Raw genomic sequence first — 107,473 nt, 5'->3', positions numbered from 1 at the left:
GTAACTCTCGACTTTCAAGGAAATAGTTAAGTCTTCTGACTAGAACTTTCTCCATCCATTTGCATAGATGTGATGTTAGAGCAATAGGTCGATAATTCACAGGGTGTTTTGGATCCTTACCGGGTTTATTAAATGGTAAAATTAATGCACTTTTCCATTGCGTTGGTATTTTCCCTTCTTCCCATATTTTGTTAAATAAATATAATATTTTTCCCAACATATTTTCTGGAAGGTTCTGGAACATAATATAACTCATCTGGTCTTCTCCTGTTGCAGTATCTTTACTTTTATTTAATACTATTAGCAGTTCATTGATATTAATTTCAACATCCATCACACTCTCCTCACTATCCTGTTTTAGTAACACATCCCTATTCTTTTTTATCATCCTCTCCTTCCTTCGTCTATGATTTTCATCCAGATGGTCTCCACTGTGCACCCCTGCAAACTTTTTCCCCAGCACATTTGCTTTTTCTTTATCAGTCACATACATTGTTCCATTATCTTCTAATATAGGTATTTTAGTAAACACGTTTTTCCCACTCATGTTCTTTAACATTGACCATACATCTCCTATCTTAATTTCCCTTCCTATGGCAGAGCAATAATCCCTCCATGCGTTTTGTTTACTGTTTTTAATTACTCTTCGGGCTATAGCTTTTTTCCTCTGATAATTTATTACATTTTCTTGGCTGAGGTTCTTCCTTAACCTTCTTAATGCGCAATTTCTTTCTTTTACAGCTGTTGTGCACTTTTCATTCCACCATGGAACCATTTTCCTTTCCCCTCCAATTGACTTACACGGTATACTTTTCATTGCTGCCTCTATTATCTTATTTGTGATCTTAACTGTGCATTCCTCTATGCCACCTTCCATTGATATTGAATTTGCTGCTTTGCTACATTCCTCCCTGAATTTTCCCCAATCCGCTTTTGAAAAGCACCACTTTTTATGTCTGGGTCTTTCTTTGATATCTACTTCTGCGTTTATTGTACAACTTATCGGAAAATGATCACTTCCTATACTTGTGGTTTCATTTACATACCATTCACAGGAACTTGCCAAGCTATGTGAGACCAGAGTTAAGTCAATGCATGACATTTAATTTGACCGTATATCTATTCTTGTTCCATTTCCCTTGTTTAAGCATACTAACTGTCTGATATCCATGAGTTCTTCTACTACTATTCCATTGTGATCTGTTTGCTTACTTCCCCATAAACTATTATGTGCATTAAAGTCCCCACACCAGATCTCTCTACCACCATGCCTCCTTATTATCTTCTCCATTGTTTCAACATCTAGTAGTTTACAGGGGTTATATATATTAATAATGATTATATTTGAGCGTGAAAGTTGAGACGGGTTGTCTTTAATAATGCGCATGTCTTACTTCCGGGTTTACGTCACGTGACCTGACGTCGTCATCTGCCTGTGTCCAACAGCGAAGAACGACCTCGCTCCAGCGCACAAATTACACAACTGTCAGTATTCTCGTATTGTTATCGTTTTCTTTTCTTTTTTTTTTTTTTTTTACCGTTCACGTCGCTTTTTCGGCACAGACATGAATCCTGACATACAAAAAGAGCGACAGAAGGCCACCTTTGAAGTCGAGAAACTCACCCACATTTTGGATGGAGGCCCAGAAAAGACCAGAAGACGACGAGAAATTGGTAAATTCATACTTTAGACAACTTATATTGTTCTCATTTTTCATTTCTTACTTCGAATGATGACGTGTATATTCTATACAAAACTGAATACTGAGGGTTGAACAGGCGGTCGAAGGCAACCTAAGACAGCTAATGCTGGCTAGCACCTTCCGAGACAAAATTTGTCTGTTTTTATGAATTATAATGGTTCAGTTAACGTGACAGTATTGTCTTCGATTAATGTCTTTGTTTTCATATTTATCACATCGTGACTACATGTGGCAATTCCAGCACACACCAGTCAACAATCTGTTCTTTGAAAGTGGGTCGAGTGCTGTAAAATGTTGTCTTGGTTGGTGTTGTTTCTAGAACATTACCAAGAGAGGAGAAATATGACCTTTTGGAAAAAAATTAAACTTAAAACACTTATACGCACGAACAACGCTAAAAAACTTTATTATATCAGTGTGTGGAATCAAATTATGGAACGGATTGAGCAAAGAACTCAAACAGTGCACTAAAATGTCCCAGTGAAAATAACACAGTTTGAGCGGTTCATGTTTACAAAGTATAGGGAAATATCATATGACAACTACACTTACTCCTTATTCTCCATTTCTTATAGGACTATCTGAAATATTACATTGTTTGTACTCACTCATCATCCAAAAATGTATGTGTCAACGATTAACTTCTTCATTGTTAAAAATATTCTTACATATACTTTTAAATAAGTGTTATACAATTTATTTATATTGATTTACAAACCTCAACTTCATTGTAACACATTGTTGTTTTGTTTTATTTTATTTTTTTGTTGTTTCGGAACTGGCGAGGGGGCACATGTTGAATAGGAAGTCAATTAATGTATTAACAATTGATGGGAAACAAAGAGGGGTAGGATTGATTAAGCTCTGATCGACTTTCTACTAATTGCCAATTGTAATATGTGATGTATGCCAGTATGTCCAAATAAAATTAAACCATTTAAACAAAAGGTGTCAAACTCAGACCCAGGGGCCAAATGCTTCCCACGCTGCAATTTCATCCACTATTCCGCTAGCATTTTAATTAAAAAAAATATTTTATATAGCACAAAATGTCAGCTGGGATAGGCTCCAGCATGCCCCCGCGACCCTAATGAGGAAGAAGCGGTATAGAAAATGGATGGATTGTATATAGCACAAAATGTTCAAACATTCTTAATAAGGAAAAGGCTTCTTGAGACGTCATCTGTACTTCTGTGAAGAAGGTGTCGGACGTTTCGCTCCTCATCCGAAGAGCTTCGTCAGCGAACTAATAAGTGCTGGTAGCTTAGGCCTTAAATACAGTAAGAGTGGGCAGAATTGGTGTGCCAACACCCTCCTTCTATTGGTTCGTTACACTAAGCCTGGGCGGAGTAGTGGTATAATCCTATCCTGTTATTAACACCTCCGATAAAAGGGAAGTGTCGCTCCCTGAATTGGGTATGAACGACTCTGATACTGGCTCGTACACAGACGCATTCTTAATAAGGATGCCAGATTCAGACCAAAAGTCAAAATAATAATTTTGTACATGAATAAAAATGGCTGCATGTTAACGATTGCACCCTGTCTGTATAAGATAACACCTTAAAGAGGCATAAGACAGTAAAATGTGATCATTTTAACTACAGCCAAGCATGCTGGGAAATGCGTAATTTGCCCTTTCTACAGCTGCAAACCTTTGCTTGTTACACATCTTACGGATTGTGATGTTTTTGTGTTGATATAAAATATAGTACGCCAAAACAACTATAATCGTATATCTGCCGACTATCGGAAAGTAGACATTTTAAGCAGGAATGAATTGACACAAAAAATGCATATCCACGCCAATGTAAAGACACATTCAATGTCCAGTTCGGCCCACAACCTAAAGTAAGCTTTGAATTTTGGTCCCCCGTGCGTTTGAGGTTGACACCCCTGATTTAAACCATAATCAAGTATACATTTAAACCATTTGGCATACCTGTAAAAAGAGATTATTTTCAACATGGACTCCTTTGTCAAACATGTTAACAGATGATGCTAGTCACTGTGTATTGTACTAGTTACTTTTAACTCCAAAAAGGAAAAGTTGGTACAAGTTTTTACCCAGATGTTCTTCAAGCTATGCATTCGGTCACTATTGTCTACTATACAGCATTGTCTTTCAGCTTTTATTCATATGTCCATTTATTTATATTTACCCTGACCACCTCTGCTGTTAGCACCACATTTTACAGCCTTTCTCATATAATTTCTAGTTAAAACAACAAAAAAGTCAAACAAAAATAATTGGCCACTGTATGTATATATAGTTAATATATATAGTAATATATATTCATATATAATTTTAGACTTAAAAGAATAGTTCAGATTTTTTTTGACATGAAGTTGTATGACATCCCCATCAGCATTGTGGTCCAATAACAGCGACTTACCCACCCACTTGGTCTCCGAAGTCCAGTTCTGGTCAGGTTTCTGTGATGAAGAACGTAGTTCCGCTTAGTTGCTGGGGACAATTAAGTAAAGAGTTTGGCTTCTCAAAACGATATGTGTTCAAAAGATTAATACATTTGCGTCCCAAAAATGCCTTCTCAAAAAAATCAGACCTCACAAAACGCTCTGTGTTATATTTGTCTCACGCCGTATCCCTGCGCACTGTCACCTGTGCATTCTTGTGTATGTGATGAAGTATGTGTATGTGGTGTGCAGTATTTGCCATTTGAGTTCATATGTATCACCCGGACTCAGCGGCCTTACAAATTGAAATGACTTCTAAACATCTTTTTTGGTTATGCATGGAAGGAAACATTTAATTAATTAGAAGGTACATTCCTTATTGAGTCCTTCCTTGTCCACTGCAGAGTCCTTGGTCATTAACGACTCAGACTTTAAAGAGGAGGACCCAAACTTTTTGTCCCGCAGCGAGCGCTATGACCAGGCTGTTAGAAAGAGTGCCCAAATGATCCTCAAGATGAGAGAGTATGGCATTGCGGACCCAGAGGAAATCTACTGTTATAAAAGGTAAGTGAAAAAGCAAGGGACATGTGAAGCGACACGTCACACAACTTTCATTTATTTACAAAAATAAGGCACGGAAACCATAATCATTCAAATCAGAAAGAAAGTGTTAGATAGGCATGCAATATATTGTACCCTGAGCTTTGTAGTTGTATGTGGACAAATACATTTGGAGCAAAGTACATGAAGAGATTAAAACTGTGTCACAGGGCGTGTGAGCTCACTGCTCTGCCACATTAATACAGTGCACATAAAATCATTCAGATTTATTCAGCAAAAATATAAACACAACACTGTTGTTTTTGTTCCCAATTTTCATGAGCTGAAGTCAAAGATCTAAACCTTTATTGTATGTACACAAAAAGCGTATTTCTCTCAAATATTGTTCACAGGCCTGTCTAAATCTGTGTTTGTGTGGCATATCAAGATTGTGATTGGACTGAATGATTTTTGTACCTTAGGTTGGCCATAATAAGTGCCACATCGAAATGTGCTTTTTGACTGTATTGGGGTGACAGATGTGTGAACAATATTCGAGAGATGGGCATTTTGAATATAGAGAAAACATTTTAGATAGTTCAGCTCATGAAAAATGGGAGAAAAACAAAAGTGTTGCATTTGTATTTTTGTTGAGTGTGTATATACACTAGATCCCCAACTTATGAACACAATTGGTTCCAGGCGACCGTTCTTAAGTCGAATTGTTCTTAAGTAGGGGAAAAGGTAACATTGCCAATGATATAGGTACTACATGTACGTGTATACATATACAGTATATGTGTATGTATGTAAATATGAGTTTGGATGTAGTGGTAATATTAAACAAGGATAATTAATGAAAAAAACTATAATAAAAATGATATAATAATACGTAATGATAAAAGTTATTTACCTTTGAAGAGGAGTGGTCGAGCATACGTCGTTGGTAGTGGTGGAGGAGGAGATATTGAAAAAGGACAAATGTCGTGCTCGTTAGACTCTTCTAAAAGAGGTAGTGTTCTGTGGGTGGTGTAGAATTAAGCAGGCCTATTAAATCTTCATAAACTTTAATCACACGCTCTGTCCGGGTTGTATCATACAACTGTAGCTTTCCATTTAGCTTTCTCTCCCCAGTGTCTGTTGGTCCCATCAGCAGTGTCACAGTGCCCTCTACTGGTCAAGCATGTACAGTAGCAGTATAAGTACTGATGGAGCAACTGGAAAGCAAAATAAAATAAAATATAGACCAGTCGGCTAGTGTTCGTATCCGCAAATGTTCGCAAGTCGGATGTTCGTAAGTTGGGGACCTAGTGTATACTGTAGTACCGTCGTACAGTGTGGGGAAATTAAGTATTTGCTTGCAACTTTACCCTACAAAGATATGAACATTCCAGAGCTTCTATGGTAGGTTTATTTTAAGAGGAAGATACAGAATAAAAATAAAAATCCAGAATTTTTTAAAAATAATTTGTATTTCACTGAGGGAATTACGGATTTGATCCCTGACTTGCACACGGGTTCTGTGCCCATGAAGCATCCATATTAGCACCCAGCATAATTGTCTTGGAGATTAATAAAGTATCTATCTGTCTATCTATCTTTATTAGTCCGGTCCCTTTAGGAAAGTACTCCAAAGCTCAACTTGTTACGTAGACACAGAAACTCTGACTCACACATCTCCACCACCACAGGCAAGAGCAAAGAGCTATCAAAAGACCTGAGGGACAAGAAACCTTTTATTTTTTTCTGGGTTTTCTTTATATTCTGTCACCCTCTGTTACAACAAACCTGCCATACAAAAAAATCTGATCTGTTCATGTCTTTTTAAGGGGGTAAACTTACAAAATCAGCAATGGATGAAATACTTGTTTTCTCCACTCTAGAACAATTGCTATGCATAGCTATGTCTCCAACAGGCGCTAAAGTTCCATTTTATCCTCAGTGTTGAAGGTACCTTTTTACTATGCAAAATGGACTTTTTGATGATGTTCTAACAGTAATGTGTGTCCCTAGAAGTGTGAACATTAGTTAAAGTGACTTACTTTAATAATAAGGATGTTAATAAATACACTAATACCTGAATCGCACTTGTTGATCCTATCCCTTCCCTTCAACCAGCATATTTCGGGGCAACTTTCATGAGGCTATGGGACTACATTTTGTGATGTTCCTCCCAACACTCTATGGCCTCTGTGACCCTGAGCAGTCCAGGAAATGGTTACCTCTAGCCAAGTCCTACCAGGCCATTGGCACATATGCTCAAACTGAGCTGGGTCACGGTCAGTCCTTGACTTTGCTAAATAAATACAGCAAAAAATTTGTGTTTTTGACGTTTAGAAAACAGGCCCATTTGAAGTGCAAACTTGTTTTCGCTTACTTGTATGTGTTTGACAGATCTACGTTAAAGGTTACCGATATCCTAGTAGTTGTAAATATACCAGTAGTTGTGGTATTAAGCTACATTGCAAACCTGCCCTTTATGCTGCATTTTAAAATGACATTAGTCATCTCGTAAACTCTCCACAATAGTAGTAGTAATTAAAACATTTTTGTATATTGTCATTCCCTGTTCCTGATTGCTTTTCCTCAATTTGCAAACAAACTCAGTTTGATGACAAGTTTTAATATTCTGTTTTGACATAATGCAGACCAAATTGATTTGTTCAATTTACTGTACGAGGCAATCACGTGTACTTTGCAACTCATTTGTTGATCAACAACCATGTGTCTCCATTTTATGATGACTTTGACTTTCGTGTTCTCCTGCCTGTTTTGTAAAAAGGATGGAATAAAGAGATTGTTGATCAACCACCGTCATCCTTAGAACATCGGGATAGACGTTACAATACGATCTTTAACCTTGTGAGTAGCGTGAGCCGCACATATTGTATTTTTCGGTGCCCCACCGCACTGTAATTAGTCAAGCAAGCAAGTATAGTGTTTACGGATCAAAATTAAGTTTTAATTAATTTATGGGAGCGTGTACTTAACCACAAAACGCCCTAACAGGAAATGCTGTGAACCGAGGACCACCTGTGTAATTCAATTTGCTGTCCTTAGACATTGATTATTACAAGGCATTTTTTTCATTAAAAAAAGTGTGATTTCATAAAAATATGAAAAAATATATATGAAAACCCACAACAACAACAAAAAACTCTAAAATTTGAAACTTAAACTGTTTTTCACTGATTGTATTCAAATTTCTAGTGATCTTGCAGTAATTATTAAGAAAACACATTGTACTCATCCTCATAAAAATGAATCCCCGAAACTAAAATGCACCTAATACTGGGCCATTGGTGTTGTAGTGGTTCACATAGCAGATTTTGGATTTACAGTACATTCATTAAGCCATTTACGATTGCTCTGTGATTTGTTTTTTCCCTAAATCAACTTATATGTACAGCATATGGTATAGAAAATATGGTGAGAGGCCAAACTGAGGTTCAGCTATAGCTTCTAACTCAGGATCCTCTTCTAATCAGAGAGGCTGAGAAACCTGTGACAGAGAAAGTAGGTCATGCCAGTCATTGTTTGTTGCTTCTCTGGTCCAAAGCCAAGTGAATGGCCTTATCCAATTGCTATTTCATCCACACAGAACTACTGCTGAAGCTTAAACTAATGGGCCCCCGTCCCCCATGGCATTCACAGTATTCCATTTAGGACCAAACAGTATGTCTGTCACTCATTGCCTGCTGGGGCTTGCTTTGTGTAACGCAAGACCACATTTTCTACTGAGATTCGATTAATTGGAATGTACTTTCATTAATACGTAATGGTTGTGTGTTTTATGACTTGAGCTTGTAGCCAAATTATACATCATAATCTGTTTTAATTATTTGGTCTCACTCTCCTTCCTTCTTCCTTCACTGCTTCTTCTCTCCTCCACCTCTTTCATTATCACTTCCATTGATTTGTGCTTAATTTGGCTTGTACCCTCCATAATTTGTCTTTATGTGTATTGTCCCACCCCCTTGCCTTTGCTTGGCATTACCATATGGTGTTCTTTCCCACTGGCTCCTGTCCTCTTGTGGTTCAGCTGCGTGCACCCAGGTAGGCCAGAGCCTTTCGATCTGCATCTCGGAATGTTCCTGCCCACACTACTCAACCAGGCCACCCCAGAACAAATGGACCGCTACTTCATGCCCGCCTGGAACCTAGAGATCATCGGCACCTACGCGCAGACTGAGATGGGCCACGGTAAAATACCGAACAGTGGGGTTCAGAGTCTGAGTAAATAAATGTGAACATTTTTTTTTTTTTGCAATTCAACCTACAAATTCCTATTAATTACTGCAAAGTGATGACACAATACTAGGGCTGGGAATCTCAGGGTACCTCAGGATACAATACGATTTGCGAGACAGAAACAAAACCAGGGTGAAACAAAAACAAAACAAACTCCAATGAGGACAAGTGGCATAGGTTGAGGAGGTTGAGGTTAAGGTTGAGCAGCACAATGTTACAGTAAACAACGTAAACTAAAGACGTATATTGTGATTTAATAACACAGCATTTAGCATTTGAATAGAAAAATCAACATTTCTCTTACTAGGCACAGTTTTCTCCGCAAGCGGTGATGAACGAGATGGCTGTGCATGTCTGTCATGCTGCCCGTGGGTTGTATTTTTGTACATCCTGCAAAGTCATCGTCTCTATGAAAGCCAAAGTGAGTCCACACGTTTGATTTAAACGATGCTAGCGCATCTTTCTGTTTAACTTCACCGCCCTTCTACTTTCTTTTCTTCTGTGATTTCTGCCCAATATTGCACTCACAAGGAGTTCCTCCTTGATGACATGTAAAATGGTGACAAAGGTCCCAGAGTCTGGACGAAGACTGGAGAAGAGCATGATAGAAGATGCATGAAGTCCAGTGTTAGGTTTCCCCAGTCTGTGATGACTTGGGGATCCATGTCAGCTGCTGGTGTTGGTCCTCTGTGCTTCGTGAAGTCAAACATAACCGCAGCCGTCGATCAGGACATTTTAGAGCACTTCATGCTTGCTTCAGTAGAACAGCTTTATGGAGATGCAGACTTCATCTTCCAGCAGGACTTGGCACCTGCTCACATTGGTAAAAGTACAAAGTCCTGGTTCAACGACCATGCGATTACCGTGTTTGATTGGCCTGCAAACTCACCTGACTTGAACCCCATAGAAAATCTGTGGGTCATTGTCAAGAGAAAACTGTACGTGAAGAGACCAAACAATAAAGAACAGCTAAAGCCACAATTGAAGCATGCTGGTCTTCCATAATCCCTGAGATATGCCACAAACTGGTAGCATCCATGCCATGCCGGATAAAAGCAGTTAGTACTAAATACAGGTGCAAGAGTTTAGCTTTGGAGGCCTCACATTTTTGTATTTAAAACCCTTTTTTACATTGACTTTATGTAATATTCTAATTTTGTGAGTTTTTGAATTTGAGTTTTTTTTTAAGCTGCAAGACCTGATCAGCAAAATCCATAGAAATAAAAACTTGAAATATATTGATTTGCATATTATTTGTTTATATAATATGTCAAATTCACCTTTTAAGTTGAAATGCAGAAATACAACAACCTTTTCAGGATATTCTAATTTCTGAGTAGGGAACACTAAAATAACACATCTTAGATCTGACTTAATAAAATATTCTTATTAAATACTTTGCTCTTTACATAGTTGAATGTACTGACAACAAAATCAAACAAAACTATCAATGGAAATCAAATTTATTAACCCATGGAGGTCTGGATTTGGAATCACACGCCAAATTAAAGTAGAAAAACACACCACCTGTTGTGTGTGTGTGTGTGTGTGTATATTATACACACACACACACACACAGATATACACAGAATTTTGTAACAGCAAAACAATCACATGCATATCACAGATGCACTATGAGGGGTTCAACTTTTTTTTTTTTTTTTAAGATCTGTCAAACATTTATAAGGTACACTGTTTTGGTTTTCTAATCTCCTATTCTTCAAAGTAGCCCACCCACAGTGAACATCGATTTAATTAAAGCAAATATTTTCCTATAATACAGATTCCTGCACGGGGCAATGTCCTGTGTACACATACTGTATTTACAGTACCTAATAAATTGGCAACTCTCATGGGCTTGTTTTCAACAAAGATATGTGTGTTTTCACGATCATGCTTTTTATTTTATAGAGTAGAGGTTTTCAAATTGACACAGTGATCTTCCCCTCAATACTGCTGATACCCCCACCCAACTCCCTGAAAAACATTTTCTGCAGCATATTTTGTGGCATTTTCTGCTCACCTCTCAGGCCCTGTCCACACGGGAACGCTCCTGATATTTTCTTTTTGGCAGGTTGAAAACAATTTTTTGCCATATTGTCCTGGATTAGTAAATGGTTACATCCAGACGGGAGTAGATCACTGACTGAAAATAACTGTAATACGCAAGGTACATCTACATGTAGCGCTGTGAACAGACATGCAAACGGAACCACGTGACACAACATACGATAGAAGAAGAAAGGACACATGTATGTAAGTTTGTCGTCTTCCGCTTTCCGAGGCTCATCTAGACTTATGAAAGTGGAATTACATGTGCGTCGTAGTATAACACAAGAACATACGGGAGAATGTTGACTGTGGTGAGTCATAACACTCAAAATATTCAGATATTATGTTGGCTTGTTGTCAAAGCTCACTTCTGGTCACGTTACGGCGACGGGTCGCTGATGTCATTGTTTTTTTTTTCAAAAGCAGTGGATCTAGTCTACGGAAACGACAAGCCGCGGTTTTCAGATTTTCCCACTCTGAAAGTCGTTTTCCAAAAATACCGTTTCAGGGCACCCACAACGCCGTTTCCACCTGGATGAGATGCTGAAACGTAAAACTACTTTGCTGTTTTGACCTGAAAACGTTTCCGTGTGGATAGCTTCTCAGACTCAACTAAGTTAGCCTTTGAAATTGGCTTACAAGCGTAGAAAAATGTTTTTCCTTATTTTTGTCAAGCTGCTGGACCTCGTAAAGTCCCGTGGGAGGTCTGACTGTTTGAAAACTGCAGTTATATACAGTACTTGGCCAACTAACTTTGGTTACGTAGTTTGTAGATATTCTTGTATTTTCTGTAACTTTGCATATTTCTTGTGGGCTCCGCTATGCTGCCATCCTCTAGGCACACACCTCAGAGGACTGGAGACCACCGCCACATTTGACCCGGCCACACAAGAGTTCATCCTTAACAGTCCCACTGTCAGCTCCATCAAATGGTGGCCTGGAGGCCGTAAGTACACAACTTTAAAAGACTGTCAAACAAATTGGCATACAGTAGAGCAGAGGTCACCAATGTGGTGCCTGCGGGCACCAGGTAGCCCCCCACGACCACATGAGGTGCCCGCAAGCCTGCTTTTCATTCAGGTTTTCAGTTAATAATGTGAGAACACTAGAAAGAAAAGTATTCTGAAACATAAAATGTGAGTTGTGGATACCAGCATTTTGTGAATGTTTTGGTAAAACAAGCATATTTGATTTGTTTGGGTTGGAATAAGGTATGAAAATCATTTCTACAAAAATGAGTAGCTCGTGGCCATTTTCATTTTCTAAAAGTAGCTCTCGCAAGAAAAAATGTTGGTGACCCCTGCAGGAGAGAATACTGCCAAGACCACCCGCAAATGATGAAGAAAACCCTAGTAAATGAGACCTCCATAAAAATTTGTTGACACAAACATTTGACTGTGAAAGCTAGTGGTTCTGTAGCCAAACAAACATGGCCCTTACGTGATACTCTACATGTATGCTGTACATTTCCGCTATAATGTAACATTTATAAATTATTTCCGACTTGAGAATCTTTTCTGCTGAAAATATAGGCTATTTTCAGAGGGGAAAAAAAAAGTTTAAATTTAAAAAAAAAAATTTTAACTAAAAAAATTTGCTGATGAGAAATCCACCAATTTGTGGGATCTCGACTGGTGAATTGTATATGCGGGGATCTGCTGTATTTACAGTATTGTAAATCTTAATGAAATGTCTTTAAACAAACCTTTTGTCTTTTCTTTTCCTAGTTGGTAAGACATCAAACTACGCCATTGTTCTTGCCCAGCTTTATACTCAGGGAAATTGCCACGGTCTGCACGCTTTCATTGTACCTATCCGTGACATGAACACACACCAGCCTCTGCCTGGTAACTGCAGCTTTCATTCATTTGGTTCATATTTGGTTTGGTACGTGAATAAAATCCTACTACTGTTTTTCTTCTTAGGTATTGTTGTTGGAGATATCGGACCCAAATTTGGTTTTAATGAGGTTGACAACGGCTTTTTGAAACTTGACCACGTACGGATACCACGAGATAACATGCTCATGAAATATGCCAAGGTCAGCTGATCAAATATGACACATTTTGCATTGTCACAATGTTCATGAATTATTCCTAACTTCCAGCAGTGAGTTACTGCATGAATCAAGATATATTACAGTACTGAAAGAAATTGATTCCCCCAAATACTTATTTTTACAACTTTAACTCGGAAAAATCTCTCTCCACTAGGTGGACCCTGATGGAACCTATGTGAAGCCACCCAGTGCCAAGCTGACTTACGGCACCATGGTTTTCATCCGCTCTATGATTGTTGGCGAGTCGGCTCGTGCCGTTGCCAAATCCAGCACCATAGCCATCCGCTACAGTGCAGTCCGCCACCAGTCGGAAATCCGTCCTGGGTCAGTCATTGTTAATGACTGAAGCTAACACAGTGTTAAACATGCACAATTTGCAAGTACTGTACAGTATACATTACATCCCTTACATTTCAGCAAACATTTTTATTACAGTATATTTTCTCATGGGACAATACTATAGACATGAAACTTGGATATACTGTACTTTACAGTAGTGAGTGAGATTCTGTAATAGAAAATGCATTGTCTTGAAAATGTATTTGTCCTGCAGAGAGCCAGAGCCCCAGATCCTCGAGTACCAGACGCAGCAATACAAGCTGTTCCCTGTGCTTGCCATGGCCTATGCCTTCACTTTTGTTGGCCAGTACATGAGTCAAACATACCACCGCATCACAGGAGATATCAACCAAGGGGACTTCAGTGAGCTGCCAGAGGTACAGAGTGGACATACTCTACGTGCATACACATAAATAACAAATACTTAAGTGCAATGCATAATACATAGTACATAAATTATATTGTTTCGTTTACTGACTTCCTGAAAAGCATTTTTAGGAGATGTTTTTTTTACCTTTTTTTGCTCTCCATTCCACACTAGCTCCACGCTCTGTCTGCGGGCCTAAAGGCCTTCACCACATGGGCAGCCAACTCTGCCATCGAGGTCTGCCGCATGTCGTGCGGCGGTCACGGCTACTCACGCAGCAGCGCCTTACCAGACATTTATGTGGAGTTCACCCCTACTTGCACCTATGAGGGAGAGAACACAGTCATGATGCTACAGACGGCCAGGTGTGTCACTGGACTGAAACACACATGTGGCCTTGTATGAATGACAGATGTTCTTAGGTGTGTTATTTTTCCTTTATGCACCACATAGCGAATGTCCCGCCCTATTCTACCAGACATGCAGGCATCACACACTCCTCATAATTAATTTGGAGCTGTTTGGGATTTACTGTGCCAGCTTTATAGAAGTTAGTAGGATATTGGTAGTCAGGAAATTAGGTTGTTGCTCTCTGTAATATATAATTCACTGAAATGGATCACACAATGTGCTGTTGCCAGTCTACCAGGTACAGAAACAACAAGAGGCCGATGAATAAAATTTTAAATCACCAATGACATCCTCAAAAGATGATGTGTGTGTTTCTGTGCAGATACCTGATGAAGAGCTACAGACAGGCTAGAGCAGGTCAGCTGCTGCATGGCATTGTTTCATACCTCAATGAGGCTGACCATCAAAGAGTCCAGCCACAGCTTGTCGCAGCAAGATCCACTGGTATCGACATCAGCGACCTGTCCGGCTTGGTGGAGGTCTACAAACTACGAGCCGCAATGTAAGATGTTTGAAAGCAGACTTATAGGTTAGATCACATTTGTGTGCTTCATGCAAATTATCCTTCTGTGTGTTTAGTCTGGTCGAGCTGGCAGCCAAGAGCATCCAGAAGGAGCTGCAGCAAAGGAAGAGCCAAGAGGATGCCTGGAATAATAGTGCTATCGACCTGGTCAGAGCCTCGGATGTAAGACAATTTGTTTTGTTTTGTAAAAATGAATTGAGTATACCCCAATTCCAATGTATTGTTTAAAGCTAAATTTAGAATTAAAGGTCCCATATTATATTATGGTCCCACAATAGTGGAACTGTTGTGTGGAATGTGTACTGGAGTGGAAGTGTATTGCCTTGATGCTGAAATTTAGACAGTTTGCAAGTGTCTTGAGTAAGCCCTACTCGGAAAATGCGGTATTGTGTGTCTGTACCTTTTAGTGCTAATGAGCTGTGTTTGTCCAGCCTGTCTCTGAGAGAGTGAATGTCTCCAAGAAACACTATTGTGCAGTTTCTCCGCTTGTCCAACATAACAGATGCCATCTATCACATACAACACGTAACATTAAGGAGTGGGATGGGGGACACAAACGACAGCAACATTAGCATAGCAATGTGTGCTACAGTGCTAACATGAGTCACATTTTAGAAGCAACATCATGCAGTTAGCTGAAGAAAAACAAAATATAGCTCCGGATAGTTGGCAGACTTTCAAAGATATTTAGCGAAGATGTATTTATTTATTTATTATTATTATTTTTTCAAATCTGACTTTGAAGTAAAACAAATATTTTTCCTGATCCTCTTACATTAAACTGTGTATGCTGTATTTTGCCCGCAGGCCCACTGCCACTATGTAGTAGTGAAGCTGTTTACTGACAAGCTAGGGGAGATTGACGATGCCCCCATACGCTCAGTGCTGTCTATGCTGGCGCGGCTATATGCTCTTCATGGCATCATGAACAACTCTGGAGACTTCCTATTGGTACAGTTGTAATAATATTTTGTATTGCTTGGTGCGTATTGGCTTATTTTATCCTCATCTGCATTTTTCTGTTTTATCTCAGGCTGGGCTGTTGAATGGCTCACAGGTGCTACAGATTTCTGCTCGTATCAAGGAGCTGCTCTCTGAGCTGAGGCCAAATGCCGTGGCGCTGGTGGATGCCTTTAATTTCCACGACAGGATGCTTAAGTCGGTGCTAGGGAGGTACGACGGGAACGTCTATGAGCACATGTTTGAATGGGCCCGCCGCTCACCCCTCAATTCCACAGAGGTCAGTAAAGGAGGGCTTTATTATATTACAGATTTTTAAAAATAATTTCAGTTAACGGTTACTTTCTTTCCTGTGCAGGTGCATGAGTCCTTTGAGAAGTATCTGAAACCCCTGAGGTCCAAACTGTGAGCTGAAAAAGAACACTTGCTTATAAATATAAAATGTACTAATTCTGTATCACAAACTACCTAACTGATGAGGGAAAGAAATGTTTTTGATTCAAATTATTTTGTATGAATTAAGCTTTAAAATGGTTTGAAATAATACATCATTAGCCATCTTGAACGCTACCAGTCTAATTATGTAATGTTTCTTCTCCACACTTTGCTGTGGTGGCCTGATGGCGGCTTTTTGTTCGCCAGCTGAATTTCTCAGTGCAGGTTTTTACCAGTGAGAACAAAACGTAACTACAAGTATGAATGTTACATAACAATCCCCGACACAAAAAACACTTTGGGTTGTTTTACACGGACTATTAAGGCTATTTATATGCTAATGAAAGGAAGTGATACTGTTTTGCATCATTAAGTTCCACAACCATTGCTGTGGTTTGGCATAGTACTGTACATGGTGATGAGAGCCGCTGTACCACAAAGACATAGTGTGGTCATATTATTTCTGTCATTGACCTTTTACCCCCTACCTTTTACCTAAAGGTCTGTATATACTGCACATTTCCTATAGGTTTACCTGTGTTGTGGGGACATTGAAACCACAATAAGCAGTACTGCACTCACACATAGAAAAACACGCACTTGAAAAGGATCAAATCCATAATGCTATTTGTGTGTATGTTGAACTCAGTGGAGAGTTGAAATGTCTTGAACTAGAGGCTCCTTTAGTACGTTATGGTCCTGATTTTGATTCTGCACATCGACTTCCTCTCCATTACGTTTTATCATTTCAACAGGAGATGTCTTTGTCAAAGTGAGGAAATTATGATCTTAAGTTTTGCATGTACGCAATGTCCAAATTCTTACTGTCTTTCAAACTGCAACAATTGATGAAAATTCAATGCGTGACTTGGCACTCACAAAAATATTTTTATGGAAGCTAATGTTTGGTATAAACCACTATAGTGATATAGGATATTCAATCTAAAGACCTCTTTTTGAACTGAATGATTTGGTGGGATTACAGTATGTGCCTGAGGAATTTGCATTTAACCATGTGTATTTAACCATGTGTATATGCCGTAAAGGCATGTTAATCAGTAGATGTTTATTAACCATAATTGGTTGAATGTTAGCTAGTTTCTATGAATATTGATTAATAATTTGACATGTTGTCAAAATAAATCTAAACAATATAAATATTGTGTCCGTGTGTAGATTCATTGGTTAATAAGCTTCTTGATTGATTTTGTTGACAATATAAATGAATAAAATACTGTACTTTTGTTGTACATGAGCATATAAACATTTGGAGGACATAGGGGTATGGATATATTCAGGTCGTCTATGGCCATACAGTTTAAGTTAATGGAAAGAGACTTTTACTGCACCTTTACCTGCAGTTATTTTACTACATTTGTCCATTTGTGATTGCGATGTATTTTACAATACTTAAAACAGTACTTTAAAAACAGCAGAGCGGTCATGACACAAATAGAGGATCTTTGACTGGGGTTTTCGCAGTAGTAGTATGAGCACTCCTGTTTATGAAGAAAAGGGTTTATTGAATAGCTTTTTTGTAGTAGGTAATTCAAAACAGAATAGCATTTCTGGCATAAAGTTTCTTCAAAGAGCAGTTTCTTCGAACAGCAGCCTTAAAAATAAGAACAGTTGTCTCGAATTGTTCTTTTCGATTGCCGGCGGCCCACACTCGCCTCCTTTCGGGACGAGGTCTGTTGAAACTCCGCCCCCTCCGTTCCTCCGTGGGAGCTGTCGCTGCAAGTCAAGCATGTTGGAAGACACAAAAAGGGAAGTGCCGACACAACGGTGGATAGCTAGCCGGCAACGTCGGCCTTTTTCGGTGGACAAATATCGCATGCTAATGAACAGACCGGCCAGTGATTGTTGGAGGTGAGTAGAACTCGGACTTGATACCCATGCGTTACAATTATTTTGTAATAGTGTGACCAAAGTTAGCTTAATTAGCTATGTTTATGTCGCTAGCGGCATGCTCGTGGAAAAGTAGCAACAATAATGGAGAACACCATTAGGTCACAGTTTGGTCAAATTAATTTAATGAAGACTTAATAAGTGAATAAAAATAGCTGAGGTTACAGTAGTTAATTTCGTAAAAGCCTTTGGTAGCCTTGTTACACACTTGTTTTGGGGTTATTTGTCATTATCCACAACTAAATGCATTCACACATGGCCACATTTGAACGTGGAACTATTTCTTGTCAATTTCTATCAATTCAATTAGTATCTCGGGTGTAGTTTATTAGCAAACGCCCTGCTGACTTGAATAAAATATATATTTACTGTCTGTCACTTTTTACACAAAGATAGTGGTTTACCATGTGTAGTTTTTAGTATAAATCGTGATTAACTTCTTTTTACACTTGTGACACTCACCTCTGCATTCGACATTGAAGTTATGACGTATTCTTTCAACGCCTTAAAATTAACTAGTTAACTTTAATAATCTTGGTAGTTGAAGAATCAAAACCATCTGTACATTCTGCTAGTTTCATTCTCAATATAGCCACCTGTTTTAAGTGTAATTGTCTGAAACTTGCTCATGATTTGTTTATTATTATTATTTTTAAAATTTCATAATCCGCTCTATTGCAAGGTGTATGGAATAGGTGATTTGCATATACACTGTTTACCCAAAAAACTGATTTGGTCCTATAATTTTAGTCCTTGCTCCAAAAATAATGCTCAAATTCAACATTATGAGATAATGGCCCGAGTCAAGGTAGTTATTACCTCTAGTCAATTACCTCATCCCTTTGTATCAGTCATTAGGCCTGAAATTTTTGAAAAGATTTGATGCAAATATAAATATGTCACATTTTTATTGGACTTTTATGAGCAGGGTCGTTTCGGGGTGTAAGGGTAAAAAGCTTTCTGAGTTTTTAAGGGGCCTCAAGGGTTAATGATGGCGCCAGTCTGACCCTGGGGCGGATCCTCTGGTGTGACCCACTATCGCTACGCAGTGATGCAGGGTGTAAACCACAACTTTGGCCTGCCTTAAATTAGACAGGAAGTTATGTTGAGCGAACACAGCAATGAAATGTGACCTTGGCATCGAGGATGGTAGAAGTTCTTTTGCTCGACTTCTGTTGGCAGAGAAACTATGCCTGACTCTTCTGCAATGAAGGCACTTTCTCTGGCTAGAATAAAATACGAGAAGATCTGTGTCCAAGTAGGAATGCTGCTATGCATTGCTAAGTCCCTTGCCTGTATGCAAGTTCGGACATGCCGACTCTTGTGGGAATGGAGTGCAGTTTTTTCGGTTGCCTCTGGCGTTATTACGTGGAAACCACAGTCTTTCACATTATTTGATAGTGACTTGTATTTTAAGTGTAAATATTACTATGTGCGAGTTTCTAAATGCTACTGTTTTTGAGTCATCAATTTTGCAGAATGAGGGGCCTGCTTTCATTGTTGAGACAAAAAAGTCACACACGCCCACGGTTTTCCATGCATTCTGATGGTGCTCCTGCTGGTGTATTTAAACGTAATAGCTTGCGCTGTCATGGTCACAGACTGACCAGGACCGACATTTTATCCACATTTTGAAATCTTCGGTGTGAAATTTTTATCAGCAGGCCAGCTGTCATTTTATTGTTAGTAGTGACTGTCTTCTTGAAGGTCTTGTCTCAGGACATTATTCCATTTTTTATTGAGACAATCCACCAGCTGGTCTCTTACTGCACTGTTTTTTGTGTGGAGCTGCTTGTCTTGAAGCAACTGCGGCAAAATGAAGTGCACTGCTTGCCTGCAACCAGCAGAGGCGCTGTCGATTCAATCTCAACTAGTTTGCTATCTGAAGATGAGTAACATCAGATATGGGAAGACCTTTGCTATGAGTGTAGCTGTGGTGAGGTGGTAGCTAATGTGTAGCTGTAAATGCTCCAATTAATACCTTTTTAATCAGTCCCCTATTGTCACCGGTGCATGATATATAAATGATCAACGTGGTCAAAAAAGGCGCTGGGTCGAAAAACCTTGGCATTAACAGCTGCGGCTGTAGGCATCCTCCGGATGTAGCTTTTTCAAACTCCACAAGGTGGCAGTACAGTAATCCTTTATTGTGGTTAATTAGTTCCACACCCGACCATAAGTGAATTTCCACGAAGTAGGATTCCTTCTTCATAAATTGAATAATTTTATAGATGGAGCATAGAAAACCTGTTTACAACCTTCTAAATCCGGGTTTTAACATTAGAGCCATGAAATAACACCCCTATAGTCACCTTTACACTTGTATCACCCAATATAGTAGATATACAGTGGTGCGAAAAAGTGTTTGCCCCCTTCCTTATTTTTTCCCTATTGTTTGTCACACTTAAAATGTTTCAGATCATCAAACAAATTTAAATAAACATTAGTCAATGACAACACAACTGAACATAAAATGCTGTTTTTAAATGAAACTTTTTATTATTAAGGGAGAAAAAAATCCTAACCTACATGGTCCTGTATGGGAAAAAGTGATTGCCCCCCCCTGTTAGAACTTAACTGAGATCTATCAGTCTGGAAAAGGTGATAAAGGCATTTCTAAAGCTTTGGGACTCCAGCAAACCACAGTGAGAGCCATTATCCACAAATGGTGAAAACATTGAACAGTGGTGAACCTTCCCGGGAGTGGCCGGCCAACCAAAATTACCCCAACAGCGCAGCGACGACTCATCCAAGAGGTCACAAAAGACCTCACAACAACATCCACAGAACTGCAGGCTTCACTTGCCTCAGTTAAGGTCAGTGTTCATGACTCCACCATAAGAAAGACACTGCGCTTTGAGTGCCTTGGAGGTGGAAAAGCACTATACAAGTAAAGACTATTTACCATTACTGGGAAAAAAACAGTCTGCATGGCAGAGTTCCAAGACAAAAACCACTGCTGAAGAAAGAAAGAACATTAAGCCTTGTCTCAATTTTGACAGAAAGCATCTTGATGATCCCCAAGACGTTTTGGGGAAAATACTCTGTGGTCTGACGAGACAAAAGTCTAAAACTTTTTGGTAGGTGTGTGTGTCCCATTACATCTGGTGTAAAAGTAACGCCGCATTTCCGAAAAAGAACACCATTAGCGGTGTAATGATTTATTTTAATAACCATTCGATTCGTATCACGATTTGTGGTTGCCGATACGATTCAAGGACGATATTGGTTCATTTAGAACCATAAGATCCTAAATGATTCAGTAACTTGAAATCGATTCAGTAGCTTTGTAGCCAAAAATTCAACCAGTGTGACTGTGAAATAATACCTGGATATAGGACAGTACAGGTGAAGTTTCCTAGATGTCTGTTGTTTTTTGTAAGGGAACCAGGTATAAATTAATTTTGTATACAGTATAAACAAACAAGTAAACAACAATTAATGGCAAATGCATTCACATTTTATTTTAATGAAGTGTAACCAACACTTCAGGTTGAATTAACAGGTTAACCTTTTCTGCTCTCATTTTCAATATTCAATACATTTTCAATAAAAGTACAGTAAGTGCAACCAACATTTCAACAGTAGGTTTACCTACTACTTCTGCTTTTGTTTTTCAACATAAAAATAATACTATTAATATCAATGTGATGACAGGTAACTGTCACATACCCTTGATTTGAGCATGATGTCCAGCCATCCATCGTTATCGCTACTCGTTCAGTTTGAGAGAGCGACAGCTTCACATCATTCTTACTACTTTCAGTGTAGGGATAACCTTGTTTGGGAAGTGTGCTTGCTTCGGTATCTGGTACCATGGCTCCAATGTTTGAATCATTTCACAGAACCCTGGATTTTCAACCACCCTGTAGGGTCGCATGTCTTCAGCGGGAACGAGAGGTGCCTGGACAGTCAACGACCTTAAAAGGCGCTTCATGCTGGAAAACCCTCCAATGTGGCTGAATTACAACAATTCTGCCAAGATCACTGGGCCAAAATTCCTCCACATGAGAGTCATTGCAAGTTATCGCAAACGCTTCATTGCAGTTGTTGCTGCTGCTAAGGGTGGCCCAACCAGTTATTAGATTTACGGTGCTTTTCCACACAGGACCCATGTAGGTTTGAATTTTTTTCTCCCTTAATAATAAAAAGCTTCATTTAAAAACTGCATTTTGGGTTCAGTTGTGTTGTGTGACTATTATTTACATTTGTTTGATGATCTGAAACATGTAAGTGTGACAAACATGCAAAAAAATAAAAAATCAGGAATGGGGCAAACACTTTTTCACACTACTGTAATCAGAGAAAATAAACCATTTAAAACATAAATACAACTCGTTCCCGTGTGTGTTACAATAAACTTGTTCTGGACATGTGGACAGGAAGTGACGTCAGGGGTTCAGAGTTGAGTTTTAGCTGGATTACGGGCGCGATAGTAGACTGTGTTGTTGTTGTTGTTATTATTATGATTGTTATTATTGTGCCTGTTGTGAGTTAATTCAAACCTGCAATAAAAGCCTGTGTTCCGACATCAAATCTGGCGCCTGTTTCACTTAGCAACACCTAGTGACCAGTGTACAATATTGCATATTAAATGCGTTGTCTTAATGCCATATGTACTGAATGTATTTTAGTTCAGTTAGCCATTTTTATGCTGAAATGCTTCATTTAGGCAAAATACGTAAAAAGTGCATACTTTCCTTTTTACTAATAGGCTGTATTCAACCACAAAACAGCATGATTTATTAATAATATATTTTTGAAAAACCATGATAGCGTGAAGCAGCGAAATTTGAATTGCATTGTGGCGAGGGACGACTGCACTTGCATTTAAAGTGTCATAAGTGGTCAGCATCCAGCAGCTTTATCTACATATACATGCGTTCTAATGTTGGTGTGCTACTCAGTGGTCGGTGTGTTGTGCAATATACTTGTTAATAAATGACCATGTGGTCAAAGAGTTCTCCTTTCCACTTTCTCATGCACTCCAAATCATATTTCAAATTAAAATATATTCCTAATGTCAGCTAATAGTTTCCACACCTGCCTTTGTACTCTATTAAGTGTCTTATTGTTCTCATTTATATTCTCATTTACTTATTTTTATCTTATATTTTTCTTATTCTACTAAGTGTCTATGTGGAGAGGAAACAGTATTAACATCTAAATTGCATATGGATCAAACGGCAAACAGCACTGACTCGATGTACAGTAAAAAGCTAGACTTTAATAGAGTTTCTAGTCACTCTTACTTGGTGGGATTTTTGTGCGGAAGGCGGTGAGTGAAGAAGAAGGAATGACAGTCAGTTCCTCTTTCACTGTCCCAGAAGAGAGCTTGCTTGCAGAATGTATGAGACAATCATCTTTGGTGAAATATTTGTGACCACCATATATAGGAGTGTGAAGTCAGTCGTACAGGAGGAAGGATGTTGTGTAAGTCCTTGATTAGCACACAGTCACATACACCCACATTAGATGGGCCACTTTGCAGCAAGGGAAATGATCACTCCCTCATTCATCTGTGCATTTAAGAATAAGTCGCCACCATGGAAAGAATTGATTTCCCTGTCTGTTGACCCTTGTCGTGTTCATGCAAATTCTTGCTTAACTGATCAATAAATGTAACCTCTGAAATGGTTTGAGGTTTGAAGATCCAAACCGTCCTGCTCGCTTGATGTTGACTTCCTCCTCCGATTTTGGATCAATGTTTGCAATAAAAGTGACTGTTGTAATTATTAGATTTAGCTTTGGCTCCAGAACCCACCCCATCTCTCTTCAATTGCCCTTGTTCACTCTTGCCACTCGGGACACAATCCAGCCCTAAATATGCCTCACACAAATATTAAATGCATACAGTTGTGCATCGCTACTTTGCGGTTCAAATTTCACTGCTTCGCTTCATATTAATAAATGATCTCTGTTTTGTGGTTGACTACAGCCTATTATTAATTTTAAAAATCTTTATTTTTTATTTAAAAATTTTTTATTATTGGTCTAAATTGAGCATTTTCAAGCATAAAAATTGCTAAATGAACAAAAATACAAATACACTCCTGATCAAAATTTTAAGACCAGTTTAAAAATGGCAAGAATTTACATTTTGCATTGTCGGATGTTAAGGAGGTTCTAAGTAGAGCTTCAAAATGCAAAAAGAAGAAATGGGAGTGAAACAAATACGTTTTGGACTGATCAATTTATTGTAAACAACCATGAAACTAAAATATGCCGTTCTTCAGCTGATCAAAAGTTTAAAGTAAAACTGGACTTTTTTTTGGAATTTTGCCCATCATCCGCAATCCTTATGTGAGACATGAACACGTGTCTTTCTCTTTTCTGTGCATTCTAAAGATATAAAAACAGACAGGTCAGCACTGCACATAATGGGATCCACCTATGCCGCTACAAAGGTCGCTATTAAAACACCTCCAAAAACCAACAACGTTTTATGGTTTTCTATACTGTACATGCTGTGACCATGTAACAGTTACATTCATGATAACATGTAATACTTACAGTATTTTGCCGTGTTTTGGCCATTATAAGCATTACCGGAACTTCGAAGTATTCGGCGCATTGATTTCATATAGCAATATAGAAACATACACCTGCACCTAGCATTAACTTTTCCTGACTCAGAAGTGAAAACACAGCAGCAGTGGTGTCAGCTCAAATATGTAGCCTAACAGTTTTTTCTAGTGGTCTGAGGCATTGTGAGCTGATGCGCTGCAGTCGAGTCAGTGATGAAGGAACAGCACTAAGAAAACAGACTACCCTCACTATTTTATGGTTGGAAACACTAATAAGGATGGCATGAATGAGGTAGTTGAAATGTTTAACAACTATTTAGTAAATATTGGACCAAAACTGGAAGAAGAAATTCCAAAACTCTGGACAATGGACGAATGCAATGAAACCATAGATAGGAATCTCAATTCCATGTTTCTCACTGATGTAACTAAAAAGGAAATCACTGACATTGTCATAAATTTTAAAGCAAAAACATCAACTGATCGCAATGGAATCAAAATGCAAACCATTAAAAGAGTTATCCATGAGATTGTAGAACCGTTAACATATATTAGTAACATCATTTCAGACTGGAAAATTTCCTCACAAAATAAAAATAGCTGAAGTGGTTCCAATTTTCAAAAATGGAGATAAACATCAATTTACCGACCAGTTTCCTTATTACCCCAATGTTCTAAAATTATCGAGAAGCTATTTAATAACAACAAGTTGGGCAAATTTATTAATAATGAATTACTAGCAGGTAGTCAATTCGGATACAGAGCTAACATTTAAACTTCTATGGCACTGATTGAAATCACAGAGGAAATTACTAATTCTATAGACCAAAAAATGTGCAGTTGCAGTATTCATGGATCTTATAAAAGCCTTTAAGACAATTAATAACAATATTTTAACAACAAAATTAGAAACGTACAGAATCAGAGGATTAGTTTTGAATTGGGTTAAAAACTACCTAGCAAACAGGAAGCAATTTGTAAAGCTAGGAGAATACACATCTGCAAGTTTAAATATCACGTGTGGGGTACCCCAGGGGTCAATATTGGGACCAAAACTGTTCAATTTGGATATCAACGACATTTGTAAAGTGACAAAGGACTTTGTTGGTTGGTATTATTTGCGGATGATACCGCTGCCTTTTGTTCTGGGGAAAGCACACAAGAAGTAATTAAAAAGGTCAAGGATGAAATGGTCATATTAAAGACATGGTTTGATAAAAACAGATTATCCTTGAACTTAAAAACTAAAATAATGCTATTTGGAAATAGCAGAAAGGATACGTACGATCAAATACAAATAGACTGAGTGGATATTGAAAGAGTGAATAAAAATACATTTCTGTGGATCATAATAGATGAAAAAATGAGTTGGAAATCTCATATCAAAAATATACAACAAAAGCTGTTAAGATATACTTGAATATTGAATAAAGCAAAAATCTTTCTTGATCAAAAATCACTCCACACTCTTTACTGTTCTTTGGTATCACCATATCTAACTTATTGTGTGGAGATATGGGGTAATTATAAAAACAAACTTCACTCACTCAATACACTGCAAAAAAGATTGGGGAGGATAATTCATAAAGCCGCGTATAGTGAACATACAAACCCTTTACATTTAAAATCACAGATACTAAAATTTGCTGATTTAGTAAATTTTCAAATTGCTAAAATAATGCATGAAGTTAACAATAACTTGTTACCCAAAAACGCCATACAGTATTTCTCTATAAGAGAGGAGAAATATGATCTTAGAGGAAAATTCAACTTAAAACACTTATATACGAGAACAACGCTGAAAACCCACGGCATTTCAGTATGTGGAATTAAATTATGGAACGGATTGAGCAAGGAACTCAAACAATGTACCAAAATGAGCAAATTAAAAAAACAATACAAGCAGTTGATGTTTGCAAAATACAAGGCAGAAGAGTCTTGATTATATTTATTGTTCTGTCATGCTTGTTTTTTTTTAAATATTATTTATTTATTTTTGCACTGATTGTTATATGGAATAATATTACATGGAATACAGGAAGTGAATAATATGTACTGCACAAGATGTGGAATGGATGGGGGGTAGGATTAAATAAGCTTTGCTTCTTCCTACTCCTTTTGGACATGTGGAACTGTCAAATGATTCATGAGATGTGTTCCATTGTAACCTGCATGCATGTTAAAAAAAATTAAACCAAAGCCAGCCGGCGTGTTTAATTAAAGTTCAAGTCATGTTTTATCAGATAGAATTAGTCACAGACTTGATTTTAGATATTTCAAAATTTTGTAACATTCCTACTTTAAGGTGTGGGCATAGCTATAGCATACTGTAGCTATGTGAGCTACAGTGCTAACATTTTTACATATTTTAACAGCAACATAATCATAGGTTAGCATATTTACCAAAGAAAAACAAAATGAGGGCCCTAGGAAATCCGTTTTTAGAAATGTGCCTCTTGTCCTTATTTCACTCAGAACTCGTAAAATGCTAATTTGCATTAACAAGCAGTAAAACACACTCATACAGCCTGAGTCGCACACACACAGCCGCACTAGCATGCTCTGCTAACCGAAGCTAACCCACTAGCGTCCATTCATGCTCCGTAAGCGGAGTTGCAAAGTATTTTTCACCAACTTTTGCCGGTGTTTCGACATTTTAGTTAGGAAGTGGTGGGCTAGTGTTTGTGATGAGACTCCACCACCATTGAACGGTCCACCGAGGAAATACTTCCCCACACAAACGTTCCTTCTCCTTATGATGACAGGATTTCATTCACATTGTCAGTTTCCACGAGATCCTGCATTCAACAGTAGATTCCGTTTTTATTGGTCAATTTTGCGATTTCCATGGAAATCATAGGGCCCTACATACAGTAATTATCAAACGTTAAGCTCCCACATCTGTGGCTGAATGACAGATACTTGGCAGAGTTCCATGCAGTATTTTAGGATGTTTACTGAATTTTTTTTTGGTTTGTTTGTTTGTTTGTTTTTTACAAAGAATATGCAACAAAAAAGAGCCTTCCTGCAAATTAACCAATCATCATATTGAAGATTCTCAAGTAGTCCTAAATGACTGACTATTCTTGCTGGGCTACTGTCCAGGACTACCATTTTGAGTTGTATGTCTTGTACAGGCAGGTCAACAACATGCATCTTGGCAACTGTTTGGATGTATTTCAGTCAAACTGAGGGGGAACTATGCTGTGGAGGCGCATTGTCGTTTCTCAACATTGAGTCAGAGTGTGAAACATGCCAAAAATACACAGCGGGTGAAAATGTGGATGTTTTCAAAGCAGCCATGTGTGATATATTCTATTTGTGTTTTATAGTATTTATGGTATGCTATACTGCAAAATATTTTTACACGAAGGTTTGTCTGAAATAACACCTATTCACTATTGACTAGATTGTGTTTGTTATAAAATGATACAGCTGCCTATTCGCTCTTGTTAGGATTTTTTCATTCCTGTCTGTACTCAAAAGCAATAAGTGTGCTCCATCCAAGTAGTGCGGCTCACTAGCTAATGAAGCATCTTTTCCACACATGCGTTTAGACGTAATAGAGTATTGAATGCACTTTGTCATGCGTGTATTTGCAACACCAGTGAACTTGCCAGGTAGGAGTAACACTGCACCAAGGCGAGTCTCACAATTCTAGTGCCTTGTGGAAGGAAGGCTCAACCATGGTGACAGTGTCACTACTCAGAGGAGGGCTATACACTGAGTTGTGAAGGTGTTTGGTTGAACCCTTTGGGCATTTGTTGGCAAGGCTACTTTCCAAGTCACGTGATTAGAAATGGATGACACCGCTGAGATGCCTCGGCTTTGCTTTGACATGTGACTCTGTGGAATCTGTGTGACCTCAGTGAGTGGGCTGCTAGTTCACTCTTACATCTAACCTGCTATTGATAACCCTTTATTGATGTCATAAGTAGTCAACGAGAGTTGTGGTTGCTCACAGAGTTGACATCACGTAGGCCTGTCACGTATTTGATAAATCGATGATCCATCCATCCATTTTTCTATGCCGCTTATCCTCACTAGGGTCGTGGGGGTATGTTGGAGTCTTTCTCAGCTGACTTTGGGCGAGAGGCAGGGTACACCCTGGACTGGTCGCCAGCCAATCACAGTGCACATATAGACAAACAACCATTCACACTCACATTCATACCTATGGACAATTTAGCCAGTTAAGCTAACATGCATGTTTTTGGAATGTGGGAGGAAACCGGAGTACCCGGAGAAAACCCACGCACGCACGTGGAGAAAATGCAAACTCCACAGAGATGCCCAAGTGGAGATTTGAACCCAGATCTTCCCGATTTCCTGGCTGTGTGGCCAACATGCAATAAATCGATTAATCGAACGGTAAAAAAAAAACAAAAAACAATCATTTAGCTCTCCTTGATAAATTTATATGTGCATGTGTGTTTTTCTCTCTCTCCTCTCTCTTTACCGCACTGATTGCATGACAAGAGGGTTAGTTCTGCATATTGGTGAAGTCAGTTTCATCTTGGACGTTGGATATTCGTCTCTGTTGCTGTTAATTTCACATTGGTAGTTGGATATTCAGCTCCTTAGGAACAGCGGTAGTTCCCCCTCAATGTGCCTGGACTTCGCGCTATGGTGCGGTGAGCTTGCACGGTAAGAGTGTGTAGAAATATTTCCCCAGCGGCAGCGGCTCAGGCTGTATGAGTTGTCATTTAGTGCTTCTTGATGTAACCCATCCAACGTGTTAGCCACGGCTTCAAGAGGCACGCGATAACTATCTCACTTAGCCATAGTCAAAACAGATTTTCAACACACATCACACTTCACAATTCCGGCCTTCAAAATAAGAGCGGCACACATCCTGTCTATTAGTGGTAATAAAATAGGAGTGTCATAAAAATAGCTTACATTAATAAAGCTATTACAATTGCATCTGCAATTTTATTTTAAAGCTCTTGACATTCCAATTACGTTAAATACTGATACGTTACCTTTTTTCTCCAGCTATTTGTTCCTTATAGCAGCGCTTTCAGTTCCTTTTCTCCTGTTGTTTCCCCGTGACTAAGTCCGGGAGGTTGTTTTTGTTGTACTTTGCTTTATTCATATGTTTTTTGTTTTGCCTGGTGTTATTCATTTTTGGATAAAAATTTTTGTTACAGAACATCCGACTCTGCAGTTTTGGATTCCGGATCTCGGCTTAGCCGAAACCATTACACTGTTGCGAGTAACGTTAAACGTCTTTATAATTAAAAGAGCTAAAAAATACACATCCATATAAAGCCTGCCGTGCTTAGATCCAATGCTTTATTTTCTTTTTTTATGGAAAAATGTCAAAACAGTAATTTAAGTATGAACGTGTTAAAAACAGGATGTGAACAATTTATCAGTAATTGCTGAGCCATAGAGAAGGGGTAGAAATAAATATGTCCTGCTTCTTCCTGCATTTATAGCTCTTTGTCAGGGTTGAACGCGTGACGTGATGTTAGGCCTGTCACGATAACAAATTTTGCTGGACGATAGTTCTACAAATTGCAGTCGATAAATGATACTATTGACGTTTTTTGGACCATTTATTCATTGATTGTATGGCATAATAATGCAAGTACATTATATCAACGTAGTTAACGTTGAGTGATCAAGCAGGAAAAACAGGCAAGAACAAAAATACACTCACCGCAAACGGTGGCTAAACTAGCGGGAACAGAGCTAGCATGGGAAACGTAGGACCAGAAAGAAGCTAACATGGAAGCGGGTGCTAGAGTGAGCATGTGACTGGTGAGTAGCTGGCAACAATCTGGCACCGGAGAGAAGTCTGGCAGCTACATATAATGCCCGGCGGTAATTGGCTGCAGGTGTGAATGATTAGGCTCTCAGCAGGCACAGGAGGTGTACTGCAACATATCACAGGCAGAGGGCAGCAAAGCAGGACACAGCTCATGACACAGTTTAATTTGGTGGAAGTTGATGAGTCATGCCTGTTGAGTGGGGTGCACAGATGACTTCATGTAAAGGAAACTGTTGTGTTTACAGTGTGGTTGGCACATGTGGAGTTGAATAAACGTAGCCGACACGTCCTCTCCAAAGAGCACAAGTTCGTGAGTGTTTGTCCTGTAAAGAGTGACTTTAGATGCCCTACACCAGGGGGACGTCCAAACTTTTTTTTATTGAGGGCCAAATCCAGAAAAATAAAGGGCCGGGCCTATAAGTTTACCTATTACCTATAAGTAATTGAATAGATAATAGATATATGCATAAATCTATTATGCTCTCTAGCAATAACGCAGCACATTTTTTTACGATATAATAGTGTTTCGCAATTATTGTTTGTTTTTTCCAAAGGAGAAATATGGAACAATAGACAAATTGAATTACTTAAAGTGTATGCATGAAAGTATAAAATTCATTCATAATTGATTTTATTTTATGAATTCATTTATTTAAACCACATAACTTACATTCTATTCCATTCCATGTTCCTCCGCTTATCCGGGTCTGGCTCGCGGGGGCAGCAGTCTTAGTAGGGAAGCCCAGACTTCCCGGTCCCCAACCACCTCCTCCAGCTCCACCGGGAGGACACCAAGGCGTTCCCAGGTCAGCTGTGAGACATAGTCCCTCCAGCGTGTCCTAGGTCTTCCCCGGGGCCTTCTCCCGGCTGGGCATGCCCGAAAGACTTCACCAGGGAGGCGTCTGGGAGGCATCTGGACTATATGCCCGAGCCACCTCAGCTGGCTCCTCTCGATGTGAAGGAGCAGCGGCTCTACTCTGAGCTCCTCCCGGATGACCGAGCTCCTCACCCTATCCCTTAGGGTGAGTCCCGCTACCCTACGAAGAAAACTCATTTCAGCCGCTTGTATCCGTGATCTTGTTCTTTCGGTCATGACCCAAAGCTCATGACCATAGGTGAGGGTGGGAACATAGATCGAACGGTTCGGCTCAGCTCTCTCTTCACCACGACGGTCTGGTACAGCGACCGCATTACTGTAGACGCTGCGCCGATCAGCCTATCGACCTCACGCTCCAACCTTCCCTCATTCGTGAACAAGACCCCGAGATACTTGAACTCCTCCACCTGGGGCAGGACCTCATTCCCAACCCAGAGGGAGCAATCCACCCTTTTCCGACTGAGAACCATGGCCTCAGATTTGGAGGTGCTGAGTCTCATCCCAGAAGCTTCACACTCACATGCAAACCGGAGCACCCCCAACAGGACACCGCGAGGGACACGGTTGAATGCCTTTTCCAAGTCCACAAAGCACATGTAGACCGGTTGGGCAAACTCCCAAGGACCCTCCAGTACTCTTGCAAGGGTGTAGAGCTGGTCCAGTGTTCCGCGACCAGGACAAAAATCACATTTCACCTCCTGTAGCCGAGGTTCGATTAACGGTCGTACCCTTCTCTCCAGCACCCTGGAATAGACTTTCCCAGGGAGGCTGAGGAGTGTGATCCCCCTATAGTTGGAACACACCCTCCGGTCACCCCTCTTGAAAAGGGGGACCACCACCCCAGTCTGCCAATCCAGAGGTACTGTTCCCGACTTCCATGCAATGTTGAAGAGACGTGTCAGCCAAGACAGTCCCACAACATCCAGAGCCTTGAGGAATTCAGGGCGAAAGTCATCCACCCTCGGAGCTTTGCCACTGAGGAGTGTTTTGATTACCCCAGATACCTCAGCCACGGTGATGGAACTGTCCGCGTTTGTGTCCTCAGCCTCGACGAACAGGAGACTCTGCCAAACGTTCCCAGCACACCCTCACTATACGTTTGGGTCTCCCAGGTCTGTCCGGCATCCTCCCCCGCCATCTAATCCAGCTCATCACCAGGTGGTGATCAGTTGACAGCTCAGTCCCTCTCTTTACCAGCGTGTCCCGAACATGCGGACACAGGTCTGATGATACGACTACAAAGTCGATCATAGACCTGCGGCCTAGGGTGTCCTGGTGCCATGTGCACTTATGGACATCCTTATGTTCGAAGATGGTGTTTGTGATGGACAAACTGTGGTTCGCACAGAAGTCCAACAACATCACACCGCACGGGTTCAGATCGGGGAGGTCGTTCCTCCCAATCATGCCCCTCCAGGTCACACTGTCATTGCCCACATGGGCGTTGAAGTCTCCCAGCAAAACGACGGAGTCACCAGTTGGGGTGCTCTCCATCACCCCTCTGATGGACTCCAAGAAGGCTGGGTACTCTGAATTACCGTTCCGCGCGTACGCGGGACCCTTTCCCCAACCCGAAGGCGTAGGGAAATGACCCTCTCGTTAACCGGGGATGACTTCAACACAGAGGCACCGAGCCGGGGGGCTATTAATAAGCCCACACCAGCTCGCCGCCTCTCCCCTGCAGCAACTCCAGAGTAGAACAAGGTCCAGCCCCTCTCGAGGAGTTTGGATCCAGAACCCAAACTGTGGGTCGAGGTGTGTCCGACTATATCTAGTCGGAATGTCTCAACCTCTCTCACAAGTTCGGGTTCCTTCCCCGCCAGAGAAGTGACATTCCATGTCCCAAGAACCAGATTTGGCCGCCGAAGACCAGGTCGCCTAGCCGCCCGCCCTCAAACGCCACCCAAAACTTCGAAGAAGCCCAAAATGTAAACGAAGAATTGCTGACATGTTGTCTTGGCTATGTACAGTGATTTCCTTGACATCATAAACACTGTCCTGAGCTCTGCGTGGCGTGCTGCTCTGATCATTATGGCTCCTGTAGACGTGACACTGCAAAGATACAGTCGCCATCTGGTGTTGAAACTGAGAAGTGCAACAGAGTTGATTTCAAGCTTCTTGTACAGGCCATATTCAGTTATACTTTATATTCAGAATTTGCCACGGGCCAATAAAAACTGTGGCCCACAGATCATAGTCTGGACACCACTGCCCTACACCTTGGACACTACACTCGATTCAGTCTGCCTGTTACGTCATCGCCACGCTTTATACTGGTGTTGGACCACATTGAGTCATACAAGTCCTTTGAAGATTAAGTCCAACTTTAAGCCTTTCAAACTCATGGATCGGAGCTTCAGGACATGATAAAAGTTATGTAGGATATAAATTCACTTTAATATCTGTCGGCCGATTAAATTTCGTTAAAATCTGATACGAAATATGCTAATTTTGCCCCGGAATTACTGTGTACATGCAATTTGTAGTGTGGCGTGGAAACGAATAGAGCATGCCGCTGCACTGCAAGTACGAGCCCTACATGGAAAATTATGACACTTGATTTTCTTCCCTGGACTTTGATTATCAAAAAATCTTCACAGCTTTTGTCTTGACTCAATGTTAAAGCAATGGGAACCAAAGGAACCAATGAAATTTGTAACTTCTTTAATACTTGGGGTAGAGAAGTGAATGAGTTATCAAATCAAAATTCAAGTCATGTTTTATCAGATGGAATTAATCACAGACTTGATTTAATTCACCCTGTTAATTCATTCATTGTTAATTCAACCTGAAGTGTTGGGTTTGACTTTATTCAAATAAAATGTGCATTTGCTATTGTTGTTTACTTGTTTTGTTTATAGCCATAGTTAATTTATACCTGATTCCCTTACAAAAAAACAAGGGGACTCCAGGAAACTTCCATCTGCACTGTCCAGTATCCAGGTACAGTCAAACCTGTCTATAGTGGCTGCTGAAGTTAAACGGCAAAAGTGGCGACTATAGACATGTGGCCACTATAGACAGGTTGGCGGCCATTTTGAATTTGTGCGCGCACATATTAACATGTTCACAAAAATTAAAAATGTAGTGTTAAAAAATAATTTGAAAAATTAAATCAAAGAAGGTAATAAAATTATAAAAATATAAGTAGCGGAGCAAAACCCAAAGAGACAGAGGGGAAAACGCTCTGTTGACACATAAACAGGTAGGTAAATCTAGGTAACAGCTCCGGTGAGGAAACTAGTAATATCAATAACAACAATAACAACGCCGCACATTCGACGGCGCTGGCCTTTTATGGCGCTGGCCACAAATGTTAATTGACCGCAGCTGCGTGGCCACCAGGCGAGAAGCGGCTGCCTCTTCCTCCCCGGAGAAGGCACAGCCCGCCAAAATAAGAGCGCAGGACAGGGGACGCTTGCTCCTGTCCTGCAGAACGTCACAAATTTCGATCTTTGATTTTTTTTTTTAACACGATTTTAAAAGCAAGAAATATAAATTTTAGTGAACAAGCCTGATGAATGGGATCTAACAGGATACACGTGAAGCAGTCATGAATGGGTGTGTACGTGAACAATAGAGTGCGGAGGAGGTGCGAAGATCATAGTAAACTAACAATACCCTCGCTCCTCTCTTATTGAATGGGCTTCTAATCTCTAATTAGTCTGCAATTAAGTGAAATTTTAGATGTTTTATTCGGCTGTTTTGGCCATTTTAGAATCTATTCACGGCGGCATTGCAAAGTGGGAAGATTACCGTTTTGGCCGTCATTGGATCTTTTCAGGGCGGCATTGCAAAGTAAGAAGATGGCTTTTTTCATGTCGAACAACTGACAGTTTGTGTAGATCTTGTGAATGATTGTGACTGAGCTAGGACTCAGTAATTAAAGTCTACACACGACAGCTTCATTGCTTAAAAAACGAAACTTTTTCGTGCATGAAGCTTCTGCTTGAGTCGGTATTTTGGCCACTATATGTGGTCAGATATTGACCAAGGGATACAAAATGGGTGGTCGCGTTAGACAGGTGACCGCCATACACAGGGTCTAGAACACGCAAATTTTCTGCGGCGGATTTTTCAGTGCCCGCTATAGGCAGGTGGCTGTTCTCTACAGGTGGCCGCTAAGACAGGTTTGACTGTATTTATTTTACAATCAGACTATCGTATCGTTCAAAAAATGAACCGATATCGTCCTTGAATCATATCAGCAACCATGGAGCCTGAATTGAATTGTTATTAAAACTAATCGTTACAAGTCTACTAAAAGCACTTTTAAACTGTCTAAATTCCAGCATTAGGCTAGATTTTGGCCAACACACTTCCAATACACTATTGTGGGACTTCCTGAGATTTATTTAAAATGGTAAAAATGGTGTAATATGAGACCTTTTTAAAAGAAAGACTTCTCCATATGCTCTGATGTTGACACTGTATGATGATACAGTACATATACTGTAGATTATACACATTGATGCAATGTTAGCGTAACATGTTTAGGCATTAGGTACTATTAGTCATCTGAATTAGCAGTAGACCTTTACTGTATGTGGCAACAGTGCATTAAATTTTCTATGCATTTGTATGACGTATTACAAGAACAGTCTCTTATCTGATATATTGTCGTTTTTCTCTGTGGTTCCTAACTGTCTGCAGACTGCGTTTAGCACTAGACTCTACACCACTTGAGCTCTCTGTCCATTAGTAAAGCTACAGGATTTCATTATCTAAGTGGCTGGGTCGGCGGGTTTTTATATGTACCCGTATGTGCTTCTCTCAAGGGAGCCGAATTAGGCTTTTAGATTACTCTTGAAATATTTACTATACATGGTGAAAGACGTCGGGTAAAATTGAAGCATAACCCCGGTTATCATTAAAGAAAAATGCGCCCACAGTAAGTGAAATGAACAATGTGAAGCTGTCATAGAAGAAAATCAGGCTATTGACTGAGCTGGTGTCATGTTTCTCTGCTGCTGCCATTCCTGCCACACACACCCCCTCAGCTCCACATTGATTTTATGAACCACAAGTCAACAACGGCGTCAAAGCTCTCAAGACAGTAATGACTGAATGGACGTGTTGGCCACTGTTTATGACATTTTAGAGAGACTTGTGCAGGGACTCTCATTTCTCCAGTAATACTGAATGTCTGCAATTGGATATTTTGAGCTTCAAGACTAGGCTGGTTCCTTGTTCCTGTTTGTGACTGTGACTTTGATAAAGACAGAAGTAGACAAGTAAGTTGAGATGTACAGTATTTTGCTGCCCTTGGGTTGACAAACGGTCAATGTGTGTAATATGAATAGAATTTCCTGTCAGCATTTTTCACGTTTCACTTTTTTTGGAAAATGGATATAACTGAGTGGAATTACGGTTGAGTCTAATATTTCTTTAGCCATTATTGCTATGCGGATGAAGGGGGATCTCATCTAATCTAACCAGCTGGAGGCACACATGATTGATCTCATCCGCTGTCACTTAACAATGCCATATCAGTTTCTTTTTCATTACACATTGACATGTTAACCAGATGCCAGTAATTGATTTCTAATTAATACCTGGCTGACTTGATGTTTCTTTGCCACATCCTCAGCCTCTAGCTAATTAGATCAGTCATACCCATGTGTATTTAGATAAACCAATAAGCTAATGATGGATGGCATGTGGCAGCTGGGTTAGGATGTTTTCAAATTAAATAATGAATTGAATTTCATTCTTAAAATAAACATCCATGCACCTGAGTACATTTCCACTGGAACCATTTTGCTGCTTGTATGGCTGTTGTTAATTTACTTTAGTTTTACTTTTGTGTGACCAGAAATGTATATTCTTTTCACCTTTTTTTTCCCCACTGAGTAAAAACAAGGACCTTTACGAACCACCTTAGGGATTTTCTTAAAATAGAAGTTGGCAGCATTTTTGGAGAAAATCAACCTGGATGAGAGCCAGTTGCTTGAAGCTGTGGTTGCATAGAATGGAATAGTTTCCTATGGCAGACAGTAACTTTCATGGCATTATTTTCTCTTCTCCAGAACATTGTCAGGATGGCATCACAGGAGGGGGACGGGCCACCTCGCAATGGGAGCCCGTCGAATAGTCGCCTCAAAAGCAAGAAGCCGCCCAGTCTTGTCATAGCCATACCTAAACCTGAGGAGTTGATGTCCCATGACCCAACTAAGCAAGTAGGTTGACTACCTTAATGGAATTTCAATATGCATACCACTTTCGAATGGTTGTCACTAGGTGGTGTCACGAGACACTCAGGAGACGAGATAGTAAACGAGATTGGGTCCACCGGAGGAGACAAACTTTTACCATTAAATTTAAGAAAAGTACAATGAAAAAATATGACTGGACAAACAAACTTTTTTATTTAACCGAGTCACAAAACCATCCAGGTGCGTTTTGAAAATGTCTACCGTACATTTTTTTAGCTCAAATAAACCACTGTAATAATGATAATAATAATAATAATAAGGGCTGTCAAAGTTAACGGGTTAATGGAAATTTCCTTCAGCGGCACTTTTTTTTGTTTGTTTGTTTGTTTGACCTTTGGCCCAGGCTGTTGTTTGAGGAAACAGCAGTGGATGTGGAGCCACAAGCCGGAACAAATATTGAGCAGAAATGGACAAAGAAAAGGGTATTTTGAATGATAACTTTAGCTTCAAAGCCCTGGCACATGGCTCTTGCAACATGACTAAAGTTATTTGTATACAGTATACTGTCGCTGTGAGTTGAGCTGTCACAGAGTACGTCGACTGCCAGAGAGAGAAGGTACTGGAGAAGTAACGGAATTTTTAAATTGTCATTTATACAGTGGTCTATATGTGCAGCGTAGGAGAGAGTGAGATGATGCATTCAAGGACCGTCGAACAAAGTGGGACAAGCTTGCATTAAACATGCAAAAACTGTCGGATTTCTAATTGTATATTATTTTTTTTATAAAAAATGGCCCATATTTCCAAAGTTAATATCTCTTTACATAAAATTGTATGTAGTTATTTACAAATAATTTTATTTTGTTTTAAAAATTATTTAAAAAAAAAAAAAATTATCATTGCGCTTGAACGTTTCCCGTGGCCTGGTGGTTGGGGATCCCTGCCTAACTGCATACTTGGGGATATGATGTGCTCTTGTACACATTCAAAATACTGTATTTTTAATTCCTGAATTTTTCAGTATTGAAAATACTGTAAGAATGCCCACTTTTATAGAATTGCTTCATTATTTTATAATGTAAGATTAATGTCTACATCAACAAATGTGATCGTTAAATCGTATTGAATTGTATCGTGTGTACACTGTCTTGAATTGTTCTGTTTTTAAAATATTTCATTTTTAAATCATATCTTAACCTGTGTATCTAGAAGCGTATCGACTCATTTACCAAAAAGAGATTTACATCCCTATTTATTAGCGATAAAAACCTCTATCTGTGATTGATTGTGATTAATTGAGTTAACTATGGACAAAATGCAATAATCATGATTATTTTAATGCAGGGGTGCTCACACTTTTTTAGCCTGCGGGCTATTTTTAAAATGACCAAGTCCCAAAGATCAACCTACTACTATAAATATATAAGGTATATATATTTACTATATTTATTTAAAAAAAATATGAGTGTGTATTTATGTACGTTCTACATGTACATCAGGAGTGCATGCAAGTACAAGTCAAAATGATCTACCTCTTCTATAAAACATATACAAAATGTAACCAGTAAACTCTGAAATTCTATTGTAAATATGAATGATAAGTATTTTGTAACCAGTAAACTCTGAAATGCTATTGTAAATATGAATGATAAGTATTTTACATTCACATTTTCAAAGTTTACAGGTAATCAAAGTACAAGTAGTTGCTATCATAATTCACTTCAATATGGAAATAAAGATAATTCCACATAACTCCTAAATAGTTGTGTACATAACCTGAGTACTGGTAATATGTCAGTCAAATTAGCTATGTAACGTTCATTAGGGCACACAGTTCATGTATTACAGTTAGCATTTGCTATCAAACATTACCGATATACAAGAATTTAAAATGATGATGCAAAAGACAATGAGGCCGAAGTCAAGGCAACATATTGAAAAGGTTTCACCAATGGGCACATTTTTAATTTCGTCGTGAAATAATAGTTTAAGAAGTGAACGTGTAGAAAACACTGATTTCTGTAGGAGAGTTCATGACGCCAAGCAAAGCCAGTAAACAATACAACAGGGGTCACCAACGTTTTTCCTTGTGAGAGCTATTTTTACAAAATGAAAATGGCCAAGAGCTACTCATTTTTGTAACATTTATTTTCAGAGCTTATTTTAAACCCAAACAAAGCGAATATGCTTGTTTTACCAGAACATTAACAAAATGCTCCACAACTCACCATACTCTCGTGTCCACAACTCACATTTTATGTTTCAGAATGGATTTCTTTCTACTGTTCTCACATTATTAACTGAAAAGCAGGCTTGCGGGCACCTCATGTGGTCGTGGGGGGCTACCTGGTGCCCGCGGGCACCACGTTGGTGACCCCTGCAATACACTTTTTTTCTACATAACTAGCCGCTACAAGTGAACAGATTATTGTTATAGATATAGACATCTTACCGCAGAGTTAGTTCATCCATAATCACAATAATAAAGATGAAAGTTGCATCTTCATATGTAGCTTGAAACGCTGCGGGGGAGCAAGCGCCAATCAGGAGGGGAGCTTAATGTCAGCTGACTGATGTCATATGACAACTACAAAGTGACATTTACGTGATCTACCCAAACTACCTTGGCGATCTACCGGCAGCTCGCGATCGACGTAATGGCCACCCCTGTTTTAATCGATTGACAGCTGTAATAATGCAACTTTACAGAGTGAAAGATGACATATTAAAAGGACATATTCCTTTAATATGTCATCTTAGGATTACATTCCTTTACTAAAGGACCTTTAGTATGTCATCTTTCACGCTAAAGAATTGGCGTTTTTGAAATGTATTTTTTCATAGGGAAATTCGGACTGTTATCTTTTATTTCCGTGCCACGCTCCACAGAAGGTCCCGGCGCTACACTTTGGACACCCTTGCTTGTTTTGCCCGCAAGGCGAGGTGCTGCCAGTGAAGTAGGAATCCAAGCTCTGCCTGTTTCTGTCGGGTTGCATTGTGTAGGTTTTAGAGCTTTCAGGTCGGCATTGCAGTGCTGCTGCACAATCAGAGGTGGAGATCCTGCGTGGTGGATACACCTTTGTTGATCGTGTGTATTTAATTACTGAATAAATGCATGACGCAAGAAAATATACTCACTAAATATAGCGACCATGCCGCTAAATTGTCAACACGGATCTCCTCTAAGTATGAGGCTTTTTATGAAGCGGAGTTGTGGTCGCCACAGTACGCCCTCATGTCAAACATGCTCCAAGAAGCCCCGGTGCTGCCCGAAGGTCAGGAGAACCAAAGTATAGAGCGAGAGAGCCACTTGCTGTGGCCGCCATGTTGCACTGTAGTCAGACACCTGCTCCGAGCAGACCCGGTGCTGCCATTTTGGTTTGGTTTGGTTTAGTTTATTTGAACATGAAGGTTACAATGGAATACATCTCATGAATCATTTTTTCACAGTTCCACTTGTCCAAAAGGAGTAGGAAGAAGCAAAGCTTATTTAATCCTACCCCCCATCCATTCTACATCTAGTACAGTACATGTAGTTCACTTCCTGCATTCCATGTCATGTTTTCTGTGATCGTCAGGATAATACATAATAAATAACGGTGAGACACCCCTCCCAAAGAAAAAATATATATATATATATATATATATATATATATATACATATACATTAATAATAATAATAATAATAATAATAATAATAATAATAGATAAATAAATAAAGGCTTAAAATAAATATGAATAAAGAACAAAACTTTTTTTTTTATAAACAAAAAAAACAAAAAAAATAACAAACCTGACAGAACATCATTGTGATGGTCAAGACTCTTCTGCCTTGTATTTTGCAAACATCAACTGCTTGTATTGTTTTTTTAATTCGCTCATTTTGGTACATTGTTTGAGTTCCTTACTCAATCTGTTCCATAATTTAATTCCACACACGGAAATGCTGTGGGTTTTCAGCGTTGTTCTCGCATATAAATGTTTTAAGTTTAATTTTCCTCTAAGATCATATTTCTCCTCTCTGATTGAGAAATACTTTATTAGGTTTTTGGGTAACGAGTTGTTATTAACTTTATACATTATTCTAGCGGTTTGAAAGTGTACTAAATCTGCAAATTTTAATATCTGTGATTTTAAAAATAGAGGGTTTGTATGTTCTCTATACTTGGCATTGTGAATTATCCTCACAGATCTTTTTTGCAGTACAGTAAGTGAGTGAAGATTGCTTTTGTAATTATTTCCCCATATCTCCACACAAAACATTAAATATAATAATACTAAGGAACAGTACAGAGTGTGGAGTGATTTTTAGTCAAGAACATATTTTGCTTTATTCAATATAGAGATATTTCTCTTATATTTAATATGAGATTTCCAACTCATTTTTTCATCTATTACAACCCCAAGGAATTTATATTCTTCCACTTTTTCAATGTCCACTCCATTAATTTGTATTTGGTCGTACGTGTCCCTTCTGCTATTACCGAATAGCATTATTTTAGTTTTACTTAGATTCAGGGATAATCTGTTCCTGTCAAACCATGATTTTAATATGACCATTTCATCCTTGACCTTTTTAATGAGTTCTTGTGTGCTTTCACCAGAACAGAAAGCGGTGGTATCATCCGCGAATAAGAACAATTTTAAGTCGTTTGTTACTTTACAAATGTCGTTAATGTACAAATTAAACAGTTTTGGTCCCAGTATGGACCCCTGGGGTACTCCACACGTGGTGTATAAACTCCCAGATGTATATTCTCCTAGCTTTACAAATTGTTTCCTCTTTGCTAGGTAGCTTTTACCCAATTCAAAACTAATCCTCTAATTCCATACCTTTCTAATTTTGAAATTAAGATAGTGTGATTAATTGTATCGAAGGCTTTTGTCAGATCCATGAATACTGCTGCAGCGCATCCTCTATTGTCCATAGCAGTAGTGATTTCCTCCGTGATTTCGATCAGTGCCATAGAAGTTGAAATGTTGGCTCTGTAGCCATATTGACTGCTAGCAAATAATTCATTCTTATTAATAAATTTGTCCAACCTGTTATTAAATAGCTTCTCCACAATTTTAGAGCACTGTGGTAACAAGGAAACTGGCCGATAATTTGTAAATTGGTGTTTGTCTCCTTTTTTGAAAATTGGAACCACCTCGGCTGTTCTCATTTTGCTTGGAAATATTCCAGTCTGAAATGATATATGTTAACGGGTCTGCGATCTCATTGATGACCCTTTTAACTGTTTCCATTTCGATTCCATGGCAATCAGTTGATGTTTTTGCCTTAAAATGTTTAACAATGTCAGTGATCTCCTTTTTGGTTACAGCAGTGAGAAACATAGAATTAAGATTCCTATCAATAATATCATTCCCTTCAACAATTGTGTCTTGTTTTGGAATTTCTTCTTCCAGTTTTGGTCCAATATTTACAAAATAATAATTAAACATTTCAACTACCGCATTCATGTCATTCCTGTTAGTGTTTCCAACCATGAAATAATGGGGATAGTCTGCTTTCTTAATATTATTTTTAATAATACTATTTAAGATGCCCCAAGTTGCTCTCATGTTATTTTTGTTCTTATCAAGTACATGACTATAATATTCCCTCTTACACGCTCTCAAGATAGTTGTCAACTTATTTTTGTAAGTCTTATACTTTTGTTCTGCTTCTTTAGTCTGTTGGATGATGAATGTCCTGTATAATGTGTTCTTCTTCTTACAGGCGGTTTTTAGTCCTTTTGTCATCCATGGCTGGTTGTTTTTCTTTTGCTTCTTGGACTTTTCCTGCCAGGGACAGTTCTTATCGTAGAGCTCCATATAAGTACCAAGGAAGCTGTCATATGCCTCGTCCACATCTGTTGCACTGTAGACACTCTCCCAACTTTGTTCTTCTAGATCTTTCCTGAAGGCCTGGATGCTGTCCTCTGTACGCAATCTTTGAAAAGTCTTTTTTGCCTCCACCTGTCTTTTCTTATAATGTTAATTGTAAATTGTGAACACTGGAAGATGATCACTGATGTCACTAATTAGCAGGCCACTGATGGTGTTGTTATCAAAGTCATTGGTGAATATATTATCGATAAGGGTGGCACAGTGGTCTGTTATTCTGCTTGGTCTAATGATTTTAGAATATAAACTCAAACTATACATTGTATCTGTGAAGTCGTCTATTTCCTTGCACTTGTGTGAGTTCAAAAGGTCAATATTGAAGTCTCCACATATAAAAATAGTTTTTTGACCTATGTCTGTAAACGTTGTCTTAATCCAATCGTCAAATATTCCAAGCTTTTTTTTTTTTTTACAGATTTCAATTGTTATACATTCTAAAATGTTATCAATGACAAATGACATATTCTTTACCATTTTGTAGTTCAGATGTTTGTCCACGTATACGACCACACCTCCTCCATTTGCATTGTTCCTGTTTGCACACGTCATTTCATATCCTTCCAGCTCGAAGTCCATTCCTTTGTTAGCATTGATCCAAGTTTCTGAGATTGCTATTACTTTGAAAGGTTCTTTGAATTGATTCAAATATTGTTTAATATTAGTAAAATATTGTTTAATATTAGTAAACCATTTTGTTGATGGTGATTAATGGCAACGGTGATTAAAGGTGCAGACAAGCCTGAACATTTATGTGTTTTGAGCTGATAAATATTAAGTAACTGTGGTTAAATGTAGAATTGCTACAGCTTCTGCCTGGATATTAACAAGTTGCTGCAGCTGTTCAGCTCTGATGGGGAGGAAAAAACAAAAAACATCCACATGTCATTCGCTGACACTGGGAACACCAAAGTAGAATGGATTGCAGGGTTTAAAGTGTGTGTAAAGCACTTAATGTGCGGTTCCAATAATGCCTCACACACTGCCATTTCCATATCAGGTGTATTATTATTTATAGTAACAATGGCATGGTTCACAGTCTGATTGACTTCTGGCTTCCCTGTTCTCACGAGACATCTTTTCTCCAAACGGGAACTCTCGTCAGGTTTTAATCTCACGAGCTGTAGTGACACCCCTTTTCTGTTGCTTGTAATGTTAGATATTATTTTATAAGTTAGATATTATTTTATAATAGTTGTTTATTAGAATAAAGGGCCAGTATAAACGTCTTAGCACAGCAAAATGAGAAACAGCTGGAAAACAAGTATAAATGATGTGTATACTGTGGGTGTAACTGTACATGTACTGTATTCGTAATCAGATTTTTTGATACAGAGGAGTGTGCTTACACGAAGAAGCACAGATCCAGGCATACAGAGCACCTCTACTGGCCCAGGGAGTGTGCCTAAAAGTGGACAAAAACAGTGCAGCAGGAGTCATGACTAGCGATAGTGCTAAGGAGAAGCCAGAACCTGGTGACAGTCTTCCATCAGTGTAGTCTGCTGATCCGGACAAAGACAAGTGGATCAGAAGAAAGTGTGCCAGCATCTACTGGGCTTCAAGCTGGAACTATTATTGCTGCACGTCAGGAAATAAGGAACTTTAATTTACTAAAAAATTAAATAATCATCCAGACTGTTAAAACTGTTACTGTTGCACTTGTCTGCATCATTGCAGTTTCCTAAAAAGAAACACTGCACACCAGGACTGTCCAATGTACGTCCCGGAGGATAATAATGTACGACTGAGACCATTCTTGTTGGGTAAAAATAATTTAAAAAAATATGAACAATAATGTATTTTTGCCTTTCGCCTGAGCAGAATGTTAGACAGCTGTCCTACAGTTTGGGGGCAGGGGGACAAACAAGCTGCCTCTTGTAGGTCCCTTGCTCTGAATACAAACATGCCATTTTAGTCCCCCAGAGTCGATTGAAACTGTTTAATGACACATGCTGCTACACTTAAACTATTTCTGGAGAGTGATTACTGTTGAAACCCTGCATATATTTGTAAAGCCAAGCACACTCTCAAACGTTTCCCTTAAAATGACTTTGAAATTGCTGTGCAGCATGTCTAAGCAGTGCTACTACAAGTAATATCTATACTGAACAGTTGCATTTGGTAGTACAAGTTGTTAAAAGTTGTCACATTTCTTCATTAATATGTTTTTTTAATCCACTGACCCACAGAAAGCTGAACATTTGATATGGTCATTGTTGAAAAGAATCATGTTTATTGTAACCTCTGCTTTGTATTTTTAGAAAATGCTATTAGGTTTCGGTTCCTGTTGTGCGGAAAGGACGCTCACGGAAAGAGCACCGTTTTTTATCACCGGAGTTTTAAACTTTTTGTGACTGTTCCTGACTTTAGCTTGTGATTACAACTCTAGAAGTGAGCGCTGAGATCGCTGCCTTAACCCATAAGAACCCAGACCCATTTATCCTTAAAGGAAAATTATCCTGGCTATACCACAGACCAAGTGGACCACATAGAACACATTTCTAAAGTTTTTTTCAAAATAACACTTTTTATTCCCAAAGATCTGTGTTGTTACATATTTGTTACATTGGGCGTTAGTGGTAAACATATTCCTTCTTTGAAAATAAGTAAACCTGATGTTTTTTACGAGTGATGGATGGACAAATGCCCCTCCGTGAATCACCACCTTACCGTGGTGGAGGGGTTTGTGTGCCCGAGTGATCCTAGGAGCTATGTTGTCTGGGGCTATATGCCCCTGGTAGGGTCTCCCAAGGCAAACAGGTCCTGGGTGACGGGCCAGACCAAGAGTGATTCAGAAGACCCCTATGAATAAACACACGAGGAGAGACCGCACCTCGCCCGGAAGTGGGATACCGGGGCCTCACCCTGGAGCCAGGCCTGGGGGAGGGGCTCGCAGGCGAGCGTCTGGTGGTCGGGCTTTCACCCGTGGGACCCGGCCGGGCTCAGCCCGAAGAAGCCACACGGGATCTCCCCCCCGGTAGACCCACCACCTGCGGGGGCAAGCATAAGGGTCCGGTGCATTGCGTTTTGGGTGGCGGTCGAGGGCGGGCACCTAGGCGACCTGGTCTTCGGCGGCCAAATCTGGTTCTTGGGACATGGAACGTCACTTCTCTGGCGGGGAAGGAGCCCGAACTTGTGAGAGAGGTTGAGACATTCCGACTAGATATAGTCGGACTCACCTCGACCCACAGTTTGGGTTCTGGATCCAAACTCCTCGAGAGGGGCTGGACCTTGTTCTACTCTGGAGTTGCTGCAGGGGAGAGGTGGCGAGCTGGTGTGGGCTTATTAATAGCCCCCCGGCTCGGTGCCTCTGTGTTGGAGTCATCCCCGGTTAACGAGAGGGTCATTTCCCTACGCCTTCGGGTTGGGGAAAGGGTCCTGACTGTCGTTTGTGCGTACGCGCCAAACGGCAGTTCAGAGTACCCAGCCTTCCTGGAGTCCATCAGAGGGTTGCTGGAGAGCACCCCAACTGGTGACTCTGTCGTTTTGCTGGGAGACTTCAACGCCCATGTGGGCAATGACAGTGTGACCTGGAGGGGCGTGATTGGGAGGAACGGCCTCCCCGATCTGAACCCGTGCGGTGTGATGTTGTTGGACTTCTGTGCGAACCACAGTTTGTCCATCACAAACACCATGTTCCAGCATAAGGATGTCCATAAGTGCACATGGCACCAGGACACCCTAGGCCGCAGGTCTATGATCGACTTTGTAGTCGTATCATCAGACCTGCGTCCGCATGTTTTGGACACACGGGTAAAGAGAGGGGCTGAGCTGTCAACTGATCACCACCTGGTGATGAGTTGGATTAGATGGCGGGGGAGGATGCCGGACAGACCCGGGAGACCCAAACGTGTAGTGAGGGTGTGCTGGGAACGTTTGGCAGAGTCTCCTGTTCGTCGAGTCTTCAGCTCTCACCTCCGGTAGAGCTTCTCCTGCATCCCGGGGGAGGACGAGGATATCGAGTCCGAATGGGCTCTATTCCGTGCCTCCATTGCTGAGGCAGCCGATCGGAGCTGCGGCCGCAAGGTGGTCGGTGCCAGTCGTGGCGGCAAGCCCCGAACCCGATGGTGGACACCAGAGGTCAGGGCTGCCGTCAAGCTGAAGAAGGAGTCCTATCGAGCATGGATGGCTTGTGGGACTCCTGAAGCAGCTGACGGGTACCGGCAGGCCAAGCGGCACGCGGCTTCGGCGGTGGTCGAGGAAAAAACTCGGGTGTGGGAGGAGTTCGGTGAGGCCATGGAACACGACTTTCGGTCGGCCTCGAAGAGGTTCTGGCAAACCGTCCGGCGCCTCAGAAAGGGGAAGCAGTGCCCGGTCCACACTGTTTACAGTGGGGACGGGAGCCTGCTGACCTCGACTGAGGATATAGTTGGGCGGTGGAAGGAATACTTTGAGGCCCTTCTCAATCCCACTGACATACCTTCCCTAGAGGAAGCAGAGACTGAGGATACGAACGCGGACAGTTCCATCACCGTGGCTGAGGTATCTGGGGTAGTCAAAATGCTCCCCAGTGGCAAAGCTCCGGGGGTGGACGAGTTTCGCCCTGAATTCCTCAAGGCTTTGGATGTTGCGGGACTGTCTTGGCTGACACGTCTCTTCAACATTGCGTGGAAGTCGGGAACAGTACCTCTGGATTGGCAGACTGGGGTGGTGGTCCCCCTTTTCAAGAAGGGTGACCGGAGGGTGTGTTCCAACTATAGGGGGATCACACTCCTCAGCCTCCCTGGGAAAGTCTATTCCAGGGTGCTGGAGAGAAGGGTACGACCGTTAATTGAACCTCGGCTACAGGAGGTGCAATGTGGTTTTCGTCCTGGTCGCGGAACACTGGACCAGCTCTACACCCTTGCAAGGGTCCTGGAGGGTACTTGGGAGTTTGCCCAACCGGTCTACATGTGCTTTGTGGACCTGGAAAAGGCATTCGACCGTGTCCCTCGCGGTGTCCTGTGGGGGGTGCTCCGGGAGTATGGGATTGGTGGCGCGCTACTACGTGCCATTCAGTCCTTGTACAACCGGAGCAGGAGCCTGGTTCGCATTGCCAGTAGTAAGTCAAGCCTGTTTCCGGTGAACGTTGGCCTCCGCCAAGGCTGCCCTTTGTCACCGATTCTGTTCATAATTTTCATGGACAGAATTTCTAGGCGCAGCCAAGGTGTCGAGGGAGTCCAGTTCGGGGGCACTAGGATCTCATCTCTGCTATTTGCAGACGATGTGGTCCTAATGGCCTCATCGAGCTGTGACCTGCAGCGTTTACTGGGACGGTTTGCATCTGAGTGTGAAGCTTCTGGGATGAGACTCAGCACCTCCAAATCCGAGGCCATGGTTCTCAGTCGGAAAAGGGTGGATTGCTCCCTCCGGGTTGGGAATGAGGTCCTGCCCCAGGTGGAGGAGTTCAAGTATCTCGGGGTCTTGTTCACGAGTGAGGGAAGGTTGGAGGTCGATAGGCGGATCGGCGCAGCGTCTGCAGTAATGCGGTCGCTGTACCGGACCGTCGTGGTGAAGAGAGAGCTGAGCCGGAAGGCAAAGCTCTCAATTTACCGATCGATCTATGTTCCCACCCTCACCTATGGTCATGAGCTTTGGGTCATGACCGAAAGAACGAGATCGCGGATACAGCCGGCTGAAATGAGTTTTCTTCGTAGGGTAGCGGGACTCACCCTAAGAGACAGGGTGAGGAGCTCGGTTATCCGAGAGGAGCTCAGAGTAGAGCCGCTGCTCCTTCACATCGAGAGGAGCCAGCTGAGGTGGCTCGGGCATCTAGTCCGGATGCCTCCCGGACGCCTCCCTGGTGAGGTGTTTCGGGCATGCCCAGCCGGGAGAAGGCCCCGGGGAAGACCTAGGACACGCTGGAGGGATTATGTCTCACAGCTGGCCTGGGAACGCCTCGGTGTCCTCCCGGTGGAGCTGGAGGAGGTGGTCGGGGACCGGGAAGTCTGGGCTTCCCTACTGAGACTGCTGCCCCCGCGACCCGGACCCGGATAAGCGGAGGAAAATGGAATGGAATGGAATGGATGGACAAATGAAGCTTCATGAGCACTTGTGATATTTTTTGACTCCTCTATATCGCACTCTTGGTTTAAAGATGCCATTTTTTCAAAAATATCACAAGTGCTTCATGAAGCTTAATTTTCACATCACTAGTTTTTACTGCTTAGGGCCACAAAACTGCCTTTTTATTTGTATTTCCATAACATGTAAAAACTGTGACTTCAATGGCAAGGTTTAACAAACGTCTTCATCAGTTTTGCTTTGCACCACAAAATATGCCAAATGCATCAAAAATAAATAACACTGCTTATTTGGGGACATTTGCAATAAGCTACCATAGCTGCAGACCTACAAACATAAATTGTGCAAAAAAACGTAAACGCTGAAGAGAAATGAAACTGTTGTATCATCAGCACCTTGTCCAAAACATTTTCTCAGTAGTTATGTCTGGTAAGTCTCTTCAGCCATTTAGCCGAAGTCAGATTGTAAGACTTGAACAGTTTCGTTCCTCAGTGAAGCATCACATTTCCCACAGAGAGTGGTAGCTGCATTGACTTTGCAGAGTTTGCAGCAGCCATGTTTGTCACATTTCAAAGACCAATGTGCGACTTGGTCAGTGCGAACATCATCTGGATCTCCAACACGAAACCTCTTGGGCAGTGGTGGTGGTAGAAATGTGGCATTGAGTGATGGGCGGCCTCCTTGTGCCTGCCAAAGAATGAGGCTAGTGCCAACCTCTGCCTGGAATCTGTGGCTTGCCAGTTTGATACATCCGTGTTGTCAATGAAATGCAGAGTTGTCAGCAGGTTCTGAAAACAATTACTTGACATGACGTCAGCTACCATGCGACACCTTGTGTCATTTTCCCAGTATGCACAATTTGCCGTCAGTTGGCAAAGACCCATGCACAGGTAGAGGCCAATCAGTATTTCCAGTTCTTTTACAGTGGTGTTAACATTGTTGTGATGTAGAGATTTTGTACACTGTACAAATTTGTTTGATCCTTTAGTAACATAGCATTTCTGGTGTTATGAACTTTCTGAAGTACTCCAGAGGACTAAGAAGATTGTCTGGAGGTGGTCCTTTGAATGTACACTCAGGGGCTTCAAATGGTTTCTTCCTCCAAGAAAACTTTTTCCCTTGGATAGTTCCTTCTTCAGTTCCTTTTTTTGGGCATGGACAGTTTCTTCTTTTTTTCCTAGGACGGATGTATTTTGCTGCCCTGAATTTATTTAGTTGTGGTACATCATCTGGTGTACTTGATTCACTACTGTCCAAATCACCACACTCACTTGACTCGTCACTATCCCCGTCTTGACTATTGGGATTGTAAAGAGGGTCATCAGGGTCTTCATCTGAGCAATCGTCACATCCCTCAAACTAACTATCATCTCCCAAAATGGCCTCCAGTGCATCATAACAAGTGTAGCGCGTGTTCTTTCTCATACTACAAATGAAATTGGAATAATAGAATATTTAATAACAAGAATAACACATTAAAATTTTTGTAGGATCAGCATAGGATAGTAAAAATGTGTTAACATGATGTACAGATTTGCAAAAACGGTTTTGTAACACAAACCAAATACTTTCACATTATTTTGTGTTTCTAATTGTTCAGTACACTTTTAATTGACCAGCAGAACATATTTCATCTTAATATAATTGAAACAGCTAAATTAATTGGGTGGATTATTAGCATTTTTGTTATTGTGACAAATGGGTCACATCAGGTTCTTCATTCTGATTTTAAGGCTAAAAAGCCGATGTGACAAATATGTTACAGCAATATTTCTGTTACTTTTTTATATTACTTTCTTCAACAAATATGGTCAGACCAGGTTGAAAGTAATTTAGGACATGTTATCAAAGCATGGAACCTAAGAAATGTGTTTGAAATTACATGTGGTAACAAAAAACAGCTCTTTGAAATTAGCTGCTTCCTTGAAGTTGGCACACAGGCCAGACCTGCATTTTGGAGAGGTCACTTCCTGCTACAGTCACATGACTGTCACATGGTCATCACACCAGGATGTTTAGTATGTGTTGCTTAGGGACTTAACAAGTTAAAATCAGACATAACGCTTTATAAGGAAGAGACTGGGACCTTCAAAGTGCTTGTTACACTCGTGTCACCGTGGTTTCTTATGGGTTAATTCGGGACTGAACTCACCAAAGCAAACATATAGCAGGAACCGACAGCCGTTATGGGCAAGCTATCAAGCCAGCCACGGCTTTGAACTCTTAAAACATCTTTGAGTCTTATTGATGAGATATCTCCTGCTGTAACAGGGACTGGTGAGAGACACAAACTCGCTGTTATAACGAATATTAAACACCAAAGGCAGTGTAAAACAAGCTAACGGCTAATCGACAACACTTGAGGTGGTGTTGCAGGAGATTGTGGAAAAGCAAGAATATAGCCTAGCGCAAATGCTACTGAAATTTGACAAGAGGCTGGAGCATATTGAGAAGGTAATGAAGCTGGATCCCATGCCGCAAAACATGGGCTCCTTAATGAAGAAGGTCCATTACTTGACGGATGAAGTTCAAGGTCTGAGAGTGGAGAATAAAGAATTACAGGAAGGTAATGCAGCAATGAGAGCCATTCTCAAAAAAGAGACTGAAGAAAAAGACAAAATCATTGAGCAACTGAAAACCACCATAGATGATACTGAGCAGAACACGCGAATGAATGACGTGGTCGTGATGGGGCTTTGGATGAAACCTACGTCCTATGCCAGGGCAGTTGCGAATAAGGACGAACCAGACGAAATGGATGTCGCTTCAATCTAAGGAGGTGGACGTAGACATCCAAACTATTGATACTTTTATCCCACTGCATGGCAAGAACAGCACTACACCCGTCATCATCGTCAAGACCACGAACAGGAAATTCAAAACTGCACTGCTGAAACAAGGGAAGAAGCTGAAAGCTGAAAGAAGCTGTAACCTGCATGCATCACATCACATTAAACCAAACCAAACTATAGATTTAGTCGTCTGCCATCGTAAAAAATAATTTTGTGGCAAGAATACAGGTCTCCTAGCAGTACTTGAGATAGGAGCCATAAACTCTTTTTTTTCAGTCTTGAGGATGTCATGACTTTTTTTTTTCCCTCTTATGTCGTATGACATTTGACTTACTTTGGAATTACAGAGAAAATAGTACAGTATATTAAAATATATTAAAATAAAATATATTTTTTGATAATAAAACTGTATAATTAATATATATTATTTTATTATATAAATGTCTTTTTCCCCCCTTTCCTTTTCATCTGCTCAGCCCCTGCGGCCATCTTTAAAGAAAAGCATGAGTGGCCAAGCGACTGGTTCCGTGTCAGAGAGTATTGGCGCAGTCGGAGATGGAGGCCTCTCAGCATCAGAGAGAAGGGCAAAATTTGGAAGACAGACCTCTCTCTCACAAAGCATCCGAAAGTAAGATCAGAATTTTTTGTTGTTGTTGTCTTTCCTGTGTTATTTCCTCCTCTAACCGCATTTTATACCTATAGAAATACGGCTCAGTGGTTTGGGGTGGGAGAGGACTGTGAAACCAAGCAGCAGGTTTGGCAGAGGAAGAGCCTCCACCACTGCAGCCTACGATATGGCAAGCTGAAGGCCCAATACAGAGAGCCTGACACGGCCACTAGCATCGACCAGAACCTGGAATCACCAGGAGCACAGAAGATGCCTAAGGTTGTCATAAAGATGTCAATATGTACACATCAAGATTTATCTGTCTTATTTCTTGTTTGTGCTAGATTGTGGACCCACTGGCACGGGGACGTGCTTTCCGTTACCCAGAGGAGATGGACCCTCGGTCACCCAAGGCGCAGGGGTTTCCTATCACCCCCGGGGTCACTTCGCTCAGCTCCTTCACCAGCCAGCGCTCAGGCTACAGCCGCTTCCCCAAACGTAAGAGGGAGTCCGTTGCCCGCATGAGCATCCGTGCTGCAAATAACATACTGAGGGTGGGTATGGCTTCAGGAAGTCTACATTATGTCTGTGTGTGTGTGTGTGTGTGTGTGTGTGTGTGTGTGTGTGTGTGTGTGTGTGTGTGTGTGTGGGTCCTTGCACATGTTACAGCTGTATTAGGAGTCACACAAAGTACACATATGAATGGACTGTTAGTGGATACATTGCATACAGTTTAGTTGATGGTGCCAAAACCTACCTTGCAGCTTAATCCAATGTGAAATCCAGGCAAAATTATTACAGACCTCTGTGTACTATAATTTGGTGTCATATCCATCCATTTTCTCTGCCGCTTCTCCTCATTTGGGGCCATGCTGGAGCCTATCCCAGCTGACTTTGGGCGACAGGCGGGGTGCACCCTGGACTGGTCGCCAGCCAATCTCAGGGCACATATAGACAAACAACCATTCACACTCACATTCATACCTATGGACAATTTAAAGTCGCCGTTTAACCTAACATGCATGTTTTTTGAAATGTGGGAGTAAACCGGAGTATCCAGAGAAAACCCACGCATGGGGAGAACATGCAAACTCCACACAGAAATGCCCAAGGGATCCCAGGTCTTCCCAATCTCCAGACTGTGACTACTGTATATGGCCAACATGCTAACCACTAGACCACAGTGCGGGCTTGGTGTTATATAATATAAAATAAATGTAACACCAATACACGATAAAACAAACTCTTAAATCCTTATTCAATAGATTACAACAACTCAATCACTATACCTGTATTATACAAAATATAGTAGTTGTGACTGTGAGGACAGTGATGATGGAAAGTTATGATGATAATTATGATCTGTAAATTTACATGTGCGTTTGGTTTGTTTCTTTTAACCAGGGCCGAAGTGGCTTAGCGGGCTCCCTCACAGGTCGCAGCTTCCCCAGGAGGAGCTTTGTCAGGCCTAGCTGGCTGGAGGATGAAACTGTGGACTCGGCAGACATGTCAGAGTCGCTGTTTTTTAGCAAGGTCAGATAGATCTTGGTGCAGTTTCTTTTAGCCATTAACAGGGTTTGAAAAGTTTGCTGCTATAAAAATACAGTGATAGACATAGGGCAGCAAGTTACCGTACCAGGATTTCGACTACCGTATCTTCACGACCATAAGGTGCACCGTATTAAAATGCGCAGTCTGTCTCAGTTGCAGGTGCTATTTCTGTATTTAACACATATACAAGGCGCACCGTATTATTGGGCGCAGGTATGCACGCTAAAACATACCATGTCGCTCAGAAGTCAGTGAGAAAGAGACAGTACTTTATTTCTTTAGACAGATTAATAGCAGAACTATCATTCAGTTTATCAAACCCACTTGAAATCAGGATGGTCATCACTCAACACAACAGTCTCAGTCATGGTGCACAACTAATAACATCACACAGCAACGCAAAAACAGACAAGACACTACCACTATTTTTGCAGAACAATAACAAACAACTGTGTATCTCAAACATGTAACTTTAAGAGCATTTGCACCAAAACACTACCGCAAAGCACGCTGGGGAACAGGAAGTGCTTCCAGCGACGCTACAATACGCTAGCATGCATGCTATTGTATGTTTTTAAAAAGCCAGCGGGTGCAAAACTAAGTTTGGTTGTAATTTATTGAAGTATTTAACAATGTACTCACGTTATTTTTGATCAATCCTCATTCACAAATCCATCAAGTCCTCATCTTCTGTATCCCAAATGACAGCGGGGAAAGTTCTCCATCAAACACGGCAGGTTCCCTGTCGTCATTGTCAGAGTCAGTCTCTTTACCGTGTGGCGCCTCAGAAATGATGCTGGCTTTTGCGAAAGCTCGAACAACAGTGCATCAGACACTTTAGCCCAAGCATCCACAATCCATTCACAAAATTGTGGCGTAGTCTTAGTGAAGCCGTGTTCGCTAGCTGTCATCCATCGCTCCCACGCCGCTCGCAACTTCACTTTAAACACCCTGTTTGCATCCATTCACAAATGGTGGCGTAACTTGCACAACGCTGCATCCCAGTCTTAGTGAAGCTGTGTTCGCTAGCTGTCATCCATTGCTCCCACGCCTCTCACAACTTCACTTTAAACGCCGTGTTCACACCGATGTCCAGTGGTTGGAGTTCCTTCGTCAAGCCTCCCAGAATGATGTCAAGCTCCAAGTTCATTTGCTGCACTTGGTTTTTCACAGCGGCTGTGGTGACAAAAACGTGGTGAAAAAAACATCCGGTCTCTTTCCATACACACTGCCATTTGCTCCTCGTCCTTCCTGCCCTTTTGATGGGTCCAGCTGGAAATTTTTCTTTAGGCAGCATCTTCCTCTTAAAAATCACCAAAGGTAGCAGTTTCTGTCCATTACCATGGCAACTAAGCTCAACAGTGAAAGCCGACTTCTCTGCCCGGTTGTGTGTCTCGCTACCGTGCTGGTCCCCTCCTACAGTGTGGTTCACCGGGATGTCGAAAGTGAGCGGCACGTCGTCCATGTTGGTGATGTAGTTGGGCTGGATGTGTTTGTCTGCAATGTTTTTACTGCAGTAGCAGCGGAAGATGGCCAGCTTTCCTTGTAATCCGCTGGATGTTGCTGCGCCACGGTAGTCCTTGCCCGGGTGGATAGATGGCGTCATTTCATAAAGTATACCTACAGGTATATAACTACTGGGGCATGCCTTTAGCGTCCTCAGTCACGTCCACCTTTCCTCTCTATAAGCAGCGTGTCGGCAGGAGACGCTCCCAGTCAGTCGAGCGGAGCGCTCATAAAAGTCAAACAGCAACACTTACAGATTTTGGAACTCGATACACATAAGGCGTGCCGCATTATAAAGCGCCCCGCCCATTTTGGACAAAATTTAAGACTTTTAAGTGCGCCTTATGGTCGTGAAAATACGGTAATAAGCTTCCTTCCCTGGTCCCTCTTCGTCCATGTAGTATTTAGATAAGGCCTTCTGCTGGGCAAACTGTATCATTGCAGTCCCATCTGCAAATAAATGTGTAACTGATGCTGACTAAATGTATGACTGAAACTACAAGGACTTTAAAAAAATTCTCTCTGCCTTGTTTTTGTGGCTTCCATTACCATGTTGGTGGAGGTCGATGTCCACGATGAGTTGTACTCTATGGCGGATGATGTGTTTGAGTCACCTCCAATGTCTGCTACTCTTGCCCCAATTGATCCACTAGACCAGAAATTGGCAAGCCTGTGAGTAAAACCACAATTACCATCTGATTCTTTATTTTCGGCACACCTCTTCAAAGCTAAACGGTGTTTCCAGCAGAACAGAAATGGGAATAGCATTTTTTTAAAGTGGTGATAATTAAAAATGATCTTTTTCTTTAAACATTAAAATTTCTTCCCCCAAACTCAGTAAGGACATATCTCGAACACCAACAACAGTGCAGGAAAAAAGCCATTCTCGGCGCGGCCACCGCATTGCTTCCCAAGTCAAGCACTTTGCTTTTGACAAACACAAGCGTCACTACGGCATGGGCGTTGTGGGCAAGTGGCTGAACCGGCATTACCGACGCAGCATCAGCAGCAATGTCCAGAAACAGCTGGATGACTTCCTCAGCCACAGGTTGGAGAACTGAATGTTAATTTGTGACATGTGAATTTAAGAAGTAAAATTGCACTCTTCCATTTTCAGACCGTACTTCACGTACTGGATCACATTCGTCCATATTGTAATTACTTTGCTGGCCTGCTGCACTTACGGTTTTGCCCCTGTGGGGTTTGCACAACATTCAAAAACTGAGCTGGTGAGTGACAGCTTTTCACTTGTTCAATAGGATATAGCCTTTTAATAATTATGTGTAGTAAAGCTGTAATTATTCTTGTCCTTCACCTACATGAGACCGTGTGGTGTTTATTTATGCAGCTCTCTGACCCCCTCTATAGGTGCTGAAGAATAAAGGCATCTATGAGAGCGTCAAGTATGTCCAACAGCAGAACTTTTGGATTGGTCCAAGATCTGTAAGTCTCAGTTTTAAAGCTATATATTATTGTGATGGTCTACTAAACCATATTATTAAACTTTACAGGATTGTCTACATATGGTAGTGACATAGTTGACACTTTATGAACTATTGCCCACCATTACATAATAATAATAATATTCCCTCTCTTCCTAGGACGACCTGATCCACCTGGGAGCCAAATTCTCTCCGTGCATCCGTCAGGACAGACAGATAGTCCACCTGATCCAGAAAGCCAAAGAGCTGGAGAAGGAGTCCGGATGTTGTGTCCAGAATGACAACTCTGGATGTGTGCAGACCTTCAGCTCGGACTGCTCTGTGTGTACTTCACCATCATGCATATTTCATGGCTTAAAACCTGCCAGCACACAATTCTTCACCACACACACACAAATGTTCTTACATTATTTCCTAAAAGCTACTCTCAACATAATAAAACAAACTGTCCATGCAGGAGACACTGGGTACCTTCATCAAATGGAACAATGAGCCTGTGGACATGAACAGGTCCTCTGGCTCTGTCTGTCATCAGGATCCCAGGTGAGGACACCTGTCTTGACGTGCATATCACATGATAGTATTAGTATGGGTACAATTGGACTAACTGTTTTGAAATCCTCCTCTGTCTCACTGTGAAGAATATGTGAAGAGCCTGCATCAACAGCGCCTCACACATGGCCAGATGACATCACTCAGTGGCCGGTGAGCTAACTTCTCATTAAATTAGAGTTGCTCTATATTGGCTTTCTTACCAATATCCGATATTGTCCAGCACGTTATTGCCAATATGATATCAACTGATATCAAACTGAGATTGGCAGCAGCTCTTCACTCAAACTAACATTGCGTAATGAACAGATTATGCTTCTTTTGCCGTAACTGGGATGCATTTCACAAATAAACACTGTTTACGTATATTGCAATATGCAATATATTATATATATATTATATTATGTACAGTCAAACTTGTCTATAGCGGCCACTAGAGGGAGTCTGCAAAAGTGGCCGCTACAGACAGGTGGCCTCTATAGACAGGTTGGCGTCCAGTTTGAATGTTGACCAGTAGAGGAAAAAAAGAAAAAAAGGGGGGGGGGGGGGGGGGAATAATAATGTTGACCAGTAGAGGGCACTGCAGACTGCGGATAAAAGTTGTACAGCACTACTAGGCTTGTTATTATCATGGTTCATGGTTCATGGTTTTAATCCTGAACATGCATGAGTCAAACAGTAGCACATCACATAGTACAATTCACAATTTTGCATAGGAAGAGTAGGAAGTAGGAGTAGGAAGAAGCAAAGCTTATTTAATCCTACCCTTCATCAGTTGCAATACATTTATTCACCTCTTGTTCTTCCAAGTGTACTTTGTAGGTCTACATGACAATGTAATGCAATCATAGCCAAGGTTTTTACTTACTAAAAGGAAGCTAGAGGCTTAATAATAACTGATAGAATATACCCACGACCCACAGAACAAAGCTGTGCTAGTAATGTCTTACGCTTGTTTTCAATATTTTACCTTTTATACGGCAGACTGTCATTACAGCTTTAGTTCATCAGGAAGTGACGGTGGGCGTCCCGAGCAGGAGAGCTAGGCTCAGTGCTAGCTGTGAGTTTCGAGAGAGTTGGGAAGTGTGTTTATGTTGGCGTGGATGTAAAGTCCTGCAGTGTTCTCCGCTGTTAATAAAGCCATTAAAGTGCATCGGCGACGTGAGTCTCTCCTTCCCCACAACAAGCGGCATTACAGTATTGACCAGTGCACATTGTCTCACACCAGGAAATAAACGGTGTCACTTGTTACAGACATTGCCTGGACAGCTACAGTATGTAGTGGGGCTTGTTTAACCTTTGCCTTGTGGGCAAGCAGGAAGGAGAGACGATGCTGAGAGATGTGTGTGTGTTCTGAGCTGCTGTCTGGTGGTCGCGTTCAATAAATAAAGTTGGCAGAAGCAACAGGAGAAGTTTCCTTCTTTGCTTCGGAGCTGAATAACACTGACAAGTTAACAGACTAGTAGCGAATGGAAAAGAAGACGGCTTTTTTTGTTTCGAATACAGAAGATGAGGACTTTGATGGATTTGTGGATGAGGATTGATGAAAAATAACTTGAGTACATTCTAAAATACTTCAATTAAGTACAACTGAACTCAGTTTTGCTCCCGCTGCCGCCTGCATGCTAGCGTATGTTTTTTTTTTTTTTTTGTAGCGTCGCTGGGAGCGCGTCCTGTTCCCAGCCTACTTTGCGGTAATGTTTTGGTGCAAATGCTCTTAAAGTTACATGTTTGACCAGGAAATAGCAAGCTCAAAAGAAGACGGCTTTTTTATGTGGAACAACTGACAGTTTGTGTGGATCTTGTGAATGATTGTGACTGAGCTAGGACTCAGTAATTAAAGTCTACACACGACGGCTTCATTGATTGAAAAACAAAACTTTTTCGTGCATGAAGCTTCTACTTGAGTTGGTAATTTGGCCGCTATATGCGGTCAGATATTGACCAAGAGAGACAAAATGGGTGGCCGCTGGCCGTGTTAGACAGGTTACTGCTATACACAGGGTCTATAACACGTAAATTTGCTGCGGGGGATTTTTCATTGGCTGCTATAGGCAGGTGGCCCTTCTATAAAGGTGGCCGCTAAGACAGGTTTGACTGTACATTTATATATTTTTTTATTATTTATTTTTTAACGTTTGGTCTCAACAAAATGGTTATTTAAAAAATCATGACCATTTTATTATAACATGTCATCCTGTCCATCAACAGCAACAATACAGTTTGGAAAGCTGCACATTTTTATGTGGCCCAAACATCCATATAAGAACAAAGTAAAATCAAAAGAAACTAATACAGTCAGTGGTTATAGCTGGGCAGATATTTTTCAGTACCAACGATTGTTTCTGATCATCATTTTGCTGCATACTGCTGCATGTGACACTGATTGTTCCTGAGGTGTGACCTTGTGACTATGGTGTGACTATGGTGTGACTATGTCTCTCAACTGGTCTGGGGATGCCCCGGGATCTGCCAGAAGGAGCTGGACGATTTAGCTGGGGGGAGGGAAGTCTGGGCTTCCTTGCTTAGGTTGCTGCCCCTGCGACCCAACCTCGGATAAGCGGAAGAAGTCGGATGGATCGGCCTTACTCTCCCTTGCATAAATAGTGCTTTACACTCATTGCAAATAGCAGTCTGAAGTCTAAACTTGGAAATAATTCCAGACTGCGGACATTTCTCTGTGGAGCATGGTGCATTTTGATGAGGTCTCACTTGCATGCTGATGTCAATATCAGCATCGATATGATCTTTATGTCAACATCGACCGATAATTTAAGTCGGACGAGGTTATCGGACATCCCTGCTTTAAATACATTTTTCTTGCACATTCTTACTGTGTTTTTAAGACATGTTTGCTTGTGTATTTCAAGGTGTGTACATTGCCCAAGAAATGGAACCACACAGGCTACAGACACATGGACTGTAACATCAAGGGGCGACCTTGCTGCATCGGCACTAAAGGAAGGTGAGATGTTGACACGTCTACCTTCTGGCTATGATTACTGGGCCACAATACAAGTCTGATTCAATATCATGCACTTTTTAAACTGCTTTTTTTCTTATTTAATCACTTGCATTGTGATTTTTGCCACCTGGAGATGTGAGATCACAACCAGGGAGTATTGCTCTTTTATGCATGGATACTTCCATGAGGATGCCACACTCTGCTCACAGGTAGTGTATGTGTGTGAGTGTGTATAAATAATATGTGACTGTGCCATAATACACATCTGTTCCCATGTGCTCATATTTTTTACAGGTTCATTGTCTGGATGATGTATGTGGCTTGCTTCCTTTCCTAAATCCTGATGTCCCTGATCAGTTCTACCGTTTCTGGCTCTCCCTGTTCCTTCATGCTGGGTATGTCTGCACTTCTAAAATGCATTTAATTAAGGGCTTTTAAAGTGTGAGTCAATAGGGGAGGAGCAGATTAAGCTTAATGAAGACATCTCTTTAAAACTTGCTAAGCTAACTTCAGTTTTGTTTCAAGCCGAGTGAATAGATTTTTAGTACCTATAGTGCACTGACTGATAACCAGTCTAGGGTGTAGTCAGCTGGGTTAGGCTCCTGCCGGTACTATGACTTGTAACATATCAAAGTACGTGTTTTGATTGGCAATACGTTGCTAATCCACAACCAAAGTATTTACAACTGCTTAATTGCGTTGAGAAAATGTTTGCCTATTAATAGGCCTGTCATTGTAATCGATTAATCAAACGGTAAAAAAAAAACCACAGTCGATCATTTTCGCCGGCCTCGATAAATTAACAATCGCATGCATTCGTGTTTGTATTCCTCGTGAACGGAGAGAGTGAAACCTCCTGTCGTCTCCTCCCCTCTTTGTCCCTGTATGTGAAGGCGGGACTACCGTGGCTAGCAGCAAATTAGCCTTGTGAGCCAGCATACGCTAACATGAATGACAGCACAAAAGCGATAATTTCTAAGGCGAACGCCACATCCCCAGTGTGTTAATATTTCGGTTTGAAACAGAATGAACAGGCTGAGCGCATAAACACTGACGAACTGAGATGTCGCATTTGTTCTAAAGTAATGATGAGGAAGCAGGGGAATATGACCAACTTGTATGCACACCTAAAACGGAGGTGGAAAAGAGCCTTTGTCCCGACAGTCAGTCAGTTTCGCTCGCTACACTGCAAAAGAAGTGCAACATCTCAGTAAATGTTAAAAATGTTTGACAGACAGTACGAATTGCCCGGGAGAACGTACATGTCACAAACAGCCATTTCTGAACTGTATAACCACGTGAAGGAAGACGTGTTGTAGGACATCAGAAACATTGCATTTTAGTATGCCACCACAGATATGTGGGCCAGCCACATAACCGTGTGTGTGTGTGCACGCGTGTGCGTGTGTGTGTGTTTTTTATTGGAATGTTTTTTTTCTTAATAGAGACAGTCAATTTTATTTTTTGTCTTTTTTTGTTTAATTTATTTAAAAGCTCTTGACAATTACAATAAATACTCCTTAAATACTTACGTTAAATACTCTTAAGAAATGAAAGTTTATTGCTTGTGATACAATGTTTATTGATGATTATTATGCCATATAATTAATGAAAAAATCGTCTCAAAAAATGTCAATAGTATCAATTATTGACAATAATTTGTAGGACAGCTATCGACCAGCAAAATTTGTTATCGTGACAGGCCTACCTATTAAGTTATTCAGTAAGTCAGCATTCTACTGGATTCAAACCTGAAGCCATATAATGAGCTGTTTACTCATGGGATGTTTAAATGATCCTATAATTGCAGACACATAAGGAAACCCTTGGGTGGAGACATTTGCCACCTAAATGATACAATGAAGCCTCAAAGGTACTGCTAATGTTACACATAGATGTGCTATTCTGAGACTGGAATTGTGTGTATGTGCAGGTTACTGCACTGCGTGGTGTCAGTGGTGTTTCAGATGACCATACTGAGGGACCTAGAGAAGCTGGCTGGTTGGGTCCGCATCTCCATCATTTACATTTTCAGTGGGATCACTGGAAACCTCGCCTCTGCCCTCTTTCTGCCCTACAGAGCTGAGGTGGGTTTGTCTCTTGACGACACACATGCATACAATCTAAGCATGACGTTCAGACGACTGTCCAAATAGAATTAGTGTGGCAATATACAGTAAGACACAAACAGTGCATCACCATAACATGTTTATGTGCCACGTCAGTCACGTCCAAATAAGTGGTTTGGATTTTCCACTGGGGGAGCGTTACTATTTCTGTGGTGTTTTTCCATGTTGTTCACACTCACTGGCTTAAACCAGCTTAGTTCACTTACTGGAGAAGGTTTCCCCTCCGGAGGATTATCAAGAGCAAACCTGACCACTTTGAGTAATTTAAAGTGTTCCAGAGAGACACATACAGTACATGATAAATATATTTGCATTTATCCAGTATAGGTGCTAAGTCACATTGTTTGGTATTAGTGCCTGTAATTATAACCAAATATAAAACAATTGCATGTGTTGTTCAAAATCTAGCCTTGATGCTGGAATTCAGAGAGTTTAAAAGTGCTTTTAGTAAGCCCTACTGGGAACACACTGTTTTGTGTGTCTGTAGCTTTAATACTAATGAGCGTTTGTCTAGTGTTTGTCCATGCCTGTTCCTGACAGACTGTGTGGCTCCAAGAAGTGCTATTGTACACCTTATCCAAATGTAAATCTGTACTTGTCCAACGTAATAGATGCCATATATCGATACAGCATAGCTATGTGAGCTACAATGCTAACATTACAGCCACATTTGAACAGCAACATCTTGCTAGGTTATTCTATCCACTGAAGAAAAACAAAATGATCAACCTTACAGTTCCCAGGTCTGTCAATGACTGACAGATATTTGGCAGAGCTCCAGCCTTTCTTTTAAGATGTGTAGCGAAGCCTGGTTTAAAAAAATATAAATCCTCCATAGACTGGTTGGCGTATACCCGTATGAGGAAGGAGGTTTTTCGGCCCCTCTTCTCTCAGAAGTGGAGCAAACATTTGAGTGGTTGATATATTGTGTAGTGTGTGGGTGATTGATTTGTTTTCATACCTACACAGAGAAATAATATTATTTCTTCCCACTATTCATTTTCGGTGGCTTTTTAACACACGTGCAACCACAATGTGTTGATGCGTGACACCTTCAGGGTGTGGAAAAGAACACAGTCAGGATTACCTACTTTTTGCAGGCACGTCTGTGCCGCGTGTGTGTGTGTGTGTGTGTTTCTGTCAAAGCCTTCTTTCTTTCTCTCTTTTTGGGATTAGGCTAATGCCATTGTGTTGTGTGGACAAACAAAGGCCACTACTGAGTGGGATTACTTTCGCTCCATACACAGCAACATTTGTAGCACAGCTGAGACGTGTCTGCTCGTGTTTGTTGTTCACACCTTCTTGTACATGAATGGTTCACGTGGTAATAATTAGAGGTGTCCCGATCCAATTTTGATATCATTATCTTTCTACTCACTTGTGTTGCCAGATATGTAGACGATAATGACTGTGTGCTAACTCATTTTCAATGGCTTTTAGGGGTGTAAGGAATGCACGTACTGTAGTTGTATTCAAATAGAATCAGTCCGCCGCAGTACCGAACCGAAAGCGGCATACCGATTTCCCATTTGGTACACATTTCGAGTGAGGGACAGGAAGTATACATTCAGTGTTGCGATGCACCCCCACAAGCCTGGGTAGTGTGACTGAAAGTGGACTACATTTTAGACAATTTTTTTTTTAGTTGTATTCATTGGAGAATTACCTGTCAGCAGGTGACGTTAACATTTTTATGCTTCATTTTAATAATCATTTGTTACCTTATTAGCGAGATATTCATCGAACCGTGAGGATGCCGTACCGTTGTGGATAGTAGGGATGGAAATCTCTTTGATTCCATTCGAATCTAGATAAATAGGTAACGATACGATTCAAAAACTTATTTTAAAGATTTTAAAGGCTTCTGGTGTTTGACAAAATTTGCTTAGTTTCCCCAATGTAGCACTACAAGCATTTGCTTAGTTTCCCCAATGTAGCACTACATTGGGGAAACTAAGCAAATGCTCCAAAAAATGCTTTATCAACATCGCAGGGACAATTCTAGTGGGCCTCAATCAGCAGTACATCTACACCTTAAAGCAACCAATCACTCTTTTGAGGACAGCGAGGTAAAGATTTTGGCCAAAGAAAACAGATGGTTTGAAAGAGGAGTAAAGGAAGCTATTTTTGTCAAACAACAGAACCCATCATTGAATCGGAATGGTGGTTTGAGGTTTAATTTGGACCCTGTGTTCAGCAGGTTACTGAGACCAAAACCCACAGCTCTTACTCTTGCAAATGAGGTGGAGCCAGGGCCAAGCCAGAACAATAGATGCTAACGAGCCAGTATCAGAGTCGTTCATACCCAACTCAGGGAGCGACACTTCCCTTTTATCGAAGGTGCTAATAGCAGGAGAGGATTAGACCACTACTCCGCCCAGGCTTAGTGTAAGGAACCAATAGGAGGAGGATGTTGGCACACCAATTCCGCCCACTCTTACTGTATTTAAGGCCTAGGCTACCAGCACTTATTAGTTCGCTGACGAAGCTCTTCGGATGAGGAGTGGAACGTCCGACACCTTCTTCACAGAAGTACAGATGACGTCTCAAGAAGCCTTTCCCTTAATACAAGTGTATGATCCGAGCTGATATCAGATCGCCGTCTGTACCAGCCAATACTCAAGGCTGTGTTATTGGTATTGTATCTGAAGTGAAAAAGTGGTAATATAATAATATATAACTTTGTTAGCGAGTTGTAGTGAAAAGTACGCAGTTCACACAAGATACAAGCTGTATATGAGTCATTATTTATCCAGTTACCTTTCATATAGGATGTCACACTAAAAGTTATGAGTTTCAAATTTTCCTTGGGAGGTTTTGGCTGAGGAAGTGGGGCCCTTTCCATGAAAACAATAAGAACCTGATTCTCGTGCACTACTTCATCACATATGGACCGCTTCACATTTACATTACTTTGTAATCGGCCTTTTAATAAGATGACCCCAATTGCTCTGTGGAGATGTGAGGTGGCTTTTGAGTGTGACGTAGCTTCACATGAGAGCCAGAAATCCCACTGTCCAGCCCACACACACCAGGAATACTCTAGAGGAAGCATAACACACGACAGTAAAACCACTTAAGGAAGTACTTTAAGTGGATTAGCCTCTTAGTGTGAGGTTAAGAAGACCCTGTGTTTGCATAGTTGGCTCTCAACTGGGATGGAATGGCGATATTAGCACATTAAACAGATCTTTTAGGATTTAACGGTGTAGGACATTCAGTTACAATTCCCCAATGTTTATCAGGATTTCATGGAATAGGAACAGCAGAAAGGCTCATTCTGGAATTTTTGCTTGTGCCTAGATTATTTAAAGGCATTTTTTGTGGCAAGTTGCACAAAACACTTGAATTTTCTGTGGAAAAAATGACTTTGTTTACATTTTACAAACATCGTAACTTTATCAAGTAAAATTGCCTTATGATATCAAGTGTTGACTTTAATATTTTGGGTTAACTTATTTTTTTTGTGTGTGTTTCACAAATACAATAGTGTGGAATAGAAGGACAACACCTTAGCAAGTACTATCACATATCACCATGGTAACAAGTGATGATGATTTTATTTTATCCTTCTAGATGTGTGGATTCCCTTTGAATATATATTTTTTTGCCGCATGCGTTGGAAAATTATAGGATTCTATTTTTCTGATAACCTTTTTTGTCAAAGGGTTGAAGAGTCTTAAAAAGAGAACTGTCATTTACCAAATTAGCACCCCCAGTGTATTAAATTGGACCAAAGCAAAACAAATATTCCCAGTCAAGGCCAAAAGTTTCATATTCTTTAAAAATGCTGAAGCCTGAACATCCTACAGACCTCAGTGTCCGCAGTGAGAGTGTTACTTACGCTTGGGGCTCAATTAAATTAAATAACGTTTGTTCATTTTCATGCCGCCTTGTCCTTGACCAGCTCTCATCTTAACAGTTTGATCTCAGCCAAGTAGTGAGTGGTGCATGTTTGGAAGGTGTCAGCCGGGCCGCGTGGGCGGCATGCTGTGCCTCACTCTTGTCCTGTTTTGTGGAAGTTGCTCGTCTTCGTCGATTAGCCATCTGCTTGTGATCAGGCGAGCCTCCAATGTCAGCCCTGACGTCACGTTAATCCTCTCACCTTTTTTACGCCTGTGCACTGGTATCTTGTGCAGCTTCTCAACAACGCCAAGCACAAGCACATGACTCATAGCCTTGTCTCGACCCTTGTGCTTAAATACTGTTAGACGCTGGACCGTTTAAGCTCTTACAGATGAAAGATGAGCAATTGTGAGTAAAAAATTTTTATTTTTTTTTTAAAAAGCTCAAAAAACAAATCGATCAATGTAAATTAATGTCATGAGCATGAGTTGATCATGACCAGTAAAAATGATCCAGTCATGTTTGCCCTCAATGAACATGATAAATAATGAACACAATGAGTCAAGTGAAAATACTGTTCTGAACTTGTTGACGAGATATGTTAATTTGTTTAAGTCTCTGCTGCTCTGGTCCACAACATGTTATTTGTCATGAATCTCACAAACGTCATTACACCCCTCGCATTTCAGCAAACATTTTTCTTACAGTTTATCTTCTGAAAGGACAGTACTATAGAAATGAAATGTGGATATACTTTAGAGTAGTCACTGTACAGTTTGTATAGATTTCACTACCCACTGAAAATATGTCAACACACTGCCATTATTGTGGAAACACTTGTGAGTACACCTCACAGTGAGCATGTTCAAATTGGGTTCAGGTCTGGAGGAGACATACCTGGCCCCTCCATCACTTTCACCTTAAGCTTCCTCATCAACATACATGCCATCTTGGAGGTGTTTCGGCTTCTTGTGTTGAAGACTGCCATGTGGCCCCATTTCCCAACGGAGGGGATCATGCTCTTGGAATACAGTACATGTTTCCCCACAATGAACCGCAGCTCCTCTGTGCCGGACGCACTCATGCAGCCCCAGAACATGCTAGACTGTAGGCAAGATGCAATTATCTTTCTACTCCCTTGTGTTGCCAGATATGTAGATGATAATGGCTGTGTTAACTCATTTTCAATGGCTAGTAGGGGTGTACGGAATGCATGTACTGTACTTGTATTCAGATAGAATCAGTCCGCTGCTGTACCGAACCGAAAGCGCCATACCGAGCGGCCTCTTAAATAGTGACACATCGCTTCCAAGGACAGCTAAGTAAATAGAACTATTTGTCACAGTTCAATGAAAATGCTGTTTTATCTTGGAAAGGTAAACAATCCCATAGTCAGAATGTCATAACAATGGTAATCGTGCAACATTTCAGACTGAGCATAGTGCTGTCAACACTCCAGGAGCAACATAACATTGCAAAGAAATCAAGTTAGAAAGCATAAAAGTTACCATACTCTCCTCTGTAGCCTGGGTGGTCAAGTTTGCACCCTTCTTGAAATGCCAAACTTCAGTGGGACTGTCGTGAGAGAGGTTAGTTTTACCTACTGATGATGTGCTGTTGTTGCCAATTACCCTACTGATGGAGTGTTGTTGCCAGCCGGCCGGCGAGGGCCAGCATTAGCTGGCTAGCTAACCGGCACGTCGACCGATTGCTTCTCTTGCGATACCGGGTCCATGTCTCCACAATCTATTAATCTAAAGACTTATGGCTGATTATTATCGATAGAGTTGGCTTCTTCCGGCGAATCTAAATTGTCCCCTGTGCAAACCGGATAGCCAGTAGCATCGGTTTATCATTGACATCCCAAGTGGATAGTAAATCTGTACTGTAATACAAGCTGTACACTGACTAAAGTAAATTCAAGTTTAATTTCTATAGTATAGTATAGTTTATAGCATAGTCCTTTTGAGAAGATATAAAATGTTTGCCAAAATGTAAGGGTTTCTCAGTGGATGATGTCAAAGTTTGTCTTCCCGACTTTCCCTCCAGGTGGGTCCAGCAGGATCTCAGTTCGGACTCCTGGCCTGCCTCTTTGTCGAGCTCTTTCAAGGTTGGCAAATGCTGGAGAAGCCCCGGAAGGCCTTCCTAAAACTCGTGGGCATCGTATTTTTCCTCTTCCTGTGCGGGCTGTTGCCATGGATCGACAACATCGCCCACATTTTTGGTTTCCTCAGCGGACTACTGCTCTCCTTTGCCTTTCTGCCCTACGTCACCTTCGGGACTTTCGACAAGTACCGCAAACGCGCTCTCATAGTCGTGTCGCTGGTGGCCTACGTGGGCCTCTTTTCATCGCTCATCGTTTGGTTTTACATCTACCCCATCAACTGGCACTGGCTGGAGCATCTCACCTGCTTACCCTTCACACGCAAGTTCTGTGAGAAATACGACATCGATCATGATATTAACCATGTGGTGTAGTAGTCCTCGGTGACCAAGCTCCTAAGCAGTGATCATGACATTTGCTTGTCAGGTCTTTAAACCCTGAGGACGGGAAAGATTTACTCAGGACCTCTAATGCACAAAGCTGGATTAAACCAAAGACGATCCAAGGGTTTTTTTCAGCGTTTGACAAGGCTCACAAGAGAGAGCTGGCCTATACGGGGTCTGGCTTGAAGGGAAATGGTACCAATCACATCGGTTCATAATGAGGACAGAACGCTGTGGACGGAACTGCTGGTTCTCATTGTTTTAACTTTCTTAAACAGCTAGAAAGAAGCACACACTAGAGAGTGCTAATCATGTAAAACCATTTGTTGCCTTACACTCACAATGCCAGTCTCAATCAGAGCAGTCTTCGATATCTGTCAGCCACTGCCCTGTGACTTTGGCAGCTCTATCTCACTGTCAACTCGAAGACGTTGATGATGATTTAGCAACCCTCCAAGTTGTTTATTTCCTGCAGCATTGTGGCATGTGTGTGACCACAGCTGCTGGGAAAGCCACGGCGTGACCACGGTCGTGCTGAGTGATTAGCCGGTTAAGTGAGTTATGAGATTTATCGGTTGACTCATGGGTCAAACGGGGGGGGGGGGCCAAAAAACATGGGTTGTATACCATTTAAAATATAAAAAAACAACACATTTTAGCCTTTTTTATTTTAAAGGTCCTCTATTTAAAAGGCCTTTAGGACTGCTCTTAGTGCACCAAGTTGGCAAACAATCACTTGCTCCTTTTTTTTTTTTTTTTTTTACACTTTTGCACTACGCCTTTTTAACTTGCGAACAGGTGAATGTTTTAACTGAACCTCCCTGAAAACAATCATGATGAAGGCATTGGGACCACATAACTTCTTTTTTAACTTACCTAGGAATCAAAAGAGCAACATTGAGGTTCTTGTTTGCTGTCCATGTCAAAGTCACTGTTTCTGAAAATAAATGACACTATTAATGATAATAATGTGTGTAATAGAGAAATGTACGTTTCTTGTTTTGTTATTTCGTGTTGAAATGCATCAGGGCTATTCAGCTAAATCAACCCGCCGCTCTTTAGCCTCCTTGTTGTGGCGCTAAAGTTGAGGAAATGTGCATTTTGTAAAACTGCTGACTGGATGAGCAGGGGAAGGGACAGCAACAAAACATGAGCTGGAGCGTTGAGACACTAGTCTCTTTGTATGCGCGCTTCTCCGGGAGATATAAAGGCTATACAGCTGTGCGTTGGCCGGACGGCACATTAAATTCCCACTCTATGTTCTTCCCCTCCTGCTCAAGCTTGGCCGAGTTATAAACATGGCACGGATCTCTTGGTGGTGTAGCAAGCAAATAGCACAGAAGTGAGGTGCATTGACGGGTATGCATCAAGTCATTACACAATTGGCGACCCACCAGTTGAGAAGCACTGCGATGTGGTGTTTTTAGTAACTGCTGCAAAAATGTTAGTTGCTCCCAAGTTTTGAACTGAACTCACAGGCCATTCTAATGTGATTCACAGGCCAGAGTTTGCCCAGGGCTGCCGGTTGAACAGTCCTGTGCTACATCTTGTCTGAAGATGTACATTTTTTTTCAACATGGTAAGATATGAATGTTCTCAGAACAAAACCAAATGCTCTTTCTGAAAGCATCTTTAACACTGACAAGCTACAAAATAAATCCTTTATTGTCTTAAGAACCAAACCATCATATCAGTAATAATAAAAAACAGCATTTGTCTTGATTCAAGACTTAAGGAGGCACAGATAGTGATGATCTTGCAGAGGCAATGCCAGATGTTAGAAGGACCACTGAAAATGGAGTAAAATGAAGAGTTAGTCGCCTCTCTGCAGCCATAACATCTTCCTCTCTTCTGATAAGACTTTGTAAAGATGTAGTCTGGGGAAAGTTTTGTTCTGTCCATTGGTGAAGTGTGCGGTCACTAATGTTGCACCTGAGAGAGTGGATTGGTCCACTCTTCCAGGTCTTGTGTTTTTATTGTGATGTTCTTATGTGTCTCCAGTTTAACCTTCACCTTTTTCTCAGAAGACCACAAACACACTGAGGAGGTACCCACCCTTCCCCTCAAACAGTGTCCCTTTTTCCAATCCAAGTGAATTAACACCCCAGTCCTCTTCAGCACCCGCTGTTCCGCCTCATAAAGGCGTGTCCTCTAACCGGGTAGAACATCTCGATGAAGGTGAGGGGCCCCACTGTGATCTCGCTGGGGCCCTGGACCTTGAAGCCTGACTTCTGGTAGAAGGGGACAAGGAAGTCCTCGCACATGAGGACAGCCCGGCGGACATAGGGCAAGCAGCGGAGGTACTGCAAGTAGCGCCACATCAGGATGGAGCCTTTGCCCTGTTGGCGGAAGGTGCGGTGGACTGCCAGGACGTGGATGTGGACTGTCATGCCGTGGGGCATGTGGAGAGTCAAAGCGTCCTAGAAAATGGTGACAGGTCAGTTTAGAATGTCATCTAAATTGTTTTATATCTGACAATCGAGTCAGAGCTTTTCTTCCTGTCACTCATACACACCAGTGCCTGTCAAAATCACTGCTATCAAAATACAGTCAAACCTCGGTTTTTGTATGATTTGTTGTTAAACATTTTCTCCTTTGCCTAGGTTTTTGTACAGTATCATTCCGCAAAACCAGAGTTTTTTTTTTTGAGTGCGACTGCTAAATAACCCACCCTGGGGCCTAAGAAAGTTGCGAGTAGTCAGATGAGGGGAGTCTGCATCAACAATGAGTTCCATCCATTTGTCATTTACTATTATTTTACATTGTTTTCTGCTTGTAAAACCATAATTATTCTCTATAAAATGTATTTTGTTTTATTTCGCCAAATGCCTTTGCCCCAAGTGAGTCAGGGCTTTTCTTCCTGTCAGTGACATTATTTGGGCAAAGTGTGGCTCAACGATGTCACACGAGAAGCGCGGCGCGAATGCCGAAAGGCTGAGCGCAGGTGGAAGAAATGGTCTGCAAGGTTCCTTTGAAACCCTCAAAGCCAGTTGGAGCCGTGATCAGAACGTAGTGAAGGCTGACAAAACAAAATACCTGTCTGATTTGATATCAAACAACATTAACAACCCACGTGTTCTTTTGAAAACTATTGATTGAAACCATCTGAAATCATCTGAGACTTGTGAGCATTTCTTGCACTTTTTTAATGATAAGGTTGCAACTATACGAGCTAATATATCACCCCCCCCTTTTAATTTGTCTGCAGTGACACAGTGCTCTAAAGTTTTTTTTTATCAGTTTCAACCTGTGTCACTGGCCTTTATTACCAAGGTAGTTGGTGGTCTTAAGCCTTCTTCCTCTCCAATTCCTCTCTACCTAATCCCACTTGGTACAATTTTTAGAAAGCATGGCCTCTCCTATTACTTTTATGCAGATGACTGCCAGATCTACTTACCTCTTACAAGAAATGACCAGGCCCACCTCACACTCCTTCTTGAGCGCTTAAGCGACGTCAAGGTCTGGTTGGCTCAAAATTTTGAAAGCTCAATGAGGGGAAGACAGAAGTTATCGTCCTTAATAATAATGACCCCCTCTTAGACTTGGGCCCCATCAAGAACCAAGTCAGTTCCACAGTCACCAGCCTTGGCGTCATAATCGACGGTGATTTTAAACTTAATAACCAAATCAACGCCTGTAAAATCCTGTTTTTATTATCTTTGGCTTCTATCAAAGTCAAATCCGTTTAATCATTGCGACATTTTGAACAAGCCATGCACGCTTTTATTTTGTCACGTCTGGACTACTCTAATGCACTATACTCTGGAATAATCCATCAATTTGTCTCTCTTACAGTTAGTCCAGAACTCTGCAGCACGGCTTTTAACAGGAACCAAAAAGAGGGAGCATAGTACCCCAATTTTAGCCTCTCTGCACTGGTTGCCTGTGCATTTTAGAATTGATTTTAAGATTTTGTTTGTTTTTAAGGCTTTGAATGGGCTGGCCCCTCAGTACATCTCGGACCTCATTCAAATCTACACGCCAGCGCGCACATTGAGGTCCGAAGGCCAGCTCCAACTGGTGGTACCTTAGACCAGACTTAAGACCAGGGGAGACCGGGCCTTTTCCGTAGTGGGCCCGAAGCTGTGGAACACTCTCCCCCTTCATGTAAAAATGGCCCCCACAATCGCAAGCTTTAAGTATCGTCTTAAAACCCACTTTTATTCCCTGGCTTTTAACTCGGCGTGAGTCGTGTGGTCCTCTGTGTCTTTTATTCTTTTTTAGTTTTAATGGTTTTATTTATTTTAGTTTTTTATTGAATTTAATTCACTTATTTATTTACTTCTTACTTTATTGTTTTGACTTCTTGTTTTAAGTATTTTACTGTTGGACGTTTCTTTGTTTTTATTTGATCTTTTAGTTTTTACTGTAGTAATTTTTGCTTTTGCTGATTATTTATGGCTTTACTAGTCTGTGCAGCACTTTAAAAACAGTGTTTATAAAATGTGCTACATAAATAAAGTGGATTGAAATTTGGCAAACAACAGAAGTTCTGATGCCATTGTAAAGATCATGGTGAGAAATGAAGCTGTCATCATCAAACAACTGTTGAGCACCAACTTGTGATTTCACCAATGGTGAATAAGTGTCTTAAAAAAGTGTCTTTAGATGTCTTTAAAAGTATTTTTCCAAAAACGGGTCTTGAAAGAGAGAAGGCTGTCTTATATCTGGGTCATTAGGGTAATACTCCTTTGTGCTTGTTTATTACAGTAGATCCCCGCTTTTCACAGGAATTCTGTTCCGGACCCACCAGCGATTGGTGAAAATCCGCAAGTAACTGAGGAGCCCATAAAAATGTCTATTTTTGACACAAGGCTTGCGCCCCTCATGCTCCCTGCACCCACCTGCCATTGTTCACTCACAGGTTCAATCCAAGTTGAAGCCCGAAATATTCCTCACATTACTATAAAAGCATACTCTCCACAAACAAATGATAATGTAAGACGTTCGGTGAACAGATACATTTAATAAGCTGTGGCAGCATCGGAGAAAGCTGTATATACTGTACGCTAAGTTTCACTTTTGCTTGACATAGTGTGGTCGAGGACCGCCAAACAAAAGAGAGACATCTCAACGTTTGGTGAAAAAACATCATCAGTGAAGCATTAAGATATAAACATAAATTGTGGGCTGGTACACATATACTGTACATTTGACCTATATTATCACATAATTAGAAATTATTACAGACTTTGTGTAAATAAGAGGAAAAGAATTATATATATTTATCTAGCTACAGAAGAGGGTTCGGCACTACATTACAATAAACATTTTGTGAATCAAAACTGGATTTGATATGATTTGTGATAGAATGTATGTCACTACTTACCAAAGTAAGCTTCTCCTGATCCCACAGTGATCCGATGATGAAAGCCACCAGACGTCCCTCCTCGAACCATCCCAGTGACAGCTCGGGACACAAAGTCAGGAAGTGTCGTACTTCGTCCAGCAGGAGAGGACACTCGCCAGAAACGGATATGAACGCTGCAAGGACCGTAAGGAATACATCAATACTGACTCTACCCGTGTATTGTGTATATTGCTTGTTACCTTCTCTCTCTATCTCAAACACGCTGATGGCATCTTCTGGGCTGAGGGAGCGGAACTCGCTGGCCGGCAGCGTGTGTCGACGTCCCTGTGCCACCGGGGAGCGCATGTGGAGCGGCTTCAGAAAGGACACTGCACTCACCACTGACATTTTTTTCTAATTTACCCTCCAATAAGAATCTTTTTGAACTGAGCTTGGACTGCTTTCTTTTTGCACCTGATGGCTGGCCGCGTGCGTGAAGACTGAGCAACAGAAAGACGCATCAGGAGCTTTTATAGCTTCACGGAGACGCACCTTGACCGCTTGGTAATCCTTGCAGCCAGCTGGATAACCAAACTCTCCAACTCGTGAGGGAGCTGAACAATAATCATATTTACTCAGGCTCGTGAGGGTGTGTGTGTGTGGTGTGACTTATCCTGGTCATGCCACCAACATGACCACTGCATCACATTTGGATTTGGTACCACATGTGATGGAGATTCATGTAGACGACATGTGAATCAGCCCTTTTATGTTGGAAAAGGAACCACATTTGGTCACCCAAAATGCTTCACTGTAACGCCTGTGCCACCGTCAAATTTACTACCCTCTCGGCACCTTTTGTGGCAAAAAATGTGCTTGTACAAAAACTTGTATTGCAGAAATAACCAAAAAAAACCCCAGCAAAAATAGGCACAATGTAAAGAGAAATAGCAAGAGCTAAGTGCTTTGCCTTTACAGACACACACAGACACACATACAGTCATGTGAAAAAATTAGGACACCCCATTAAATATTCAGTTCTTTATTAAGAAATGTTCACATATCAATGTCTGATCTTGGTTTTCTTTATCTCTGGAAAAGAAAGTGATTTAATTGCAGGTAAACAACAAAATTTAACATTGTTTTACTTATTAAACAAAATATATCAACAAAAATGCCTATTCTAACTGAGGAAAAAGTTAGGACACCCTACCACCTAATAGCTAGTGTTACCCCCTTTGGCTGAAATAACTTCAGTGAGATGCTTTTTGTAGCCATCTACCAGTCTTTGACATCGGTCTGAAGAAAGTTTGCCCCACTCCTCAATGCAGAATACTTTCAGCTGTGAGATGTTTGAGGGGTTTCTTGCATGTACAGCCCGTTTCAAGTCACCCCACAGCATCTCAATGGGATTAAGATCTGGGCTTTGACTCGGCCATTCCAGGACTCTCCATTTCTTCCTTTTCAGCCAGTCCTTGGTGGATTTACTGGGATGTTTTGGGTCATTGTCATGTTGCAGGGTCCAGTTTCGCTTTAGCTTTAATTTTTTCACAGATGATCTCACATGTTCCTCAAGCACCCTTTGATACACGATAGAATTCATGGTGGATTCTATGATGGTGAGCTAGCCAGGTCCTGCTGCAGCAAAGCATCCCCAAACCATGACACTTCCACCTCCATGCTTCACAGTTGGTATGAGGTTCTTTTCCTGGAATGCTGTATTGGGTTTACGCCAAACATGTCCTCTGTTCTGGTGTCCAAATAATTCAATTTTAGATTCATCTGTCTAAAGAACATTATTCCAGAAGTCCTGGTCTTTGTCTACATTCACTCTGGCAAAGGTTTCCTCCTTGCACACCTCCCATGAAGGTTAAACTTTTGAAGTCTCTTTCTGATTGGAGAGGCAAGCACTTTCACATCAACAGTAGCAAGAGCCTGCTGTAGGTCCCGTGATGACATTTTAGGGTTTGGAGACTTCTTTTAGCATCTTGCAGTCTGCTCTCGGGGTGAACTTGCTTGGACGGCCAGACCTGGGCATGTTGGCAGTTGTTTTCAATCTCCTCCACTTGTAGACTATTTTCCGGATAGTGAAATGGCTGATTTTATATTCTTTTTCGATCTTTTTAAATCCCTTACCAGACTCATAAGCGTCTACAATCTTCTTTCTGAAGGCCTCAGACAGCTCCTTTGATCTCACCGTGGTGTTTTCTCTCACTTCAACAGTCATGGGCACACCAAACTAAACGTGAGGTTTAAATGAGGCAAGCCTCCTTCAAATTACTGGGTAATGATGTTCTAATCATGTGCACCTGATCTGATACACTTGTGTTTGATTTTAGCCATTTTAAGTGGGATTGAATGTGGGGGTGTCCTAATTTATTCTTCAACAGAAATTGCATTTATTTAAAATTACATTTTACAGAAAGTTATAAAAAATCATTTTTTCAGTTTCATTTGTTTAGTTCTATTACTTGAATCTCTCAAGATTGTTAAAATTGATATTAAATATCCATATGACCAAATATGTTAGAAAACACACAGGCTTCCTTGGGGTGTCCTAATTTTTTCACATGACTATATTAGGGCTGTCAAATGATTACAAATTTTAGTCACATTAATCGTAGTTTGAAATTAATTAATCATGATTACTCACCATTAACAAATATGTCTGAAATATACCCATTTTTACTGTATTTAATTAACAGGAAGATAAATGACAGGACAGGGTTATACAGTATATACACTCCTGATTACAACCTTAAGACCAGTTGAAAAATTGCTAGAATTTGCATTTTGCACATTTGGTTCTTGATGAGGTTTTAAGTAGAGCTACAATATGCAAAAACAAGAAGGGGGAGTGAGACAAAAAGCATTTTGAAAAAGTAATTTATTGAAAACAACAATTAAACTGAAATAGGCTGTTGATAGCAAAAATACCAAAAAACTCTCCAAACCAGAACAAAAAATGTTCCCAGTAGGACTCAGTAATGAGTAGCTCCACCGTTCTTGTTAATCACTTCAAAATGGGTTTGGGCATGCTTGATGCAAGTGTTTCCAGGAGGCTAGTGGGATCATTGCTCCAAATGGTGAAGATGGCTTCACAAAGGGTATCAACTGTCTGGAACTGATGGCCATTTTTATAAACTTCCCTTGCCATCCATCCCCAAATGTTCTCTATGGGATTTAAATGAGGGGAACATGCAGGATGGTCCAAAAGAGTGATGTTATTCTCCCTGAAGAAGTCCTTGGTCAAGCGAGCATTGTGAGCTGCAGTGTTGTCCTGTTGAAAAACCCAGCTGTTACCACACAGACGAGGGCCCTCCGTCATGAGGGATGCTCGCTGCAACATCTGCACATAAGCACCCGCCGTTTAACGACCCCGCACCAGCTGAAGCTCCAGTGTTCCACTGAATGAAAAAGCACCCCAGATCATGATGGACCGCCCTCCACTGTCTGATGGTTATTGCGCTGCAGTCGGCACCAGTAAGGGCTTTCATTTGGTTCGAAGACCACCCTGTGTCTTGATGGACAGCCAATTGGATCCTCCGGCTCAGCGCAGGTGTGATTTTTTTGGGGGGGTCTACCACTTGACCTTTTTGTTCCATAATGCTCAGGATCTTTCACAAAATGTAGAATAACTGATTTACAGCACCCAACCTCGGCTGCATTGGCACACTGCGAGAGGCCTTGGTTATGCAGCTCCACAATCCCACCACGTTCAAAAAGAGAAAGCTTCTTAGCTTTAGCCATCAGGAGGGCATGACAGTGTGAGTCCACATCAGGGAGTGCTTGAAAAATAGCGAAGGCTTCAAGAGCAGTGTACATCTTCCTTGACTGCCTGGCTGCCATTTTGGTGTTTGTTTTCTCGACCTGAAGTCGTGTCTGTTTTTATGGGTCAGAATATCACACCTACATCCACGGACGTATACACCCATCTTCCTTTGTTTAGAGCAGAGGACATTTCAGAATGTTAACTGGCTCGTCTGCGAGACAAAGGCGGCTGTTGATGTGCTGTTAAGTGTAGTGGGGGATTTTTGCCGCATATTAAGGCAGTAGCAACATGATATTGTTTTGTCATTTGTGGTATATTGCATTGGATTTAATAGAAATATATAAATATCAGTGCCCTCAACACCAAGAGAGCAACCAACAGGCAAGCATTTTGTCCACAGAACACGCCCGTACGCCTCGCCCCTATCCAGGTAGCAACCCGCGAGCCCCAGCAAGGAGCCCAGTCCCCCAAACCCGGCCGAGACCAGGGATCTTGGTCTCAAAAGCTTGGTGGCCACTAACATAGACTACCATGACTACAACATGACTGCAAAGTGCCTGTTGTGAGCATGCATATATATTGTATGTGTCTACAAGACAAAAATCATAATTCGTAAGTGTGGAAAATATATACTTTTTTGTTCAATCTGTTCTTTCAAACTACTATTGGGCAACCAATGCTAGCCGGCGGTGGTGGTCTATTTTTTGGTTGACAAGAATATCACCTTCAGCCAGTCGCAATCATCCATCCATCCATCCATCCATCCATCCGTTTTCCATGCCGCTTAACCTAATTAGGGTCTTGCTGTTGACTTCGGGCGAGAGGCGGTGTACACCCTGGACTGGCAGTCTCAATCAGTCCTATTAATATGGAATCTATTATGTTGCTACTGCTGCCATCAGGTGGTCAAGTTATATTACTACAACTATCAGACCCATACAGGCTTTACTGTATGGACAAATCCCAGGAAAGATTGTTTTACAAATCAAAATTGTATAGTTTTGTTTTGTTAGTCACCACTAACATACTAAGATGTGTTTCTAAAATATTTGGTTATGTTATTAAGCATCAAGATGCTGGTGAGACAGCGTGATTATTGCACAGGTGTGCCTTAGGTTGGTCAAAATAAAAGGCCCCTGCAGAATGTGCAGTTTAACTGTATAGGTGAGGTGACCATCATTTGGACTGCCATTCACGGACCCTGGTTTGAGCACGGGTGGAATGCAGAGCTGTATGGACCAAGTGGGTACACCTATGTACTCAAAGTAGGAAGAGGGCCGGTAATACTTTTGAACACGAGCGCCCCCTTCCAGCCATTCTCTGTGACATGCAGCAGCTTTAAGAGGCAAACAGTTATTTAATGTTCAAACAGCAGTTCTATTAAAGCAAATGTGTTTTAGCAAGCACTAAGTGTCTGCCAGCCAATTTTTCTTTTACCTTTTTTCTTCTTGTCTTTCATTTGTTTTTCATTTTTCCTTTTTTCTTCACCTTTTCCTCCTCTATTTTCCCCCACGCTTTTCCCCAATTTTTCCTTTTTTCCTACTCCCATTTTTCCCTTCTCTTTTCCCTTTTCCTCTCCTCTCTTTTTGACTGCCACCCAGCGACGAGAGACGGTACTGCACAAATGACGCACTGACGTCACGCAAGTGACGCAGATTCTACGTAACGGCGTAAACGCGTGCGTGCCCTCCCTGCTTCCAGGTTTGCACTCTTCTCACTGCACGGTCGTCCTGCTCTCCAGCATCACTCACAGAAAACAGCAGCTATGGCTGAACCCCCAGCACCGGATTCGACGGACGCTGCACGGACAACCTCTCCGACCCCGGCCCTTTCTCCCTCGGCCAGCCTGGGCTCGGAGCCTGCATCCATGGCCCTGTCTCCCACCACGGACGGCTCACAGCGGCTGCTCTTCTCCCACGACCTGGTCTCCGGGAGGTACAGAGGTTCTGTCAGGTTCGGCCTCGTACGGATGATCCATGGTGAGGAGGACTTCAACTCGGACTCGGACCTTGATGATGGCGGAGGGAGAGGTGGTGGTGGTGGTGGTGGAGGAGGAGGAGGAGGAGGTGGTGGTGGTGGTGGTGGTGGTGGTGGCGGTGGCGGTGGGGGAGACCATGGTGGTGGAAAAGTCCCGTGTGGTTCGGACACAGACAGTGCAGTGGGCAGTCGGCCGCTCGGTCGTGGAGTTGTCCGTGTCCAGTGGTACCCTGATGGAGGCAAGCAGGACATCAGGGAGACAAAGGTACCGCATTACAGCTTGTCTTGAGTGGCACCACTTGTCCGTTTTGCAGTGTCTTTGGGTGTCCATGTGGATGGTGGACAACACTGTGCGTGGATGTGTTGTCACTTGCTGCATCTTAATTCATCTACTGTAACGCCTAGCGTAGCTGGCTAACTGGCTAGCATTGTAGCACACATGTTAGCGAGAGCGTATTCGCAGCTTCGCTAAAGCAAAACATTATGTGCACTTTACTACATACAATACAACACTAATCCTAATATTTGCCCGATATACGTTTATTGGTATTATGCTCAGCCTTTGACAGGTGCATACCACCACCTAGGGGCTAGCTCATTCTAAAGTCAGGCTAGCAGGGCGTGCCACCACAGGTGATAACTTTCGCTATTTTTTACAGCATTTTGAACAAATAGTGATGCATATTGAATGTGCAACAAAGGGAAAGATGCTTAAAGCACTGAACCTTGGCGCATAAGTCCCCTTTAAATCTCAATTATTTTATTTCATAATTTCATCATTCAATTAAATGATACAAAATGGAATCACTCTGTTGTGATGTACTGTAAATACACCTATCTTTTAAGTCAATAGTAATACTAATACGCAGATACTTTATATAATGTAATTTATGCAAATACATTTTTTTTAGTTACGCAAACATCCATCCATCCATCCATCTTATTTTCTATGCCGATTATCCTAATTAGAGTCACGGCGGTATGCTGGAGCCTATTCCAGCTGACTTTGGGCGAAAGGCGTGGTACACCCTGGACTGGTCGCCAGCCAATCACAGGGCACATATCGACAAACGATCATTCATGCATTTTGTCAACATAGTAGCCTTTAAAGAGTTAAAAACACCCCAAATCGAATAAACATTTGACATATGTATTTCAGGTTGACTTAGTTAAGGGACTGACTCATTTAAAGTTGAATTATGATATAATATTTTTACAGAAGCGGACATTTTTTGCCATTAGGGACAAATAAGTGTGGCTATTCCCATAAAATGGAAAATGGACCCCAAACGCCTCACGATGCAGCAGTAGAAAGGATACTTCTAAAACCAGTACAGATGTGGTCATTTTGACAGGCCAAAAAGAAGAACATTCCTTGATGCGTCTACTGTACTGTATGTCACAGGGCTTTCATGCCTTTCATGTATTGTCAAGCGCCCAGCCTTGTTTATTTAAAACAAGGATTGCTCTAGAAATATCAGATGGACAGGATAGAACTAGAAGAAGTCCTTTAGAGTGAAATGTGGACACCACAAAGGCTCCGCTCCACAATAGCATCGCAGTGAACACAACAACATACTCGCCCGCTGCTGTGTATTAGTATACAGTACATGATAATAAACACTCTTCAGTTGCTTCCCGAGTTGCATATCTTCAGGGTATTTTCACAGTTTCTTCTCTTAAAATGACTTCTGCCGGAAGCCGCGCCTTCATAAACATTTTCGCTGCCCATAACCTGTAGGCAGATGTTGAACTTAAGCTCTGAGCAGCATCAGCAGTAGCCATTCAATTATAGTTCAACCGATGTGATTCTGCTCTCTGGGACAGCTTGTTTCGTTGTTGCAGTGTTTGTTCAGATACTGTTTGTTTGGATACTATTTAATAAGATATTAAAAGGAGATGATGAAGCAGTTTGCTGAGAAATTACACTGTAATTGGGGTAAACGTGTGACTAAAAGGCTCATTTATGCTCTATTACGGACAGAGTCACGGTTCTGGACAATTAAATATAACTTACTAAGAATGAATGACTGTAACGCTACCATTTGTTGTTATTGTTGTTAAAGGTTCCTCCTATTATTCAAAAGTTCATTTTTAATATCGTTCTAACATTAAAATGTGTCCCCAGTGGCTGTTTATGAGCCCCAAATGTGAGAAGAAACTATCATCTTCCTCACTTGTTTGTGCCACTTTTGAGACAAGGGATGCTCATGGTCACTTTTGAAGTTTTGTGTTTTCATCACGTTATGAAGGTAAAATCTTCTTCGTCGTGGACATGATACCGTCTCTGACCCGCCTCTTCACAGAGGACAAAAAGCAGAAAAAATGACCAATTATCAGTCAGTCCGTTACAGATGTGGTACGCTGGCTCGCTCCTCCCACTCCAAACCCTCTGACGGAGCTTAACGTGCACCCCCAAAAAAATGTAACCTCGCGACAATGGCGACGCAGACTGGAGAACTGTGATTGGTTGGCTTTTTTTCGTACGTCATTTGCGGTATGTAGGCTTTTTTCCGTTTTGCGAAAGCGACATTTTAAAATCGACAAAACAAAAGAAACATCTCCTGTGGTTTCTGAGCAACTTGGAAATAAAAGTGAATGATGTTCCAGCTCAAACCTAGTCAGGAGTTGTGGCTGCTGCCTCTCAGGAAAACACTGCCCCTAGCGTTTTGGCAGAGAATTTCAAGCCGCGTGCTTCGCCCACGTCAAAGAGCTACAAGTATTACAGAATCAAGATGCGGTCAGAAGGGCCGGCGTAGTGACTATGCTGTCGTATAATTAAGCCTTAAGTTTGATCATTTTGTTTTTCTTCAGTGAATAGGCTAACCTAGCAAGATGTCGCTGTTAAAATGTGACCGCAATGTTAGCACTGTAGCTCACATAGCTATGCTAGCCTTGCTAATGATTGTGTCCCTCAATGTTATGTGGTTGTATGTGATATATTGCATCTATTGCAGTGCAGAGCTACAGTGTTCATGTAAAATGTGGACCAGAGCGCTTCTAGGAGCTTCACGCTGTCGCAGACAGGTGTGGACAAACACAGCTCATTAGCATTAACGCTACAGACACAATGGTATGTTGTCTTACTAAAAGCACTTTTAAAATGTCTAGCTGCCAGCATCAAGACTAGATTTTGGGCAACACGCTTCCAATGTGGGACCTCTGAGGCTTAGGGTAGAAAAGTATTATAATATACAACCTGCAAAATAAACCATCCATCCATTTTCTATGCCACTTGTTCTCATTAGGATCGCGGGGGCATGCTGGAGCCTATCCCGGCTGACTTTTGGGCGAGGGGCAGGTTACACCCTGGGCTGGTCGCCAACCAGTCGCAGGCCACATATAGACAAACAACCATACACACACACATTCATACCTATAGAGTCTCCAATCTAAAAATGATAATATAAAATAAATTAATATATATATAAAATAAACCATTCCTCTAATTTGTGGCACTGTGTTTAGAATAGCCATGAAGGTACCCTCCTCTCCTTTATTCAGAACAAAAGTAGCACCATGAACAGAAACCTGCTAGTGTGGCAGTCATACTCTCCAAAAGGTATGGAAATGGAATTGAAGAGTGAACAAGTGTGCTGCTCACTACCTTTCTCCACCATCTTCTGTCATAAAATCTTAATACATGACTCTAGAGGCAGCAGCTATTTGGGCTTACATCTCCATCTCTCCATGCCACTATGTTACTGCGTATATAGCATGTGACCCACATTTGAACATTGCAGCTGAGGGCAAGAGGTGCATTGCAGCAGGCGGGGCGTGGTGTGATGAGGACATCCCAGAAGGTTGTGTACAATCCTTCATGGTGTGCATGACACAGCAGCAGCAGGTCGGCTGTGTCGTCTTGTGTTTTAATGAAGGCACTGCTCCATGAGAGCTGTTGTCAGTGGTGTGTGGGGGGGGTGCAGTAATGTAGTGGCCACTCCCAGGACGATGGGGCTGAGTGGGGAGGATGATGGATGGTTTAAGGACCCTATGTCATTCATTTGATACTATTTTTAATTTTAGTATTGCATGCTTTTGAACAGCACATAGTATACATACATATACATTAGGGATGCTCCGATCAGGGGTTTATGCTGCCAATTCTGATACCGATCATCCATGAGTGACATCGGCCGATACCGATCACATGAATTAACTGTGTGTTTTTCAATTTATTTATGATGAGTACTATTGGCCAGGGCCCCTGGCAAATAGGTTTTTTGTGAAATCATTTTTGTACTATTTGACAGAAGCCTGAATTTAATTTGATACATATTTTGGAGTAATACGAATACATGGGAAATACATTTTTCAATCATTTATTTTTTTAGCTCAAGATAACAACATTAACAGAATAAAGTAATACAGATAAATGTCTTTATTAAATAGATAATAATAATCTGTCCTGCTTAACTTAACACGGAAGAAATTCAGTTTCCAGGTTGCAGGGGTCTCCAAATGTCATCACTATTAGAGCTATTTGTGTTGTATTTATGACGGGCAACATTTAAATTGTACACTAGTTTATTTACTCAAACAGTGTGGCTTTCGTCTTTATGCTATTTTGTGCTCATTTGTCACTATATATAGGCATCAAGTCTGAATTGAACAGTTATATTAGGGATGCTCCGATCAGAGTTTAATGCTGCTGAGTCTGATACCGATCATCCAGGACTGAAATAGGCTGACACCAATCACATGGGTTAATTATACATTTTTCAATTTATTTATGATGAGTGGTATTGGCCAGGGGGGCCGTGTGAAAGGGAAAAGTCAGGACAATTTCAAGGTCCCTTGATTCCCAGGGGGCCCAAAAAAATAGGTCATTACTAATACAGTTAATAATTAATTAATAAAGAGGGAGCGGCAACATGATTTTTTTCATGGGACCCAGAATTCCTGGCTGCACCCTTCTTACTTTTTGAAGTCAACTCGAGGATGAGACACCTACTGAGAAAAGCTGCTCTCGTCCGATGAATTTGTTATTTTTTAGGTTATTAGCTTGGCGGTCTGACTGTCACATGTACGGGTGAGTGTTAGCCACATGGCTATGTTAGCTGCCGTTTGACGTGAGCTGCCGTGAGCCTCCAAAACTCACCAGACTCTGTCAAGTGTTGTTCTACAAATGCCGTATTAAAGTATTTTAACATGCTACCTCGCATATATTGCAATCTACTAATATAATTTCTACTATGTTACACTCTTCTGCACTCTGTGTGTATGCTACTGGCCCCGCCTCCACCCATCAAGACAAAGAAACTGCATGACTAACAAAAGGGCTCATTCCGTTCATGCCGTTCCTGCCTGTTTGGAGGCGGGAGATGAAGAAAACAGACGTGCACGCACATGGCAATATATTGAGGCCGGCAAAATGATCCAGTTCATTTTCATTCATTGTGTGATGAATTAATTACTTTAGTAATGTCCCAGGCCTAGTGCCCACAGAACAGTTTTTTTTCCGAACATGTCACGTTTAAATCTTGCCAGATCTTGTGATACCCCTACTTTAGAGACTTTTTATGAGTGTGTCTGTCCATTATTTGCATTTTTTTTAAATTAGCTGGGGGTCTTGAAATTTACCCTCACAAATAGCGGGGATCTACCATACACTGTAATGAACCGAATTTTTGGAAAAACATTTTTTTAAGACATAAAATTCACATCAGGTTTTCAATATCGTTGACCTAACACCTGGTAGGTTGAATTAAAAAAAATGTTTAGTTGTTTGCTAACTGTGCTTCACTGATCACCATTATTTTAGAATTAGCATCATTACTTCTCTGCTGTTTAACTTCCTAACAACCTTGGAGACCCTTTTTTCCCCCCAAGTGGGTTTCTTTATTGTGGCTACATCTCTCCAGGTCACCAGTGTGTGTGGGTGTGTGCACGTGTGAGCATGCGTGCACGTGCGACATGAAGAAAAGCTCTGGCTCGTTTGGACAGAAGTCGTTTGGCACCACCTGTTAGTTTGAATACTGCACTATATTTGGGTCAATACAGTATATTCTAAAATTAATTAAGAAATATTATTTTGTCTGCATATGCCCCATTAGATTCATAGTCGTCCGTGCGCCACAGATGTTGTACTTTGCTTGAATCACATTGGTATGTTGATTAAGCATGGGTTCTTGAGATCTTAACATGGGCCAAATGCAATACCTCTTCAGTTCGGATGAATGTATTTTTTCAAATTAAATTCAATGCTATTCAAGATGGTCAAATCCGTGCTGTCGGAAATGGGAAATTTCTAAAAAAAAATGTGTAAAATCTTGAGCAATAACTTGAAGTTATTTTGTAAATTGTAAACATGAACAAACCTGCCAAGAACAATTAGATGTGTGACTACACCCTTGTTGAGGTTGTCAGCCATGTTTTTTTTGTTTATTTTGTGTTGAGCTTCAACTCTTATATTCCCTTCCTCCCAGTTTAGTCTAATGCAGCATGACTTGTGTGTAACTCTCACTACAATGACAACTCAAAGCCTGCCATGTGCTTTTATCATTACGAAGACAGTTTATGTTAAATCTAATATGACCTTCCACTCCATCCTCCATCTCAAACCCTCCCCCCACCATCTGCACCCCTCCTAAGTCATCCTCTTACACCCCCCACCCCCGCCCCCCATAGTGCTAACCCCTCCGCCCGTTCCTCCATCAGCTTCCCAGTGATGTTGACGTAATATGCTGCTGACTGGATGCTCATCCAGCCCAGAGATAATGGATCTCATTTGATCTCTTCTCCTCTTTTGCTTCCAGTCTTATCCGCAGTCTGGGCCCTGCCCATTAGGGAGACGGTGGACTGCCCTCTCATACGCTGACATACTGTATACCTTTTTACCTCTCAGCTTTTCAATCTCTCCAGTTCTTCTTGTTTTGTCACCCTGTCTTCCAACTGCCTGGCCCGTCTGCTCTGCCACATTGTCATCTTTATTTTTTCCACCACCACACCCCTCTCCTCCTCATGTCGTATGCAACTTGTTTTTATGCGCCACTCCAGTTCTATGTGTAGCATCCTCTAATCCCTTCCTTACTTCCTTCTTCCCTACACAAAAAGGTGATGAAGATACTTCATGTAGACACGAGTGCTGTCATTCCACTGTTTGTGTCTTCGTGGCTAAGTGGCTCAGAGAGTTGTGTCAATCAATACAGCCTGTCCTGCAGCAGCTACAGGAAAGCTATTAGGGCGTCGGCAGGATCGATTATGTTCCCGCTTATTGTTATATCAACAATGATGAGCTTCGACTTACCATCGATTCCTATTGCAATTGTGCCTCATGCACCCTGGAGCTTTTATTGTTGTCAGTTTGCTGGTGATGTGCAATACCACTGATTTTGTTTTCGATCCGGTACTGAATAAAATTCAGGCTGGTATCGCCGATGCAGATCCGATACGGATTCTTTGTGCAAATTCACCTAATGTGTTGGGTAACTTTTAAATAGTCGTGTTTTTCATATCATGGCATAAAGAATAGAGAATACATTTAATTAATGGACTAATCAAATAAAATATAAATTTGAAAAAAAACTATAATTTAATAAATTTAAGTAATTAATGTATTTAGTTTAAACCCTGACGTATCAGCCCCCTACTGCAAAATACGTCAGGGGGCTGATTTACAATATAGCCAAGCTAATATACAATACAACAACGGAAAAAACAGAAGACAAGATCATATAAAATATGTGAAAATGGTATTTTAAACAATGAAAAAGAAAATAAGTAAAATAATAAATGATTAATTATTAAGAACTGCCATAACAATGAAAACTTTATTCACAATTCACACATGGCTCTATTTCAACAGACAAATATTTCAGATAAACATTACCTCATATGACTGAGGTATCAAAATTGATCTATATTTTGATATCGATTTTATAGCATGAAGAGCTGGTATCAGAAGTAATGATATTTCAGTATTGATCTGTAGCCCAGTTTCCCAAGAGAGGGGATGTTCTGCGTCACAATGTCACAGTACATGTTAGAATTCATGTTTACCCTTAATGAACCACAGTTCCCCAGTGCCGGCAGCACTCATATATCCCCAGACCATGGCATTACAATGGGTCCATACAGAATGTACTGTAGATGTGAGGAGCCAGATGACCTTAATCAAGTTGTAAGGAGTGTCGAGATAAAGCTGCTCTTTCGCTGTCACAGACAGATATTGCAGAATCAGCGAGTGGACGTCATTTGTTGTGCAGGCGTGCTCGTGCGCATCAGAAGATGTGTCCCAGTTCATACTAAAGTCACCAGTGCTTCCTCTTGTTTAGTCTCCCAGCGAGCTTGTTAGCATAGCGCAGACGAGCAAGCAGGGGCGAACAGGCGTGGCCCCCTGAGCTGCAGTCCTCTGCAGTGCCTCTGCTTTGCCCTCTTCATCCAGTACCTGTCATAATTAGAGCGCAAATTCAAAGCAGATACGGCCCACCATTGACCCCTCACAATGTATCTTATTTATTTATTTTATCTAGAGGGAGAAACAGACACTTGTCTTCCATCATACACACCGCCACTCAACCAATCTGCTTTCACACAGTGAGCCATAGCAACAGTGGAAGTAATACTTAATATTCACCGCAGACAGAATAAAGCAGCTTGTGTGCACATGAGATACACTGGTTATCTAAGAAACACATGATTCATTCTTGTATGTTTTATTATTTGTAGGAACCGTGCCTCCCAGAATTCAGAGGAGGAGTTTTTTTCTGATGAAATTTAGCGTTTTTAAAAAGATTAGCGTGATGAGGTAACTGATATTTGTAATCTTTTTTTCCCCTATCCTCCAACAGCTGAAACTTGAAGACAGATCCATCATGATCCGAGACATTGTTCGGCGGAATAATTCAGGCGTAAGAGTAGCACTCACTGCATCTTTGCAACCCCCACAGTCAGATTAAAATCTTTGTTTGTTTCATTGCAGGACAACCAGTGTGGCATCGTGACCAACATTGACATTGAGTGTGCAGTGAAGCTTGTGGGGACAAACTGTGTCTTGTATCCTGTCAATAGCAAAGAGCTGCAGCACATATGGGTCAGATTCTTGTTTTATAGCCCAGCGATATGTTTAAAATCACAATGATAATTGATGAACTCTGTCCTCCCCAGTCTTTCATGTACGGTGACTACATAGCCTATGACTTCTGGCTGGGGAAAGTGTACGACCTGACCAATCACATCATCCTCAAGCTCTCCAATGGAGCCAGGTAGATTTCTGTGTAGAAATGTGTGTGTTCTTAAGTGGATGGGTGGTTAGCGAATGTTCTCTCACCTTCCAGGTGTTCCATGAGCGTGGAGGATGGTGCCAAGTTGTATGACGTCAGTCCTCATATCAGCGATTCGGTACGTGAAGTTCATGTTTGGTGTCATGACTTGTGAAACATTGCTCATTCATTCCTTGTTATTTTTACAGGGTCTATTCTTTGACGAGGCATACGGCTTCTACCCGGGCCAGGTCTTGATGGGTCCTGCTAAAGTCTTCTCTAACGTCCAGTGGCTATCTGGTGTCAAACCTGTCCTCAGCAGGAAGTGCAAGTTTAGGGCGGTGGTGGAAGAGGTGAAGTGACTGTATGGCTACAGACAACAAGAGTCTGTAGAGCCTGTTTATTAAAAAACCACACACATCCACATGTTACTTGGGGGGCTTGTTTGCCACCAAGTTTCTCCACTTCCATTTGTTTTTCTCATCTGTGTTTTTGTTCGGAATTTGCTCAGGTAAAGGTGGTGGAACTGAAGGTGACATGGATCACGAAAAGCTACTCCCCAAAAGGCTCAGACAGCATCTATCCTCCTCCCGGCACCGTCACGCTGGAGAATCTCTGCAGGTCTTCATCCTCTTTTAACATCCTTGTATTGACCCAAATCTTATGTCTTTTATTCAGGTCAATTCAGTCCTTCTCTTAGGTGTAAATGGAAATCAAATGTATGTAATGTTGCGCTCCTCACCGGCTTTAGGGTAAGGCGCCTGGGCTACTACGACCACACCCAGAGGGTGCTTGGCGAGAGGGCACTTTACGTGTTCCCTGCCAAGGGGGACGCCACACGCATTACATTTGAAGGACCTGAAGGGACCCACGTCCTGCCAGAAGACCCTGTGGTCAGAAAGGTCTAGATTACATGAGTAATCCTTTCTAGATTTGTCACGTGTTATTCAGTAGCTCATGTGAGTGCCCATATTATTACATTTCACACTTACTTGTGTGTGTGTGTTTTGCAGTTGAAAAGAATTTTCAAGAAGGATTCAGGGAAGAAGACTGAGAATGTCGACGTACAAGGTGCCAAACAGTTATTCTGTCTGAGGAACATACTGTGCATTTCCATTCATATTCCTCTACACACACACACACGCACACACACACACACACACACACGAAAAATCCTTATTCATTTGTCGTGGTCAGAAAATGGAGCATGTTTTTTTTCCACATCTCCTTCCTTCAAGTATCTGAGAACTAAACGTCTTGATGCAGTGTCAGAGAGCTTTAAGTTCCTTTGAGAGCAGTCTGTCTGACACACACTCCGCAAATGAGGCTCTGAGCTGAGGGAATAGACTGTCGAGAAAAGGCGCTGAAGTGCAAGCGCAGTATAGCTGACACAGACATTTGTCTGCATGATCCAGGAAAGTAGATGACAATGTTATTTTTCTCTCACAGAACTTACTCTTGTTGAGTAATTTTTTTTTAAATCACACACTTGTCGTTACAATTGTTTTAATGAGAATTGTTGTAGTGTATCTTTTTACTTAACGTGATCATATGTTGCCGCAGGCGAGCACAAACCAGAACAAACAGACTCCTCCCATCACAACAGTAATGGCCCTGTGGGACCCAACCAGAACCCCCCTGACCCTCAAAATACACATGACGCCCCTGCAGAACATGGAGAACAGGATGCTGACGACGAGGCAGCAGAAGACACTGACGATACCAGGTCTGACTTCTGTCTGCCTTCACATGTATTTTTAACATTTTTCCCAGTTGAGTGTTTAAATATCTCTGTCCACAACCATAATACAACACCGTGAGCATTTGAAGAAAAGGCAAAATAACAATAATGGCGAATTGAGGAAATCTGATGAATGGATTGAAAAATAAGTCAATGTACTGAATAGCTCACATGACGTTACACTTAACACTGTGAAGACAAGATTCCGAAATGCAGGTAAAATATGTTTTTAGACTTGCAGGAGTTAGGTCTCATTAATTGTCCTTATGACCTATTTAAGTATGCAGGTGGAATGGAGAGAAAGACATACAGACCACTATAACACACAGTTTATCATCATCAGTTTGTATTAATGTACACTTCAGGGGAGGCACCTGAAGTCTGGCCTATTACATTTCTTAAATCTGTCACCGAGTAATTGCTCTCTTTCTTCCTGTCCTTAACCGGGCTGCAGCTCTCTGACTTCGTCTGCCAGCTCCACGGCCTCCTCTCAGAGTGGTGGACTTGGAACCAACCGCAAGAAAAGCATCCCACTGTCCATCCGCAACCTGAAGAGGAAGCACAAGAAAAAGAGGACCAAGTTCTCTCGCGAGTACAAACCAGGAGACTGGTGAGACATTCACCTTTCACATTTGCATCTTTACTGTCCAAAAGAGCACAGTCATTCCTCATCCTCATCTAAGTGCAAATTGAAGACACGTTTTGGCATCTTTGCATTTTACTTATCCATAGCATTTTTACGTATTTACTATATGATTATGATTATTTCCCAAATACAGTGGAACCTTGGTTAGCGTCATTAAGTCTTTTCAGAAAGTCAGCTCAAACCGAAATATCCATCCATTTTCTATGCCGCTTCTCCTCATTAGGGTCGCGGGGGCATGCTGGAGCAACAGGTGGGACTGGTCGCCAGCCAATCGCAGGGCACATATAGACAAACAACCATTCACACTCACATTCATACCTATGGACAATTTAGAATCGCCAACCCACGCACGCACGGGGAGAACATGCAAACTCCACCCAGAAATGCCCAAGGGAGGATCGAACCCAGGTCTTCCCCATCTCCAGACTGTTACTGTGTGGCTAACATGCTAACCACTAGACCACCGTGCGGCCCAACCCGAACCAGACGTTAACAAATCCCTTTTTCCCATCCATCCATCCATTTTCTATACCTCTCCTCCTCATTAGGGTCTCAGGGGTATGCTGGAGCCTCTCCCAGCTGATTTCGGGTGACAGGCAGGGTACACCCTGGGCTGGTCGCCAGCCAATCGCAGAATTTTTCCCATAAGAAATAACCAAAAACCCAATAATCCAAAAACCCTAAAATGTTAACACAAAACACTTTGTTATAGTTTTACAATTATAGTTTTACAAGCAGAAAACTATTTGAAATGCGTCTATAAATAATGATTGAAAGGGATAAATGAACATTTAAGGTTACTTAACTTAAATCTTAACTGAAGACGTGATTCTGAATGTGACTGAAAACAGGAAGGTGGTGGTGGTTGATCTCGCTGCCACATTCTGTCTTTGTCTTCAGTGAAGGTAAACGTAACCTTAAATGTTCATTTATCCCTTTCATTCATGTATTTTTATTTTAATTTGTATTTAATTAAAAAATTTGACTTTACTTGATGTTTATTGTTAAGCAAATTTTGCAGTGGGAGCGGAGCAGGAAGGGATAGAAAAGATGAGGAAACTGAGGGGGGAATGCGGGGACGAGTGGGGGACAATACAAAGAGAGACAAACAACAGCAACAACAACAATTGCAATGACAATAACAAATCAACAGAAACAAACAGGACTACTTCAGCAAATGTCTGTGACAGCCATGAAGACCATAATGGAGATGACAAAATACACTAGGTCCCCAACTTACGAACACCCGACTAGCGAACATTCGCGGATACGAACACAAGCCGACTGGTCTATATTTTATTTTATTTTGCGTTGTAGTCGCTCCATCAGTATTTATACTGCTACTGTACATGCTTGACCAGTAGAGGGCACTGTGACACTGCTAAAGGGACCAACAGAGGAAGAGTTAGATGCTGGGGAGATAAAGCTAAATGGACAGAGCATGTGATTAAAGTTTATGAAGAGTTAATAGGCCTGCTTAACCAGAACACTACCTCTTTTAGAAGAGTCTAACGACCACGACGACTTGTCCTTTTTTCAATAACTCCTCCTCCAACTCCACCACAACGACGTATGCTTGGCCACTCCTCTTCAAAGGTAAATAACATTTATCATTACGTATTATTATATCATTTTTATTATTGTTTTTTTCATTAATTATCCTCTTTTAATATTACTACTGCATCCAAACTCATATTTACATACATACGCATATACTGTATATGTATACACGTACATATAGTACCTATATCATTGGTAATATTACATTTTCCCCTACTTAAGAACAATTCGACATAAGAACGGTCGTCTGGAACCAATTGTGTTTGTAAGTTGGGGACCTAGTGTAATATTAATAGCCACAGTGATAAAACTGAATTGAAACCGTCATACTTATTTGGTATTATGGTAATAGTCGTCATAAAAATATTAACCATAATAGCGAACAGAATGACAATAACTATAATGCACAAAATTGTAATAACTAGAATCTTATTGCCGACATCACCATCACTGTAATAAAACCAACAACAAGATAACACCATGGAAAGTACGGATGTACTGTGAACGTGTATACAGTATGTATGCATGTACAGGTATCTTTGTAGATGTGTATGTGTGCATGTCTGCATGTACAGTACATATGCGTGCATATATGTACGCGTATGTGTGAACGTGAAATTGTCACTGACAATGTATGAAAGGAGAGGGACTGCCTCCTACCACCCAGCAAGCCCTGCACCACACAGGGCAGAACCAAGACCGTCCCCAACAGAGTCATTCATCATTTATATGCCTTTCGAATTGTTTTATGCATGTAAAACTATAAAAACCTGTTTGAGAGTCAACCGCTGATGGCATCAAAGACGGGCTAATAGGATGCTAACAAGGAGGACGTTTTGTGATTAAAAAAAAATACATGAAGAACACGGGTGGACTCACGCAGTGTACTAACCAACACAACAAGACGTACACCATATTGTACGCTAACTGGAGAAGGCACGCAAACTGAGGCAAATTATGGAATAAACTTTTGACGTTAACCAAAAAACACGGGGCGGACGCTAACGGAGGTTCCACTGTAACCATAATAGTAATAGTAAAATTGGCTGACACACTAACTTCACTGGTTTGGTGTGTAGTGTGGCTGTGGAAGTTGTATCCACCAAAACCACAGCTGATGTGATGTGGAAGGACGGGCATGTCGAGAAGGGGATCAGATCAAATGACCTCATCCCAATCCAGCACCTTGACAGCCACGAGTTTTGTCCTGGTGACTTTGTTGTAGACAAACGACGTAAGTGTTTAGAAATTTCTGGATTTGTGTTCATCATGTTTTGATCCCTAAAGTGCGTTTGTGTTTCTCACAATAGCCCAAGCCCTCCAGGACCCAGGAGTATACGGCGTGATCCAGTCTGGCGACCACAGGGGCAGAACGTGCGTCGTCAGATGGATCAAACTCAATGCCACCAGTGATGATGTGGAGGTCCGTCAAGAAACACATACTAATATTATTTTGTTCGTGTGCAGGAGATGGAGCACGTAAACTTTTTGTTTGCTGCCTCCAGGTTATCGGTGTGGAGGAGGACGTCAGTGTGTACGACATAGCGGATCACCCTGATTTCCATTTCCGCACCACTGACATTGTCATAAGAATATGGAATACTGACGGAGAGAACGAATGTGAAAATGAGGTGAACGGATGCATTTGAATGTGTTATTAAGGGAGCTTCTTTGTCAGCAATAATAATGGCTGTAATGACAGGACGTATGTGGGCAGTCTTAAGACCATACATCTAAGAGAATCATTAATTTGCATATAATTAAATGTTGTGCTAAATGCTTTGTATGACTGGAGAGGTTGTTTGTCTCCTGTTCCCTCAGACATCTGTAGGCCAAGTGTCCAGGGTGGACATAAGCAGCAAAGTGGAAGTGGTGTGGGCAGACAACTCTATGACCATCGTCCTCCCACAGGTACACTTGAACTCTAAATGACAAAAAATGAAGATAATGATAATCATCATAATAATAACACAAATATATACATGCAGTTGCAATAATTTACATTTTGCACTGTTTCATCTTTCGACGTTGTAAGTAGAGCTTCAAAATGCTAAAAGAAGAAATGGGAGTGAGTCAAAAAAAAATGTCGACGGCAATTTATTGCAAACAAGCATGAATGTGAAAAAGGCTGTTCGTCAGCTGATAAAGAAGTATAAGACCATAGCTGGTGCCTGCCCCCCCAAGTACAAATATCATTTTCAAAATGGGAGTCAGTAATTACTGAGGTTTGGGCATGCTTGATGCCAGTGTTTCCAGGAGGCTAGTGGGAATGTTGTTCCAGGTGATGAAGATGGCTTCACGGAGGGCAGCCACTGTCTGGAACTGATGGCCATTTTTATAAACTTCCCTGGCCATCCATCCCCAAATCAAATCAAAAGAGTGTGGTTTTTCCTCTGGACGAACTCCTTTGTCAGGCAAGCATTGTGAACTGTAGCATTGTCCTGTTGAAAAACCCAATCATTACCACACAGACGAGGGTCTTCAGAGGAATGCCCCCTGCAACATTTCCACAAAGCCAGCTGCTGTTTGACGCCCCTGCACAACCTGAAGCTCCATTGTTCCACTGAATGGAAAAACCCCAGATCATGATGGCACCCCCTCCACTGTGCCTTGTGGAAAACATCTCAGGTGGGATCTTCTTATCTTGCCATTAATATTGGAAGCCATCAGGATCGTCAAGGTTTTTCTCATCAGAGAATAAAACCTTCCATAATGTCCAATGTTTGGTGCTCTTGCGCAAATTTGGAACAGGCAGTTTTGTGTCATTGAAGGAGACAAGGTTTGAGAAGATGTTAAAACCCTTCTCTCGCAGATGTCATCTGCTGGTTATTGGACTGCAATCGTCACCATTAACAACCTTCATTGTGTGTCTTGACGGGCATCCGATCGGATCCGCCAGCTCAGGGGTGGTATACCACTTGACTTCCCCCCACTTTACTTTTTGGTCTTGGAACTCTGCCATGCAGGCCGTTTTTGCCCAGTGTCTTTCGTATGGTGGAGTCATGAACACTGACCTTAACTGAGGCAGGTGAGGCCTGCAGTTCTTTGGATGTTGTTGTGGGGTCTTTTGTGACCTCTTAGATGAGTCGTCGCTACGCTCTTGGGGTAATTTTGGTTGGCCGGCCACTCCTGGGAAGGTTCACCACTGTTCCATGTTTTCGCTATTTGTTGATCCATGTTTTTGCCATTTGTGGAATTGTGGCTCTCACTGTGGTTCGCTGGAGTCTCAAAGCTTTAGAAATGGCTTTATAACATGTTCAAGACTTATAGATCTAAATTAATCTCAGTTTGAAGAAGTGACAATCACTTTTTCACACAGGGCCATGGACTGTAGTTTGCATTTTGTGTTCAGTCGTGTTGTCATGGACTAATATTTAAATTTGTTTGATGATCTGAAAGATTTAAGTCTGACAAACATGCAAAAAATAACAAATCAGGAAGGGGACAAACACTTTGTAGCCCCCCACGACCACATGAGGTGCCCGCAAGCCTGCTTTTCATTCAGGTTTTCAGTTAATAATGAAAGAACAGTAAAAAGAAATGCATTCTGAAATACAAAATGTGAGTTGTGGACACCAGCATTTTGTTAATGTTCTGGTAAAACGAGCATATTCGCTTTGTTTGGGTTTAAACTAGGCTCTGAAAATAAATGTTACAAAAATGAGTAGCTCTTGGCCATTTTCATTTTGTAGAAGTAGCTCTCACAAGGAAAAAGGTTGGTGACCCCTGGTATATAACCTAGTCCATCTCAGTGCATTTTAATATTTTTGAAAGCTAACCTAATTCAGTCGTTGAAACTCTTTAACTTATATTCTATAAATTCGCGATGCACAGAGTGAAATATTTGAAGAATATATTTCTTAATAATTCTGATAATTATAATTTACAGCTCCTTAAAACCCTGCATTCAGTATCTCATAAAATTTTTAACAAATTGCCTGAGTTCAGTATTGTAAATTATTTCTTCACGCTGTAATCAAAAAATGAACTGCAAAAACTTCCTGAGCCTTTAGTTAGTCTGTTTGTCTGGAAGGAACCGTTTGCAACTGGCTCAAAATTACTATTTTTTAAACCCAAAAATATAAGACCACCACCACCAACTAAAGAACAGGAAAAAAAGTTTATTTTTCACAATATACAAATTTAAATTTAGTAGAAATTGTCATTCGGCCTGAATAAGATGACTGGCGTTCATGGCTGTCACTCACGGCTGTCTTGTACACACGCATGCCCATAGAGTGCATGCACATACACAAGCAGTGCCAGGAAAGTGATATTAACTTAAATGTTTTACTGATGTTGTACTTGTCCTCTGCCTTAACTATGAAAAATACGGGAAGAATGAGCAAAGGCATCTCTGTGTGGAGTTTGAATGTTCTCCCCGTGCATGTGTGGGTTTTCTCCGGGTACTTTGGTTTCCTCCCACATTCCAAAAACATGCATGTTAGGTTAATCGATGACTCTAAATTGTTCATAGGTGCGAATGTAAGCGTGAATGATTGTCTATATGTGCCCTGTGATTGGCTGCGACCAGTCCAGGGTGTACCCCGCCTCTCGCCTGAAGTCAGCTGGGATCGTCTTCAGCATACCCCCGCAACCCTAAAGAGGTTAAGCAGCATAGAAAATGGATGGATGGATGGATTAGTAAGGCTCCTGTGTGTGTTGTTGTGTATTTTGTGGGGCGTAGCTTACATGCTCAGAGCAGAAAGAGGTCGCGATATAATGCTTGCAGAATGTTCGAAAGTTCACGCCCTCTAGGCAGCTTCATATTTGTTGCAAACAGTCCCTTTAATTGAACTCCTAAAATTTTGCACCATATTTTGTAATTTATTGATTTTTGTGACGGTAGTATACAGTACATATCCTCCTGAGAGCCAGCCATTACGCCACAAAGAAATGTCTCTGTCTCTTGGGACAGAAATGTGAATGTAGATCAAAATAGATAGTTTGCTATCAGCTGACCTCCATCATTCTCATGCTTTTTTGAATCCCACACAGCATCTCTATGGTGTGGAGTCAGAGATCGAGGAGACAGACTACGACTCTGTGGAGGAGACCAGCAGTGGCCTGTCCACCGAGGAATGGGAGGATGAGAGCGACAGCTGGGAAACGGACAACGGCCTAACCACAGAAGACGACAGCCACGTCAACAATATGGACGTCACGGAGACGGCGACCCCCGTACCCACCGACTCATCTGTGTTCATCATTCCCCCTCAAGAGGGCGGCAAACTTACCAGTCCCACAAAAGCAGTAGAGAGCGAAGCATCGGTAGCTAGTGCTACTTCTGCAGGAGGTGGGGGGCTTTTTTAATTTGTTTTTTATTAATAACAATTTCATAAAACAAAAGACAACTCATAACATAGCTCAGTCGGGTATATGGCACTCCCTACTATGGTGGATATTGATTTTTCCTTATTTTCAGCGTTGTACTACCTAGATTATATACTATACATTTACCCTGTTTAGTTTCCACCAAGTAGTATGATGCACATTTATTTTGTAAAGGGTGCCAGGGTAACCAATCTATAGTTCACCACTTGAATTCATTGATGAGTGGAGTGGAGGATGTTGTGCTTTTTATGTACGTAGTAGGAGAAACACAAAGCCATACCGCATTGAAGTCTACCGGTTGGTAGAAACATACCTTGATGTCTTTCTAACAATAGATTCAAAATGTATCTTCTTAGGAAGCACTCCAGCAGGAGCAGTCAACGGAGCTGAGAAACCGAGCAAAGACTGCGCTTCTCGAGGCTTCAGGGAGTTAAAGGAGGCCCTGAAGATCCTGGAAAGCCTGAAGAACATGACTGTGGAGCAACTTTGGACCGGCGTCTCTCCGACCTCGCCTACCTCAATTGAACCGGCTTCCACGGCCAATGTTGTGAGTTTGGCGCTGCCCTCAACCCCTGAGAAGCCCACCAAGGAGAAGCGGTTCCTGGATGACATCAAAAAGCTCCAGGAGAACCTGAGAAAGACGCTGGATAACGTGGCCATTGTGGAGGAGGAGAAGATGGAGGCGGTGGTGGAGGCAGGTGGGGGTGCAGGCGCAGGGATGGAGGTATGTTTGATGAATTGTGTGAAACTGGCCGGATCATGTTGCTTGTGGGGATTTGATTGTTAAATCAAAGGATTGCACTACTTGGTACAACCAGTGGGGACGCTGTTGATTCATTTTCATTTAGTTTGCTGTGTTTAAAGGACATCATGGCCACATTCATAAAAAACACTGCTCTGGTACAACACCTCCAAGCAGCATTATTCTGCTCACCACAACACTGGCATAGAAACAGGAGCTACAGTTGTCCTTCGCTACATTGCTGTTGGAGTATGGCTCCCTCACTCTATTGTGGTTTTACACAAATTAATTAATAAGTGCTCACCTTTTCGTGGTTGACTATGGCCCATTATTAGTAAAAAAAATATTGAAATACAAGTTATATGTAGTATTCTGGCCACTAAATGTTATAATGACACAAAACATTGATGAGACATGACATTACATCACATTACCACCGTCACACTGCATGTAGGCGTGTCTGACATGATACAGTAGAGTGAAAAGAACTTATCCTCCCATTCTCTGTGGAAGTGGTAAGTTTTTGGCTTCTTATTTTGTCTTTTTTTTTCCTAGTTAGCTTGTTAGCATGCTATGCAGTTGTGGCTGTCTCAGGTGTCCTTGGAGGGATCCTGTAGCCTGCGCATTAGTAATATGCCGTACACAAAGGATAATAGGAGTGTAAAGGTAACTATAAGGGTGTTATTTCATTTCTACATGGCTATAATAATTGTAAAAAACTTACAAAGAAAGTCATAAACATGTTTTCTATGCTTTAACTACGAAAATATTCTGTTATATGTATATATTACATCCGCCAAGCCCAAGCGTGGAGGTTATGTTTTTGCTGGTGTTTATCTGTTTGTTTGTCTGTTTATGTTCAAAATAACTTAAAAAGTTCTGAATGGATTTGGATGAAATATTCAGGAATAGTCAGAAATGGGCTATAGAAGACAAAATTTTGGGGGTGATCTGGATCACCGTATGGATGCAGGAATTTTTTAAAGAATTATTTAACATTGCGAGATAGGACCATTTTTGGCATTTGTGCATATAACGCCACAAAAAAAACACTGATCCAAAAAAATGTAGGATTATTATTTTGGTGTGAATCACAATATGGGGGCAATTATGGTGCCAGGTGGAGGTCTGCGCTCTGAGTGCTTTCTTAGTTAATACTGACTCCTACTTCGTGGAAATTCACTTACCGTGGTCGGGTCTGGAACCAATTAACCACAATAAACGAGGGACGACTGTAAGTGTCAGCCATTTCAATACTGATTTCTCCAGCACTTGTCATTGTTTATTCTCCCTGCTGGTTCCTCACTGTTCAGGCTGAGAAAGCTGGCGAGGAGAAGCTCCACCCGGAGCCTCAGACGCCGGTGGGTGGACAAGAGTGGCCCAGTGATTTCCTGAGTGACACACCTGTACTGTGCCAACAGAGTGGCGGCAAACCTGGCGTCACCTTTACCAGTGCCAAGGGCGAAGTGTTCTCTGTCCTGGATTGGGCACCAGGTGAGAAATCATATCCTCTCTGTCCTCTGGTCAAAATAGTCATTCAGTTTTTTTTTAAGGCTCTCTCTGAATGACAAGTCAGTCGACAAAACCAGATATGACATGCTAAGGGCACCAACATCCATCCAACTTCTCCTTTAAATGACCTGCCCCGTGTTAGGCGAGCTGATAAGACTCAAAAGACATCTTGAACTTAAGATGGTGTGACTGCAAAGAGAAATCAATTATACATGAGTGCAATCTTTTCGGCAGTTATTTCAGTCCTTCATGTTTCCTCCATGTCCCCCCCCCCCCCGTCTGTCTCTCTCTCTCTACTGCAGACACACATTCCTTTCACAAAATAGAATTTCAGCCAGCTGAAGCTAAGAAGTTCTTCAGTACTGTCAGGAAGGAAATGGCTCTGCTGGCGACGTCACTGCCGGAGGGCATCATGGTCAAGACCTTTGAGGATCGCATGGTGGGTTCACAGTCATTGTGGCAGATACAAAGAATTTATGTAAAGTTTTTGCATCGTATTACGGAAGAAATTCCATATAAAGTAAAGCATCTTTTTTTTTTCTCAATCAACTTTATGAATGCCTTACAAATTACACTAACAGTGCATCAGACCATGGGCATTGAAAAATAACTGTTGGATAACAAAAACACATAAAATAATTCACACAGAAATCGAGATTAAAGAAATAAAAATGTAACAGAAAAGTGATAAATAAATAAAAATAAAAAAATAATAAAGATAATAATAATAATAATTAAAGTAAATTACACCAGGGGACATGAGCAATGAAAATTAAATTGAATTAAGGATATTGAAGTGGGAGCACAGATTTATAGTCTTGATAGCTTTCTTGTTATTAGCAGAGGATATTGATTTGAAGCACAGCTTCAGTTCTTTCATGAAAACATAAAAAAGGGGGTTTCACTTTGGCAAATTTAAAGTCAATGCAAGTTGGGTTTTTTTGTTTGTTTTTTTAAGTCGGTGCAAATTCAGACTAAAAGAGTACTTTGCACTTGGTGACGCCTTTCAGTTTTATTCATTGACAGTAATCTTATTTATTACCTTATTTTGTATTGGAATGTTACTGTACTATGTTTATGCGAATGTTTTCTTATATTTTGCCACCATATTTGGTGGACTTTGAATATTTTGAAGGGCCAAAGGGGTGAGTTTGGGAAGATCTTGGATTACATGTATTTTACGCTTTGTATAACATAAAAACCCTATAACATAAAGGTTCTCGGAACGGATTATTTACGTTGTAGGGGCGTCTACTGTATACATGGTGTGTCCGAAATGTGTGTATTCGTTTGTGTAAGCTAACCATTCTACTTCTGAACTGATGCACACAAAAGGGTCTAAAATTAGTCACCACATGACCTCCACTGTGTTGCCTGTGCTATTATTTTTCTGATCAATACACCACATGGTGGCACTGTTACTAAACCCCTATACGTCGGGGTGACTTAAAATTTCTCACACAGCTCAATGCGCTCTACAAAACACCCACTGTAACTTTAGGATGTTTAGCCGAATCGCAGTGAAATTTGGAACACAAATTTGTTGGCACAAATTTGAGCAAGATGGGTTGGAAAAACATGGCCACCATCAATGAGCACAACCCATAGGGGGCAACACAAATGTTCTTTACAGTCGTGAAAAAATTGTGAAATGTTGCTTTTAAGTCCTTGGTATTATTCTCCCACACAGGACCTGTTGTCAGCTCTGATAAAGGGGCCAACTCGTACTCCTTACGAGGACGGCTTGTTCCTTTTTGACATCCAGCTGCCTAACATTTATCCTGCGGTGCCACCTCTTTTTCGCTACCTGTCTCAGTGCAGTGGCCGCCTCAATCCCAACCTCTATGACAACGGCAAGGTCTGCGTCAGTCTGCTGGGCACCTGGATTGGCAAGGTGAGACTGGCAAGCTAGGTTTCATTTGCACAGATGTCATCTATATGCACATCCATTAAATCCAATTACAGGGGGACCTTCAAAGTCACCCCAAAAGTGGTACTATTTGGATTTCAACCAAAATTTTGAGTTCAAACAGTCATGCGAAACATCTGCAAATTGTGTGACTTCACATTTGAAAGAAGTGTACAGTATTTAGCTTTCTTTTTTCTTTGCTTGTTTTTGTGATGCCCAGGATCACAAAAACTGATCGGCATGCGGTGGCAAATCCTACCTTCCTGCTATGTCACATAGGGTTGCCAACAAAATGACGCATCTTGTATTGAGCTTGACACAGGCGACACCAATCAATGCCAGCGTGTTTGATCACTTCCTTACCTTACCTTACCTAACCTTACTTCCTTTCCTTTTTCAAGTGTCACTGAACAACTTTACCCTTTTGTCATTATACTAATTATGTCTTCTCCCCGTGTGTGTGGTTGTTTAATGAATATAAACACAGAGTGTCCAGCCTTATGATGGTGATGTCTCCTATCTCGCCAGCCGAGTTTGAAAAGCTCACCAAAAAGTCAAAGAATATTTGCTTCAAGTTGTACATTTTTTTTAATTATAACTGTTGTATTCAGACTTTATGCCTTTTATATAATGACACCTAAATAGCATAAAGATGATGGCCACACTGTTTGAGTGGAGATCTCCTTGGTAAATTAAGTAGTGTACAATTTATATGTTGCCAGTCAGAAATAATTCACAAATAGTTGACAGCTCTAATAGTGATGAAAGTTGGATACCCCTGCAAACTGGACATTTTTTACTGGACGTTTTAAATTGAGCAGGACAGATATATATATTTATTTATTTTTATTCTGTTCATTTTGTTACCTTGAGCTAATGTATTCAAATTACAGTGTTCCCTTGCTGCATCGTGGTTCACCTTTTGTGGACGCGCTGTTTCGTGGATTTTTTAAAAGTGCGCTTTTGCATGTTTTTTTTTTAACAGCGTATGAATGCACATTGTGTTCTGCGTCTTTGTGGTGTATTCGAGCAATTTATCGACGCTCTGTTGTATGTCTGTTGTATTTACTACTGCTACCAATAGAGCGTTTTGTATACTCAGTTGTATACGCATTACCGCTGACACCGGGGGCAGGACCTCATTCCCAACCCGGAGGGAGCAATCCACCCTTTTCCGAGTGAGAACCATTGCTTCGGGTTTGGAGGTGCTGAGTCTCATCCAAGACGCTTCACACCACCCAAGTAAATGCTGAAGGTCACAGCCCAATGAGGCCATCAGGACCACATCGTCTGCAAATAGCAGAGACATGATCCTAAGGCCCCGGAACTGGACTCCCTTGATGCTTTGGCTACTCCTAGAAATTCTGTCCATGAAAATTATGAACAGAATCGTTGCCAAAGGGAAGCCTTGGCGGAGGCCAACGTTCACCGGGAACAGGCTCAATTTACTGCTAGCAATACAAACCAGGCTCTTGTTCCGGTTGTACAAGGACCGAATGGCACGTAGTAGCGTGCCAATCCCGTACTCCCGGAGCACCCTCCGGTCACCCTTCTCGAAAAGGGGGACCACCACCCCATTCTGCCAATCCAGAGGTACTGTTCCGGTCTTCCACGCAATGTTGAAGAGACGTGTCAGCCAAGACACCAGCTGTTAGAAGGCAAAATGGAACTTATTGTAACATAACTGTCTTCAAAGGGTGAACAGGTTTACTTGATTTTGCTATTATTACACAGTGGCTAACTTCTCTTTACCCCTGTATGACTGTTAAGATGGTACTTTTTCTTTCCTAAAATTTCTGAAATTAGATCACTTTGGAAGTAAACCAGTGCTTAGTGGAAGCTGCATTCTTCATCATGTCTCCTTGTCTTGGTCTTATTAACAGGGCACTGAGAGATGGACCAGCAAGTCGAGTCTACTCCAAGTCCTCATCTCCATACAAGGTTAATACACACACACAATTTAGAAATCTGGATTCATGAGCATTATGTAGAAAGTGTGTGTTCTCTGCAGGTCTGATCCTGGTCAACGAGCCCTACTACAACGAGGCCGGCTTCGACAGTGACCGTGGCCTCCAGGAAGGTTACGAAAACAGTAGGTGCTACAATGAAATGGCCCTGATCAAAATGGTCCAGTCCATGACGCAGCTCCTCCAGAACCCAGTGGAGGTTTTCAAACAGGAGATCCAGGAACATTTTCTTTTAAACGGCTGGCGGTTAGTCCACCGGCTGGAGGCGTGGCTCGAGCTGCATGACGCTGCCGAGAGAAGTCACGTTGCCTCCACTAGGGGTCATCACTCCAAGCCTTCTTCTGTGGAGCTTCTAGATGAGCAAGCGCCTGTGGTGGTGGACCATAGCAGCCCGAGGAATCCTGGGATGGAGGGCAGTATTATGGAGGAGGAGCTGGAGGATTCAGGACTGAGCCCCTCCACTATCGCTGCCTCTCAGCAGGAGATGAGCCACGTTTCAGACTGTGACAGCACCCAGGGGTGCACATCTGTAGGCGGGGGCAGCAAGAGTGGCACTTTGGTTGTTCGCGCTGGTGTGACAGAATCTGTTTCCACTGGCGGCGACGGAATGCTCGGCTCCATGGGAAGCCAGCCGGTGGTGCGACCAAAGAAACGGAGAAAGAGTTACCGCAGTTTCCTCCCCGAGGGCAGCGGCTACCCGGACATCGGCTTCCCGCTCTTCCCACTCTCTAAGGGCTTTGTGAAGAGCGTCCGAGGCGTGCTGCTGCAGTATCGAGCTGCGCTGGCCGCTGCCACCATCCCAGATTGCACTGAGGACAAGTAAGTGCCTCCTCTTCCTCGCCGCCTCCTCTTCTCCTCTTCCGCCTGCCTTATCATCAATGCAGAGGATCTTTTACCAATGGAGCCCTCTCGATTCTTCATGGCGCCGCCTTTCTTCTTTAAAAGCACCTTTCCTCAGGAGAGCGGGCCGCTCCTGGCTGCGGTGGTGTGACCTGATCTCCTGTCTCTTGTTCTCCTCCAGTGCCGCTGCAGACATGTGTGACACAAAGAAAAGGACCTGATCTGCAAACCTGCGTACGACAAAGCCTCATCTGCTGTATAGGCAGGTAAACACACAGTTGGTGGAACAAAAAAACAGTGCCATCCAATCCTGATCCACCTCATGATGATACGTTAAGAGCACTGGGTTCTTCTTTATAAAGGCCGGTTCTGCTGCCACTTTGTAGCACTACGGACACCATCTGGGAGAGCTGATCCATCTGATACATCAAGCAGGACTCCCCTTTTTTTAAAAACGGAAATCACTACTTGTATGCTTTTTGCCAAATGTCAATATGTCAGACAAACAGAAAATGTACTGAATGTTATGAAACTGCCAACTGCTTCTCCACTACTTTTGCACATGCTGAAGCACGCAGCAAACTCCGTGTGCAAAGGTTTGCAACACTTTTTTTTGCTATCAACCTTAATTAAAACACAAAACAACCTACCCATTCCATTATCTCATTGATATGTTGCCTTACTTGAAAAACAATATCTTGTACATAGCTGCTTGTTAACTTAAAAAAAACAAAAGACTGCACCTTGTTGCCAGTGTAGTTTTTGTATGTGTACCCCTTCAAACTGCATGAATGACATCAAACTATTATTAAATTAACTATTGCTCTTTCCTGCCCCACGGATGAGTGGTAGACAAATAAATAAGACAAAAAAAAAGATAAATTACAGTCCTTTGGAGATGAATTCAAAACTGATCTGGGTTTTATTTTGCTCGGTGATGTTGTAAAGTACTGTGAAAGACAAAAAGTGAAAATTGTGCTTCCTTGGGAGTCTTTTGTTTACATCTTTTAAAAAAAACAAACAGTAACTGCATTCTATCACACATTGTTTTTGGTGACTTAAGCCAATGCTGTGCTTGTAACATAAGCTGTCTGTGTGCTGTTTGGACTTGAGGACGATCAAAAAACAAACCGTTGTTTTAAATGGATGATGGTGGTGGTGGTGGTGTTTGGTCTTCCACACGCACACACATACACACGTAACTCTTACACCCAATGAGGCAATCAGGCCGCTGGATTTTGAAGTCATTATTTTTGCTGCCTTTTAACGCTACAGAGGAAGCACTGCAAGGTATCAAAGAAAGAACATGTTGCTATTGTAAAATGTTCTGTGTATGGATATTATTTTGTCCTCCCCCCATCCCTGCATACAGCCAAAGCATGTAACCTGTTGCTTTAATTTAAGCCTTTCATTTAAGTATGGGCAAGACTTGACTGTCGACATCTCTACAGTGGCTGAGTTGTAGACTGATTACCTCTGTGCAGATGTCATAAATATATTGAAGTCTAGAAATACATACAGTAGATGATTATTATATTTAACACTCACTTGACTTGTAAGATGTGTGGATGCCCGGGGCATATGTGTACAAAATATGACAGATTTTTTTTTCTAAAATTGCTTTTGTTGTGTTGAAACACATGTATTATAACGTATTATTAAACTTTGCAAGCAGTACCTTGTGACCTTGTAGCTTTTGTTTTATTTGGATCTGTATTGTATTGCAATAATACATTTTTAAAATGTATTGGAAAAAAATTAAAAAACAAAACACAACAAACTGAAATGATTATGTTTAAAAAATACATATATACTGCTAAAAAAAATTAATGGATCTAAACTGGGGGAAAAATGATCTTGAATATCTTTCCTGATAATAAGTGGGTGATGTATTAGTAACAAAATGATGC

At 41.4% G+C, this 107,473-nt stretch overlaps 4 protein-coding genes across 16 annotated transcripts; 3 read left to right on the top strand and 1 right to left on the bottom strand.

Moving 5' to 3' along the window:
• Positions 1 to 1,424: 1,424 nt before the first annotated feature.
• Positions 1,425 to 17,224, top strand: acox1 (acyl-CoA oxidase 1, palmitoyl). Of its 5 annotated transcripts, none has more exons than XM_054779984.1 (14): positions 1,425 to 1,674; positions 4,526 to 4,685; positions 6,780 to 6,940; positions 11,803 to 11,910; positions 12,692 to 12,811; positions 12,890 to 13,005; positions 13,178 to 13,347; positions 13,577 to 13,739; positions 13,904 to 14,094; positions 14,463 to 14,642; positions 14,720 to 14,825; positions 15,471 to 15,614; positions 15,697 to 15,903; positions 15,982 to 17,223. In XM_054779984.1, the coding sequence occupies exons 1-14, from the start codon at positions 1,566 to 1,568 to the stop codon at positions 16,030 to 16,032; spliced, it is 1,986 nt and encodes a 661-aa protein (XP_054635959.1). In that variant the 5' UTR covers positions 1,425 to 1,565; the 3' UTR covers positions 16,033 to 17,223. The 5 variants fall into 5 exon arrangements, with proteins under 5 accessions (XP_054635959.1, XP_054635958.1, XP_054635962.1 ...); XM_054779983.1 differs by lacking the exon at positions 6,780 to 6,940 and adding an exon at positions 8,704 to 8,864 and having other exon boundaries at positions 15,982 to 17,221; XM_054779987.1 differs by having other exon boundaries at positions 1,541 to 1,674; positions 4,587 to 4,685; positions 15,982 to 17,224.
• Positions 17,225 to 17,472: 248 nt separating this feature from the next.
• On the top strand, positions 17,473 to 79,715 carry LOC129183106 (inactive rhomboid protein 2-like). 8 transcript variants are annotated; one of them, XR_008570748.1, is made up of 19 exons: positions 17,473 to 17,927; positions 37,179 to 37,328; positions 52,462 to 52,613; positions 52,688 to 52,871; positions 52,937 to 53,146; positions 53,997 to 54,125; positions 56,212 to 56,321; positions 56,488 to 56,697; positions 56,767 to 56,878; positions 57,018 to 57,092; positions 57,251 to 57,412; positions 57,549 to 57,634; positions 57,733 to 57,796; positions 60,514 to 60,608; positions 60,742 to 60,817; positions 60,903 to 61,003; positions 62,542 to 62,695; positions 70,571 to 71,507; positions 74,427 to 79,715. XR_008570748.1 is itself a non-coding variant. In XM_054779982.1 (18 exons), the coding sequence occupies exons 2-18, from the start codon at positions 37,191 to 37,193 to the stop codon at positions 74,427 to 74,429; spliced, it is 2,061 nt and encodes a 686-aa protein (XP_054635957.1). In that variant the 5' UTR covers positions 17,477 to 17,927; positions 37,179 to 37,190; the 3' UTR covers positions 74,430 to 79,561. The 8 variants fall into 8 exon arrangements, 7 of the variants coding, with proteins under 7 accessions (XP_054635957.1, XP_054635955.1, XP_054635951.1 ...); XM_054779982.1 differs by lacking the exon at positions 70,571 to 71,507 and having other exon boundaries at positions 17,477 to 17,927; positions 74,427 to 79,561; XM_054779976.1 differs by lacking the exons at positions 70,571 to 71,507; positions 74,427 to 79,715 and adding an exon at positions 68,633 to 70,563 and having other exon boundaries at positions 17,482 to 17,927.
• aanat1 (arylalkylamine N-acetyltransferase 1) lies at positions 69,777 to 74,928 on the bottom strand. 2 transcript variants are annotated; one of them, XM_054779990.1, is made up of 3 exons: positions 74,621 to 74,878; positions 74,400 to 74,554; positions 70,567 to 71,490 (listed from the first exon to the last, which is right to left on the bottom strand). In XM_054779990.1, the coding sequence occupies exons 1-3, from the start codon at positions 74,766 to 74,768 to the stop codon at positions 71,185 to 71,187; spliced, it is 609 nt and encodes a 202-aa protein (XP_054635965.1). In that variant the 5' UTR covers positions 74,769 to 74,878; the 3' UTR covers positions 70,567 to 71,184. The 2 variants fall into 2 exon arrangements, with proteins under 2 accessions (XP_054635964.1, XP_054635965.1); XM_054779989.1 differs by having other exon boundaries at positions 69,777 to 71,490; positions 74,400 to 74,928.
• Positions 71,522 to 107,245, top strand: ube2o (ubiquitin-conjugating enzyme E2O). Its single transcript, XM_054779991.1, has 25 exons — positions 71,522 to 74,565; positions 79,734 to 80,216; positions 80,283 to 80,374; positions 88,902 to 88,961; positions 89,033 to 89,143; positions 89,218 to 89,315; positions 89,388 to 89,451; positions 89,522 to 89,665; positions 89,824 to 89,933; positions 90,064 to 90,214; positions 90,326 to 90,383; positions 90,876 to 91,038; positions 91,508 to 91,663; positions 94,339 to 94,493; positions 94,570 to 94,682; positions 94,765 to 94,890; positions 95,081 to 95,170; positions 98,258 to 98,555; positions 98,950 to 99,317; positions 100,649 to 100,829; positions 101,150 to 101,286; positions 102,538 to 102,741; positions 104,640 to 104,697; positions 104,768 to 105,542; positions 105,745 to 107,245. Exons 2-25 carry the CDS (start codon positions 79,898 to 79,900, stop codon positions 105,782 to 105,784), a joined length of 4,071 nt encoding a protein of 1,356 aa, XP_054635966.1. The 5' UTR covers positions 71,522 to 74,565; positions 79,734 to 79,897; the 3' UTR covers positions 105,785 to 107,245.
• Positions 107,246 to 107,473: the final 228 nt, after the last annotated feature.

The sequence above is a fragment of the Dunckerocampus dactyliophorus genome, chromosome 6 (genome assembly GCF_027744805.1).
Source record: "Dunckerocampus dactyliophorus isolate RoL2022-P2 chromosome 6, RoL_Ddac_1.1, whole genome shotgun sequence".
Lineage (NCBI taxonomy): Eukaryota > Metazoa > Chordata > Actinopteri > Syngnathiformes > Syngnathidae > Dunckerocampus > Dunckerocampus dactyliophorus.
The sequence above is the reverse complement of the archived record's forward strand: the minus strand, read 5'-3'. Positions and strand labels throughout refer to the sequence as shown.

Coding starts and splice junctions, on each gene's coding strand:
- acox1 (XM_054779984.1), top strand. CDS start 1,566: ATGAATCCTGACATACAAAAAGAGCGACAGAAGGCCACCTTTGAAGTC. Junction 13,006..13,177: donor TGCTCATGAAATATGCCAAG/GTCAGCTGATCA, acceptor TCTCTCCACTAG/GTGGACCCTGATGGAACCTA. Junction 13,740..13,903: donor ACTTCAGTGAGCTGCCAGAG/GTACAGAGTGGA, acceptor ATTCCACACTAG/CTCCACGCTCTGTCTGCGGG.
- LOC129183106 (XM_054779976.1), top strand. CDS start 37,191: ATGGCATCACAGGAGGGGGACGGGCCACCTCGCAATGGGAGCCCGTCG. Junction 60,818..60,902: donor ATGCCACACTCTGCTCACAG/GTAGTGTATGTG, acceptor TATTTTTTACAG/GTTCATTGTCTGGATGATGT. Junction 62,696..68,632: donor TTCTGCCCTACAGAGCTGAG/GTGGGTTTGTCT, acceptor CTTTCCCTCCAG/GTGGGTCCAGCAGGATCTCA.
- aanat1 (XM_054779989.1), bottom strand. CDS start 74,768: ATGTCAGTGGTGAGTGCAGTGTCCTTTCTGAAGCCGCTCCACATGCGC. Junction 71,491..74,399: donor ATCAGGAGAAGCTTACTTTG/GTAAGTAGTGAC, acceptor ACCATTTTCTAG/GACGCTTTGACTCTCCACAT.
- ube2o (XM_054779991.1), top strand. CDS start 79,898: ATGGCTGAACCCCCAGCACCGGATTCGACGGACGCTGCACGGACAACC. Junction 80,375..88,901: donor AGGACATCAGGGAGACAAAG/GTACCGCATTAC, acceptor ATCCTCCAACAG/CTGAAACTTGAAGACAGATC. Junction 102,742..104,639: donor TGGGCACCTGGATTGGCAAG/GTGAGACTGGCA, acceptor TCTTATTAACAG/GGCACTGAGAGATGGACCAG.